At 37.0% G+C, this 144,179-nt stretch overlaps 1 non-coding gene and 1 pseudogene across 1 annotated transcript; one reads left to right on the top strand and one right to left on the bottom strand.

Annotated features, from left to right (window-relative positions):
• The first annotated feature begins 49,974 nt into the window (after positions 1-49,974).
• LOC142523804 (uncharacterized) lies at positions 49,975-112,750 on the top strand (annotated as a pseudogene).
• Positions 64,172-64,280, bottom strand: LOC142525724 (small nucleolar RNA R71). The gene has a single exon (XR_012815174.1). It is a non-coding gene; the product is annotated as a small nucleolar RNA R71 (small nucleolar RNA).
• Positions 112,751-144,179: the final 31,429 nt, after the last annotated feature.

The following is a 144,179-nucleotide window of genomic DNA, read 5'->3' as shown; positions in this document are numbered from 1 at the left end:
GACATCCATTGACATGGTGATGTGAACTATGTGTAACTCCCATGATTTTGGCTCATATTATTGAGGGAACTCATGGCGACCATCCATTAAAGTTCAACATCGATGGGTAAGGCTTGACACGTAAAGATGAATGACTTCATATTATTGGGTCCTAATCAAATGTGAGACAAAAGTTTACGTAAAGGGTTGCATGGAGACGTAACTGGAAACTACCTTTTAGGAATTATGATTGGATGATATTATTCGGGATCATAATTTTTTAATTGGACCTTACGTACCTATTGAGGAAATGAGTTTCCCGTTTTTACTAGAGGGTAGTGAAAAATGTCAAAACAGTGGGAGTAAAAATTTATGAAGTAAAAGTCCATACTTTATATCTTACTAAATATTTTAAAATAGTCATTAATATTTATCTGTTCTTACTTTTCAGTAAAAATTTTACAATGTCTTCGATTCGAAACCCGTTATATACAATACTCGATAAAAACATTTTAACAAGACCTAATTACCTCAATTGGCTAAGAAACCTGAAAATCGTCTTGAATTCGGAAATAATTGAATATATACTTACTGAGTCGCCCCTGTTGAGGCTACGACTAGCTGCACTCCTGAGGAATTGCAGACTTACAAGGATTGTGTGACCATGACTTGAAAACCAAGTGTTATATGTAGGCTTCTATGAATGATGAGTTGCATAGGCCTTCTGAGGATGCAAAGAGTGCTGCTGACATTCATTTGCATCTCAGGGAGCTCTTTGGTGAGCAAACGGGGCCTCTTAGGCATGGTATCGTCAAGGAGCTAATCACTTTACGCATGCGAGATGGCGCCTCGGTTCATGAGCATGGCTTAAAGATGATTGGGCTTGTGGACAAGCTCGTTGGCATTGATCTTACGTTGCCATCGGAGTTGACCACTGACGTGTTGCTCTTGTCAGTGCCTAGATCATTTGATCCTTTTGTGGTGAATTTCAACATGAACAAGCTAGAGCCTACCTTTGAGTAGTTGATGAATATGCTTGTTACATTTGAGTCCACCATCAATAAAGAGAATTCGGTTCTTTATGTGGGTTCTTCATCTGGTACGAAGACTGATCCACATGGGAAGGGAAAGAAACGTTTTTTCCAACGTTCCAAGAAGAATGTGCCCTTGACGTGGCAAGCTCCAAGTCCCGCTGTGGATGCCATACTAGTTAAGACTGAGAATACTATTGATATCTATCATCACTGCAAGAAGCTTGGTCATTGGAGGCGTAACTGCAAAGAATATCTTTCCCAGAAAGGTTCTGGAAATGGTATGTACTATATTGAAGTAAACATTTCAATTAACTCTACTTCTTGGGTATTAGATACCGGCTGTGGCTCACATCTCTGTAATGATTTGCAGGTGATGGGAAAAAGTAGAAGATTTAGGGAAGGTGAGACCTTCTTGAGGATGGGCAATGGAGCAAGAGTTGCTGCCAAGGATATTGGAGATGTTTACTTACTTTTGAACAATGATTTTAAGCTAATTTTAAGAGATGTTTTGTTAGTACCTGATTTGGTGAAAAACATTGTTTCCATTTCTATGCTTGATCAAGATGGATATTCTTGTTTATTTAGCAAAGATGTTTGCAACATTTACAAGAATGAATGTTGGATTGGTACGAGAGAACTTGAAAACGATATCTATAACTTAAATTTTAAAGATATTCCACTAAACAATATCCAAGCAATAACAACTACAAACAAGCAAAAAAAAGATACTCTAAATTTGACACAATTATGGCATGCTCGATTAGAACATATTTCTCTAAGAAGAATGAACAAGCTAGTTGGAGTAGGCATGTTTGATATGTCTGATATTTATTCTCTCACGACTTGTGAATCCTGTCTAAAAAGAAATATGACCAAAATTCCCTTTAAGGGCCATGTGGAGCAAGCAAAGGATTATTGGGATTGATCCATACCGATGTGTGAGGTCCACTTAGCATCGCCACTAAGCATGGACATGCCTACTTCATAACCTTTACCGATGATTTTTCGAGGAATGCGTATGGGTATTTGTTAAAATACAAATTTGAAGCCTTTGAAAGGTTCAAGAATTCAGAACTGAAGTAGAGAAACAATTGGGACGAAGCATCAAGTCACTTCGATCGGATCGAGGTGGTGAGTACTTGAGTGCCGAGTTCCAAGAGTTTCTTATGGCGAATGAGATTCTCTCGCAGTGGACTCCGCCTGCTACACCACAATTGAATGGTGCTTCAGAGCGTCATAATCGGACTTTGATTGAAATTTTTTGGTCTATGATGGTGTTCACGGAGTTGCCGCCATCCTTTTGGGGATATGCACTTGAAACAGCGGCACTATTGTTGAACAATGTCCATTCAAAAGAAGTTAATATGACACCATATGAGATATGGATGGGTAAGCCTCCCAAATAATCTTATATTAGAATATAAGGATGCCCTGCTTATGTGAAGCAGGTAGTGAGATATAAAGTGGATATTCAAAACATTTTATGTTACTTTGTGGGATATCCAAGAAATTCAATTGGATATTATTTCTATAATCCTCAGGAAACAAAAGTGTTTGTTTCAAGGAATGCAATCCTTTTTGGAAAAGAAATTTCTATTGGATAGAAAAGGTGAGATGATAGAACTCGAAGAGGTTCGAGAGACACCCACAATTGTAGAACCTACACCAGAAGAGCCAAGAGAGGACATCTTTTGCATTGGAGATACAGATCTATAGAGATAGATCAAGAAGATTGCTTGGTCTCACCCAATACACAAACATTGATACCATCGTTAAGCAGTTCTCGATTGATGAGTCCAAGAGTGGACATCTACCAATGTGTCATGGTGTGTCCCTATCCAAGTCTATGTCTCCCAAGACATATGCAGAGATAGCGGCGATGACAAGCATTCCGTATCCATCTGCAATTGGTAGTATCATGTATGTGATGATATCTACACATCCTGACGTGGCTTTTGCAATAAGTTTAGTGAATAGATATCAATCGAACCCTAGTCTTCCACATTGGAAAGCTGTGAATGACATCCTCAAGTATTTGAGAAGGACCAATAAGTTGTTCTTGGTTTATGGGGGCGGAAAACTGAAATTGGAAGGCTATACCGACTCTAGCTTCCAAAGAGATATCGATGACTCAAAATCAACCTCTGGGTTCGTATTCATGCTCAATGGTGCTTTTGTCTCTTGGAAGAGTTCCAAGAAAGACAGTGCTGCAGATTCCACTGCTAAGGCCGAATACATTGCTGCATCAGCTACAGCAAAGGAGGCTATTTGGTTATGAAATTTTGTCCAAGAGTTGGGCGTCATTCCCAATAGAGTTGCTCCAGTCCCGATGTTTTGTGACAACATGGGAGCCATTATGCAGGCGAAGGAGCCAAGGTCTCATCAAAAATCCAAACACGCATTGAAAAAGTACCACATCCTCTGAGAGATTGTGCAAAGAGGAGAATTGTCGATTGACAAAGTCGGCTCCGCAGATAATGTTGCTGATCCACTAACTAAGCCTTTACCTGGACCATTATTCGAGAAACATCGTGAATCGATGGGTTTAAAGCATATAGGTAGTTGGATCTAGTGCAAGTGGGAGATTGTTAGAGTAGGTGCCCGTCAAGTCAAGTGTTGGACGAGGGTTCATGTTTAAACTCTATGTATAAACAATCTTTATTTTAATAATATTTGAAATTATTGCTTTGGCACATCTTTATCTGTATACGCATGCTAGATGTATAGATAAAGTCCCTGAATATACAAATAGTAGAAAGTATATGAGATGCTCATATGATGAGTATCATGAAACTCATATTTGGAATACTGTATATGTAAGGTTCAAAATTAAGACGACGTAATCCAATTGCATGCAAATCGAGGAAATATGAAAAATGAGTAATTAATTGATTTTAATTGCTAATTGATTATGTGACATACATGCTTATATGATAAAAAGGATTTTATTATCATTATGCCTAAAACTGTATTTTTAAGGATTATTCAAGTTGCGATCGAGGAACGGAGATCGAGGGCTGAAAAACGCAAAATGTTTTTATTAAATAATTATTTTTAATCGTTTAAAATATTGTTGATGGTTTTTTATATTTTGAAAATAAGGAGTTTTGAGGTGATTTAATACGCCGGGACGTAAATTTTACCAATGTTGGTTCTTCAACAAAAATATAAACTTTTTGACAACCAGACTAATAAATTCACAAACTTATTTTAACAAAACTATTTTTATATTTTTAATTAAAGCACTAATGGGCCTAATTACCTACCTAATGGGCCTAAAGCCTTGCTTAGAGAATTGATTAGTATATATAATATATTAATCACCCCAAAACCCTACCATTGTACACGCCTCTCACTCATTAAAATTCAAAAACTCTCCCCCACCCTAGACACGGTACACACGAAATTTGGAAGGGAGAAAACAATCAAGGCTTGGAAGAAAATCATCCTAGGGTCTCCTACGTCAAAGTTCCTCACATCGTCAATGTAATGCCCGAGAATTTTGTTATTGTAATCTGAAATGATTTACTGATAATTGATGTGATTATAGACGGAAAGGATCAGACCGGAAAGGGCGAAAGAAGCTTTGGAATTATGTGCGAGGATGAGCCCTCACGCATATGCGCGACCCAGCCGGGTGCAGATGCACGAGGTTCTCTACCTCGCGAGGGCGCGCATATTCGCGAGCTGCCGTGAGGTTACTCGCCGAGACAGAATGTCTCGCGCATATGCGCCGAAGAAGGTCGCGCATATGCGCGAGACGTGCTGCACATAGAAGGAGCCACCTATCCTCCACCATGCATTGATATATATAATTTGTCTTCACTCCTTCAAATGTTCAGCAAAGAAACGAAAGAATTTCGGGGAAAGCTCTAAGTTCCTTACGTATTAGAATTTGAAGGTTACGAGAAATCCGTCCGTCTTAATTTCAATCCGACTTCCGTACCAGTGTTTCTATCGACGAGAGCTCCAACTGGACGTAAGTTTTATAACGTTTTGCTATGATTTGAAAATATGATATTGAAGGAATCGGATATGATTCTTATATGGTGTTCTTGACATAGTAGACATCGTATAATCGAAATCGGATTGAAAAACAGATACCGTATGAAATTGTTATGATTTTCAGAATGGATTTGATGAGATTGGATATCAAATTGTATTGTTATCGATTATGAGTTGTGGGAATTGATATCTGTTGATTTGTATTCCTGGGTATATTGAGATTATGCAGTTATGTCGTTGAAACAGAATTAGATTGAGTTCTGATTATATCTAGTATTGATTTGATTGGTGTATTGATATTGTACTCCTCGATATTGTCATTGCCAGATTGAGTATTGACAGGCTTTGAATTCGAGACATCGACTTCGTTAGATCAACAGAAAGAAAGGTATAAATCTATGTTGAACCGGGAAGATACGAATCAAGTTTGATTTTATTTGAGTTTCCCAAAATCACATACTTTACTTTATTGCATTTGTATTTGCAATTCATGAGATTGATATGCTTAGTCTATTGAGTTATAGCAAAGCATGAGTTAGAGTATTAGGCAGATGCGCCTAGTCATTGGCAGAGCCGCCAAGTCTTCGGCAGAACCGCCAAGACACTAGACTTTTGGTGTATCGATGTTGCGTAGGAGTAGATCGACTTCTATTGCGGAGATTCGATACAGAATACCAAAGTCTAAGTTAGATCGGGATCCCTGGATTAGAGATGCGTCGAGTCTGAGATGACGAGTCCAGAGTTTATTTACAGCTTTATATCGATTCATGTTTTTCAGATTTGATACATGCTATTAATATCTGTTTCATGCTTTTATATTTGTTTATATGATTGCATGTATACATTATTTATACTTGGATTATATTCTCACCGGAGTTATGCGGCTGTTGTTGTGTTTGTATGTGTGCATGACAACAGGTGAGACAGGATCAGGGTCAAGAAGAGGATGAGAGATTACAGTTTAGCGTGGAGATCCGGACTTAGGAGCAGATTTAGTTTTCAGCACTGGAAGTAGTTGTTGAACACTAGTGAATCTGAATATTTGTTGTACAAGACTTGTATTTTATGTTGATATATATATCAAATTGATTTCATTATGTTCCGCATTTATGTATTTTAAAAAAAAAAATTAGTCCCAGATTATTTAAATGATCCTCATAATGATTAAGAAGATGAATTAGGTTTGGGTCCCCACAACAGGTGGTATCAGAGCAGTAGGTTACCTTAGACTGAGATAGCAGATAGTGAGCAGGGTAGAACGAGTTTCCTTCCTTGCTTTTTATTGCTAGCATGTTTTACTGCTTTGAACTGCATGTTTACTTGATTATCTGATTTGATTGGAAACATGTGCTATTGAGAATGAATCAGAATCGATTCTTGATCAACAGTAAGATGATCAGTGGGGGGACTGAATAGATTTGTTCTATTTGGTTGCTAACCCTTTTGGTAATCAGATATGCCTCCTCGAAGAGTACCAGAACAGGGTAGTACTTCTGCTAATCCGATGGATGTGTTAGCAACACCGATGGAAACGTTACTGAAGAGGTTTCAGTCGTTTAAACCGCCAACCTTGAAAGGAACAAAGACTTCTGTTGACTGTGAGTGTTGGTTAGATGACATTGAGATGCTGTTTGATTCCTTGGATTACACAGATGAGCGCCGAGTCCGATTGATTGGGCACCAGTTGCATGACGTTGCAAAGAACTGGTGGATCACGACAAAGAGAGCATTGGAGCATCGAGGTACGAATATCACTTGGAATGTCTTTAAAACTGAGTTCTATCAAAGATTTTTTCCAGTATCGTACAGAAAAGACAAGGGTGCAGAGTTTTCAAATTTGAGACAGGGTCAGTTGAACATTGAAGAGTATGTGGCCAAGTTCTCTACCTTGTTGCGTTTTGCTCCACATGTGGCCGAGAATGACGAAGCTGTTGCTGATCAGTTCATTAATGGGCTGAATCCTGAGATTTTTACATTAGTGAATACAGGGCGACGAGTTTTTTTTAAAAGTAATTTAAATTTAAATTTAATTTTTTTTTCAAAAATAATGTAAATTTTTTTTTTTTTGCACTTATAGAGCAATCCGCGCTTGGTAAGCGACCAAGCGCGGACGCTGCTACACATCCCCATTATTTGACTCGTCCAATCCTTATTTATCTCGATTCCTTCTTATTTTCCTCCTCTTCTACTTTCCTCCTCTTATCTTTGCCATCTCATGTACCATAAGCAATTTCCATAGCACGTTTCAAACTTCGCCATGCCTTCATGTACGAGATTTGATATCCATATTTATCTTTCACATTTTCGATGATATACTTAATCTCGTACGAAGGATCACAACGAACAACTCCCAATAGCGTATGTGCCACCATATCACTATTCAAATTCTTATGGTCTATACCAACAGAGGTAGATATACATGTGTGAGGTCCGCCATATTTTGTTATTTTCCAATAACCAGTCTTGCCCTTCAAAGAAGCGCGAAGTCCCCATCGACAAATGGCCGTAGAAGAATTATTTTTACAACCTAACTTCCACAAACTGCTTGTGCTTTCAACGACACGGTACTCACGCCTGACAACTCTGACTGAATAATCCTTGACAGATGCAATAAGATCATTCTTATCTTTAAATAACATATTAACGCATAATTCACCTCTATCCGGATTGTAATAGCTTGATTACACTCCACAAGGAACATCGACAGAATCAGGAGGCTCTTCACCAAAAAAATTGTTGAAAAATGATGGCATTTCAAAATTGTTTGACAGAAATGGTAAGGTTTGCCTGTGTAATGTATCACGTGGTCGTTGTCGAGTTGATGTCCCCTCACCAAGATTTGTAAAAGTATTCACTTCAACATCAACATTCACTTTTTCTTCTTCAAACTCGCTGTATAACATATCGGGTTCGGTATCAGTCCTCCAAATATCATCATTATTGGCCTGATCCGGACAAAGAGCACTCGTATCTAATGTTGGATTAGGCAAACATGGAGCATTATTTTGTTCCGACGAGACATTTATATATTGGTCCCAAGGCCCACTTACATCATCGAAACTCATATTACCGAGTCCATCAGTAACCTGTGGAACATAAGATTCTTGCTCTTGAAAACCACCATATGTAGACGTACTGAGTTGGTTATAAAAACCTGAACGGATGAATGTGGAACGTAGGATTCAGGCTCATCAAATCCAACATTATGCTCAATCGAATTTGCTTCAACGTACAGATGCAAAACATGCATATTGTCACATTGCATTACAAACTGTAAAGCATCGTCATCAACGAGATTGACTTGAATTTCATGCCAAGATGCTCTCTTCATGAATGAATACTTTGTTGACATCTTCAGAGAAAAATTAGCTGGATCGATTGCTAACATTTTATGCACAACTTCAACTAAATCGATCAAATTAATAGATCGTAATACTCGTATCGGTCTAACAAATGGAATGCTATATTCAATCGATCCATTATCGATAACTACATGACCACCAAAATATAAGAGTACGTCGATGTTAGACATTTTGCCAATAAAAATTTAGAGAAAATTTAGGAAAAATTTTATCTCATTGGTTCAATTTTTCATCGCTTATATAGGAGAAGAAATGTGAAGATATTCATATTTGAATTTTTGGTCTTCACGTGATTTTTCAGTATCAGCTTTTTCACGTGATTTTTCAGTATCAGCTTTTCAGAGTGTAAGCTTTCACGTGAAAATAATTATGAAGCAGCGTAGAGAATGTGTACGTAAACGAAACGAACGAACAATAAAAATCGACAAAATTTTTAAAAAAATAACAAAATTAGCGTCCGTGCATACGAAGCGCGGAGGCACCTACGTGTAGCAGCGTCCGCGCTTCGTAAGCGCGGACGTTCCTACGTGGAGTAGCGGTAAGCGCGGACGGTGCTCCACGTAGGCAGCGTCCACGCTTACCAAGCGCGGATTGCCGTATAAGTGCAATTTTATTTTTACATTATTTTTGAAAAAAAAATTTAAATTTAAATTACTTTTAAAAAATACCCAGGACGACCGAATAACTTTGCTGATGCCCTGAACAGAGCAAAAAGAGATGAAGCTGGTCTGATAAGACAGAAAGGAGCTTCGTATGTTCCTCCAGTACAGAAACAGCAACCTCTCACTCAATTCCAACAACAACCTCTCAGATTTGAGAGTGGAAGTAGTAGTAGTGGAAAGAAAGATTTTCTGAAGGCCCGAGGAAAACAGTTCAAGAGGCCTGGTAGTAGTTCCTCTAGCTCCAGTGGTTCCAGACAGAGTTATACAGGAGCTTATTGCAGAACTTGCGGAGGGAGACATCCTACAGAGCAATGCCAAGGAGTATCTGGTAGTTGCAATATCTGCAGACAGCAGGGAAGTTTTGCTAGAGTTTGTCCACAAAGAGGTTCCCAAAGATCCCAGGGAGCTGAATCATCTGGATTAGTGGCTCAGATTGACAGACGATCATCAGCTGTTCACTCCTTCCAGCCACCATCGACTCCTCCGTCACAGCAGAGGCCAGGAGGAAGCCATAATGTTATCCAGCCTCCGAGACAGCAGGCCAGAGTATTTTCTTTGACTGAAGAACAGGCTCAGGAAGCACCAGATGATGTTGTTGCAGGTAACTGTTCTTTATATGGTTATCCTTCTTACATATTGATTGATACGGGTGCATCCCAAACTTTTATATCTGAATGATTTGCATTGAGTCATGCATTGCCTGTTGAGTCTTTATCTGATGTAGTATCTGTCTCTTCTCGGTTGGGGACATGTTTGATTTCAGTGAATTCTGTTAAACATTGTGTACTACAGTATGACGGTCATGAGATTGAGTTAGACTATATTGTACTGGGATTGTCTGATTTTGACCGTATTATCGGTATTGATATGCTGACAAAGTACAGAGCTACCGTTGATTGTTTCCATAAGATTGTGAGATTCAGACCTGAGATGGCTGATGAATGAAAATTCTACGGTAAGGGTTCTAGATCCAGAATTTTATTGATATCTGCGTTATCTGTGAGTCGATTATTACAGAAAGGAGCAGAGGGATTCCTTGTCTATTCAGTTAATTTACTGAAATCGAGCCCATAATTGGTTGATTTGCCAGTGGTATGTGAGTTTGCTGATATTTTCCCAGATGAGATTCCGGGTTTGCCTCCGATTCGAGAGATAGACTTCAGCATTGAATCGGTACCAGGTACAGTTCCGATTTCTAGAGTTCCGTACAGAATGGCACCGATTGAGTTGAAAGAATTTAAGGATCAGTTGGAAGATTTACTGGCCAAGGGATACATCAGACCAAGTGTTTCTCCTTGGGGTGCTCCGGTACTGTTTGTAAGAAAAAAGGACGGTTCTATGAGACTCTGTATTGACTACCGGCAACTGAACAAGGCTACGGTAAAGAACAAATACCCTTTGCCTCGTATTGATGATTTATTTGATCAGTTGCATGGGTCTTCGGTATATTCCAAGATCGATTTGAGATCTGGATATCATCAGCTGAGAGTCATAGATTCTGATATTTCGAAGACGGCTTTCAGAACCAGGTATGGACATTATGAGCTTATAGTCGTGCCGTTCGGTTTAACAAATGTTCCAGCTGTGTTTATGGGTCTGATGAACCGTGTATTTCAGAAGTATCTCGATGATTTCGTGATTATTTTTATTGATGATATTCTAATATACTCGAAGAATATGATTGATCATGCTAAACATTTGAGAACTGTATTGAAAACTCTGGGAGCTGAGAAATTATATGCCAAACTATCGAAATGTGAATTCTAGTTGAGACAGGTTGTATTTCTGGGTCACATTATATCTGGAGATGGGATTTCTGTGGATCCTAGCAAGGTTGAGGCTGTGATTAGTTGGCCTAGACCGACATCTGTGCTAGAGATACGCAGTTTTATGGGTTTAGCAGGCTATTACCGTCGATTCATTAAAGATTTCTCAAGTATTGCTAAACCTATTACGCAGCTGACTCAGAAGAATGCTCCATTTGTATGGTTAGAAGACTGTGAGTCCATTTTTCTTGAATTGAAGAAGAGATTGACCAGTGCTCCGTCTTGACTATTCCATCAGGTACTGGTTATTTTGTCGTTTATTGCGATGCTTCTCATAGAGGGCTGGGTTGTGTTCTGATGCAGCGAGGACATGTTATCGCTTATGCCTCGAGACAGTTGAAGTCGCATGAATCTCGCTACCCAATTCATGATTTTGAATTGGCGTCCATTGTATTTGCTTTGAAGATATGGCGACATTACCTATATGGTGAGAAATTCGAGATCTATTCTGATCATAAAAGCTTGAAATATCTGTTTTCACAATCAAAATTGAATATGAGACAATGAAGATGACTTGATTTGCTTAAAGATTTTGATTGTGAAATTAAATACTATCCGGGGAAGTCTAATGCGGCAGCTGATGCACTGAGTCGAAAGATATGTTCTTTGTCCTTATCGACTATTGGTGTTTCAAATTTGATAGAAGATTGTTGTTTGTCTAGATTAGTATTTGAGACAGATTGTAAACCGTTGAGATTATATGATGTCCAAATCAAACCAGAGCTGATTTTGAGAATTAAAGCGGCTCAGAAAGTTGATCAGAACATTCAGAAGTCGATACCGATGTTCAGAGCAGGTCATCGATCCGAGTATCAGGTTCGTGACAGTGTGTTATATGTGAATAATCGTTTTGTTGTGCCAGATTTTTTAGATTTGAAACGACAGATATTGTCCGAAGCGCATAGCAGTCGATTCAGTATTCATCCTGTTGGCAAAAAAATGTATGATGATTTGAAAAGACAGTTTTGGTGGAAACATATGAAAGCTGACATTGCTGAATTTGTATCCAAATGTCTGAATTGTCAACAGGTGAAAGCCGAAAGAAAGAAACCAGGAGGACTGTTACATAGCTTATCTATTCCTGAATGGAAATGCGATCACATTTCCATGGATTTTGTAATGAAGCTACCGAGATCCTCCCGAGGTTGTGATGCGATTTGGGTCGTGATTGACAGATTGACCAAATCCGCATTTTTTATTCCATACAAGATGACGTACAGACATGACCAGATGGAAGAGATTTATGTCAGAGAAGTGGTCAGATTGCACGGAGTGCCAAAGTCGATTGTTTCAGACTGTGATCCTCGGTTTACTTCGCACTTTTGGCAGAGTTTACGGCAGGCTCTAGGTACAAAGTTATATCTGAGGACTTCATATCATCCACAGACCGACGGACAGTCAGAACGAACTATCCAAACACTGGAGGATATGCTTAGAGCTGTAGTGCTTGATTTTAGCACTAGTTTGCAAGAATCTTTTCCACTTTGTCAGTTTTCATACAACAGCAGCTATCAGATGAGTATTGAGATGACATCGTTTGAAGCATTGTACGGTAAGAAGTGTAGATCCCCTCTGTATTGGGATGATATCTCTGAGGTACCTGAGATTGGACCTGATTTGATCAGAGATATGACAGAAAAAGTGAAGCTGATTCAGAAGAGAATGAAGGCAGCTCAAGATAGACATGCCAAATATGCCAATGTTCGTCGTCGACCGTTGGTATTTGAGGCAGGAGAACGAGTATTCTTGAAGATTTTACCTTTCAGAGGTGTTGTCAGATTTGGCAAGAAAGGGAAGTTGTCTCCACGTTATATTGGGCCGTATGAGATTCTCGAGAAGATAGGTGATCGTGCCTATCGACTCGCATTACCGCCTACTCTATCTAGGATACATGATGTCTTTCATGTATCGTTATTGAGGAAATATCTTCCCGATGCTTCACATGTCATTCATCCAGACAAGGCAGAATTTTACGAGACACTGAGTTACTTCGAGAAACCGATCCAGATTCTTGATCGTAAAGAAAAGCAGCTCAGAACGAAGACTATTCCACTTGTGAAAGTTCAGTGGAGTCATCATGGCATCGAAGAAGCTACCTGGGAGACGGAATCAGATATGAGACATAATTCCCCGAGTTATTTCATTGATGTGAGTCTTCTTATTTAGCTTCGATTCTCCATTCCTTATTGTATCTGATTTGATATCTGATTTAATTGCCTGTGATTTCGGGGACGAAATCGGATCTAAGGGGGGGGGGAGAAATGTAATGCCCGAGAATTTTGTAATTGTAATATGAAATGATTTACTGATAATTGATGTGATTATAGACGGAAATGATCGGACCAGAAAGGGCAAAAGAAGCTTTGGAATTATGTGCGAGAATGAGCCCTCGCCAATATGCGCGACCCAACCGAGCGCAAATGCGTGAGGTAGGCAGAGAACCTCGCGCATACACGCGACAGGACTCGCGCATATGCGCGAGTATGGCAGAGAACCTCGCGCATATGCACCGGGTGAGGGCGCGCATATGCGCGAGCTGCCGTGAGGTTACGCGTCGAGACAGAATGTCTCGCGCATATGCGCCGAAGAGGGTCGCGCATATGCGCGAGACGTGCTGCACATAGAAGTAGCCACCTACCCTTCACCATGCATTGATATATATAATTTGTCTTCACTCCTTCAAATGTACAGCAAAGAAACGAAAGAATTTCAGGGAAAGCTCCAAGTTCCTTATTTATTAGAATTTGAAGGTTACGAGAAATCCGTCCGTCTGAATTTCAATCCGACTTCCCTACCGTGCTTCAATCGACGAGATCTCCAACTGGACGTAAGTTTTAATACGTTTTTCTATGATTTGAAAATATGATATTGAAGGAATCAGATATGATTCATATATGGTGTTCTTGACATAGTTGACATCGTATAATCGAAACCGGATTGAAAAACAGATACAATATGAAATTGTTATGATTTTCAGAATGGATTTGATTGAGATTTGATATTAGATTGTATTGTTATCGATTATGAGTTGTGAGAATTGATATCTGTTGATTTGTATTGCTGGGTATATTGAGATTATGCAGTTATGCCGTTGAAACAGAATTAGATTGAGTTCTGATTATATCTAGTATTGATTTGAGTGGTGTATTTATTTTGTACTCCTCGATATTGTCATTGCCAGATTGAGTATTGACAGGCTTTGAATTTCAGACATCGACTTCGTCAGATCAACAAAAAGAAAGGTATAAATCAATGTTGAACCGGGAAGATACGACTCGAGTTTGATTTGACTCGAGTTTCCCAAATCCACATACTTTACTTTATTGCATTGGTATTTGCAATTCATGAGATTGATATGCTTAGTTTATTGAGTTATAGCAAAGCATGAGTTAGAGTCTTAGGCAGGTGCACCTGGTCATTGGCAGAGCCGCCAAGTCTTCGGAAGAACCGCCAAGACACTAGAATTTTGGTGTATAGATGTTGCGTAGGAGTAGATCGACTTCTATTGCGGAGATTCGATACAGAATACCAAAGTCTGGGTTAGATTGGGATCTCTGGATTAGAGATGAGTCGAGTCTGAGATGACAAGTCCAGAGTTTATTTACAGCTTTATTCGATTCATGTTTTTCAGATTTGATACATGCTATTGATATCTGTTTCATGCTTTTATATATGTTTATATGATTGCATATATACATTATTTATACTGGGATTATATTCTCACCGGCGTTATCCGGCTGTTGTTGTGTTTGTATGTGTGCATGACAACAGGTGGGACGGGATCAGGGTCAAGAAGAGGATGAGAGATTACAGTTTAGCTTGGAGATCCGGACTTAGGAGCAGATTTAGTTTTCAGAACTGGATGTAGTTGTTGAACACTAGTGAATCTGAATATTTGTTGTACAAGATTTGTACTTTATGTTGATATATATATCAGACTGATTGCATTATGTTCCGCACTTATGTATTAAAAAAAAATTAGACCCAAATTAATTAAATGATCCTAATAATGATTAAGAAGACGAATTAAGTTCGGGTCCCCATAGTCAACGTTTAATCGTGCTTTTAAAGCGCAACGGCACGTCATACTTCTTCCTTTTCTCGTCTTTCACATCATAATAAATATTTAAATTGTTTTGCATGAATAAATAAGGAGCACTTGATTATATTTCGTTTTTCAAGCATATGTGATGTTAAAACATGGTTAATGATTCAAATAACTAGTATATTATTTGGGTAAGGGGCTTGCATAACGTAAGTTAAGATCAAGAGTGGTTTACACCGGTTTTGAAGTCATATACTAACGCCTAAAACACCTCAAAGTCGAAGGAAATAAGCAACATGCTGGAATCGTTTTCGCTGTCAAGGGTTTATGGGTTCGGGTTTAATGGTTAAGGGGAGTGCTGGCCTTGGCTTGGGTTCAAGGCTGGCCAGGGGCTTGGTTGAGTCTAGGGTAGAGTCCTAGCCAAGCATGGACTCGGGTTAGAGGGCTGGGAGGGGTCCTTGCTCACAAGGACTCCTACCCGAGAACCTTGTGCAGTTTTTGAGCAGGGGTTGCGCGGCTTGCAGGGAAGCAAGGGCTGGGTCCAGGGCTCTGGGGCTGGGCTAGGACAAGTCTTTAGGATCCTAGGTAGGTGCACTAGAGGTTGGTTTGGGTGCTGGGGCGTCGGCTAGGTTCCTAAGTCCACAAAACTAGAGTCCACACAATTGCATCTCTCGGCCACTGCATGGTATTGGTAAGGGGGTCATGTTTTTGGTTTGGGGCTGGTTCCTAGGGGTTCCTAAGGTTCAGTAGGGTGTCTAAGGGTGTTGGTCAGGGTTTGGTTCAACATGGTTTGAAGGTGGTTCGAGAAAATCGAAAGATGGCTCGGTGCTAACCAATAAGGGTCAAGTTAAGGTTTTAATAGCTAAAATAAATTGAAAAACGACTCACAGGGGTCGAGTCGTGGTTCACGAGGGCTAAAATAATATAAAAAGACTAAGTTTTGAATTTAGTTCTTTTATATTAAATTTTGAGATTTTTCGGGATTAAAACACGGTCAAAAGGATTAATCACGAATTAATTTAAAAGCCTAGTTTTTAAGCTAAATAAAATTATGGGAATATTTATTTAAGCTTAAATAATTATTTGGGACATGTCAGAGTCAATGAAATCATGTAAAAAAGTAAAAACATAAAATGTCAAGTCCAGGGGTAAAACGATCTTTTTACACCTAAAAAATTAGTAAACGTCATGGCAGTGCTCTAAATGTTGTTTGTTTTATATTATGATTATTAGTGAATGTTTATGAGATTTTACATGATGAAATTAGGAGTTTTAAATGTCTATTGGATTTTTATGATTTAAGGAAGACATTTAAAAGACATGTTGCATGCTTGGTTTCAAAAACAAAAAGGTTATGTTATGCATGATTTTTATAAAGTAATGAGAATGTAAACCTTGAAGGAAGTGAAGTAACTGTGACTATTGAGGTATGAGGTTTGAGGTAAGAATGGGAATATCGTGAGGGGAGAAGGCATCAAAAGGAGCCCATTTATGGAAAAAGGCCCCAGAGAGAGCCCCGACGATCATATTATATTCGAAGAGGATAGGCGAGGACCAAGTTGACCGATGAGAGTGTTGCTGGTATCCCCCGCCTCCCAGTACTGTGGTTACAAGTAGATGGATCTAACGACTTTTTGAGGTTTGAGAAAAGTCACAATTAACGATCTGAATTCAATAAAGGAAAAGAAAAATGTTTATGATCATGAAAAAGGTTTTATGTTATGTCATGTTGAGGAAAAAGATAGGAAAAAGTTAAGGTTTATGTTTACATGTCATGAAAATGTTATTTTTACGTAAAAGTATTTTCATTGTTGCATGTGGTTTTATACGTATTATTTGTTATAAAGATTTTGGTGTGTTGAGTATTTAGACTCACTAGGTGTGATGGATGCAGGTGAGTTTGAGGGAGGTTTTGATGATGAACTGACTGGACTGAAGGTGCACACAACCTGAGGACCAACGCTTCTAATTTTTCTGCATCTATGAACTATGATTCATGACTTACGTTAAGGATTTTAAGACTATTTATTTATGCTTTTGAGAGATTTTTGAGCGGTTTAGTATGAGCTATACTTTTTAGGTTTGGTAAAATATTTGACCATTTCATTTTATTACTATTTCACTTGATTTTTAAAATACTAGTTGGTGGATGTTTTATATTAATGGGTAAAATATTTTAGAAAAATATTTTTATGGCCGAAACTTTGATAGGAAAAAAAAAATTTCTTGTATTTTTAAAGCAATAAAAAGGGCAGACATTTCAGTTGGTATCAGAGCAAAGGTCCTGTATAGGGTTGTGCCACCATCAGCACCGGAAAGATCAGTCGTCAAGCCTCAAAGTTGTAAGTTTTTACATGCTTTATATGATTTAGTATGATGTTACCTGCATGACGATATGGATATTATGTTTACGTTACATGTTTACGAGATTTTTAAGTATTTATGTTTTGTATGCTTAAATTGCTAAATGGGTTAGGATATGTCACATAATTAGAGAACTTAGATTTAAATGCATGTTGGTTGTATTAGAAATTGGAAAACGTTCAGATAAAATGCCTCTTAGACGTGCCTTCGTTATTGAGAATCAGGAAGAGAACAACGTGAATCACCAAGGAAATCATCAAGGGAACGCACCACCACCACCACCACCAGGGGATGCTGCTACACGTGCCTTAGAGGGGATGGCTCGTCTCTTCGAGCAGCAGATACATCAGCAGAAGTAACAATAGCAGCAGTTGCAACAGCAGTTACAGCAGATGTAGTAGCAGCAGCTGCAACAGGCACCTAGGCCACTACATGACATTTATGATCAGTTCCGGAGGCTAGGGCCGAAGGAATTTTCTGGCACCACCGATCCCTTTGCTGCTAAGAGTTGGATCCGTTCACTGGAGGTACACTTTCGTTATCTGGATATGGGGGATGCGGATCGTGTGAGGTGTACTACTTATCTATTCAAGGATGATGCCTCTTTATGGTGGGAGGGAGCCGAGCACAATGTTAATCTTGCTACTATTACTTGGGCTCATTTCAAAGAAATATTCTATGAAAAATAATTTACTGCCGATGTTAGAGGGCGACTGATGAGGGAGTTTATAACCCTCCGCCAGGGGGACGCGACTGTTGATGAATTTGTGAAGAGGTTTGATAGGGGTTGTCATTTTTTACCCCTCAATTCCAAGGATCCTGCAGTGAAGCTTAGGCATTTCATGGATGGCCTACGACCTAACCTTCGCAACAATGTTATGATGATGCGTCCATTAGATTATGCTACCGCTACTGCTTGTGCTTTTCAGTCTGAGCAGTCTTTGAGGGACATTGATTTAAAGATTCAGCGCAAGAGGCAGCACTTTCAGAACAACAATCAGCCAAATAAAAAGCCATACACGGGTCTTTCTAGACCTCAAGGGCCTCAAAAGCCCCAAGGTAAAGCCAAGAAACAAGCAACACAGAATCCTGGAGCACCAAAGCATGCTGAGAGGCAACCATGCAAGTAGTGCAACCGTCTACATCTTGGAAAATGTGAATGGGGATCATTTAAGTGTTTCTACTGCAAGGAGGCTGGACACAAAGCTGCTGATTGCCCAAAGAGGAAAGCAGCTACTACGGCACGAGCTTATGTTATGAATGCCGAAGAAGCTGAGGAAGAGGCAGACACTATACTCATTACGGGGAGGATCATCATTCTAGGTGTAGTTAACTATGAATTGCTAGATTCAGGGGCTACACATTCATTCATATCTGAAACATTCATCAAAAGATTGAATATTACTCGTCAAGATAGGGGTTTGGGTTTCAAAGTTGTTATTTCTTCCGGTGATCAAATGCTCACGTCTAAGATTGTCAAGAATCTGGAGCTTCGTTTTTTCAAAGATGTTGTGTGGGCAGATCTTATTGTGCTTCCTATGCCCGAATTTGATATTATACTCGGTATGAATTGGTTATCAGCGAATGGAGCTTCGATTGATTTTTGTCAACAAATAGTGCCTATTCGACCGCCTAGTGGAAAATCTTTTGTCTTTGAGGCGGCGAGAAACAAGCAAATGCCGCACATTATCTCTTGTCTTTGTGCGAAGAAGCTTATTAAGCGGGGATGCCAAGCTTTTCTAGCATGTGTCACCACCGCACATGCATCTATCAGTCAGAAGTTAGAAGATGTTGATATTGTCAGAGAATTTCCTAGCGTCTTTCCCAAGGAAGTTTCTGGTATTCCACCCGATCGTGAAGTGGAATTCTCTATCGATCTAATGACGGGCACTGTTCCTATTTCTAAAGCGCCTTATCGTCTAGCCCCTGAAATGAAAGAACTAAAAGATCAAATTCAAGAATTGCTAGACAAAGGTTTTATTCGCCCTAGTTATTCTCCATGGGGCGCACCGTTATTATTTGTGAAGAGGAAAGATGGTAGTATGCGTCTTTGCATTGATTATCGAGAGCTTAGTAAGGTTACTATCAAGAATAAGTATCCTCTGCCTAGAATTGAAGATTTGTTTGATTAGTTGCAAGGAGCATCGATATTTTCTAAGATTGATTTGCGATCTGGATACCATCAATTGAAAGTAAAAGAGTCAAATGTACACAAGACGGCATTTTGCACGAGATATGGGCACTATGAGTTTATGGTCATGCCATTTGGGTTGACCAATACACCTGCGATCTTCATGGATCTCATGAATCGCGTATTTCAGCTGTATCTGAATCAATTTATTATAGTCTTCATTGATGATATATTGATCTATTCCAGGAGCAGAGAGTAGCATAGCCGTCATTTGAGTACAGCACTGCAAGTACTGCAAGACAGGAAGCTATATGCAAAATTGAGCAAGTGTGAGTTTTGGCTTGATAGAGTGGCATTCTTAGGCCACATCATTTCTAGTGACGGCGTTGAAGTTGATCCAATTAAAGTGGAAGCAGTGAAGAAGTGGCCAGCACCAAAGAGTGTTACCGAGATTCGCAGTTTCTTGGGACTAGCTAGCTCTTATCGCAAGTTTATTCAGGGGTTCTCATCTATAGCGGTACCTATGATCGCCTTGACAAAGAAGAAGGCAAAGTTTGTTTGGGGACCCGAGTGTCAAGACAGTTTTGACAAGTTGAAGCAAGCCTTGATTACAACACCAGTATTGTCTATGCCATCAAGGCAAGGGGAGTATGTTCTTTATACCTACGCTTCTAAACTTGGTTTAGGCGCAGTTCTGATGCAAATGACTGAGTCATAGCCTATGCATCGAGACAGCTAAAAATTCACGAAAAGAACTACCCTACTCATGATCTTGAGCTTGCAGCAGTAGTCTTTGCATTAAAAATTTGGAGACACTACCTATATGGGGAGAAGTGCAAAATATTCACCGACAATAAAAATTTGAAATACTTCTTCACCCAAAAGAAGTTGAATATGAGACAGCGCAGATGGCTTGAATTGGTAAAGGATTATGATTGTGACTTTAGCTACCATCCGGGAAAAGCTAATGTAGTGGCAGACGCGTTGAGTAGAAAAGCAGCAGTTATCACTCAATTATCACTCCACACACCGTTGCAGTCCAAGATACAACGGTTTGAGCTTACAGTGTATGCTAGGGGCGAGGCCCCAAATCTTGCCACATTATCAGTATAGTCGACTTTGAGAGATAGAATTCGTGATGGACGGTCCACTGATGAGCAGTTGAAAAAGTGGAGAGCTAGAGATGAAGCCAAGGGTCGGAAATTATATTCGGAGTTGGATGGTATAGTTCGTTACCGAGATCGGTTATGGGTTCCTAGTGACGATTCTTTGAGAGATATTATTATGAAAGAAGCCCACGACACCCCTTAATCCATCCATCCGGGAAGTACAAAGATGTACAAAGATTTACAGTTGTTATATTGGTGGCCAGGCATGAAGAGGAACATTTTGAGATTTGTGTCTGAGTGTTTGACTTGTTAGCAAGTTAAAGCACAACATCAAAGACCAGCGGGAAAATTGAAGCCACTCCCTATTCCCGAGTAGAAATGTGAAAATGTCACCATGGACTTTGTTGTGGGATTGCCAAAGACTGTTAAGGGATTAATTGTCATTTGGGTGATAGTGGATCGTCTTATGAAATCAGCGCATTTCCTACCTATTAAGACGACATTCACCATGATTCAGTATGCAGAGTTATATATTCGGGAGATAGTTTGTCTGCATGGGATTCCAGTGTCTATTGTTTCTGACAGAGATCCGAGATTTACATCATCTTTTTTGAAGAGTCTGCATGCAGCAATGGGGACCAAATTATTATTCAGTACAGCATTCCGTCCTCAAACCGATGGTCAGTCAGAAAGAGTTATTCAGATTTTGGAAGATCTACTGCGAGCATGTGTTATTGATTTCCAAGGTAGTTGGGAACCAAAATTACCTCTAGTGGAGTTCACCTACAATAATAGTTTCCACTCATTTATCGGGATGGCTCCTTTCGAGGCACTTTATGGAAGGAAATGTAGATCTCCTATTCGTTGGGACGAGGTTGGGGAAAGAAGAGATATTGGTCCGGATGTGATTGAAGAGATTGCCGAACTTGTAGTCAAAATTCGTGAGAGAATGAAGGCTGCGCAAAGCCGACAAAAGAGTTATGCGGACAAAAGACGAAGGGACTTAGAGTTTGGAGTGGGCGACCTTGTATTTGTGAAAATAGCACCTATGAAGGGTGTTATGCATTTTGGCAAGAAAGGCAAGCTTAGTCCAAGATTTATTGGTCCATTTGAGATTTTGGAGAGGGTTGGGACACTAGCTTATAGAGTGGCATTGCAACCAGCGCTTTCAGGAGTTCACAATGTGTTCCATATTTCAATACTGCGGAAGTAGATGTCGAATTTGTCACATGTACTAAATTATGAACCTCTACAATTGACTTCAAATATGACTTATGAAGAAAGATCTGTCCAATTCTTAGCAAGACAAGAAAGGATACTGCGAAACAAAGTCATTCCAATGGTCAAGATCAAGTGGCTGCATCACTTGAAAGAGGGAGCTACTTGAGAAATCGAGAGAGACTTGAAGAGTCGCTATCCAGAACTATTCGGTAAGTTCTAATTTCGAGGAAGAAATTTTATTTAAGAGGGGGGGGGGGATTGTAAGATCCAAAATTAAGACGACGTAATCCAACTGCATGCAAATCTAGAAATATGAAAAATGAGTAATTAATTGATTATGTGACATACATGCTTATAAGATAAATATGATTTTATTATCATTATGCCTAAAACTGTATTTTTAAGGATTATTCAAGTTGCGATCGATGAACGGAGACCGATGGCTGAAAAACGCAAATTTTTTTTATTAAATAATTATTTTTAATTGTTTAAAATATTGTTGATGGTTTTTCATATTTTGAAAATAAGGAGTTTTGAGGTGATTTTAAACCCCGGGACGTAAATTTTATCGGTGTTGGTTCTTCAACAAAAATACGAACTTTTTGCCAACCCGGCTAATAAATTCACAAACTTATTTTAACAAAACTATTTTTATATTTTTAATTAAAGCACTAATGGGCCTATTTACCTACCTAATGGGCCTAAATCCTTGCTTAGAGAATTTATTAGTATATATAATATATTAATCACCCAAAAACCCTACCATTGTACACGCCTCTCACTCATTAAAATTCAGAAACTTTCGCCCACCCTAGACACGGCACACACGAAAGTTGGAAGGGAGAAAACAATCAAGGCTTGGAAAAAAATCATCCTAATGTCTCCTACGTCAAAGTTCCTCACATTGTCAACGTTTAATCGTGCGTTTCAAATGCAAAGGCACGCCTTACTTCTTTCTTTTCTCGTCTTTCACACCATAATAAATATTTAAAATTTTTTTGCATGAATAAACAAGGAGCACTTGATTATATTTCGTTTTTCATGCATATGTGATGTTAAAACATGGTTTATGATTCAAATAACTTGTATATTATTTGGTTAAGGGGCTGCCATGACGTAAGTTAAGATAAGAGTGGTTTACACCTGTTTTAGAGTCATATAATCATGCCTAAAACACCTCAAAGTCGAAGGAAATAAGCAAAATGCTGGAATCGTTTTTGCTATCAAGGGTTTATGGGTTCGGGTTAAGGGGAGGGCTGGCCTTGGCTTGGGTTCAGGGCTGGCCAGGGGCTTGGTTGAGTCTAGGGTAGAGTCCTAGCCAAACTAGGACTCGGGTTAGAGGGTTGGTAGGAGTCCTTGTACACAAGGATTCCTACCCGAGAACCTTGTGCAGTTTTTGCGGAGGGGCTGCACGGCTTGCAGGGAAGCAAGGGCTGGGTCCAGGGCTCAAGGGCTGGGCTAGGACAAGTCTTCAAGATCCTAGGTAGGTGCACTATAGGTTGGTTTAGATTCAGGGGCGTCGGCTTGGTTCCTAAGTCCACAAAACTAGAGTCTACACAAATTGCATCTCTCGGCCACTGCATGGTAGTGGTAAGGGGGTCACGTTTTTGGTGGTTTTGGGCTGGTTCCTAGGGGTTCCTAAGGTCCAGTATGGTGTCTAAGGGTGTTGGTCAGAGTTTGGTTCAACATGGTTCGAGGGTGGCTCGAGAAAATCGAAAGATGGCTCGGTGCTAACCAATAAGGGTCAAGTTAGGGTTTTAATAGCTAATATAAATTGGAAAATGGCTCACGGGGGTCAAGTCGTATTTCACGAGGGCTAAAATAATATAAAAAGACTACGTTTTGAATTTAGGAATTTTATATTAAAGTTTGGGATTTTACGGGATTAAAACACCGTCAAAACGATTAATCACGAATTAATTAAAAAGCATTGTTTTTAAGCTTAATAAAATTATGGAAATTTTAATTTAAACTTAAATAATTATTTGGGACTTGTTAGAGTCAATGAAATCATGAAAAAAATCAAGAATAAAATGTCAAGTCCAGGGGTAAAACGGTCTTTTTACACCTAAAAAAATAGTAAACGTCATTGCAGTGCTTTAAATGTTGTTTGTATGATATTATGATTATTTGTGAATGTTTATGAAATTTTACATGATGAAATTAGGATTTTTAAATGTCTATTGGATTTTTATGATTTAAGGAAGACATTTAAAAGACATGTTGCATGCTTGGTTTCAAAAACAAAAAGGTAATGTTATATATGATTTTTATAAAGTAACGAGAATGTAAACATTGAAGGAAGTGAAGTTATTGTGATTATTGAGGTATGAGGTTTGAGGTAAAAATGGGAATATCGTGAGGGGAGAAGGCTCCAGAGGGAGCCCATTTATGGGAAAAGGCCTCAGAGGGAGCCCCGACGATCGTATTCTATTCGAATAGGATAGGCCAGGGCCTAGTTGATCGGTGAGAGTGTTGCTGGTGTCCCCCGCTGCCCAGTACTGTGGTTACATATAGATGGATCCATCGAATTTTTGAGGTTTGAGAAAAGTTACAATTAACGATTTGAATTCAATAAAGGAAAAGGAAAATGTTTATAATCATGAAAAAGTTTTATGTTATGTCATGATGAGGAAAAAGAAAAGGAAAAAGTTAAGGTTTATGTTTACATGTCATGAAAATGTTATTTTTACGTAAAAGTATTTTCACTGTTGCATGTGGTTTAATACATATTATTTGTTATAAAGATTTTGGTATGTTGATTATTTAGACTCACTAGGTGTGATGGATGCAGGTGAGTTTGAGGGAGGTCTTGATGGATGAACTGACTGAACTGAAGGTGCACACAACCCGAGGACCAGCGCTTCTACTTTTTCCGCATTTATGATCTATGATTCATGACTTACGTTAAGGATTTTAAGACTATTTATTTCTGCTTTTGAGAGATTTTTGAGAGATTTAGTATGAGCTATACTTTTCAAATTTATTGCTTTTTAGGTTTGGTAAAACATTTGACGATTTAATTTTATGACTAATTCACTTTATTTTTAAAATACTAGTTGGTGGATGTTTTATTTTAATGGGTAAAATATTTTATTAGAATATTTTTATGGGCGAAGCTTTCATTGGAAAAAATAAAATAAAAAGGGTAGACGTTTCAGTATATTCTAAACAGTTCCTAGACGATTCAGCCGTCATTAAGAAGGATAACTGCCGCTTGAGTTTGAGACTAGTATCTGCGATGTGAGTACTATGTTTCATTGGTAGGAGAAATTGTGATGTCTGAGCATGCATACAAGTGCTCCTTGTAGAGTGCACTGAACAACCCTCCATAAAGGACTTTCTAAGTGGTTCTCACTTATCGAATGGAAACGTCGTAGTTTGTGGTTGTACACCATTAGTCCTTATGACCCAGGACAACATTGAGACTCTAAATGCTAGCATTGCAATTTGACTTGTTACCGACTCTAATGGAGTCAGCAGGTGGCAAGTTTGGGTGTTTTGTCGAAACATATAGGAGTTGATGCATTGTAGTCGGGGATTCACTGCTTACCTTCGGGTATGCATATCTTATGTGATCTCATGTATATGTAGTTTGAAATCTTTGATCAGAGTGTTGGTGGTAATTAGGAAAAGGGTTTCTTAGAGTAAACCTCATCAATGCAACTACACCATGACACATAGTATCGAATTTGACAGCTCTTGATATACCAATAGTTATCGAATCGATCGGGATATATGAGATGAAGGGACCGTACTGAAGCTAACCATAATGGAATGGTTCTTGCAGGCACTATCATTTGATACCTAGGGAATCATGTAAGTGATGCTTCTAGGCATTTAACATGATTGGTTGGGTAATTTTAGACTTGAGTTCTGATGTTCTTATTATCAAGTAGTTGATAAATAAGAATGAAACAATTGGGGTATGCTCATATGAGGACATGTTTAGTCTCGAATCACATAGAGATGTGAACCCACTGCTAGTTGTATCATTGAACCACTGAGGGTCACACAAGTGGTAACTTTCTAGATCCCGTTGAGAAAGAAATTAGTTCAATGTTTTGAACGACTTATAAAGGAGTTTATAAGCACAAGAAAAATTAGAAGTATGACTTCTATATGGGGAATGTAACTTTTAATTTGTGGAACTGTTCTAAATTAAAAATTGGCCAAATAAATAATGTATTTGAAACATTGGGATTTTTATAAACATTGTTATTGACTAAATTAAATTAATTCAAATATTGAATTAATTAAACACTAGTGGACCTAGTAGAGTCCAAATAATTAAATTAATTCAAGTGTTGAATTATTTAAATAACATTGGTCTTGTAGAGCTCAATTGAAAATAATTATTCAACTAGTGGGCTTGAGTTAATTCAAGCAAATTTTAATAGATCTCAAATGTGTTTGAGATATTTAAATAAAAGTCCATGGGTTTTGTAATTTTTACAAGCCCAAATAAAATGCATGCAAGGGAGGCGAAGAGGTGGGAGGCAACTTTTTCAATAAACAAGGCAAGACATGAACATGAACTTTTTAAAATTTTCAAGTACCAAGAAACTTTTCCCTTCTCTCCTCCAAGCTTGCTTTGGCCGAAACTTGGTCCCTCTTTGTGGGGATCCGGACGCTAATTCATTTCTTAATCATTATTAATGTAAAATATAACAATTAAGAAAAGTGAGACAAATTTTTTTTTTTTTTAAATATAAATGCGGAAACATAATGTAATATATTTAATATACATGTCACTATAAAAGTACAAATCATGTACTACAAGTTTCTATCTCAACTAGGTTCAACATCTATATATCAAGTGCTGAATCCTATTCTGCTTTTGGGCCCGGATCTCCACGCTAACTAAATCTCTCATCCTCTTCTTGATCCTGATCCTGTCCCACCTGTTGTCATGCACACATACAAACAAGACAACAGCCGGATAACTCCGGTGAGAATTACATTCCCAGTATAAATCATGTATATATGCATTTCATATAAACAGATATAACAGCATGAAACAAATATTCATAACATGTATCAAAATTAGAAACATGAATCAATACAAACTCTGAATCACACTCTGTGACTCTTAGACTCTGACTCGACTCATTCCTAATCTAGGGATCCCGATCTGAATAAGAACGTAACAATCTCTCACCTACTCCCTCGGTCGTGGTGACGGTACATTCTTATTACGTACTTTGGTCCTAGCTATACCGAATATCAGAAATAGAAGTCGCTCTTCTTCTAAGTCACATCGATATGACCAAACGTCCGGTGTCTTGGCGGTTCTGTCCAAGACTAGGCAGGTCTGCCCTGGCTTATCTTGCCGAACCTCTGTGACAATGTGCAATGGCCCAGCGACTATTCTATCACTATCAGGCCCCTCAGTCACGAGATCAATCGCCTACGAATAGGCGCATCAGCCTATGACTTAATACATAAATCAATAGACCAAAGATAACAATCACATCAATTGCAAATATCAATGCAATAAGATGAAGTATGTTATTTTGGGAAACTCCAGTCAAATCTAACTCGAGTTGTGCAATTCTACATCAACATCAATTTATACCTTTCGTTTCGTTCTGTCGATCTGACTCTGTCGAAGTCTCGAACTCCCTGCCTGTCAAATCAATCTGGCAATAACAATATCGAATACACTGTATCAATGTATAACTCAATTCAAAACCTGTTATGATCAATACTCAAATCAAACATAATCTGATCCATATCAACGATATCATGATACAATCTCAATCAATAATGAATCTGATCAAAATCAATCTACTGATGTTTCGACGGCATAACAATACTGTCTTGATAACCCCGTCAATCTCAACATCACATATATAATACCACAACTCATAATTGATATCAATACGAATCATAATCTTCAATAATAACAAGTCATAACATCAAATCTGCGCAATCTCAATCATATCACTTCCGAAAATCATAACAATTACATAAACAGTCCGTTCTTTGATCTGACTTCAATTATATACTGATCAGTATACCCATAACACAATATATCGGTCAAATCACAATTCCCCCAATATCATAATTTCAAATGATACCAGAATTCAATAAAACGTACGTCCTGTTGTAGCTGTCATCGCTAGGAACTCGGTACTGAAGTCAGATTACAAATCAGACGGACGGATTCCACAAAATCCTAACTTGAAACCCAAGGTGAAGTTTGAAGGGATTTTCAGAGGATTTCCTTCGATTTTTCCGTGTGAAATGCTGAGTAATAGCCATATATATATCCCAACGCATGACAAGAAAACGTGGCTCGTTGCATGTTCTGCACGTCTCACCGCGGGTGCGCTACACATTGCACCGCGGGTGCGCCGAACATACTGTAACACTTCCAAAATTTCAGAAGAACGACCGTGGGTGCGCTGGCTCTTTTACCGCGGGTGCGCTGCCCTCACTGTCCCAACACCGCGGGTGCGGTAGCATTTATGGCGCAGGTGCACTGACTCTACTGTACCACAAAAACTCGAATTGTAATATCGCTTCTCCATGTCTGTTCTTCCATTCCCTTATTCATAATACATGATAACTCAAAAGTATCAAACTAAGATCTCGGGCATTACACTCTTTCTTCTCCAGTTTTTGCTTCTTTATTTTATTGATGAAAGCATACACTTCTCAAAGAAAAATACTCTACCTTTCTAGTGTAAGTGTAGAGTGGATCTTCCTAGTTGGTGATGAAAATAATTTGAAGGAAATGATTCATTTGAGCAAGGATTGCTCTTGGAAGCTTGTAGATTGTCTACCCTCAAGAGCGAAGTTGTTTACTACTTAGTTGTAGCCAAAAACATCAATCTTTGTGATTGATAGGTACAATTTCTAAACACTCTATGTATGACATTTTTTTGTTTTGTTATTTGCTACACAATGTAGTGAGGTGCTCTGTTTTTTCTTATGGTAAAAATATTTTGAAATTCCGTTGCACATCCAAGCACCGTAACTGATCCCCTTTCAGGAACAGCAGTTGAGCAGGAAGGCTCTTCAGTTGGTCTAACAACTGATACTTCAGTTGGCTCATCAATTGGCACTTCTTCAGTTTGAATCGATTGCAACTGAGGCACTTCACCTTAGAACTACCTGTTCAGTCATGGCAGGCGACTGAACTGGTTCTTCAGTTTGTTGTGAAATAGCCTCAGAAGCTGGTTGTTCAGTTAGGCTAGGTCCTTCAACTACTTCTTTAGTTAGAACATTCAACTTGACATCAGCGGCGACTGATTGTATGACTTCGTTGATATTGGTCAGTGATAACTCAGCTTTAGTATATAGTTGAAGACCTTTAGAAGAAGATTGAAGAGCAGAAGTTGACGGTTGATCATCCTTTGAAGAAGTAGTAGTTTCTTGTTCAGTCGGTTCAGCAACTGCTTCTTGGGATGGCTTTGGTTGATGAGTTGATTGTTCAGCCTACTCTTCTGAGGAATAGTTTTGGGAATTCGATGGAATAGTCAGCTCTTGGCCCATTTCCCAATCTTTGATCTTCATCTGCAGTGATAAAAGATCCGTGTCCAAATGATCATAAGCTGCTTTGTCATTAAAGGCAGTTGGACTGATTGGATCATAGTTCTCGCGTAGCTCGCCTATGACTTTAGCCAGCTTCTTAGAACCCATCAGATCAAAGAAGTAATTCCTTCTCTCCAGTGCCTGAACGATTGTTGCAGCTTTGACTATTCTTAGGACAATGGTTTCCGAAGCAACGAATTTATTCAAAACTGATTTTCTCTACAGTCGTTTGGCAAACACCACTCCTTTTGGTCTGGCAAAAGGTAGAGTAGTTGGGCCAGTGATGGTGATCAGTGGTTCTTTTACTCCAACAATTTTTTTCTTATCACCAGATTAAGTGATGGTCTTTCGGAGTGAGCAGTTGGAGGTAGTAACTGCTGTTCAGTTGAGGAATCAGCTAGAATTACCGAGATTGGTATTGCTCTGATTGGCTGTTGAGCTTCGTTTTTCCTCAATCTGTCAGCAGGTATGGTTTCTAATATAGTTGCGGTTTGGTTTTTTAAGTCCTTGGCTTCTTCAAAATTTTCGAAGAAGGGGTTTTCTCCGATTCAGTGTCACTGACAATCAGTTGCCTCTTTATTTTCTTCCTCTTAGGCAAGTTCTTGGTCTTTTTGACTTACGTGGGAGCTGCCTACGTCCCAATCTCCTTCTTAATTTGAAAAATTGTTCAGGAGTTATGTCCAGCTTGGTCTTCGGAGGCTGAACATTTTTGGCAGAGAAGACTTTGTACATGGATGACTTCTCAGAAAAGTCATCCACCAAACCGTTGTTCTTCAGAATAAAACTGATCGGCACAGCAAAGCCTTTGGACTGTTTAGATGATTGAACCATGTTATTCAAAATATTGAAAAGAATGGTTGACCAAATTTAGCTTGCGTCCATTCACCAAAACAGCCATTATCTAAAATTTCTCGAGTGTGAGGGCAGCAAAAGAACCTGCCTTTGCTGGAACACCTTTTGCTACTATGTCTACCACCAACTGATATTCATATTTGAGTTCTTTCTTGGGATCGGAGACCTTTATTTTCCTCCCATCAGCAGATAAAAGTGTTTGCATCTCCTCCAAATCAGCCATTTTGACTTCAGAGTAGTGAGAGAGGCCATCAGACGACAGTTGGAAGATGGAGCTAAACATATCTTCGTCAATAGTCAGGAACTTGCCGCTGACAGTAGTTGTAATCTTTCCTTCAGTTGAGAGGAAGCCGTTGTTGCAGAAAACCTGAACTTCTTTACAATAAATTTCTTGAGTGGATGACCCAAGAAATTTCCTCAACCTAGCTACTTCCAGTTTCTGAAGAATACCTTGAATGGCTTCGTCCTTGACAGAGAGGATGGAGTCAAAATTAATTGCCATAACATTGAGCGTGTAGGCTGGAACTTGGCTTACCATTCTAGATTGATTATCTGTGAGAAAGAAATAATTTTGAGTGTTTTATAGGCTCTGAAATTTGAAATGCTCGTGAAGAAATTGAAATGAGGCGGAACAATTACTTAAGTGACTGTTCAAATTTTTAGACACGTGTCAGTCCAAGATAAATTGAATAAAAACGTGCGTACATGGGTGAAATCGTGAATAAAAGTCTAATGGACTACGTGGGGCCACGTTTCATATTACTATTCAATGAATGACATAAATTCAAATCGTAATTTTAACTGTCACATCACTTAATATGGAATACTTATCGATTAATCAATTAACTTACATGATAAGATCAGTTAGGTCAATAAATAAGTGATCAGTTGAGAACTTAATCAATTCAGTTGAAGACCAAATAACGAATGTCTTATCAGTTAACTAATCGATGTTCCCCCTAAACAAATGCGTATAAGTAATAGAGAGTAAAAAAATCTCAGTCTAGATAAATTTATTGCATTCTGTTGACTGATGTCACTTCGTCTTCCTTGTTTCTTCAGTTAGAATCTATCGATAAATTAGATCAACTTGGGCTTTGATTCATGGGACTTGGAAGCAAGATATAGAAGACTTACTCTTTGATAAAGTTATCTCCACTTGGACGAAGATACATGACTTAGAGATTATCAAAAGAGATAGATTAGTTGCCACTAATGAACAGAAGGCAACTGAGATCAAGTATAAGAAGCGTCTCGATGTCATTCATACTCCAGACCTTGTAACTGATGAGGGTCTCTATTTCCTTATGCTTGACAAGGAGTACAGGAAACTAGATTAAATCGTTTTTATAGAATATTTTAGGAAAATTTCCGAAGAAATGTCCTTGTGGTTATCTGATAGGATAAATGCATTAGACAGAGAATTAACCCGTGTAATAGTAGAAATGTATTATCAATAAAATAGCTATTCCTGATTCATTGATGTTTACGTTCTTCAGACTAACTGATGATCAGTTTGACTAAAGAATAATGGACTAACTGAATAGTAATTAGCAATCAAATGACATAATTAAATATAAGTTAACTCAACGATTTTCCTCTAATTAAATTGCCTAAAAGTGAGAGGATTCTTATCTTTGGAAGATCAATCTTCGGAATAATACAAATGCGGCTCTTCAGATGGCTTCAAAACTGATCTATAAATAAGAATAAATATTAGTCACAATATCAGTTGGTTATTTCAGCAAATAGTAAAAAGTAACAAAAAAAAATATGGACACCGCATGTAGTTCACGACAACCAGATTTGGCTGAGGAATTTAAGCAGTCCATTGAGGCTACTCGAAAGCTGAAAATAGAAGACTTTGTCTTTGAGAAGACATTGTCAACCTGGTCAAAAATCCAGGAGCTGCAATCCTCCCGAGAGGAAGAACTGGAGGTCACTAGAAAACGAGTGGCAACTGAAGCTAAATGTATGAGTCAACTTGGTGTTACTCAAGCTTCAAATTTTTTTACAGATGAAGGTGTCCTTCATCTCATGCTACTCAAGGAGCAGAATGTTCTGACAGAGATAGCTCATTCAGATGAATTTTTTACGAAGTCTGCTTCTGGCGAATTATATGCATGGATAATGTTCTGGCTAGAAGCAATAGAGATAGATATAAACAATGTAATAGTTACCCGATTCAATCAATAAAAATTCATATCAGTTAATGTTTGCCTACTCTTTATTACTTTTGCATCCTAACTGATATTAACTTAAGAGATAATCAGTGACAGTTAAACAATCTACTAACTGACATTTCAAACTGATATAATAAAGCAACTAATAGTAAGACAAATCAATTAAACCAAGAATGTTTCGAAAGTAAGAAAAATTAGTCTCGGGTAATGGCTTTGTGAAGATGTCAGATGCTTGTTGTTCAGTTGAAACATACTCCAATCTAATTGCCTTCTTTAGAGCATGATCTCTGATGAAATGATGTCTGACATCGATGTGTTTGGTCCTGGAGTGAATAACTTGATTATATGTAATTGCAATTGTGCTTGTATTATCACAGAAGATTGGTGATTCTTCTGCAATGACTCCATAGTCTTTCAGTCATTGCTGAATCCAGAGCATTTGAGCGCAACAGCTTCCATCATCTAGATATTCTGCTTCAGTTGTGAAAGTTTCTATGGATATTTTCTTCTTGCTGAACCATGAAATCAGTCTATCTCCTAGAAACTGACATTATCCACTGGTGCTTTTACGATCTAGCATACACCCTGCATAATCTGCATCTAAATATCTAACTAAATTGAAAGATGAGTCCTTAGCATACCATAAGCCCACATTTTTTGTGGCTTTAAGATATTTTAATATGCGTTTAATATCTGAAAAGTGCGATCGCTTAGGATTTCCCTGAAATCTAGCACACATGCAAACAAAAATTACAATATATCAGGACGACTAGTAGTTAGGTATAACAAAGAACCTATTAAACCTCCGTAGAGTGTTGTCTCAACTGATATTCCCTCTTTATTTTTATCTAATTTAATCGATAAACTCATGGGTGTACTTGCAGCTGAACATGTCTCCATGCCAAATTTCTTAAGCAGTTCCTTCTTATAATTGGTCTGACTGATAAAGTAACAGTTTCCAGTTGCTTAACTTGCAGATTGAGAAAGAACTTCAATTCACTCATCATTCCCATCTCAATTTTTTCCTGCATTAATTCTGAAGGTTTCTCGCATAATTTGGGGTTAGTTGACCCAAAAATAATATCATTAACATATATTTTCACAAGTAAAATATGATCATTCTTTTAAAATTTGAACAGAGTCTTCTCAACTGATCCAACAGTAAAGTCATGATCAGTTAGAAATTTTGAAAGTTTTTCATACCAAGGTCTTGGAGCTTGTTTAAGACCATAAAAAGCTTTGTTCAAATGATCAAGAGAGTGATTAACAAAACCTGGTGGTTGTTCAACATATACTTCTTCCTGCAACTGACCTTTTAGGAATGCACTCTTGACATCCATTTGGTAGACTTTAAAGTTATTGAATGAGGCATAATAAAGGAATATTCTGATTGCTTGAAGTCATGCAACTGGTGCATATGTGTTGCCGTAATCTATCCCTTCTTCTTGCCTATATCCTTGTGCTACAAGCCTCGCTTTGTTGCATACAATTGAACCTTCTTCGTTCAGTTTGTTTCTGTAAACCCACTTTGTACCTATAATGGTTATAGAAATTGTTCTTGGAACTAAGTTCCAGGCATTAAAATGGGTAAACTGATTTAGCTCTTCTTGCATAGCATTTATCCAATTAGGATCTGCAAGAGCCTCATGAGTTTTCTTTGGTTCTAGTTGGGAAACCAAAGCTGAATGGATAAATAAATTAAAGATTTGATTCTGAGTTCTTACTGGATCAGATGGATTATATATTACCAATTCTGGTGGGTGTGGTTTCTTCCATCTGTATTCAACATTGGTTATATCGATTTAAGCAATTGCTTCAGTTGGTAACTCAACGTTTTCTTTAGTTTCAGTTGCTGCTGCTTCAATTGATATTTGAATCTCGTCATTTTGCTTTGCCTACTGATGATCAGGAACAATTTCTTGTTCAACTGATTGATCCAATATCTCTGGTTCAGGTGTTTGAAGGAGATTTCGATTGATATGAACTTCTTCTTTACTATCATCTTCCAAACTGATGTCTGTAAAGCGATCAACTAGCCCAACTGGATCAGTTGGCTTATCAGTTAGTGCATATTAATCAAATACAACATGAATTGACTCCTATACATTTAAAGTGCATTTGTTAAATACTCTATAAGCTTTACCAACTGATGAATAACCCAGAAATATTCCTTCCGCAGACTTTGCATCAAATGCTTTTAAATGATTTTTGCCATTATCGTAAATAAAACATCTGCAGCCGAATATTCCGAAGTAAGATACCACACTTTTATGTCCATGCCAGATCTCATATGACGTTTTTAAATGTTTTTGTTAATCATTGATCTGTTCTGAGTGTAACATGCAGTGTTTACTGCTTCTGCCTAGAACCTTCGAGAAATACCTGAATCAGCAAGAATTTTTCTAGCAGCTTCTTTAAGGGTTTGATTTCTTCTCTCAGCTACACCATTTTGCTGAAGAGTTCATGCTGCTGAGAAGTCATGCTTGATCCCAGTATTTTCTAAAAATTGTGAATGATTTTGATTGATCAATTCAGTCCCTCGATCAGACCTTATTTTATCAATACCAACTGATTTTTCATTTAATAGTCTTTTGAATAGTTTAATCAATTGTGCAGCTATTTAATATCTTGATTTTAAAAAAATAACCCAAGTAAATCTTGAAAAATCATCAACAATTACCAATGTGTATTTTATTCCCCCTAAAATCATTACTGTTATTGGACCAAAAAGATCCATATGCTGCAATTCTAAGCATCTGGAGGAAGATTTACTACCCTTGTTTTTAAATGAAAATCTTATTTACTTACCAAATTGACATGCTGAACAAATTTTATCTTTTGAAAATTCGATCTTAGGCAGACCAATTACAAGATCATGATTACTCAAATAAGCAATAGATTTAAAATTTAAGTGGTTCAACCTTTTATACCACAACCAGTTTTTAGAATATTTTGAAGCTATAAAAAAAATACTGCATTAGGTTGATCAGTCCAACTTACTTTGTAAGTATTCCCAGAACAATTGCCAGTTAAAATGATCTCATCAGTTCAGTTTCTAACTGTACAACTGTAACGTACCGCATTTTTAACTACTTAAAATTTGCGGAAAAATAAAAATTTTCTTGAATAATTAATAATTTTTCAAATTACGATAAAATAAACTACTCGTCTAAAATATTTGAAATAAAAACGATTATAAACAAAGTTTGCAAAAAAGGTACTCGTTTAAACATCGTGAAATAGTTTCATAAAATCAGAGTAACTAAATTAACATGCTTGAAAATTCTTCTAAACATAGGCGGTACTCGGGTTTAGTCTCCGTGCACTCCGAGCCAACTCACTGGTTCCCACCTCTCGCCTCCTCATACTCGTCCTCACTTGTATCGATCAAGTCTAGTGAGTCTAAAGACTCAACATGTATAAAACTGAGAATAACAAGTAATGCATAATAAAACCACATACATTTTAAAGTAGACCATACATACTTAAACTTGAACGTACATACATAAACATAGACGTGCCATCGTTTCATAAACATACTTGCATCATACATACTTGAGCATACATAAACATCATCATTTTGCATAGAGATATGTTTCAAAACAAGTGACCCATACATAAATGTGCTTGATCAGACTAAACAACAGTACTGGGCTGGCAGAGATGTCCACTACCACATACATGAGATCCCCGGTCATGCTATACAGGGTGGATTGGTCCCTGGTCATGCTTACCGCTTTTCAATCCTGATCTTAACCCGGTTATGCTTTACCAGGGTGGAGAGGTCACCGGCCAAGTTCACCGGCTTCCAAACGAGTTCATAATTGGTCACAAGACATGTAGCATACCTCAAAAATAAAACATTTTATTTTGCACGTCGAACATACTTAATACATTATGCATACCTGGCCAACACAAAAAATAAATTTTTTTTTCCCAATAATTCTTGGCGCTCGGGCGGTAAAATCTTACAGCCCGAGCGCGCCCCGTCTGAGCGAAAATTTTGAAAACCAACACAGTTGAGCAGGCACACGAGAATAATCATAACTCACTCATCTCTTGTCCAAAAAATTACGAGTTTACTGTCAAATCGAAGATATAAAAAAGTATTGCATTTTATATGTTGAAAGTGTTTCCAGAAAGTCGACAAAAAATTCACAGTACTCTAAGTGACATCAGACAAGTTTTTTTTTATAAAAAAAATCGTTTAAACGTCACAATTTGAGCAGTCACACGAAAATGACCATAACGCACCCATTTCTTGTCCAAAAATCACGAATTTACTATCAAATCGAAGGTATTAAAAAGTACTACGTTTTATATGTTGAAAGTGTTTCCAGAAATTCCATCGAAAATTCACAGTACACGAAATGACAGCAGACTCGGTTTCAGATCTAAAATTTTTCATCCAAAGTTGTTTCAAATTATTTTGCTCGAACTTTTGCACAACATACATGGATTTTTACACACAATAAACATTATAACATATACTATCACAAGATAGATGCAAAAACGAAAGAATATACATTCCTTTACGTCTAAACGCTCGAAGATAACGAATACCGACGCGGTGGACTGCGGGAGATAGCCGGGAGACGATTGCTGCACGTTTTCTTGCTCGAAAATTAGTGAAAATCTTTAGAAGTTTGAAGGAAAAGGGGTGGGTGCTGCTAGAGCTCAGGAACCCTAGGTTTTCTTATAAAAAGAGAGAACACAAAAAAATGTAGTGTGTGAGTGTGTGTGGTTTGTAAAAGTGTGTGTGAGTGGGGTAATTAGGGAGTTAATAAAATACTTAGTTACATAATTAGTGATAAAATATTACTAATCTAAAATCTTAATGCCACTCAAAGTTTTAAATAAAATAATTTACAAAGTTTAAAATCTTAAAAAATCACCTAATAAATAAATTAGGCTCTTAAAGGCCTAAAAACATAATAAATAATTTAAAATGACACTTTCATGACTTGAAATAAAATACCACGTTTTAAAATCTCCCAAATCTTTGTCGGTCTCATTTCCCCTATTCTGCATCGAATAATCGCTTGAAACATGAAACTCAAGAAAACAATTTAACGTTCATCACATAAACATAATTTAAAATAATGCAAATTCATAAATCGTGCATCGCTAAAATCATTTTAAACTTAAATAAATAAGCTAACAATTTATATAAATGTATGAGTTTTACGTATACTGATTTTCGGCTCTACAATTCCTCAGGCATGCATAATGTATTAGTATGTTCGACGTGAAAAAAAAATGTTTTATTTTTGAGATATGCTAAATGTCTTGTTGCCAATTATGAACATGTTTGGAAGCCGGTGAACGTGGCTGGTGACCTCTCCACCCCGGTAAAGCATGATCGGGTTTAGATCAAGATTGGAAAGCGGTAAAATATGATCAGGGACCAATCCACCCGATAAAGCATGATCGGGGATCTCATGTATGTGGTAGTGAACATCCCTGTCAGCCCAGTACTGTGTTTTAGTCTTATCAGGTGCATTTATGTATGGGTCACTTGCTTTGAAACATATCTCTATGGAAAATGATGATGTTTATGTATGCTCAAGTATGTATGATGCAAGTATGTTTATGAAAAGTTTTATGAAATGATGGCACGTCTATGTTTATGTATGTACGTTCAATTTTAAGTATGTATGCTCTACTTTAAAATGCATGTGGTTTTCTTATGAATTACTTGTTATTCTCAGTTTATACATGTTGATCATTATACTAACTAGATTTGATCGATGCAGGTGAGGAAGTAGGAGGAGGCGATAGGTTGGGACCGGTGAGTCGGCTCGGACTGTGCGGAGGCTAAACCTGAGGACCGCCTATTTTTTCAAGAATTTTCAAGCATGTTAATTTAGTTACTCTGATTTTATGAAACTTATTTCACTATGTTTAAACGAATACCTTTTTGGCAAACTTTGTTTGTAATCATTTTTATTTCAAATATTTTAGACGACTAGTTTATTTTTATTGCAATTTGAAAGATTATTAATTATTTAAGAAAATTTTTATTTTTCTGCAAATTTTAATTAGTTCAAAACATGGTACGTTACAGTTGGTATCAGAGCGGTGTTCTTGTAAAGGGTTATGCCTACTGCTGGTTGCGAGAAGCTCACGAAGTCACGCCTCAAGTTTGTAAGTTTTAAAGTTTTAAAATTCTTTCATGTAGTAAGCATCAAAGTCATGATTTCAGCATGTACATGTTTAAGTTCAAATTATGTGCTTCTTATGATATTAATATTATGTTCATGCATGTTAGGTTTATGTGTTGTGTAAATGTTGGAACAGTATGCCTCCTAAATGTATGGTTGATCGTGGAGCAAGAGATGAGAATAGAGAGGCTCAGGATGGGGAGAGGGCCACTCCTTCCTTCCACCACCAGATATGCAGGCTCAGATGCTTGCAGGAATGACTCAATTTTTCACACAGTTTGCGGAGAAAAATTTTGCAGTAGATATAGGAGCGAGGCCCAGACCAGAGGCGGTAAATGAGATGTTCAGGAGAATGGACCCAAAGGAGTTCTCGGGGACTACTGACCCGATGATAGCTGAGGGATGAATTAAGTCCATCGAGATAATTTTTTCTTTCATGGAGCTGCAGGATGCAAATGGGGTCAAGTGTGCCACTTTCCTGCTAATAGGAGATGCCAGACTACGGAGGGAGAGCGCATATGTGTCAGTGAACTTGAAAACTGACTTGGACTGGTTTCAAAGAAGTGTTCTACTCCAAGTACTTCATTGAGGTAGTACGCTCCAGACTGACCAGGGAGTTTATTACTTTGAGACAGGGAGACAACAACGTGGCAGAGTTTGTAAGGAAGTTTGAGAGGGGGTGTCACTTCATGCCCCTAATTGCGAATGATGTCCGGGAGAAGCTGAGGTATTTTATTGAGGGTTACGGCTGATCTTGTACCGTGATGTGAGGGTTGCTGGTCCTATTACTTATGATGTTGCCGTGTCAAGAGCCCTGACAGCAGAGCAGGATCAGAGGGACATGGATAACGACAAGCAGGACAAGAGGCCCTATCAAGCACCTCAGCAGAAGGCTCCTTAGAGGCCTGGTGAGTACCCGGTGTGCCCGAAGTGCCACTGCCAGCATGCGGGACAGTGTTTATGGGGATCGGGAAAATGCTTCAAGTGTGAAGCCAGTGATCATATGCTGAAGGACTGCCAGCAATGGAGACAGCCGACCCAGGGGAGAGTGTTCGCCATACAGGCAGATGAGGCGAACCCTGACACGACCCTACTGACTGTAAATATCTTTATAAAGATAGTAGCCACGAAGGCCTTGTTAGATTCCAGGGCCACTCACTCTTTTATCTAAGAGATATTCGCTAACCATTTGGATGTCAAGTCCATTGGACTCGATGTTAACTACTCAGTGATAGTCCCATCAGGGGAAGAGTTATCAGCTACTAGCGTGGTCGGAGATATTGATCTTGAACTGTATGGCCACCTAGTGTATTCCGATCTGATTGTGTTGCCGATGCCAGAGTTTGACATTATCTTGGGAATGGATTTGCTAACGAAGAACAAAGTTCTTATTAACTTTCAGAAAAGATCAGTGTTGGTAAGACCGTTGGGCAGTGAGCAATTTCTCTGTGAGCCGGATATATGGAGGATTTTCCCTCACATAATCTCTTGCATGCAGGCACGAAGACTTATTTATAAGGGATGCCAGGCTTTCTTGGCCAGTATTATTTCCGCACCTGAAGTACCCACTCCGTCGATATCTGATGTACCAGTAGTAAGAGATTTTCTTGATGTTTTTCTTGATGATGTCACAGGCCTTTCACTAGAGAGAGAGGTGGAGTTCGCCATTGACCTTGTGCCACGCACTCTGCCAATCTCTAAGATACCATACCGTTTGGCTCCAGCAGAGATGATAGAGCTCAAGTAGCAAATTCAAGATCTCCTAGATAAAGAATTCATCCGCCCTAGTTTCTCATCATGGAGTGCACCAGTGCTCTTTGTAAAGAAGAAAGATGGGAACATGAGGTTGTGTATCGATTACCGAGAACTGAACAAGGTAACAATCAAGAATAAATACCAAATACCAAGGATCGATGACTTGAACGATCAATTTCAAGGAGCTACAGTGTTCTCTAAGATAGATCTACAATCTGGGTATCATCAATTGAAGGTAAAAGATGCCGATGTTCATAAGACAGCCTGCAGAACCAGATATGGGCACTACGAGTTCTTAGTGATGCCGTTTGGACTCGATTTTTATGGACCTCATGAATCGAGTATTTCAGCCCTACCTAGATCAGTTCGTCAAAGTGTTCATTGACAACATTATTATCTACTCGAAGATTCATGAGAATCACAGTCAGCATTTGGGTACATTTTTGCAGGTTTTGCAGAGTCGCGAGTTGTTTGCAAATTTCAGTAAGTACGAATTCTGGTTGGAGAAAGTAGCATTTTTGGGTCATATAATATCTAATAGTGGCATTGAGATTGATCCAGCTAAAGTGGCCGCAATTAAGTAATGGGTTGAGCCGAAGAACGCGTCAGAGATCCGCATTTTTCTAGGCTTGGCAAGCTATTACAAGAAATTTATCGAAGGAATTTCCTCGATTGCAGTTCCACTTACTTCACTAACTAAGAAGAATGCTAAGTTTGTATGGAGTGAAGGATGCCAGAAGAGCTTCGATACTTTGAAGCAAGCTCTTATTACAGCGTCAGTTTTAGCCATGCCATCGGGGCAAGGCAATTTTGTGTTGAACACCGATGCCTCTAAGCTCGGTTTAGGCGCAGTATTGATGTAGCATGGTCGGGTTATAGCTTATGCCTCAAGACAGTTGAAATTGCATGAAAATAATTACCCGACTCATGATCTCGAGTATCTTGAGTTAGCTGCCGTTGTCTTTGCGTTGAAGATTTGGAGACATTACTTGTACGGCGAGAAATGTCAGATATTCAATGATCAAAAGAGTCTCAAATACTTTTTCACGCAGAAAGAGCTGAATATGAGACAAAGACGGTGGTTGGAATTGGTAAAAGACTATGATTGTAAAATTAGCTACCATCCATGGAAAGCTAATGCTGTGGCAGTTGCTTTGAGAAGAAAAGTTGCAGTCGCAGCACAGCTGTCAAAGCGGAGATATCTTTAGTCAGAAATTCTGAGCTTTGGTCTGGAAGTTTATCTTAAGAGCAGAGCTCCTAAGCTTTCTAATCTGATAGTCAAGTCTTCTTTGCTAGACCGAATCTTTAGAGGTCAGCCTTCGGATGAGCGGTTACAGAAATGGAGACTGAATGATGAGGCCAAGGGCAGTGTAATCTACACAGTATTCGATGGTATTGTGAAGTACAGAGGAAGGATGTTGGTGCCTAGTATAGATTATATCAGAGAGGATATTGTGACAGAGGCACATACATCTCCGTATTCCATCCATCCAGGAGGTACCAAGATGTACAAGGATTGTAAATTATGTATTTGTTGCCAGGTATGAAGCGAGACATCCACCGATTTGTATTTGAATGTCTCACTTGTCAGCAAAGGAAAGCAGAGTATCAGAGGAATGCAAGTATGCTTAAGCCGCTCCCTATCCCCGAGTGGAAATGAGAGAATATCACTCTGGACTTCGTTGTTGGTTTGCCGAGGTCAGTTAGAGGATCCAATGCCATTTGGGTTATAGTGGATCGACTTACTAATTCAGCACACTTCTTGCCAGTGAAGACGACTTTCTCTATGAATCATTATGCAGAGCTCTATATCAGGGAGATAGTTCGATTGCACGGGATCCCAATTTCTATTGTGTCCGATGGGGACCCGAGATTCACACCGTCCTTTTGGAAGAATATGTATTCATCTATGGGGACGAAACTGCTATTCAGTATGACATTTCAATCTCAGATAGATGGCCAGTCTGAGCGAGTGATTCAGTTATTGGAAGATCTGTTGCGAGCTTGTGTCATAGATTTTCATGGGAATTGAGAATCAAAGATACCTCTAGTGGAGTTTACCTAAAAAAACTGTTTCCAATCATCTACAGGTATGGCTCCCTACGAGGCACTGTATGGAAGGAAGTACAGATCACCGATTCATTAGGATGAAGTCGCGGAGAGATCAGAACTTGGCCCAGAGATTTTTCAGCAGACCGCAGATGTGGTGGTCAAGATCCGAGACAGGATGAAGACCGCCCAAAGTCGCCAAAAGAGTTATGCTGACAAGAGAAGGAGAGATCTCGAGTTTGACATAGGAGATCATGTATTCATTAAAATAGCACCTATGAAGGGTGTTATAAGGTTTGGGAAGTGAGGCAAGCTGAGTACGAGATTCGTTGGACCATTTGAAATTCTTGACAAAGTTGGGACACTAGCTTATCATGTATCTCTTCTGCTAAATCTGGTCGGAGTACACAACGTATTCCACGTCTCGATGCTGAGAAAGTATATAGCAAACCCTTCGCATGTCTTAAGTTTTGAGCTGTTGCAGTTGGCTCACGATCTGTCGTATGAGGACAGAGCTGTCCAAATCCTAGAAAAACAGGGGGGGAGACTTCGGAACAAAGTGACCAGGTTGGTCAAAGTTCGGTGGCTGAATCAATCAGTGGAGGAGGCCACTTGGGAGACCGAAGCAGATATGAGAAGTCGCTACCCGAAGCTGTTTGATAAGATTTAATTTTGAGGACGAAATTTATTTAAGTGGGGGAGGAATTGTAGAGCCCAAAATCAGAACACGTATGTTCGACACAACACACCAAGCACACAAATGCCGAAACTGTCTTGGGCAGGCATGCATAATGTATTAGTATGTTCGATGTGCAAAAGAAAATGTTTTATTTTTGAGGTATGCTAAATGTCTTGTGACCAATTATGAAACATATCTCTACGCAAAATGATGATAGTTTATGTATGTTTAAGTATGTATGATGCAAGTATGTTTATGAAAAATTTTTTGAAACGATGACACGTCTATGTTTATTTATGTATGTTCAAGTTTAAGTACGTATGATCTACTTTAAAATGCATGTGGTTTTATTATATATTACTTGTCATTCTCAGTTTATACATATTGAGTCTTTAGACTCACTAGACTTGATCGATGCAGGTGAGGACGAGTATGAGGAGGCGAGAGGTGGGGACCAGTGAGTGGCTTGGACTGCGCGGAGGCTAAACCTAAGGATCGCCTATGTTTTCAAGAATTTTCAAGAATGTTAATTTATTTACTCTTATTTTATGAAACTATTTCGCGATATTTAAACGAGTACCTTTTTGGTAAACTTTGTTTGTAATCATTTTTATTTCAAATATTTTAGACGAGTAGTTTATTTTCATCACAATTTGAAAGATTATTAATTATTTAAGAAAATTTTTATTTTTCCGTAAATTTTAAATAGTTTAAAATATGGTACAACAAGTTATTCTGTTGAACTGAATTGAGAAATTGTTGTCCCATAACTGACTAATGCTAATGAAGTTATACTTCAAGTTCTCAACTAGTAAAACATCTTTAATGATAAAGTTATCATGGATAAGCTTACCCTTACCCACATTCCTACCTTTGGACTTGCCTCCAACACTAATATTTGGACCAGTGTATTTGATCAGATGGGATAGCAAATTCGCATTCCCTGTCATATGTCGCGAGCAATCAATATCCAGATACCAAATTGATTCTTTGGCTGATGTACCTATCAACTGCAATCACACACAATGAATAATTTTTGTACCCATATCTATTTGGGTCTTAAACTGATTAGTTCTTTAGGAACCCAAACTTGGATCAGTCTAACTGACTTTCAATTTGCTATGTTCTAAATGGTTTTTCCCGGCATGTGTGTGCTTGGTGTGTTGTGTGCAGATTAAACAATATGTGCTTTAGCCTTGTTCAATTGGTTGTTCAGCCTATATCTTTTCTGAACTGGTTTACAGTTATAGTAATTGGAATAACCATTAAGAGAGTTCATGTGTTTATAACTGAATCTTATAGGTGTCCAGCTTCGCGAATCAGTGGAACTCTTAGGGCTATAACCAATTCCATACCTTTCAACCTTGTTCTTTTTTTCAACAGGCTGCTCAACTGGTCTACTTGAATCAAGTTGTTCTTGTACCACAACTTATTTGACAAAGTGAATATATTTCTCTTTGCACATTTTCAGTTATGTCTTTTTATCACTGGTACAAATTTCATCTTGCTTGATAAAGAAAAAACCAGTTTTATCAGTAACTGATTTTTGCATATCCTGCATTTCAACTAGTGCAAATGATGATTTATTCCATGCCTGAATAAGCTTAGTTTGCTTTGAAATCTCAAGGATTAATTGCTAAATTATAAATTGATTCTTGCTTCTTTCGTCATTCAGCTCAGCAAACTCCTGTTTAAGACTCAAAATTTCAACTGATTCATCAGTTTAAGTTTTATTGTCTTTGAGATCAATTTGCTTTACTTTGGCTTTCTCAAATGATTGAGCAAGCTTGTGATATTCATTGACCATGTCATGTAATGTAGAAATAAGTTCGTCTCGTGTAAAGGCAGTTGAACTGAAATCGAATACCTAGTTCACAGGTTGATTCCAGTTCTGTGTCATTATCCATCAGACATTTCACTTCTTCTTCACTGCTAGAGCTGCTCAAGCTCTTAGATTCTGATTCATCGCTGTCAGTTTCTACCCATTTAGATTTACTTTACTTTGCTAGAAGAACTTCGTGTTTCCTTCTGAATGATTTCTTATCATCCATGGCTCTTCTCCTGTGCTCAAAGGATTTCTTTCCTTATTCAGATGAGCATCGACTATTCTTCTTTAGCTTAGGACAATAAACAATAAAGGGTCCAGTTTTGCCACAGTTGTAGCAAGCATTTGGTTTTTCCTTGGTGTTATTCTTCAGATATTGTCTTTGGAAAGAACCTTGATTTCTTCTAATGAATCTTCCAATTATTTTGAAAAATAATGACATTGCATCATTAGTTAACTGATCAGCAGTTTTCTCAACTGAACCAGTTGGTTCAAGTTTTATAGCACTAAGAGCAGTTGTAGTTGCTAGTGTAGATGGTTTTCCTTCTCTTGTTTGCAATTCAAACTCATAGGCTTTCAGATCAGCAAATAAATCATGTAATTCAATTTTATTCATGTCCTTAGATTCTCTCATGGCCATGGTCTTAACATCGTACTCCTTGGGAAGAACTCGAACCACATTCAGCACGATTTCTTTGTTTGAATATATTTTTCGAAGTGCATTCAGTTTTTTTATGATGCTGCTGACTCTCTCATCATATTCGTTCATATATTCTCCGGTCTTCATTTTGATATTATCGAACTTCTAAATAGCAACCGAGAGTTAATTTTCTTTGGATTGTTCATTGCCTTCGCAGAGCTGAATTAACTTCTCCTAGATTTCTTTTGTAGTCTTGCACATCTTTATCTTGCTGAAAGTAATTTTATCCAGCGTTTTGTACAGAATATCTTTAGCCACATTGTCCAAATTGACTTTTCTATTGTCTTCCGCAGTCCATTCTTCTATGGGCTTTTCAATGTGATGTGGTGCAGCAGCAACTATGACAACAACATTGTATGCTTTCAGTATTATCATAGGTCTGTCAGTAATAACGTACCACATATCATCATCTTGTGCAGCTAGATGAGCCTGCATTCTAATCTTCCAGTCGTCAAATTCTTCTCTAGTGAACATTGGAATTTTGTTGAAGTAGGACATGGTAATGAGTTTTGTAGGTAGGAATATTCAGTAACAAGATTAAACTGCTCTGACATCACTTGTTAGGATCGATTGGGAGTGAAGAAGTGTTTAGAAGGGGGGTTTGAATAAACACTCAACAGTTTTCACAACTTCTTCCATTAATGAATCAGTTTAGTGATAAACTGAATTCAAGAATCTTGTTTGTCGATTTCAATCAGTTAACTAATGAAAGTGCGGAAATAAACTGAATGACAGATAGAATAAAAACTTAAATTAGGGACACAAGGTTTGTGGATGTTCGGATATTTCAAACACTCCTAAATCACCACTTATATTTCGAAGATATGATATTTACTAAAAGACTTTGATCTGTATACAGATTTGTACAAACCCACATCAGTTTTGGACTTAACAATGCCAAACTGAAACTCTAAGTTTAAATACAGTTTATCAGTATTGAACTGATAAGTAACTACTAAGCACAACCGATCTCTACAAGATCGAATAATACATTATAAAATGTTTGTTCTTTTAAGCTCGAAGTATAGCCTTGAATGATATGAATATGTATATTAAGAGTGAGCTTTTGAGAGATTTAGAACTGAAAGAGTAAGCACAAAGTTTTGATAACTGATTGCTTGATTTCAGGATTCTAGATTACAGATTTCAGATTACCTTGCACAGCTGTTCTTCTCGGCTATTTATAGGCTTTGATTGCAACGGTAACAATAAATCCATTTGAATCTTTATATCCGTTGTATAGCAACGTCAACATTCTTCTGAAAATCGTACACTGTAGCTTTTCTGATTAGTGAAGTTCCCACTATGCATTGTAGTCTGTTCTTGTAGAATTGTCGGTTGATAGCTACGTTCCTTAACTGATGTCGTGAAAAACTGATTTATCAGTTGACAAAGACGATAGGATTAAGGATTGCTCTCAACTGATTATAGTTTAACTGACCAGTTCCAACTGATCATCTAGTTGACTATGTAGTTCAGTTAGCTCAGTTCAGTTGCCTTAAATACAAACTAATCTTCATTCGGGCAACTGTCAGTTTACGATTTGTTTTAGTTCAGTTACTCTCAGTTTTATTGATCAATTCATCCTTTACACGCTCAATTTTTTGAACTCCGAAATTATTCAAATATTTTTAACTTCAAAAAGCTTTTAAACATGTAGCTTAAACGTATAAACCAAGTAAATATGCAGGTACCATCGTAAAAATCATGTAAAGCAATTAAACTTACACACTTGAGGCTTGACGACTGAGCTTTCCAGAACTAGCGGTGGCACAACCCTTTACAGGAACATTGCTTTGATAGCAACTGAAACGTCCACTACTCGTTTTTCTTTAAAATATATTAGAATTTTTTTGCCCACTTAGGCATTTGGCCGAAAGTAAACATAAATATATTTTAAAGTACTTTTGCAACATTTAAAATAAACAAACCAACTATTATTTAAAATCCAAAAGAACGCATTTAAAATATAAAATCGTAAACGTCAACCAACTATAAGATAACATTATTTCAAAAATAAACTTAACTCTAACATCCTCTCAAAAACCTCTAAAAAAGCATCATAACTCATAAAATCTTTAAAGTAGCTTAAATTTTAAACATAATTTTATTTGCGAAAAATTAGCGACGGTACTCGGATTATGTGCATCTTCAGTCCAGCTAGTTCAACCATAAGGTCCTCCATCAATATCAACATCATGCTCACCTGCGTCGATCACACCTAGTGAGTCTATTGACTCAGAAAATCTTAATCATGATATCAAGTAATACATATACATTGACAAGCAACAATGAAAATACTTTTAATAAAATAGCTTTTCATTAACATAAACTTTAAACATTTTTCTTTTATCATATCATATTTTCTTTCATCATATACGTATATTGTTTCCCTTTTATTTGAATTCAGATCTTCAATTTTGACTTTTGTATTAGCTGTTGTTCGATGGATTCGTCTACACATTACCCCGATACTAGGTAGCGGGGACATCAGCGACATTTTGACCCGTCAACTGATCCTTGGACTTACATATCATCGTATCATCGTATTAGTCACAATCAATTCATATCCTTCAATTTTTCATATTTCCATCACTTCTAAAAATTCATGCACATATAAATAATTTTTCTTTTAAACCAAAAATGCAACATGTCTTTTAGCATTAACGTTTCACATAAAATTCCATAAACGTTTAAAATAAACATTTTAACATTTATTACAGCATTCAGAGCACTGACAAGACATCTAACATTTTTCAGGTGTAAAATAACCGTTTGGCCCTGAAACCCAAACTTTCCCAATTTATCCTTAGACCTTCAAACGACGACCCAAATCATTCCAAACTTAACATAACACCGTAAAATACACCCATAAATATCTTTTACACGTAAACTTAAGTTCCCGACTAATTTTCCAATTCGTATTTAAACTTAAACGCGCATCCAGGTTTTGACTCGTATTGACTCGAAACTTAACCAAAATTTAACCAAAGCTTAATAACAGCTAACTATACCATATACCACCCAAATCAAGCCAATTAACACCATTGAACCAAACCTAGGGCACCTACTTAATTTTTCCCACAACATTCGACACCCTAGTCCCATAGACCATGTTCCCTTCGATCCCAGACCCCTAGCTAGCCCCCCATAGGACCTACACCGAGCCCATAACATGCTTTTGGACAAAACCTAACAACCCTAGGAGCCAACACCCTCAACCCATCACTCCCCAAAGATTGCACGGCCATGCCTTGCATCCAACCCCTTGCGCTTCAACCAGCCCTCATACAGCCACCCTAGGACCATCCTACCACCCCTTTAGGTCTCCTGGACATGCCATAACAGTAGCTAAGTGTCGTGCTTCTAAAGGACTCCTAGCCGAAACCCTAGTTCCCCTTCAACCCAAATTTTGGTTCATCTTGGTTACCCTCATTGTCTAGCCTTCAAACATGCACCTAAGGGTCCTTAAACATGTTGAAAAACATCCATTCCCATAGCCCTACAATGACATCCACTTTGTTCATCACCTGGAAGAGTTTTAAAAATAGAAAACTCGACTTTTATGCATATATATCCATTAAAACGAAAATAAAAATAGTGCATCATATTTTTCATGCAATTATAATTAAATATACATAATATGGTGTGAAAGATGTTTGAGGGAAGATTAAGGCGTGACTTTTTGTTGTTACGCACGAAGTACGGCTTGCGATGCGAGAAACATTGACGGAGAGGGACCCTTGCTGAATTCCTTGAACTTCCATGTGATTTTCTCTCCAAAAATCGTGTCATGTGTGCATGTCTTGGCTGATGAAGAGTCCTAGTGTGTGTTTGTGTGATGTGTGAGTGAGTTGTCTGTGTTTAGGTTAGATTTTGGTAGCTTTATTTTGATATATAAACATAGTGCAAGCTTAGGCCCATTAACCTAGTATAATAGGCCCATTAAATCCATTAGTTAATATTTAAAATATTTTGTTTAGGAAAGTTTGTGAAAATATTATCCGAATTCTCAAAAAGTCCCTATTTTCGTCGAAAATCGATTGCCGGTTTAAAATACGACTCGGCGTATGAAAACACCTGATATTTGAAAATTCTATTTAAAATACACCACACATTAAACAATTAAAAATAACTATCTAATAAAATATTTTTCCTCATATGGTTCTAAAATATTTTTCCTCATATGGTTCATGTTCTTCGTTCTTCGATCACACTCGAATAACCATTAAAAAAGAGTTTTATGCATTCTAATATAAAACTATATTTTAAACATGCAAACCTGCACACCGTGTTTAATTTATGCAATAAAATCATTTAACTAGTCATTTTACATTTTCATATATTTGCATGCAGTTGGATTACGTTATCGTATTTTGGACTTTACAAAAATTATATTGATCAAATTATTTGACGACTGGATGAATATTTTTCAAAGTTTTGACGTTTTTACGCTTGCTTGAGACTTGTTATGATTTCTAAAGGACATGTTGCCATTAGGGGACATTAAAGGAATGGAAAAGGAGTCGTTTAAGGGTAGGATGAGGGTTGGTCATATGCAAAAAAGTCATGCTTTGCTGAGGCTAGAACCTAAGGTTTTCAAGAATTTCTTGGGGATTATGGGACGTATAGGGGGCGCGGCTTACCTGGGGCTCGATCATGCGTGTTCAAGACCCTGTGATGGCTGCGTCCTACGGCTAGGAAGAGTCCTAGAATTGGTGGACTCGCTGATGGACGAAGGAAGGGAGTTGCTGCCACAAGGATGGAAGTTTAGGGCTCGGTTCTTTTGGGAGGCTAGGCGAGGAAGCTGTGCATGGTTAGGGCTGGTCAGTGGCTAGTCCATTAGGGTCAGTAGGATCCTAGGAATGGGGCTAGTTTCTAGTCCAAGGCTGGCTCGGGTAATTTAGAAACTGTGGCTTAGGAATGAAAGAATGGTTCGAAAATGGCTTGGTAAAAATAATGGCTCAAACCGTGGTTCATGGGGAATGGTTCGTGGTATATGGGGGTATTTTACGGATAAAAAGCTTAGGTTTTAAATTTGGTAAGAAAAATATTAAGTTTGGAATTAATTCGGGTTTAAAACACTTTACCATTTAGTTATTAAGTCAATAAATCGAAATGCTCGGGTTTACGTTTAAGAAAAATATTAGAAGTCATATTTAAGCTTCTATGATGCAATGGGATAGGCTCGAGTCAAGAAAAACAAGAAAAAGTCAAAAGTGGAAAGTTCGAGGTCCAGGAGTAAAATGCCCATTTTACGTCCCGGATAGTTCAAAAGGTCTGGCAGTGTACCGAAGAATCGTAATACATGCTAAATGATATTTTAAAATATTTATGATGAAAATTTGATATTTTTATGATATATGAAAAGTATGTACGATTTTTCCCGTTAAATGCTATTTTTAAAGGACATATTTGACATGATCGATTAGAGGGTAAATTATTGAGCTACAATAGCTCGGTTTTTAAAATATTGAACACCGATTAATTAAACCGAGTTTTGTTTTTTAAACAAAGCAGAAAACACTTGAAATGAATCATTCATAGAAACAGATTAAACATTTTGTAAAGCATTTAAAATAATGCAAGTTGAATGATTAAAAAAATATTTTTTTGTTGAAGCATTTTATCTAACACTTTGATGGGATCTGTAAGGTCTAGGAAATTCGAACTACGTAACCCGACTGCATGCGATATAGGGTTTTTATTTAAAAGATCTGTTAAATGATTTTTTTCATTTTAATGCATGAATATTGCATGTATATGTGTTATTTCATGGGTATTTTAAAGTTTCATACATTAAGTTTTAAGTTGCACCTTGCGCCGGGATGTTATGCTGATGAGACTGGCAAGCTATGATAAGGCCATCGCTTGTGCTTTTCAGGCAGAGCAGGCCTTGAGGGACATTGAGGTGGAGATTCAGCGAAAGAGACATCAAGCCCAGTCTAGTTCGTAGCCGCAAAAAAACCAGTTTATCTTGCCGCCGAGGCAGCAGGACCTGCAGAAGCCCTAGGGACAATTTAAGAGTCCCGGACAACAGAGACCACCACAAGCACCACGGGCTTCTAAGCCAGAGGACAGACAGCCGTGCAAGCAGTGCATTCGGTTCCACTTCAGCAAATGTATGTGGGGTACCTTCAAGTGTTTCATATGCGAGCAGGAGGGTCACAAGGCAGCAGACTGGTCTAAGAACAAGGGACCCACTACTGGCAGGGCTTATGTGATGCATGTGGAGGAGGGTGAGGCGGAGCCAGACTCTACACTGATCACCGGTAACCTTCATTCTTAAGAATTTTAAATTACCGCCTTGATTGCGTGGGTTATATGTTTGTTGTGAGAATTATTTTGGGATTGAAAACCTAGAATAAATTAGGTTGCATGTTATAAATAGTTGGACTTAAGGATTGAATTGAAGTGATTACGGGATTTAAGGGCCCTATTGTAATAACAGAAACTTTAAGGACTGTTTTCGAATTTTTCAAATTTTTGGGGATCAAATTCTTTAATTTCAAAAATTTAAGGAATTATTTGGGCTTAATTTGAAATCTTTTGGGGACAAAATGAAATTTTTGAGAATTTTAGGGCCACATTGTAAAGAATTCGAAACTTTATGGGCCAAATTGGAAATTACAAAATTTATGAGATAAAAATTCGAGATTTTTGGATTGGGTACAAGGAATAAATCAGTAATATTTGAGGATTTTGTGATAATTGCTGATAGAAAATTTCTTAAGTTTCAACGCGGTCGGATTTGATGGTATGGTTTGTAGTAGGAATGATATATATTTCAGGTTTAGCCATGTATGCACTGCTAGACTCAGTAGCTACACAATCGTTTATATCCGAATCTTTTATCAAGCGACTAGGAATCATACCAGAGGCGATTGATTTGGGATTCAGAGTATCATTTCCATCTGGAGATCAGATGTTCACATCATAGATAGTGAAGAGATTGGAGCTTCGGTTACAGAATAATGCAGTGCAGGCAGATTTGATTGTGCTATCGTTGCCGGAGTTCGACATCATTTCAGATATGGAATGGCTTTCTTTGAACAGAGCTGTCATAGATTTTTGACGGAGGTCAGTATTTGTCTGACCGCCCAGCGGTAAGCCATTTGTATTTGAGGCAGCCAGACACAAACAGATGCCACACATCTTTTCTTGCATCTGTGCGATGAAGCTCATGAGGAGCGGCTGCTAGGAATTTTATTCCGGTATTGTGACAATGACCAAACCAGTCAGTCAGAGGCTAGAGGATGTCGAAGTGGTTAGGGACTTCCCCAGCGTCTTCCCAAACGATGTTTCAGGCATTCCACCAGACAGAGACGAGGACTTTTCTATCGAGCTTATGCCTGGTACAGTGCCGATATCTAAGGCACCCTATCGTCTAGCACCTGCAGAGATGAAGGATCAGATACATGAATTGCTAGATAAGGGTTTCATTCGCCCTAGCTTTTCTCCATGGGGCGCACCGGTACTGTTAGTCAAGAAGAAAGACGGTAGTATACGGCTCTGCCTTGATTACAGAGAACTGAACAGGGTCACGGTCAAGAAAAGGTATACACTGCCCAGGATCGATGATCTATTTGATCAGCTTTAGGTAGCACCAGTAATCTCGAAGATAGATCTCCGATCAGGATACCACCAGCTGAAGGTGAGAGAGTATGATCTACATAAGGCAACATTCAGGACGCGCTATGGGCACTATGAGTTTATGGTGATGCTCTTTAGTTTGACGAACGCACCAACGATCTTCTTGGATCTCATTAAGCACGTGTATTAGCCATATTTGGATCAATTTGTCATAGTTTTCATAGATGACATCCTGATCTATTCGAAGAGCAGAGAAGCACAGTCAGCATCTGAGGACCGTACTGTAGACTTTCCATGATAGACAACTGTATGCCAAGTTCAATAAGTTCGAGTTCTGGCTAGACAGAGTTGCATTCTTGGGCCACATTGTGTCCCGAGAAGGAGTGGAGGTCGATCCCAACAATGTTGAGGCAGTTCGTGATTGTCCAGTGCCTAAGAGTGTGACAGAGATCCGCAGTTTCTTTGGACTAGCAGGGTATTATCGGAAGTTCATACATGGTTTTTCTTCCATCGTGGTGCCATTGACCACTGATAAAGATAAAAAATTGTATATTAATTAAATGTTTTATAATATAAATATATTGTTTTTTTTATTATATGTTTTCTAATAAATTGTATAAAATATAAGATTGTTGTGTAATTATAAGTTTTTACTATTTTTTACAGGTTCGATAAAACAAGAATAACCTTGGCGTTGCAAATGGGATTAAGATGATTCTTGGACCAGTAGAAAGTTGATGTTAATATCTAAAATATTGGTGACAAGAATGAGACAAAAATCTTCTCACAAGTGAGATCAAATTAAGCAACAAATAAAGTTACCAAAGAAGTGGCAGTTTTACCATACTCTAGCATTTTGACCATATCTCTCAAATTACTTGGTCAAATGCTTAAAAAAAATACCACAATTCAAACAACTTAGATATCCACATGTTTTTTTTTATGTGAAGAAGAAAATTCGGATGGGAAGATTTTCAAAAGTGATGTGTATTAAAATATTAATTTCTTGGAACACCAATGAAGACATATGTGTAAAAAATAATATTTTATTTGTGGTTGTCTCCCCAAATTTGGCTATAAATCGGGGTGCATTGTAATGTATTGAGATATCCCTCATTTTATAAACAAAACTTTGAGTTCATAATATTTCTCTCTTTGTTTTTTTCTTTATTTCTTCATTTAAATATAATTAGCATGTTAAATTCATATTCAAAGTTTTATACTTTGAATAATGAGTAGCTAACTTCCCAAAGTTGATATGAAAAGGTGAAACTTTTGGCATGATAATAAGGTTATTAAAAGTTAAGAATCTATGTTTTATATTATTTAATCATTATTTATTGTTTATGTTATTTTTATTTCTTTAAGTATTTTTATACCATATTTATTAGTGGGAGTTTTGATTTATTGTTGCTATATGTTAACCTAAATTCTTGGAACCATTTAAATGTTTATTTGGTTTTACCAACCATTTAAAGTGGATGCTTTGATTTATTATATATGATTATATCATAATATTAAATCCTTGGAACCATTTAATTGTTTGTTTGATTTTACCAACCATTTAAAGTGGATGCCTTGATTTATTATATATTAATATCATAATATTAATTTCTTAGTACCATTTAAATGTTTGTTTGTGTAATGCCCAAGATTTTATACCGTGTTAAATTACGATTATTGATTTTTAATCGAGATAATTATGAAAGGGCTAACCGAGACACAAAAAGAGATCGCGTATGAAAATTGATGTGCGAGGACAGTAGCATTGGCGCACATGCGCGACCGGATGCGCGCACATGCGCCAAACAGGCAGAAGACCTCGCGCATATGCGCGGAAGATGTCGCGCATATGCGCGAGCCTATGCAAGTGAGGTCCAGAAGACATCGCGCATATGCGCCAGTAATGTCGCGCATATGCGCGAGCTGCCAAGGGCCGAGACCAGTAGGTCTCACGCATATGCGCCAGTGGATGTCACGCATATGCGCGAGACATGCAGATTGAAGATTTGCCACGTTGCCTTGACATGCGAATTGATATATATATATACAGAATTCAGTCTTCGAAGGAAACAAAAAGAAAAAGAAAACCGAAGCCAACCTTTTTGGTTTTGATTTTAGAATAGATCCTGCGAGAAATCCGTCCGTCCAAATTTGAATCCGAGTACGGCACCGTGTTCCTAGCAACGACAGCTACAACAGGACGTAAGTTTTGTTACGTTTTGTTAAGATTTGAAATTATGCTATGTCCAGAATCTGATACGATTCATATAGTTTTCATGACATAGTAGACATCATAGAATCGAAGTCAGATTAAGAAACAGATCGATTATGAAATTGTTAAGAATTTCAGAGTTAAATTGACTGAGATGTGATGTCAGATTTGTACGGGGGCTGATTATAAATTATTGGAATTAGTAGATACTAGTGTGGTATCACCGGTATCGCAGAATTATATTGTTGTACCATCAGAATTTAATAAGACAGAGATGTCTTGATTTGAATAGAATATTGATACAATATATTGATATTGTCATTGCCAGATTGAACATTGACAGACTTTGAGTCGAGATTTCGATTGTATCAGAGCGACAGAAAGAAAGGTATAAATAAATGTGGATTCGGGATTGCACAACTCGAGTTAGGTTTGAATTGAGTTTCCCAAAATCTCATACTTTATTTTATTGCATTGATATTTGCAGATTATCAGATTGATATGTTTAGTCTATTGAATTATAGCAGAGCCAGAGTTTGAGTCTAGGGCAGATCAGCCTAGCTAGGGCAGAACCGCCGAGTCTTTGTCAGAACCGCGTAGACTCTAGACTTACGGTGTATCGATGAGCTTAGATGTAGATCGACGTCTATTGTAGACATTCGATACAGCATACCAAAGTCTAAATTAGATCGGGATCCCTAAGTTAGAAAGAAGTTGAGATAAGATAATAAGTCATTGACTTAAATACAGATTCGTATGGGTTCATGTAGTCAGATTGGATAGATGTTTTAATGATTGTTTATGCTTTTATATATGTTTTATATGATTGCATTGATACATTGTTTATACTAGGATATTTATATCTCACCGGAGTTATCCGGCTGTTGTCTTGTCTGTATGTGTGCATGGCAACATGTAGGACAGGTTCAGGGTCACAGAGGTTAAGAAAGATCGAGTTAGAGTGGAGACTAAGGACTTAACTAGAGTTAGGGTTTAAACACTTGTTATATAGTTGTTAAACCTTAGTTGAGACTGATTGTATATAGTGCAAGATTTGTACTTTTAATACTGACGTGTATGTTAAGATGTATGCCATTACGTTCCGCATTTTAAAAAAAAAAAATTTAGACCCTGTTTATTATAATTAAGTAAATTAGTCCCAATGACGATTAATAAGATGATTAGCGTCCGGGTCCCCACAACAGGTGGTATCAGAGCGATAGATCCTTTAGATTGAGATAGAAGAGGCTAGTGAGCGGGGTAGATTGAAGATTTCTTTCCTGCTTTTGAATGCTAGCATGTCTTACTGCTTTAATACATGTTACTTGTTTATCTGATTTGATATAGTAATATGTTTTATTGAGGATGGATCAGCACCGATTCTAGATCAGCAGTAAGATGAACAGAGGAGGACTGAAGTTGGTTGTTATATTTGAGTTACTAATTCTGTTGATAACCAAATATGCCTCCCAGACGAATTCTTGAACAGGGAAGTACATCAAATCCTCCGATGGATGTAACACCGACTCCAATGGAAACGTTACTGAAACGATTTCAGTCATTTCACCCGCCAAATTTGAAAGGAACAGAGAACGCTGTGGAGTGCGAGAGTTGGATTGATGATATTGAAATGCTTTTTGACTCATTTGAGTATACAGATGAGAGGCGAGTTCGATTAATTGGACACCAGTTACACGATGTTGCTAAGGACTGGTGGATTACTAGAAAGAGAGCCATGGAGTATAGAGGTACGACTATTACCTGGAATGTCTTTAGAACTGAATTTTACCAACGATTCTTTCCAGTGTCGTATCGAAAGGACAAAGGGGCAGAGTTTGCTAATCTAAGGCAGGGACAGATGAACATAGAAGCATACGTGTCCAAATTCTCCACCTTATTGAAATTTGCTCCACATGTGGCTGACAGCGAGGAAGCTACTGCTGACCAGTTCATCAATGGCTTGAACCCCGATTTTTTCACATTGGTGAACACAGGGCGACCGAATAACTTTACTGACGCCCTGAACAGAGCTAAGGGAGCAGAAGCCGGTCTGATGAGACAGAAAGGGGCTTCATTTGCGCCTCCAGCACCAAAACCACAGCAACCACCTCCCAGATTTTAGGGTGGCAGCAGCAGTGGAGGGAAGAAAGAATTTTTGAAAGCCAGAGGAAAGCAATTTAAGAAATCTGGCAGCAGTTCTTCTAGCTCCGGTGGTTCCCGACAGAGCTAGAGTTATACTGGAGTTTATTGTAAGACTTGCGAAGGAAGACATGCAACTGAGCAATGCCAGGGAGTAATTGGTAGTTGCAACATCTGTAAACAGCCGGGACACTTTGCTAAAGTGTGTCCACAGAGAGGGTCCCAAAGATCTCAGGGAGCCGAGTCATCGGGATCAGCAGCACAGACTGAGAGACGATCAGCTGCCGTTCATACATTCCAGCCAGCGCCAGCTCAGTCACAGCAGAGGCCAGGAGGTAGCCAGACTGTTAGCCAGCCTCCTAGACAGCAGGCCAGAGTATTCGCTTTGACCGAGGAGCAGGCCCAGGAAGCACCAGATGACGTTGTGGCAGGTAACTGTTCTTTATGTGGTTACCATGCTTATGTATTGATTGATACCGGTGCTTCACATACTTTTATTTCTGAACGATTTGCATTAAGTCATGCATTGCCTGTAGAATCTTTAGCTACTGTAGTGTCTGTCTCTTCTCCTTTAGGGACAGGTTTGATATCCGTAAATTCTGTAAAACATTGTATACTACAGTATGACGGGCATGAGATTGAGTTAGAGTGTATTGTACTGGGGTTGTCTGATTTTGACTGTATTATCAGTATTGATATGCTGACTAAGTACAGAGCTACAGTTGATTGTTTCCACAAGATAGTGAGATTCAGACCAGACATGGCTGAAGAGTGGAAATTTTACGGTAAGGGTTCTAGATCGAGAATTCCTTTAATATCCGTATTATCTATGACACGATTATTACAGAAAGGAGCAGAGGGATTTCTTGTATATTCAGTAGATTTACTGAAGTCGAGTCCAGCATTGGCAGATCTGCCAGTGGTACGTGAGTTTGCTGATGTTTTCCCAGATGAGATCCCGGGATTACCTCCAGTTAGAGAGATAGACTTCAGCATTGAATTGATGCCAAGTACAGTGCCAATTTCTAGAGCCCCGTACAGAATGGCACCAATTGAATTGAAAGAACAGCTGGAAGATTTACTGGCCAAGGGATATATCAGACCGAGTGTATCTCCTTGGGGTGCTCCAGTATTATTTGTAAGAAAGAAGAACGGTTCGATGAGACTCTGCATCGACTATCGGCAACTGAACAAGGCAACGATAAAGAATAAATATCCTTTGCCTTGTATTGATGATTTGTTTGATCAGTTGCAGGGTTCTTCAGTATATTCCAAAATCGATTTGAGATCGGGATATCATCAGCTGAGAGTCAGAGATTCTGATATCTCGAAAACAGCATTCAGAACCACGTATGGACATTACGAGTTTATTGTCATGCCATTTGGTTTGACGAATGCTCCAGCGGTATTTATGGGATTGATGAACCGTATATTCCAGAAATATCTCGATGACTTTGTGATTATTTTCATCGATGATATTTTGATTTATTCAAAGAATAGGGATGAGCATGCTGAGCATTTAAGAACTGTGTTGCGAATTTTAAGGACTGAGAAATTATATGCTAAACTGTCGAAATGCGAGTTTTGGTTGAGACAGGTAGTATTTCTGGGGCATATTATATCCGGAGATGGGATATCAGTGGATCCCAGCAAAGTTGAGGCCGTGATTTCTTGGCCAAGACCGACGTCAGTGCCCGAAATTCGTAGTTTTATGGGTTTAGCGGGATATTACCGTCGTTTCATTAAAGATTTCTCAAGTATTGCTAAACCAATTACTCAGCTGACTCAGAAGAATGCTCCATTTGTTTGGTCTAAAGAATGCGAGACCAGTTTTCTGGAGTTGAAAAAGAGATTGACCAGTGCTCCGGTGTTGACTATCCCATCCGGTACTGGTGATTTTGTGGTTTATTGCGACGCCTCTCACAGAGGGTTGGGATGTGTTCTGATGCAACGAGGGCATGTTATTGCTTATGCCTCAAGACAACTTAAACCACATGAGACCCGTTATCAAATTCATGATCTTGAATTGGCAGCCATTGTCTTTGCATTAAAGATATGGCGACACTATCTTTATGGTGAGAAGTTTGAGATATATTCTGATCATAAGAGTTTGAAATATCTGTTTTCACAGTCTGAATTGAATATGAGGCAACGAAGATGGCTTGATTTGCTTAAAGATTTTGATTGTGAAATCAAATACTATCCAGGAAAGTCTAATGCAGCAGCTGATGCACTAAGTCGAAAGGTATGTGCTTTATCCTTGTCGACGATCGGTATTTCAAATTTGATAGAAGACTGCTGTTTGTCTGGATTAGCATTTGAAACAAATTATAGACCGTTGAGACTTTATACGGTGCAAGTAGAACTAGAGCTGATTATGAGAATTAAAGCGGCTCAGAAAGTTGATCAGAATGTACAGAAATCAGTATCGATGATCAGAACAGGACATCGATCGGAATATCAGGTACGTGATAATGTCTTGTATGTAAATAATCGGTTGGTTGTGCCGAATGTTTCAGAGTTGAGACGACAGATATTGTCAGAAGCGCACAACAGTCGATTCAGTATTCATCCTGGTGGCAGAAAGATGTATAATGATTTGAAAAGACAGTTCTGGTGGAAACAAATGAAGACTGACATTGCCGAATTTGTTTCCAAATGTCTAAATTGCCAGCAGGTGAAAGCAGAAAGAAAGAAACTAGGAGGTTTATTACAGAGTTTGTCCATTCCTGAATGGAAATGAGATCACATTTCCATGGATTTTGTGACGCAGCTACCGCGTTCCTCCCGAGGTTGTGATGCGATTTGGGTCGTGATTGACAGATTGACCAAATCCGCATGTTTTATTCCGTACAAGATGACGTACAGATTTGACCAGATGACAGAGATCTATGTCAGAGAAGTGGTCAGATTGCACGGAGTGCCGAAGTCAATTGTATCAGGCCGTGATCCTCGATTTACTTCGCACTTCTGGTAGAGTTTGCAGCAGGCTCTCGGTACGAAGTTACATCTGAGTACCGCATATCATCCACAGACCGACGGACAGTCAGAGTGGACTATCCAGACACTGGAGGATATGCTGAGAGCAGTAGTGCTTGATTTTAGCACTAATTGGCAAGATGCATTGCCACTTTGTGAGTTTTCGTACAACAACAGCTATCAGATGAGTATTGAGATGGCACCATTTGAAGCGTTGTATGGAAAGAAGTGTCAATCCCCTCTCTATTGAGATGATATCTCTGAAGTGCCTGAGATTGGACCTGATATGATTAGAGATATGACAAAAAAAGTGAATCTAATTCAAAAGAAAATGAAAGCAGCACAAGACAGACAGGCCAAATATGCCAATGTGCGACGTAGACCGTTGGTATTTGAGACTGGAGACCGAGTATTTTAATAATTTCACCTTTCAGAGGAGTTGTCAGATTTGGCAAGAAAGGGAAACTGTCTCCACGATATATTGGGCCTTATGAGATTCTTGAAAAGATAGGAGATCATGCATATCGACTCGCGTTACCGCCTTCATTATCCGGGATACATGATGTCTTTCATGTATCGTTATTAAGGAAATACCTTCCTGATACTCACATGCTATTCAGACAGACGAGGCCGAACTGGATGAGACGTTGAGCTATATTGAAAAACCGATTCAGATTATTGATAGTAAGGAAAAACAGCTCAGAACGAAGACCATTCCACTTGTGAAAGTTCAATGGACTCGTCATGGCATTGAAGAAGCAACCTGGGAAACTAAATCAGATATGAGACAAGAATTCCCTGAGTTGTTTCGATAATGTAAACTTTTTAGACCGTTTCTGTATATACTCCCTATTGATATAATTGAATGCCTGTGATTTCGAGGACGAAATCGTATCTTAGGGGGGGAGAAATGTAATGCCCAAGATTTTATACCGTGTTAAATTACGATTATTGATTTTTAATCGAGATAATTATGAAAGGGCTAACCGAGACACAAAATGAGATCGCGTGTGAAAATTGATGTGCGAGGACAGTAGCATTGAAGCACATGCGCGACCGGATGCGCGCACATGCGCCAAACAGGCAGAAGACCTCGCGCATATGCGCGGAAGATGTCGCGCATATAAGCGAGCCTATGCAAGTGAGGTCCGGAAGACATCGCGCATATGCGCCAGTAATGTCGCGCATATGCGCGAGCTGCCAAGGGCCGAGACCAGTAGGTCTCGCGCATATGCGCCAGTGGATGTCGCGCATATGTGCGAGACATGCAGATTGAAGATTTTCCACGTTGCCTTGACATGCGAATTGATATATATATATACAGAATTCAGTCTTCGAAGGAAACGAAAAGAAAAAGAAACCGAAGCCAACATTTTTGGTTTTGATTTTAGAATAGATCTTGCGAGAAATCCGTCCGTCCAAATTTGAATCCGAGTATGGCACCGTGTTCCTAGCAACGACAGCTACAACAGGACGTAAGTTTTGTTACGTTTTGTTAAGATTTGAAATTATGCTATGTCCAGAATCAAATACGATTCATATATAGTGTTCATGACATAGTAGACATCATAGAATCGAAGTCAGATTAAGAAACAGATCGATTATGGAATTGTTAGGAATTTCAGAGTTAAATTGACTGAGATGTGATGTCAGATTTGTACGGGGGTTGATTATAAATTATTGGAATTAGTAGATACTAGTGTGGTATCACCGGTATCGCAGAATTATATTGTTGTACCATCAGAATTTAATAAGATAGAGATGTCTTGATTTGAATAGAATATTGATACAGTATATTTATATTGTCATTGCCAGATTGAACATTGACAGACTTTGAGTCGAGATTTCGATTGTATCAGAGCGACAGAAAGAAAGGTATAAATAAATGTGGATTCGGGATTGCACAACTCGAGTTAGTTTTGACTTGAGTTTCCCAAAATCACATACTTTATTTTATTGCATTGATATTTGTAGATTATCAGATTGATATGTTTAGTCTATTGAATTATAGCAGAGCCAGAGTTTGAGTCTAGGGCAGATCAGCCTAGCTAGGACAGAACCGCCGAGTCTTTGTCAGAACCACGTAGACTCTAGACTTACGGTGTATCGATGAGCTTAGATGTAGATCGACGTCTATTGTAGACATTCGATACAGCATACCAAAGTCTAAATTAGATCGGGATCCCTAAGTTAGAAAGAAGTTGAGATAAGATAATAAGTCATTGACTTAAATACAGATTCGTATGGGTTCATGTAGTCAGATTGGATACATGTTTTAATGATTGTTTATGCTTTTATATATGTTTTATATGATTGCATTGATACATTGTTTATACTGGGATATTTATATCTCACCGGAGTTATCCGGCTGTTGTCTTGTCTGTATGTGTGCATGGCAACAGGTGGGACAGGTTCAGGGTCACAGAGGTGAAGAAAGATCGAGTTAGAGTGGAGACTACGGACTTGGACTAGAGTTAGGGTTTAAACACTTGTTATATAGTTGTTAAACCTTAGTTCAGACTGATTGTATATAGTGCAAGATTTGTACTTTTAATACTGACGTGTATGTTAAGATGTATGCCATTACGTTCCGCATTTAAAAAATAAAAAATTTAGACCCTGTTTATTATAATTAAGTAAATTAGTCCCAATGACGATTAATAAGATGATTAGCGTCCGGGTCCCCACAGTTTGGTTTTACCAACCATTTAAAGTGGGAATCTTGATTTAGTGTTTACAAATATATATATAGCACAATAAATACTTGACAACATTTACAAGTTTTGATATATATTATATAATTATAAGATAATAATATATAACATAATATAAATATGATTATTTAATATATATTGGAACCATTTTATTAAGTGGATTTCAATAATGTTCATTAATGTTAACTTTATTAAAATACCAAGAGTGGATCCTTTAATCTCAACTACTTAAATTAAAATTTGAACAATTAAAATTTACCAATTAAAGATTCAAACCATTAAAAGGAAAAAAACATAAAAAAAAACAAAAAGACATTGTAATGGACTTGTAATTAACTTAGCTTCCATGTGGATACGATATTCGGACTCACCGAATTAAACTGCTTGAGGACAACCTGCTCTTGGGAGTGCAACAATCAAAGTCGCAACAAGTTTTTGGCGCCGTTTCCGGGGAAGTATAATTTAATTTCAAGTCTATTTAATTTTGTTTATAATTTATTTTTCTTTATTTGAATTTTTATTGCTTTTGTGTGTTTTTATTCTTTTGCATTTGCATTTGCATGAGCATTTGATCACGTACACTTAGTGGTCGACTCATTCGAAATAACCCTTTATTTTTACAAAACATGGCGGAAGAACCCATCTAAGAAAATGAAGATGAATTTCAATCTCAACATGATCATGATAGACGAAGAACACTTAGAGATCACATGAATCCTACACGTACTAGTGCACCTTCATGTCTAGTTTTTCCCCCTGATGCATTTCATTTCAATTTTAAGCCTGGTATTATCCAACTTTTACCCAATTTTCATGGCTTAGATTCTGAAAATCCATACATGCATTTACGAGAGTTTGAAGAAGTGTGCAACACATATAATGATCTAAATTGTAGCATGAACACCATTCGACTTAAGCTTTTTCCTTTTTCTTTAAAAGATAAAGCTAAAACTTGGCTACAAAATCTTAGATCGGGATCCATTCGAACTTGGGATGAATTGCAACAAGAAGTTTTGAAAAACTTTTTTCCATCTCATAGAACAAATTCTTTCAAAAGGCAAATCATCATTTTCACTCAAAAACAAGGAGAAATTTTTTATCAATGTTGGGATAGATACAAAGAATTGCTTAATCTTTGTCCACATCATGGTTTTGAAATTTAGAGAGTTTTTTCTCAATTTTATGAAGGCTTAACACCTAAAGATAGGCAAATGGTTGAATTTATGTGTAATGGAACATTTGAAGATAAAGATCCAAACGAGGCAATTGAGTATCTCGATTCATTAGCTGAAAATGCTCAAAATTGGGACACTATAGGTACAATCGAACCATCAAACAAGATTCAATCTCCCACATCTGGTGGAGGTATGTACACCCTCAAAGATGAACATGATCTCCAAGCTAGATTTACCTCTTTCGCAAGAAAATTTGAGGCACTTGAATTGAAAAAGAATGGTCAATTAAAATCTGTTCAAGAAATTGCGTGTCACATCTGTGATACAAGTGATCATTCTACAAAAGATTATCCAAATTTTCCCTCTTTTAAAGAATATCTTCATAAACAAGCCAATATTTTAAACAATTTCAAAAGGACAAATTTTAAACCATTTTCTCAAAATTACAATTCAGGTTGGCGAAATCATCCAAATTTTAGTTGGAAGAATGATAATGCTGCACAATTTTCATAACCACATTTCCAAAATCAACAATATTTTTAAAATTATGCACACTATGTTCCTCCACCTAAAAGGAACTTGGAAGATATATTGAATTATTTCATTGCAAAGCAAGAGTCTATCAATACTTAAACTGCTCAAACCATGACAGGTTTGAAAGATACTCTTGCTAAATTTTCATCTGCACTAAATGTTCATGAAAAAGGTAAATTTCCTTAACAACCACATCCTAATCCCAAGGATCATCATTCACAAACTGGAACTTCTGGAACTCAACCGATGGATCAGGTAAAATCTGTTATTACCCTTCGAAGTGGTAAGGTTGTGAAAAAATCCATTCTTGAACCTTGTGAAGATGATGATAAATCAACTCCAAAGGGTAAGGAAGTGGAACCCATAACTTGCGAAGAGGAGATTCAACATATAGTGTCACCACCATTCCCTCATGCATTGAAAAATACAAAAAAATCAAATTTGAATTCTGATATATATGATATTTTTAAACAAGTAAAAGTTAATATTCCTTTAATAGATGCAATAAAACAGGTACCATCATATGCCAAATTTTTGAAAGACTTGTGCACTGCGAAAAGAAAATTAAATGTGAAAAAGAAAGCATTTTTAGCCGAACAAGTTAGTGCAATCATTCAAAATAATAATACTTTGAAATACAAACACCCTGGTTGTCCTACTATTTCATGTATTATTGGAGAACGAAAGATTAAGAAATCCTTGCTTGATATTGGAGCTAGTGTGAATTTACTTCCATATTCAGTTTATCAAGAACTCAATCTAGGCAAGTTAAAATCTACATCGGTAACACTTTTACTTGCCGATAAATCTATTAAAGTGCCAAGAGGTATGCTAGAAGACGTGTTGGTCCAAGTTGATAACTTTGTATATCCTGTCGATTTCATAGTTTTAGATACACAACCTATCGAAGCTTGTAATGCAATTCCTGTAGTTCTGGTTCGTCCATTTTTAGCAACTTCTAATGCACTTATAAATAGCAGGAATGGAATAATGAAGTTGTCATTTGGTAACATGACCTTGGAGCTTAATGTTTTTAATCTTTGTAAGCAACCACATGACAAAGGAGATGAAAGTGAAGATGAAAATCTTATTGAAACTCTTGTGGAAGAAAACATTCAAGAAGGGAGTACTCGTGATCAATTAGATATTTGTTCAATTGAAACTGTTAAAGAAAATATTGTAATTGATCTTGATGATTTTATCAGGTATCACTCTTTACCAGGATCAAAGAAAGAATTTGAGGCAAAATATGAGAACAAAGACGAACTACCCATATTGGAGTTAAAACCCTTGCCAGAAGAATTGAAGTATGCATTTCTTGGAGTAGTTGAAACATATCCGGTGGTAATTTCTTCCAAACTAGCAAATGATCAAGAAGGTAAATTAGTTGATATGCTTAAAAGACATAAAAATGCAATTGGTTGGACACTAAAAGATCTCAAGGGCATTAATCCACTAATTTGCACTCACAAAATTCACTTAGAAGAAAATGCAAAAACATCTCAACAACCACAAAGGAGATTAAATCCACACATGAAAGATGTTGTGAAAACTGAAGTTTTCAAACTACTTGATGTTGGGATTATCTACCCTATTTCTGATAGTAAGTGGGTAAGCCCAACACAAGTAGTTCCAAAAAAATCTTGCATCACAGTGATAAAAAATGAAAAAGGTGAATTTTTAACAAGTCGAGTCCCATTTAGTTGGCGGATGTATATTGATTATAGAAAATTAAATGACGCCACTAGAAAAGATCATTTTCCATTACCATTTTTGGATCAAATTTTAGACAGAGTAGCAGGTCATCCATACTACTGTTTTCTTGATGGATATTCAGGTTATTATCAAATTTCCATTGCACTCGAAGATCAAAATAAAACTATATTCACATGTCCTTTTGGAACATTAGCATTTAGAAGGATGTCATTTGGGTTATGGAATGCCCCAGGAACATTTCAAAGATGTATGCTAAGCATTTTTAGCGACATGGTTGAAAATTGTTTGGAGATTTTCATGGATGATTTAACTGTTTTTGGGAATACATTTGATAAATGTCTTGAAAATTTGGAAAATGTTTTAAAAAGATGCGAGGAAAAAGGTCTTATTTTAAATTGGGAAAAATGTCATTACATGATTACTTCTGGGATTGTTTTGGGACATGTCGTGTCATCTCATGGAATTGTAGTTGATAAAGCCAAGTTGATGTCATTGCCAATTTACCCCCTCTAAAAACCATTAAAGAAATTCGCTCATTTTTGGGATATGCTGGATTTTATAGGAGGTTTATAAAGGACTTTAGTTCAATCTCTAAACCCATTTGAAACCTCTTAACAAAAGACACTGCATTTGAGTGGACTCAAGAATGTCAAAATGCTTTTGATAAAATCGTTCGACATTTAACATCAGCTCCTATCATGCAACCTCCTGTTTGGTCTTTACCATTTGAAATCATGTATGATGCGAGTGATTATGCAGTCGGTGCAGTACTGGGTCAAAGAAGAAACGATAAGCCTTACGTGATATATTATGCAAGTAGAACTTTAAACAATGCTCAAATGAATTACTCCACAACTGAAAAAGAACTACTTGCTGTAATATTTGCATTAGATAAATTTCGTTCCTATTTGATTGGATCAACGACTATTGTGTTTACTGATCATTCTGCTATTAGATATTTGTTGACCAAACAGGATGCAAAGCCACGACTGATACGATGGATTTTGTTGCTCCAAGAATTTGACATTGTGATAAAAGATAAAATAGGAACCGAGAATGTCGTAGCCGATCATTTATCGAGACTAGTAACATGATCATCTTGTGAAATGATACCAATTAAGGATAATTTTCCTGATGAACATCTATTTTCAGTTACTACTACACCTTGGTTTGCTAACATAGTAAATTTTCTTGTGACAGGAAAAATGCCACCGCAATGGAGTTCCCAAGATAAAAAAAAATTTTTGAATGAGGTAAAAAACTTTTGTTGGAATGATCCATATCTGTTCAAGTATTGTCCAAATCAAATTTTTCGACGTTGCATAACCGACAATGAGGTAAGTAGTGTCATTAAATTTTGTCATTCAGAAGCATGCGGAGGACATTTTTCTTCAAAGAAAACGGCTGGAAATATATTGCATTGTTGATTTTATTGGCCCACTTTGTTTAAAGACACCCACAAAATCTGCAAGATCTGTGAAAATTGTCAAAAATTGGGTGTGATTTCAAAAAGAAACATGATGTCTTTGAATCCTATCATTGAAATTGAAATATTTGACTGTTGGGGAATTGATTTTATGGGACCTTTTCCACCATCGTTTGGATACTTGTATATTTTAGTTGAAGTTGATTATGTTTCCAAATGGATAGAGGCAATTTCATGTCGAACAAATGATCATAAAATCGTCATCAAATTTTTGAAAGAAAATATTTTTAGTAGATTTGGAATTCCTCGAGCCATGATAAGTGATGGGGGAACTCACTTTGTTAATAAATCATTTGCTTCATTAATGAAAAAATATGGTATTACTCACAAATTAACTATTTCTTATCATCCTCAAATAAATGGACAAGTTGAAATAGCTAATAGGGAGATAAAGAAAATTTTGGAAAAAACTGTTAACTCAAATAGAAAAAATTGGTCTCTGCGACTTAATGATGCACTTTGGGCATATCGAACAGCTTTTAAAACATCATTGAATATATCTCCCTATAGGTTGATTTACGGAAAACATTGCCATTTGCCTGTGGAATTGGAACATAAAGCTTATTGGGCGATCAAAACTTTTAATTCAAGCATGGATGATTGCAACAAATTGCGCAAATTGCAACTTGATAAACTCAGAAATGATGCGTATGAGAATTCAAGGATTTGTAAAGCAAAAATAAAATCATTTCATGATAAAACAATTCTTAGAAAATCTTTCGAGATTGGTAAAAAAGTTTTTCTTTATAATTCTCGACTTCACATATTCCTAGGAAAATTACGATCAAGATGGACATGCCCATATGTTGTAAAGCATGTGTATCCTTATGTAGCTGTGGATATTAAAAATCCTAAAAATGGTGATGTTTTTAAAGTAAATGGACAAAGGCTTAAACCATTTTTAGAAAATGAAATCTTTCAAGAAGAGTTTATTTCTCTTTCTGATCCCTAAATTTTTATGTTGCATTTAATTTTGTTTGTTTTTATTTCAGGTTTCCTTAATTTTTTTATTTTTCCGGTTAAATGGCGGATAACGGTACTCCATGACTCTCATAGTCGGTTAAATCAGTTTCCCACAATTGCTGATACAAAAATAAAAAAAATCATTTCTTTTCTTTTCAAAATAGATGAAAATCTCTCAAAAATTTGTAAATATTTTCCCTCTGTTTCTGAAAATGTTCTAAGAAAAATTTATGCAGCTAGGTGTGAAAGATTGAGATTGCTAATGAAAAAGGAATTCCAGAAGATATTCGTCTTGAAACAGAAGCTAAGGTCCGATTAGGAGGAGAAGTTTAACAATCATTGCTCATTCGATATTTGCCTGGATTAGGAAAAAGTACTTATGCTAAAAAACGAAGGTCCAAAAGGTTAGGGGTTTGTCATATGGACTTGTGACAAACGATGTAGATATTTGGGATTTGTTTCCAATAACAGAGAAGATAAAATTGGTTTCATTAAGAATGGGCTGAGTAAGGAGTCTTTAGATAACAACTTATTAACTCTTGAGACGCATTCTAGTGGACATGTGCATATTGAACTTCTCCGTTTATGGAAACAATTTCAAGATGAGCGTCATAGTCTTGGGAATCCGACTAAAAAAGACCATGTTTGCCAATTTATAAGAAAATTGGATGGGAAGCATATCCTCGACTCATAGAAAGCATTGAAGCCGTTTCTGGACGTAAAACCAGAGGAAAATTGTGAGCCACAATCACACTACTGTTTATATGCATGTGTGTCATTATTATTTTTACTTTTTATTCTGCTTACAGCTATGACCCATATTTTTGTCATGATAACATATTACACCCATAAAATCTCCCATCTTTCTCTCTATTTTCGCAGACCAAAAAGAAAGTAAAAACATGGTTGGATCCTCTGCACAATCATTGAAAAATATTTGTGTATTTTGTGGGTCGAGTCCTGGAAAAAATGAAGTATTTGTAGAAGCAGCGAATACTCTTGGAAAGATATTGGCTGAGAGAAAAATTCACTTGGTATATGGGGGAGGTAATACTAGGTTAATGAGATCTGTTTCAACATCTGTTCATCTTGGAGGTAGTCAGGTTTTGGGTATCATTCCTACAGCTTTAGTTGAATGAAATATTACAGGTGTTACGATTGGGGAGGAATTAAAAGTTTCTTTTATGTATGAAAGAATCACCAAAATGATTGAAAATTCTGATGCTTTTATCGCACTACCAGGTGGTTTTGGTACATTAGAAGAAATTTTTCACACGGTTTCTTGGGCACAACTTAATATCCATAATAAACTTGTGGACTTGTTGAATATCAATAATTATTATGATAGTTTGTTGACATTTCTTGATAAAACTGTGGAACAGAATTTCATTTCAGAAAATTCATGACGGATGCTCATCTGTGCTTCGATTGCCGACCAATTAATTGATGAATTGGAAGCTTTTGTTCATAAGCCTGATCTGATGATAACAAATATCAATTGGTCGCAATCAAGCAGTAAGAAAAGAAAGTTGGATCATTGATTCAAAAATCGTGGATTGATTTGCGTTTGTTTCAGTTTGTTATCTTCAATAAAATTTCAGGTGATATCTCTTTCATTATGTACTCTTTATTAATAGTTATTTTTATATTAGGGACAATGTCATATTCTGATTGGGGGGAGAACAAACATAAAAACTTAAAAAAAAAAATTCTTAAAAAATTATTTTAAAATAAAAACATATTTATTGTTTGTATCTTAGTAATTTTTGCAAAAATATCATACATTACATTTTTGAAAGGTTTAGATTAGAAATTTTAATAATCTATCTAAGGATGTTTAAATTTTTATTTGAAAAAAAAGGTCAATTTAATATTTTGATCACTATAAAAATATGATTTATGAAATCTTTTTGAATGATTAACCATTGTGATAAAATCAGTTATTAAAGTATATGGCCCAAGATATACATGATAAGAGTTCCTAAAATTTTTAAACTCACACATATTTTGTGAGTGAGTGGAGAGGATTGAGAAAACAGCTTGCGAGCCTTTATTGATCATCAGAGAGGCTATCTATTGTTTAGATCTTTAGTTTTTATTTTGAAAAAAAAAATTGATATTTCCTGAAAAAAAAAGAAAAAAGAAAAAAAAAAGAAAGATGTTGAAGATTTATGTAATTTTTAAGTTATATGCTGCGACCCATTTATCTCTCATAAAAATAAAAATATAAAAAAGAAAAAAAAAAAAGAAAGAGAGAAATACATTGTAAAAATTAAATAAATATGTGGTCAAGAAGCATAAACTTAGTCTGATTCCATGATATAAAAAAAAGATCAGGAAAAAAATATATAATAAGAACAACTGGATTTTGAATCAATGGATTTCCTATCTTTTGATTAGTTTGGCTCATTTGTCTGTCTGCATTCTGTAAACCATTTTCCTGATCATTTATCAGTATTCCAACTCCATGAGAGAAATCATTCCCATAAATTGAAACACTTATTAACCTGTGAGGATATGGAGTTGAGATTCTTAATAGGAATTTCTGAAGGCCGTGTACATTTAACTACCTGAAAATAAGCTTTAAATTGATCAGTTCAGATTATTTCATAAATTATAATTATAATGATTTTGATATAACTTTGACAGTTTTCAAATTTAATTTAAACACTTGGATAGTTCTGATCACATTTCTATTTAAATTAATCAATATGTTTTGTGTTGCTATTAACGCTTAAATTGTTAGGGACTAGCAATAAGCTGGTTGGGGAGTGTGATAAAGATAAAAAATTGTATATTAATTAAATGTTTTATAATATAAATATATAGTTTTTGTTTTATGAAATGTTTAAATATTATATGTTTTATAATAAATTGTATAAAATATAAGTTGTTGTGTAATTATAAGTTTTTACTATTTTTTACAGGTTCGATAAAACAAGAATAACCTTGGCGTTGCAAATGGGATTAAGATGATTCTTGGACCTATAAAAAGTTAATGTTAATATCTACAATATTGGTTGCAAGCATGAGATAAAAATTTTCTCACAAGTAGGATCAAATTAAGCAAAAAAAAAAGTTACCAAAGAAGTGGCAGTTTTACCATGCTCTAGAATTTTGATCATATCTCTCAAATTACTGGGTCAAATGGTTAAAAAAAATACCACAATTCAAACAACTCAGATATCTACATGTTTTGTTTTATGTGGAGAAGAAAATTCGGATGAGAAGATTTTCAAAAGTGATGTGTATTAAAATATTAATTTCTTGGAACACCAATGAAGACTTATGTGTAAAAATAATATTTTATTTGTGGTTGTCTCCCCAAATTTGGCTATCAATAGGGGTAGATTGTAATGTATTGAGATATCCCTCATTTTATGAACAAAACTTTGAGTTCATAATATTTCCCTCTTTCTTTCTCCTTTATTTCTTCATTTAAATATAATTAGCATGTTAAATTCATATTCAAAGTTTTATACTTATAATAATGAGTAGCTAACTTCCCAAAGTTGAGATGAAAAGGTGAAACTCTTGGCATGATAATAAGGTTATTAAAAGGTAAGAATCTATGTTTTATATTATTTAATCATTATTTATTGTTTATGTTATTTTTATTTCTTTAAGTATTATTATACCCTACTTATTAGTGGGAGTTTTGATTTATTGTTGCTATATGATACACTAAATTCTTGGAACCATTTAAATGTTTGTTTGGTTTTACCAACCATTTAAAGTGGATGCCTTGATTTATTATATATGATTATATCATAATATTAATTTCTTGGAACCATTTAAATGTTTGTTTGGTTTTACCAACCATTTAAAGTGGATGCCTCGATTTATTATATATTAATATCATAATATTAATTTCTTGGTACCATTTAAATGTTTGTTTGGTTTTACCAACAATTTAAAATGGGAACCTTGATTTAGTGTTTAAAAATATATATATATAGCACAATAAATACTTGACAACATTTACAAGTTCTGGTATATATTATATACTTATAAGATAATAATATATAACATAATATAAATATGATTATTTAATATATATTGGAACCATTTTATTAAGTGGATTTCAATAATATTCATTAATGTTAACTTTATTAAAATATCAAGAGTTGATCCTTTAATCTCAACTACTTAAATTAAAATTTGAAAAATTAAAAATTACCAATTAAAGATTTAAACCATTAAAAGAAAAAAAAAACAAAAAGACATTGTAATGGACTAGTAATTACCTTAGCTTCCCTGTGGATACGATATTCGGACTCACAGAATTATATTAGTTGTGGACAACTTGCTCTTGGGAGTGCAATAATCAAAGTCGCAATAACCACCTTGACGAAGAAGAACGTGAAGTTTATTTGGGGACCTTAGTGCCAGGAGAGTTTTGACAGGCTGAAGCAGACGTTGACCACAACACCGGTTCTAGATATGCCATCAGGGCAAGGAGAGTTTGTGGTTTATACAGATGCTTCGAAGCTCGGTTTGGGCGCGATTCTGATGCAGCATGACAGAGTTATTGCTTACGCGTCCAGACAGCTGAAGGTTCATGAGAAGAATTATTTGACTCATGACCTCGAGCTAGCTGCAGTGGTTTTCGCCCTAAAAATTTGGAGGCATTATTTGTATGGGGAGAAGTACAGGATTTTCACTGATCACAAGAGCCTGAAGTATTTCTTAACACATAAATAGCTGAACATGAGACAGTGGAGGTGGATAGAGCTAGTGAAGGATTATGATTGCGACATTAGCTACCATTCAGGAAGGCTAAGGTAGTAGCTGATGCCCTGAGCAGGAAGACTTCAATAATCAATCAGTTGTCAGTACAGAGACAGTTGCAGGAAAAGATTAAGCGGTTTGATCTCGCAGTTTATGCCAGGGGCAGTGCCCCTAGCCTTTCTACCTTGACATTGTAGTCGACACTAAGAGACAGAATTCAGGCAGGGCAGACTTCTGATGAGCAGTTGCAGAAGTGGAGACAGAGGGACGAGTCTAAGCGTATGAGATTGTACACAGTTGAGGACGACATAGTCAGATATCGTGATCGACTGTGAGTTCCTAGCAGTGATTCCCTGAGAGCAGATATCTTGATTGAGGGCCACACCACTACGTACTCCATCTATCTAGGGAGTACTAAGATGTATAAGATCTACAGACTCTTTATTGGTGGCCGAGCATGAAGCGAGATATTCTACATTTCATCTCAGAGTGTTTGACATGTCATCATTTTAAGGCAGAGCATTAGAGACCTGTAGGGAAGCTGAGACCACTCCCTATTCCCGAATGGAAATGACAGAATACTACCATGGACTTCGTGACGGGACTACCGAGGACAAGTGGAGGATATAATGCTATTTGGGTGATAGTCGATCGGCTCACTAAATCAGCACACTTTTTATCGATCAGGAAGACTTTCACCATGGCTCAATACGTAGAGCTGTATAATAGAGAGATAGTCAGACTGCATAGGATTCCAGTGTCCATCATCTTAGAAAAGGATCCGAGATTCACGTCTGCCTTATGGAATAGTCTACATCAGGCATTGGACACTAAGCTGCTATTCTATACTTCCTTCCATCCTCAAATTGATGGACAGTCGGAGAGGGTGATTCAAATTTTGGAAGACCTACTCAGAGCTTGCATGAATGACTTCCTGGGCAGCTGGGAGCAAAATTTACCTCTTGTAGAGTTGACTTACAAAAACAGTTATCAGGCATCCATTAGCATGGACCCATATGAGATATTGTACGGGAGGAAGTGTAGGTCACCAATGTATTGGGATGAGGCAAGAGAGAGAACAGAGTTGGGGCCGGATATCGTCAGTCAGACTGCAGAGTTAGTGATCAAGATCCGAGACAGGATGAAGACCGCTTAGAGGCAATAGAAGAGCTATGCAGATAAGAGGCATAGAGACCTCCAATTTGCAGTAGGGGATCATGTATTCGTGAAAGTCACACCGATGAAGGGTATGATGAGATTTGGAAGGAAGGACAAGCTCAGTCCTAGATACATAGGAACGTTCGAGATCCTAGAGTGAGTTGGAACACTTGCATACATAGTTTCTTCACCGCCGAATCGGGCGGGAGTTCATAATGTGTTCCATGTCTCTAAGTTACAGAAGTATATGTCGAATCCTTCGCATGTGCTGAACTTTGAAGCCACTTCAGCTGACACCGAACTTGTCTTTTGAGGAAAGACCCACTCAGATATTGGACAAACAGGAGAGGAGGCCTCTCCGGAACAAGGCGATCAAAATGATCAAGTTGAAGTGGCTGAATCATTTCGAGAAGGAGACTACCTGGGAGATGGAGACAGACATGAGGAGTCACTACCCGAAGTTATTCGGTACGTTTTAAATTTCGAGGACGAAATTCAATTTAAGGGGGGAGGGGGGGAATTGTAAGGTCGAGGAATTCGAACTATGTAACCCGACTACATGCGATCTAAGATTTTAATTTAAAATATGTGTTTAATGTTTCTTTTTTGCATTTTAATTCATGAACATTGCATGGATAGGTGTTATTTAATGGGTATTTTAAAGTTTCATGCATTAGGGTTTTAAGTTGCATTTCACTCTCAAACGAGTAACAGAGACCGTGGATAATCAGGAAAAAATATTTTTATTGAATAATTATATTTAATTATTTAATATAAGGTTTATTTAAGGGAGAATTTCGAAAATGGACATTGGTTGGATATTTTTACTCGTCGAGCCGTATTTTAAACCCGTACGCAAATTTTATCGATACACAAAACTTTTTGTGAGTTCGGGCAATATTTTCAAAAACATACAAAAAAAAATATTTTTCGGGAGTGTGTTTGAGCTTGATGGATTTATTTTAGTGCTTAGTGGGCCCAAAACCCTTTTTTAAATTCATTTGATATTTTTGGGCCCATTTAAGCATGAATTATCTACTTAAATCCTACACCATCAAATCCTAACACTACTTGAAACGTCTGCTTCACTTTTAAATTCAACTGGACATTTTTAAAAAAAAATGCTATGGCCGAAACCATGCCCACATAAAACTATAAAATTCAAAACATACATTTTGTAAAATCATCCCACTGGTGAATAAAATAATTACAGTTAAAATTATGAAAAGGGCAACCAACCTAAAAAATTACCGTTTAAAAATGTAAAACGTCCAGCATATCAAAATCTTCCCCAAAACCCTCAAAAAATAAATTCATCAATCAACTAAAAACTTTTTAAACGTTTTTCCATAAAATCATATTATTACGGAAGAATACAAGGTCCTCGGGTTAAAGTGCGCCACCAGTTCCGCCCGTTCAGTCATTATCACCTCCAGTCTCCTCATCGATATGCTCACCTGCATCATTCACACCTAGTGAGTCTAAAGACTCAACACACCTGTAACGTTAATAGCAAACACATATACATAGCACACAACAGTGAAAATATATTGTAATCAACATACCTTTAATGAAATTTAAAAGCTTAAATGCAGACATGTCATACGAAATCATTACGTGTCAAACAACTCATCATTATCATCATACATCCTTACACATCATTCATTATTGTACATTCTTTCCTTTGGTGAATTCAGTTCATTAGTGATGACTATTGTACATCATTCATCATTTACGATGGATCCATCATACATAGAACTACGCTATCCGACGGCTGTTGGATATCAGTGATATTATTACCCATCCACTGTGCCTAAGTCTCATCATCATCATTTACATATATGTCTTAAGCATTTACACATACTTCGATAGCCACAACTAATTCTCATCCTTCTAAATATCATCATTTTCATCACTTATCAATATCATGCACATGCGTAAATTTTTCTTGAAATCAAGCATGCAACGTATATATCGTAATTTCGTACAAATCATGATCATGATGCATAAACATTTAAAAACATGATAAATTTGTGCTCGGGACGCTGCCAGGACTAAAATCTCACCCCGGGTGCAAAATGACCAGTTTGCCCCTGGAACCCAAAATGACCGTTTTACCCCTGGACCTCTAAATTCGACCCGAAGCTTACCAAACTCCTTAAAACATCCCAAAACATATTTAAAAGTATTACTTAGACGTAAACTCGAGCTCGTTTCAAAATTTAATCGATTCGTTTTAAAACTTGGACCGGGGTCCCAGTTCTAGCCTGAATCAACTGGAAACTTAACAAAAATCTTCCCCAACTTAAACCTTGACTTAAACTTACATGACCAGCCTATAAACCACCCATTGCAGACCAATTATGACGCACGAAAAAATCCCAAAGGTTTCTGGATATATCCAGCGTATGCACATAAATTTTCACAGCTTGAGGTATGTTACGATAAAAATCATATCTCTCTCATTTCTTATCGGAAAATTACAAACTTGCTATCGAATCGAAGATAACATAGAGTGCTACAAATCATATTTTGAACATATTTTCAGAAAACCAACTTGTAAGATGCATAATTTGAAATACCAAAGGGTGACGGGTTTTGTGACACAGAAATTTCACAGCTTGTGAGGGTTTACGATAAAAGTCATATATCCCTCGTTTCTTATCAGACAATTACGAATTTGCTATTGAATGTAAGATAACACAGAGTGCTACAAATCATATATTGAACACATTTCCAGAAAACCAACCTATAAGTCGCAGAAATTCGAAATAACAGAGGGTAACGGGTTTTGTGACATATGAATTTCACATGTTGTGCGGTTTTACGATAATAATCATATCTCCCTCGTTTCTCATCAGAAATTACAAATTTGCTACTGAATCGAAGATAACATAGAGTGATACAAATCATATGTTGAACACATTTTCAGAAAACCAACCAAACTCACGCCTACTGCCCATGAAATCAGCCATACGTGAGTTAAACGAAAACAAGCGAAGCCCGATTTAGCCACAACCATCACATAAACACCCTAGGATCGACCGGCCCTCACCAAGACTTGACTAAACCTCGACTCCAGCCTTAATTTCTCCCTTTAATCGAAATGAACAGCCCTTAGCAACATAAAAATTGGCATCCCCCTCGCACAAAAGCTAGAACACATGAGAATGAAGCAAAAGGGTACATTTTCGTATCAAATCCTTGCATAAAACAAAACATCAAGATATATAAATAATTTCTCATGCATCTACAAATATTTCATCATATAAATGGTGTGAAAGATGAGAAAAAGAGATACAAGGCGTTCATTTTCGTTAAAATGCATGAAAAACCAAACAAATGAGATGTAGACAGAGCAACGGAGAGGCGGTGAAGGATTCTTCTTGAAAATTAGGAGGATTTTGGTGGTTACTGAAGGAGAACTTTTGAAAAGTGCTGCAACAAGAGAGAGGGGCGGCTGTGAGCTTGGGGAGGCGTTTAGGGTTTGATTAGTGTAGTGATTAGATTAATATAATTGTATAATAGTGGGTCAATAATAATATTTAAATGATTTCAAAGGGTTTTAGGCCCATTAAGCATAAAAACAAACACGTCTAGCCCAATTACAAGCCCAAAATTATTTTGTTTAGATACGTTTTTTAAAATATCGTCCGAGCTCTCAAAAAGTCCTTTGTTTCGATAAAATTTGCGTAACGATTAAAAATATGCTCCGGCGGGTAAAAATACCCAACAAAACCCATTTCTTGAAAAATACACTTCAAACACCCTATATTAATTAATTAAAATTAATCATTAAATAAAAATACTTTTCCTAAATATCCCCGATCTCCGTTCCTCGATCAAGCGCGAAATGCAACTTAAATTCTTAATGCATGAACTTTAAATAAACCATGACTTAAAAACAATTATTAATAAATAAACATGCATTTAATGCTTTAAAACAATTTAATAAAATACCAAAGAAATTTAATAAGTTGCATGCATTTGGTTCACGTGAACTTTCAAATATTCGGGACGTTACACTACTCATTATGCACGGTCGCCCCTCCTCTCAATCAGCAGCCTCTTTTTGAAAAAAAATCAGCAGCCATTCTCGAGTTCTCCATAGTTTTCAAGAAAGCTTCTTCCCCGCCTATCCGGTTCAAGTCCTACGCGCATACCTTCGAGTTTTCGAGCACATAAAAATTAAGACAGGCCATGTATCTTCTTTTTCTCATCATTCATACTGTATATATGCTGATATGTGTTCCGCATATGAAGATTGCTCAGTCCTTGCATTTTAAAACGTTTTTGACTTTGGTTTGTCATGAAATACGTTTGTTTATGCATATATCTCACGTTTTCTTTGCTTTGGTGCAAGGGGGCTGCTAGATGTAGTGTTGTAGGGGCTGTATCACGTGCAGATCATGGATACCTAGGGCTGAGAACCGATCGAAACATGGCTAGTTTAAGGTTGAGTGTTTGGGCCGTGTAGAATATGCAATGGTTAGATGGGTTTAGTTTGGGTTGCAGTGACGCAAGGGTGGTTCCAGGCTGTGGACCAGGCTCTGATGGGTCTGAGACATGGCCTGGGATAGCTTGAGCTTGGCCGCATGTGGGCTAGGGGACAGATCGTGGAGGAAGAGCGCTTTGGCTCGGGCTGCGCTTGTTTGAGGAATCCGCTCATTTGCGAGCTTGGGGGCTAAGGGCGTGGTTAGGTTTGTCTAGGAAGGGGCTCTCGGTTTGGTCATCGTCCTTGGGTATGCTGGTTCGGAGCTAGTCCGGCTTCGTGTGGGCTAGGGTCGAAGGTTCATGGTTTGAGGCGCTAGGGTTTTGTAGTTGGCTAGAGCAGAAAATTCCAGAAACAATTTGGGGCTGTTTGAAGGTCTTAATTTTTCTGGTTTAAGTTGTTTAGGGTCTGGTAGAGCACGGTTGGGTCATGGTTTAAGTTGGGAAATATTTGGTTAAGTTTCGGGTTGATTTGGGTTAAAACCGGGACCCCAATCCAATTTTTAAAACGAATCGTATAAGTTTTAAATGGTCTCGAGTCTACATCTAAGAAATGCTTATTATTATGTTTTTTGGTATTTTAAGGTGTTTGGTTGGATTCGCGTAGAAATTCTGATGTCCAGGGGTAAAATGGAAAATTAGGGCTTCAGGGGAAAAATGCTCATTTTCCACCTAGGTCGAGTTTTTAGTCTTGGCAGCACCCTAAACACGATTTTGACATGTTTTAAATGTTTATGTTATCATGTGTACGACGTTTTATGAAATAGTGAAAAAAATACGTTGCATGCTTGGTTTAAACGAAAATTTACGTATAAACATGATTTTTATAAGTGATGAAAATGATGACACGTTTTGAAGGAAGAGAGTTGGTTTTGACTAATATGTATATGTATACAATGAGCTGTAAAGCCAAGGCTCAGTGGATGGGTAATACTGTCGCTGATGTCTCCGTCGCTGGGTACCACGGTTATACATAGATGGATCTATCGAATAGAGCTGATACGATAGTTACAACTAATGAATGAAATTCAATAAAAAGAGATGAACATGTATATGATGATATTTTGAGACATGCTTTGACACATTTGATTTATTATATTTATGTTTACGCTTTAAAGATCATGAAATGTATTTTTATTACGATAATTTTCACTGTTGCCTGCTACGTATATGTACTTGCTATAACATTACAGGTGTGTTTAGTCTTTAGACTCACTAGGTGTGAATGATGCAGGTGAGCCTATTGAACAGGAGATTGAAGGTGCCGAAAACAGAGTAGGCAGAGTTTGGATGTACGCACGCGGTCCCGAGGACCATATTTTCCGCACATCATGTTTATGAGATAGGATTGCATTGGATATTTTTATACGCTTTTGTTTTATATGTTGATGGTTGGTAAGATTTATGCATGCTTCGCTTTTGAATTTTTTTGCTCGACAGTCTAGGGTTTGACGTTCGTCATATTTTTTACTGTAGTGTTTTTACTGATGGTTGAATATTTTCAGCATATATCGCATGCATGCTTAAAGATGTATATTTTCGAAAATGGGTTTTCGAAAAAAAAAATTTCTAGTAGGATTTTACGTAGTAGATGTTCCAGGATCGGTTATGAGCACCTACAAGGGTGCTTCAAACATAATATTCTCAATGAGCTGCAATAGCTCGTGTTCTAATAATGTAAACACTTACTAATTAAATCAAATTTGGTTTTAAACCAAACTGAAAATACTAGAAGTAATCATTCGTTAAGAAAGCTGATCAGTTTAAAGCTTTTAGCTTGTGTCAACTGGTTAACTGAAATAAAAGGGATGCGTTCTTGCTTATATCAGTTCAGTTATGGTGAGAAATGAACTAATATCAGCTTGAACTTATCAAATCAATTTAAAACAATAGTTAACATTTAAATACACAAGATATATTTATGGATGTTCGGAGAATTCAACTGCTCCTACATTACCCCTTCTACAACTTCGGGTAGGATCCACTAGAAGACTTTAATTTATACAACACCTTGTACAAACCCACTCCGCTTAGGACTTATGCTACTGCCTAACTTAACTCCTAGTCTAGACTAAAGGCAGCACATTTCCATCCAACACTTGTTTAACGTCTATGTGTCAAAGACTGCATACACAAGCTTAATGTCATTGTTCAAGACTCACTCATCTTTTCAATACACTCCATTCTCTGTGTATATGTGAGTGATGGTGTTTGCGTGCGTGAGAACTGATATATAAATAAAACACGAAAGTGTTCTCACGTATTGAGGGAATTGTGATTCTAATCTAAGCTGATAACACGTTGATGTGTTCCCTCAAATCTGGGCCGGTTGCTTCTGGTAAGCTGATATGCACACTTGTTTTTCCACACCCTTTTTTTCACAAACTTGTTGATGGTCTTGATCTTGTATTTATAGAGGCAATGTGACTGTACATCAAGACTCATCAAATATGTTAGTTGGAGTTTTAATTTGTTCATTGAAATTTGTTTCTTGTACTTTCTGACAGCCATTTTGGAACGTATTGCTGCAACATTCATTATTGTCCTTTTATCGGACAATTGCTTTTATACCATTGTGCACAGTTGGATTCTACTAAGATAAGCTTGTCGTGTTCTGCAAATTGCTAGGCTCCTAACTGATGCTCTGAACTAGTCTTGAACTGTTTGGTGAAATCAGTTGGCTCGTCAGCTGAACTGATTTCATTGATTCAGTTGAACTGGTCAGTTGACCTCTTCATCAGTTGACCTCTTCATCAGCTGACCGGGCTTCTAAAGATCTTCTGCTAAACCACCTCTCAACTGAACTAGTCTTTGATATTTCAGTTGGACTGGTTCAGTTTGGGCAATCGGTTGGCACTTTTAGTTTGTGTCTCGATAGCTTCACTTTTGTCTCTGTAACTGATCAATTCGAAGCCTGATCAGTTTCAGCTATCTGCGCACTTAGGTAAATTTATTAGAAACAAAATAACAAGTTTTGTTAACATCAAAATCAAGATTTCGAACATGAAATGTTCCAACACACTTGGTATGCAATATTTTTGTATTTGAAGAACACATAAAATGCTTCAACAATGCATCCTTAAAACAATGAAAATGATAAGTAAATGCAATAAACAAATAGATACAAATTTTTTTACGGATGTTTGGAGATTTTAAATGCTCCTACGTCACCCCTTTTTCCACCTTGGGAAGGATTCACTATAAGAATTTGATTTATACAACTCTTTGTACAAACCCACTCAGCTTAGGACTTACACTACTGCCTAACTGAACTCCTAACACTCAAGATTTTAGGCAGCACGTCACAATCAGTGTAACGCCCTAGATTTGATGAATATGCCTCACTATATCAAGATGGGTCATTCCAGCTTGATATTATGTTCTCACTCACACGTACTCTGGGAAACTTCTCAGGGGGTCACCCATTCCAAAATTGCCTCAAGTCAAGCACACTTAACTTTGAAGTTCTTACGCGATGAGCTACCGAAAAGAAAATGCACCTTCTTGATATGAGTAGTACATATCAAATGTTTTAGGCCCTCTTTCAATGCACAGTCCCATACCTGAACAGTTTTGGAATCTCTCTCCTTCCGGTGTAAGATCGGTTCATCCATGTTTCCTCCGCCTAGAAGACTGCCAGGAGCCACTCATTGTCCGTGCAACCTCAGGGCACCGGCGATCACCACACACACTCTTCGGCCCCGAGCCTCACATGCCCACCAGCTTCTGCTTGATTCATCCCGGAACCACACCGTAATCGGAGAGGTCGTCTCTGATACAACTGTATTGACCTAGATTCGACAACTGTTCTCACTATACAAAGACGGGTCTTTCCAGCGTGCTTATATCCTCACTCACCACACCCTGAGAAACTTCCTATAGGGGTCACCCATCACAAAATTTCCCGAAGTGAAGGACGCATAAGTTTGGATTTCTTATGTGATGAGCTACCGAAAAGAAGATGCACCTTTTTAAACACATAAAAACATGAATTCGGAACTACAAATCAAGAGTTTAATACACATGTAAGCATAATTATGGAAATATCATGTAGTGTGCCTTGTTTTCTTTCAAAACATGTTCAATAGATATTGTGGTGTGATAGATGTTTGAAGGAAAGAAATATGGCGTGCCTTTGCGTATTTTACGCACGAATTAACATTGGCGATTGCGAAGAACAGCGATGAACGACCTTGGCTTGAATTTCCCTTGATGGCTTCAAAAGTGTCTATCCAAAATATTGTGTGTACCGCGTATTTTCTTGGGGAGAGAATTTACAATCGGATGGTGTGTGTGTGGTGCGTGGGGTTGTAGGGTTATGGGGTGGGTTTTGAGTATTAAATACTTAATTAAGCCACTAATAATGCTTAGGCCCACTAAGCATGTTAATTAGGTCCATTAGTGCTTAATTAAAATATTAAAAATTATTTTGTTTATAAATTTTGTTAATTTATTAGCTGGGTTGCCAAAACGTTCTTATTTTTGTTGAAAAACCAACACCGATAAAATTTACGTCTCGGCGTATAAAATCAGCCTCAAAACCTGTTATTTTGAAAAATAAGAAAAAGTATCACTCATAATTTAAATAATTAAAAACAATAATTTAATAAAAATATTTTCTATTTTTCAGTCCTCGATCTCCGTTTTTCGATCGCAACTCCAATAATCCTTAAAATTACTTTTTAATGCAGGTAAGTAGAAAAGTACTAAAACATCATATAAGCATGTCACATAATAAATTTAGCAATTAAAATCAATTAATTTTCCTAGATTTGCAGCAGTTGGATTACGTCGTCTTAATTTTGAATCTTACAATTCCTTCTCTTAAATAAAATTTCATCCTAGAAATTAAAATTTACCGAATAGCTCCGAGTAGTGACTCCTCAAGTTCCTCCCGGTTTTCCAAGTGGCTTCTTCTTCTGAGTGATTCAGCCACATGACCTTGACCATTGGAATGACTTTGTTTCGGAGTTTTCTTTCTTGCCTTGCCAAGGTTTGGACAGGTCTTTCTTCATAAGTCATATTTGGAGTTAGTTGTAGAGGCTTATAATTTAGCACATGTGATGGGCTGGACATGTACTTTCGCAGCATCGAAATATGGAACACATTAGTGGACTCAAGAAAGGATCGGTGGCAATGTCACTCTATAGGCCAGTGTCTCAATCCTCTCCAAAATTTCAAAATGCATAACACCTTTCATAGGTGCTATTTTCAAAAATACATTATCTCCCATTGCAAACTCCAAGTCTCTTCGTCTTTTATCGGCATAACTCTTTTGTCGGCTTTGTGCATTCTTCATCATCTCACGAATTTTGACTACAAGCTCGGCAGTCTCTTCAATCACATACGGAGCAATCTCTCTTCTTTCACCAACCTCGTCCCAATGATTAGGAGATCTACATTTTCCTTCCATAAAGTGCCTCAAAAGGAACCATCCCAATTGGTGATTGATATCTATTATTGTAGGTGAACTCCACTAGAGGTAATTTTTGTTCCCAACTGCCTTGGAAATTGATCACACAAGCTCGCAGAAGATCGTCTAAAATTTGAATAACTCTCTCGGACTGACCATAGGTTTGAGGGTAGAATGTTGACTGAATAATAATTTGGTCCCCATCGTTGCATGCAGAATCTTCCAGAAAGATGACGTAAATCTCGGATCTCTGTCAGAAACAATAGATACAAGAATCCTATGTAGACGAACTATCTCTCGAATATACAACTCGTTATACTGAATATGGTTAAGGTCGTCTTAATAGGTAGGAAATGCGTAGATTTCATAAGACGATCCAATATCACCCATGTAGCATTAAATCCCTTGACAGTTCTTGGTAATCCCACAACAAAGTCCATAGTAATATTTTCTCATTTCCACTTAGGAATAGGAAGTGGCTTAAGTTTCTCCGCTGGTCTTTGATATTCTGCTTTGACTTGTTGACATGTCAAACATTCGGTCACAAAACGCAGAATATTTCTCTTCATACCCGACCACCAATATAATAACTAAAAATATTTGTACATTCGTGATTCCCGGATGAATGGAATATGGTGTGTCATGAGCTTCCTTCATAATGAGATCTCTCAAAGAACTCGTCAATAGGAACCCATAAACGATCTCTATAACGAACTATACCATCCACCTCAGAATATAACTTCCGGTCCTTGGCTTCATCTCTTGCTATCAATTTCAGAAATTGCTCATCAGTAGACTTTCCATCGCGGATTCTATCTCTCAAAGTCGACTGTACTGATAAGATGGCAGGATTAGGGGCCTCGCCCCTAGCATATACTGTAAGCTCAAACAGCTGTATCTCGGACTGCAATAGTCATTAAATTTATAATCGAGTAATAACTGTTATTTTTCGACTCCATGCGTCTGCCACTACATTAGCTTTTCCTAGATGATAGCTAATCTCATAGTCGTAGACCTTTACTAATTCAAGCCATCTTTGCTTTCTCATATTCAATTCTAATAACCACTTTAACATTTCATGCAATAAAAGCAATATAAAAATGTTAAATGACTAGGTTACCCGTAATAAGAGTCGTGTCTGGCTTCTCTTCAGCTTCCTCTGCATGCATAACATAAGCTCCTCCCACAGTAGGTGCATTCTTCTTCGGACAATCAGCAGCTTTGTGCCCCTCTTCCTTGCATATGAAGCATCTAAAATATCCTCACATGCATTTACCGTAGTGTAAGCGATTTCACTTCTTTCAAGGTTGCCTATCAGCAGGTTTTGCTGCTCCAGGTTGTTGTGGCTTTTGCTGTCCTTGCTTCTTGACTTGACCTTGGGGCTTTTGCAGCCCTTGAAGTCTATGAGGACCCATATATGGCTTCTTATTTGGCTGATTATTAATTTGGTGTTGATGCCTCTTACGCTGCATCTCAAACTCAATGTCCTTCAAAGATTGCTCAGACTGGAATGCATAAGTAGTAGCAATAGTATAATCCAAAGGACGCATCATCATAACATTATTTCATATGGTGGGTCGTAGACCATCCATGAAGTGTCTAAGCTTCTCCGCAGCATCCCTCGCGATAAGGGGTACAAAGTGAAGAACTTGTTATTTTGTTTCTAATGAATTTACCTAAGTGTGCAGAAGCTGAAACTGATCAGGATTCGAACTGATCAGTTATCGAGCCAAAACCGAAGCTATTGAGACACAAAAATGAAAGCGCCAATTGATTGCCCAAACTGAATCATGTTAAACTGATATATCAAAGACAACTTCAACTGATTTTCCAGCAGAAGACCTTTAGAAGACCGACTAGCTAATGAAGAACTCAACTGATGAAGAGCCAGCTGACCAATTCAACTGAAGCAGTGATATCGGTTCAGCTGACGAGCCAACTGATTTCACCAAACCAGTTAAACTGACCAGTTCAGAACATCAGTTAGGAATCAATCAGTTTGCAGAACACAACAAGCTTATTCAAATGGAATCCAGCCATGCGCATTGAGGAAAAGCTTTTGTCCAGTCAAAGAGCAATAATGGATGTTGCAGTCGTGCTTAAAACCAAAACATTCCAGAATGACTGTCGGAAAGTACAGACATATTTCGAGGAATAGATTCAAATTACAACGAACACATTCGATGAGTATTCGTGTACAGTCACATTGACTCTCTAAATACCAGACCAAGATCATCAATATACAATTGTGAGTGAAAAATATACAAGTGTGAAAATAAAAAAAGAAGAGAACGCTCAACGTATATCAGGTTAGAAGAAGCAATCAGTCCAGATTTGAGGGAAAAATTCAAAGTGTTATCAGCTTAAATTAGAAGCACGATTCCATCAATGTGTGAGAACACTTTCATGTTGTATTCATAGATCAGTTCTCGCACACTCACACACAATCACTCACATATATAGAGAGTAGAGCTTATTGAATAGCTGAGTGAGTCTTGCACCAAGACAAGAAACTTGTGTATGTAGTCTTTGACACAGACGTTAAACAAGTGTTGGGTGGAAGGTGTTACCTTCACTCTAGGCTAGGAGTTCAATTAGGCAGTAGTGTAAGTCCTAAGCTGAGTAGGTTTGTATAGGCATAGTATAATCAAAGTCTTCTAGTGGATCCTACCCGAGGTGGTAGAAGGGGTGACATAAGAGCAGTTGAAGTCTCCGAACATCCATAAACATAACTCATGTACTTAACCGTTTAACTATTGTTTTCAAATTGATTTTATCAGTTCGAGCTGTTATCAGTTCAGTTCTCACCGTAACTGAACTAATGCATGCAAGAACGGATCCCCTTTATATCTGTTAATCAGTTTACACGAGTTAAAAGTTTCAAACTAGTTATCTTTCTTAACGAAGGATTATATCGAGTATTTTTCGCTTGTTTTAAAACAAAACTCGATCTAATTCATCGTTGTTTACATTCTTAGAACACGAGCTAATGCAGCTTATTGAGAATATTTTGTATGAAGCACCCTCGCATATGTCAACACCGATCCATCAGGACTTTTATTTTCTGCATTAGTTTGATTTAAAGTTTTAAAAAAATATTTTGAGAATTATTTTATTCAAAGATTTTATGATTTATTTTGAAGTCTAGTCGTTGGATTATTTTAAAATTGACGTACAATTTTGTGGTTGACGTTTTTTGGATTTTTATTCATTTAAGATTTTTAAATTATTAGTTTTTATGTTGGATGGATTTGAAGTTAGAAGAAAATGTTTTTAAAAAAATTCTAGTATTTATTCAACTTTTAAAGTTAAAAATAAGGGATGTTTCTATACGGCGTCCTAAATACTTTAACATCCCACGCATGGTATAAACACAATTCATGCTATCAAAAGTATTCAATACTTGAAAGTAGCATATGTCCTCAATCTTTCATAAAAACATAGACAATAATAAAAATACATGCATAAGAGAAAAACTTAAACCATGATCTTTATACAATTTTATGGCTCCGTGTAAATTGACTTCGGCATTCTTGACATCCCATTTAACCTTAAACTTTATTTCCATAAAAGGCTTAATTCACTAAATAAAATTATCCTAAGTTTAAAATAAGAACTTGAGATCCAAAATAATAATCAAACCCGAGCAAAAGACCATAAGTCATTTCGGGAAAATAAAAGAATGGCAGCAGGAAGCATTAACGATGGTAGGTGCATATTTGACAAAAGAAGCAGACAGGAAGATACATTTCTATACACATTTTCACATTGGCGAAGAGTTTATCCCATCATTCAGATATCATCTGATTCTCAAGTAATTCATTATATTATTGAGTTTTCTTCTTCTTCCTATTATTTATATAATATTTGTTAGGTTTTTATTCTCCTTTATTAAGCGACTGAGTGTTATTTTTTGAAATACAGTGAGTGGTTATACACCGTAAAATATTATAGTTGAATTATTTTCATATTACCAGTGATTTTTACCCAATAATTTTTTGGGGTTTTCCACGTAAATCTCAGTGTCAGGCCAACAAGTGGTATCAGAGCCTTGGTTTAAAATTTCTTAAAATTATGATTATGCTCTACGGTTGCAGCCTAGACAGATTATCAGACCAGAAAAGATTTTTTTGATATTTTTTATTAAGACGGGATTATTTTTTCCATTCTACTAAATTGTTGTAAACATAATGGCAAGCAGGTACGATACAACAAATTTCAATGGAAGCAATTTTATGTTGTGGAAAATAAAGAAACAAACAGTTTTAATAAAAGAGAATTGTTTGGCGGCTATTGGAGATAGACCGTGGAAATGATGCACGATGGAAACTGGAATTAGATGAGTGATAATGATATTTCCAATTTACACTTGGCTATAACAGACGAAGTACTTTAAAGTATCACTGCACAATAAGATTTTCCTAATGAGAAGACTTTATACTCTTCGGATGACGGAATCCTCGTCGATGAGCAACCATATCAACATATTAACGACTACATTTCCCCAACTCACTTCTATATGGCATCAAATATAGGAAAATAAACGTGCAAAGTTTCTACTTCAAAGTGTACCTGATTCATATTATCAACTTATCGTACACTTAACCAAAAATATTCTTATGGGTTCTCTAAAATTCGACGATGTCTTAACTACGGTTCCCAGATAAGAATGCCGACGCAAGAATAAGGAATATGGGTTTGAAACATCGAAGCAGGTAGAGGCTTTAACGAAGTTAAGTTAAACGACCCTACTTCTAAATTCATTTAATTTAAACTAGTTTTTTTTCCTTAACCATGCACAATTAATTCATCATAAATAAACTAGCATAAATAATCAAATAAATGAATTTCATAATATCCATAATCATTCATGCGGAATTAGTAAATAAAACAATAAAAGTCTAAAATTAAACTCAATAAATTTTAGCATCCTATCAGTTTGTAAATAAAACGAATAATCCATAAAGTCATCAAAATCTTTTACATATGCGGAATTTCTAGGTCCTTGGGTATGCACTGTGCCTCCCGGATGACTCATAGTCCGCACCTCACAACTCAACATCATCACCCTTGCAACCATTTAAATCTAGTGAGTCTAATGACTCAGCATGATCAAACCTCATATAACAAGTACGTAAATAAACACTCACATGCATAAAAATTACTTTTGCTAAAGATAATCTTTTTCATGCAAATATGAAACTTAAAAAATATGCACTTTTTAAATCCATGCTTTTATATGAACTTTTCCATTTAAAATTAAAATTTTATTTTTGTGAAGTCCGATCCTCGATAGTGAGAACATTCATTCGATTGATCAATCTACAAACCATAGTACTATAGGCCGCTGGGTTCAACGTCCACTTCTTCGACGATCTCACCGACTATCATAAAAATAATTTCACCGTCACTTTTTCAACGGATTCATTATCATTGAGATTCATGTCCCTGTTTCGATGGTTCACTCCCTTTTTTCATTGCAAGTTCACCGTTTTCATTTTCAACGGACCACTTACTACTTTTACATCACGATCAATTCACTTTCCTCAAAAATATTTTACTTTACTTTAATATTTCACAACACATTCATAACTTTTCATATTCTTTAATTTCCAAAATGGTTCATATCATTCACATACGTCGAGATTGCAAATACGTGCAGATACGTTAAAACTTCTAAAAATAACATATATCATGCATATACTTTAAAACTTTTAAAAATAAAATTTTGAATGATATGGAAATGATTTAGGAAGTTGCAAACCGCCCTCGACTTTCCTCGAACATCCCGCACACGATTCAACGCTATACATACCCGAACAACCCCAGACTTTGACTCAACGAGAATGACTCTATTTAAAAACTTTGAAAACACCAAAAATATCCAGTAGCTGGCTGGAAATTCAATCTTAGGATCTACGTTTAAAAAATGACTCAATCCGCTTATCGGATGACTTGTTTACCACCGTTTTCATGTTTTTTGGTTAAACAAATGACCAAACTGCCCTTCCGACTCTAACCGACCCAAGACAAGACCTTTACTAACATCCCAAGACTCAATGTAAACTTTTGAACGTCCCCAAACCCAAGACAAAACCGAAACGTGGATTAAGTTTTTAATCAAGGCTCAATTCGTCCATTTTTTGACATTTCTTGCAATTTACGACTCCGAACGGACCACGGCTCGAAACGACCCTGAACCAGGCCCTGTACCCCTTCCTTAGACCCTAAAAAAGACCCTAATCAGGCCCTTTTCGACAAATACTTGATGCAACATGCTCTAAAATCCACGCACCAGCAGCGTCCCAAACGTCTTCCTTAAGCGCAGCAAGGGTTCTCACGTTCCAACGGCTGTGGGAGCCTTTGGCTCGACTCTTGGTTTCCACTATCCCATTGCCTCCTGAGCCACACGCCACATAGCAAGACAACATGTACCACTTTTTGGAGTTACGTTCTCTGTGCTACTCCAGCCCAGACCAAGCCCCTCCTAGACCTTCTTAGGACCATAAACCTTCACTCAAGACCTTGGTTAGGACCCCGTGCAGCTACTTTGGTCTATGGAACAACAAACCCGAACCCTTCCCCCTCTCGGCCTTTGTGCAGGTATGATGCCTTTGAGGCATTCCCTATGGTTATATTCCCTTCAAAAATTACTCTTAGAAATTTAGTTTGACTCTTAAATTCCTTGGTTTGCATCCCCCCTTCAACAATTCCCTAAACATTAAGAATCCTTTATTAAAACATGAGATGCACAAGTATGAGATTAAAAAACATCACCCTTATAAATTGTTCACCAAAAATCAGAATACATGCAATATTATGGATTAAATGGTGCTTGAAAAAGTGTTTGAAAACATGCCTTGTTCCTTTATTCTTATGAGATACGAGAGACGGCGTGACGAGAGACGAACATGGCGCAAAGCTTTTTCCTCCCTTGCTATGAAACTCATGTACACATAGAGTCCTATTGTGTATGTGTGTGTTGTGTGTATTGAAGGTGAAAGTGGCATGTGTGTGGGGTGGTGTAGGCTAGGTTTTATTTAATTAATTCATTAAGTTGTTAAGTGGGATTAAGTTTACATAATAGATGAAACGTCTGCCATTTTTATTGCTTAAAAGTGCTAGAATATTTTTTTTTAAACCTAACATGAAGGCCGAACACATGAAATATTTTTTATAAAATATTTTGCCCATTTTAAAATAAAACATCAACCAACTAGTATTTAAAAATCATGAAATCGTCAATTGTTTTACCAAACCTTACAAGCAATAAACGTGAATGATATCATCCTCTCAAAAACCACTCAAAAGCATAAATAAATGGTCTTAAAAATCTTTTAACGTAAAATCGTAATCATGAATCATAAGTGCGGAAAAAGTAGAAGCGCTGGTCCTCGAGTTGTGTACACCTTCAATCCAGTCAGGTCAACCATCAATACCTCTCTCAAACTCACCTGCATCTATCACACCTACTGAGTCTAAAGACTCAACACACCATAATCTTGATAACAAGTAATACATATACAAATCACATCCACAGTGAAAAATACTTGTACTTATAATATCGTTTTCACGAAGATGCATAGACTTCAAAAATAACATTTTCGTAAACATTTTCATGACGAATAAACTTTTCATAAAAACATTTTCATGATGACGCATCAACTTTAAACACAAACATTTTCATAAGCTTTTCATAAACATTTTCGTAAATCTTTTCATAACATTTTCATATCACCCTCAATATATTCATGTGAACATGCATACATTAAACCTCAACATTTTTCCTTTTGATTGAATTCATATCGTTAACTGTCACTTTCCTCAATATTCGATGGATCCATCTACATGAAACCACAGTAATGGACGGCGAGGACATCAGCGACGTAAGATCGTCAATTGAGCCTTGGCCTATCCTCAATCATATCCTCATAGTCACAATTACTTCACTTCCTTCAACGTTTTACATTTTCATCATTTTATAAAAATCAATCATTTAATATCCTTTTCTTTTTAAAAACAAGCATGCCACATTTCTTTTAACGTTATCGTTTCCTCATAAAAATCTATAAACATTTTAAAAGAAATCTTTTAACATATAGGATACATAAATCTTTTAAATAAACATTTCCACATCATAAACATTTAAATTATGCATTTAAAACATAAACATTTAAAATACACATTTTAACATATTAAATCATAACATTTTAAAATAACATTCTGACATAATAACTCGTAAATATTTAAACTCCATTTCATAAAAATGCTTAAACATTTGAAATAATCATATTAGCATGTAAAACAATATTCAAGACACTGCCATGACGTTTACTAATTTCTATGTGTAAAATGACTGTTTTACTCCTAGACGTAAAATTTCACGTTTTTTATTTTTTCTTGATATCATTGACTCTAACATGTCCCAAATAGTTATTTAAGCTTAATTAAAATTCTCATAATTTTATTTAGCTAAAAAACTATGCTTTTCAATTAATCGTTTTGACGGTGTTTTAATCCCGAAAAACCCCAAACTTTAGAATAAAATTCCCAAACTTAAAACTTAGACTTTTTATATTATTTTAGCCCTTATGAACCACGACTCGACCCCCATGAGCCGTGTTTTGATTAATTTTTGTAAGGAATCAAACCTTAGCCCTTCGCCCAAGCCAACCCGAACCACCTTGGATTTTCCTCTGGCCATGCTCGGACCACACCTAGCCAGCCCTTTCCCGGACTTACTATGAACCCTCCTGGACTTACTTGACCCCATGAACTAGCCCCCTAGCTTGAACCCAAAGCCCAGCACCAGAAACATGCAAGGCCAAGACTCCTAAGGTGCATGGATTCTAGTTTTGTGAATATAGGACTATAGCTGTTGACTCGACTAATGAACCAGCATGCCGTACGCTCACCTAGGACCCCTAACCCTCGACCTAACCCCTGCCAGGCCCCTTAAACCAGCTCTTAACTCTCGGCGTGCTGCTGCACGATCTTGCGCAGCGCGCCCCCTCTCGGGTGGGAGTACTAGCGTGACTAGGACTCCTTCCCAAGCCCTTAACTCCAGTCCTAGCATGGCTAGGACTCTCCCTCTGACCCTTCCCAGACCTTGACTAGCCCCTGGACTCAGGCCGTGACCAAGCAAGCCATTTACTTCCCACAACCGATCCCTACAATCTCTTGTGACAGATTTTCGAAACAACGTGATTTCATCGTGATAGCAGCGTGTGTGGGGCGTATTTAGGACTCAAACTTGTGTAAAAACCTTGCATGAACGTGTCCTAGTCATGGCAGCCTCATTAGACAATTTAAAGAAGCTTTTTGGAACATCAATTCATGAATTCAACACCAGCCTATGTAATATTTCGAAAATAACAACAAGGATATCATGTTTTACATACAATCGATAATTAAAACGATAGTACGATGTGATAGACGAGAAAATAAGATGTATGGTGTGCCTTTGCATTTTAAACGCACGATTAAACGTTGATGACGAAGAAGGGGGCAAGACCTTTGGCTTGAATTCTTCCTTAAGCTTTTTTTTTCTCAATTTTCTTCCTTCCAAATAGTATGTGTGGGTATCGTGTATAAGGGGTTTTCTTTGGAAAGAATTTTCAGAAAGTGGGCGTGGGTATGATGATGGTTTAAGGTAGGTTTAACACTTTAAGTATGATAAAAACCACCCACCAAGGCTTAGGCCTATTAAGCACACAATTTAGGGCCATTAGTGCTTAAATAGAGTTTAATTAAAATCTTAAAATAGTTTTGTTAAAATAAGATTGTGAATTTAATAGCCGGTTTGCCAAAAATTTCGCGTATTTGTTAAAAATCCAACACCGATAAAAATTACGTCCCGACGTATAAAATTATCTCAAAACCCCATATTTTCAAAAAATATGTAAAAGCATCACCCTTAATTTAAATAATTAAAAACAATTAACAAATAAAAATATTTCTTATTTTTCAGCCCTCGGTCTCCGTTTCTCGATCGCAACTCGAATAACCTTTTACAAATATATTTTAATACAACCATGTAGAAAATATATTTTAAACATGTCAATATGCGCAACATAATTAATTCATGCAATTAAAACATTTAATTAATATACAAGGAAATTTAATATTGTATGCATGTGGTTTGCGTGGACTTAAAATTTTAGGGGCATTACAATAAGCCCCATATTTAATTAATTAATCACCAACAAACTAGGCCCATTAATGTATTAATTAAATACATAATTAATCATACTAAAAAGTCCAACAATATTTAAAAATATTAGGTGCTACTCGTTTCTAGTATCGTACGTCTGAAATTTCTCATTTTCTTAACAAAAGTTCGCTATCGATTAAGTTCGTCCTTACTATAAATAGATTTGCCAGTTTTCATAGTTTGGATTATTATGTCCTAAGTTTCTATTTATACCTTTTTAAAAATAGAAACATTATCAAAATCTCCCCCGGTTCTCTCGCCTTCTGCCGTGAATCATGTATTCGACTGTAAGGCTCGAGATTTATTAGTCTTCATTGATGTGATATTTGGAAGATATGAGTATGCATGACATGTAATGAGAGGCACTAAATGAGATTAGGAAGTGTTGCATGAAATATAGACCGCACCTGCAGTAAGGAAAGGACCGCACTCGCGGTTAAGCTCATGAATTGTGGAAGAATTACAGTAGCATGAGCGCACCCGCGGTTGATGGACAGAGAGTTGGAGATTATTTACAGAAGTGACAACGCACCCGCGGTGCTAGACAGACCGCACCCGCGGTGTTGTACCAGTAGGATCAGCGCACCCAGCGTTAAAAGACAGAGCGCACCCGTGGTCCAAGCTTCGGGGAAAGTTGATGCATATCAATACATGGAGCGCACCCGCGGTGCAAAAGTGAGCGCACCCGCGGTGCGACGTGCAGTATGAAGGTTTAGCCATTTGTTTGACATGCAATTGAGATATATATATATGTATTGATTCTCACGATTTCAGCAGAAGAAATCGTGGGTTTTCCTTCAACAAATTTCTTAAAGCTTTTCATATTTTCAAATAGTGATTTTGAGATATCCGTGTATCAGAAGTCGAATCCGAACGCAGTATCGTACTCCTCTCGCTACGAGCTATACAAGGACGTAAGTTTTATTAAGTTTTGAGTTGATTTGGAAACATGATATTGTTCGATTTGAATATGAACCATATATGGTGTTTCTGATGTAGTAGGCATCGCATAATTGAAGTCAGATCGCAGAACAGACTGTGTATGCAATTGTTACTGATTTTAGTGTACCGATATTGAGATTATGAATTGTATTGATACTGATTATGAATTCTGGTAGTATCTCTGTGATGTTGAGATAGACGGGGTTATCGTGACTGTATTGTTATGCCGTCGAAACATCAGTAGATTGATATTGATCAGATTCAGTAATGATTTCAATTGTATCGTGATATCATTGATATGAATTAGATTGTACCTTGTTCAGATATGGATCAGATTATATACTGAATTGAGTATTGATCAGAACAGGTTTTGAATCGAATTATATACTGATATTGTATTTATGCAATTGTCATTGCCAGACTGGTTATGGACAGATTGGAATACAAGTCTTCGTCTTCGTCAGACCGGGAAGACAAAGGTATAATTCATGTGAATTCGGGAGATACGACTCGAATCAGACTTGATTGGAGTTTCCCTAAATCACATGCTAGATTTATTATTTATATTTGATTATGATTATGTCTTGTTTATAGATTTATATTCAAGCATTGAAATAGGAGAGTCATTGGCAGACTTGCTAAACTAGACGTTCGGTGGTATAGACGCTTCGGATCAGATTCAATCCGATTGTAGACATTCGATACAGACAGGACCGAAGTCTAGGAATAAGACGTACAGTTACCCCGATTGGGAGGGTAGGTGACATACAGTGACGTCTTTTTCACACCGGGATCCCTAGAGTTAGAGTCGAGTCGAGTCAAGATATGAATTGAATTGAGTTGCATGCTTATTTTATTTTGATTTCAGAGATTATGGAATCCATTGTTACTGCATGCTTATTTTGATTTGGTTTCCTAGACTAGGAAACCTATTGTTACGAATTTTATGCATGATAATATGCTTTATGATTTATATTGTGTATATGCATGTATACATGTTTTATACTGGGATTTATTCTCACCGGAGTATCCGACTGTTGTCTTGTTTTGTATGTGTGCATGACAACAGGTGGGACAGGATCGGGGTCAAGACGATGATGAGAGAAGATGAGTTAGAGTGGTGATTCCGGACTTATTGTAGACTTGGTTTAATACTTGAAATTTAGTAGTTGAACCTTAGACTAGTTTGAATAATTGTTGTACATTATTGTACTTTTATACTGAGATGTATATTAGTCAAATTCCATTACGTCCCGCACTTACATTTTAAAAAAGAAAAATTTTTATACCCTTTTTATCTTAATTGATAATTAAATCCCATAGATGATTAAGAAAATGATTAGCGTTCGGGTCCCCACAACAGGTGGTATCAGAGCGATAGATCCTTTAGACTGAGATAGAAGAGAATGAGCGGGGTAGAGTGAGTTTTCTTTCCTTGCATGTGATTGCTAGCATGAGATTTATTTTAATGTTGACTTACATTGTGTGTGCTAGCATGACATTATGCTTTACTGCTTTAAATACATGTTATCTAATTATCTGATTTGAATTGGTAATATGTATTATTGAGTATGAATCAGATTTGATTCTTGATCAGCAGTAAGATGATCAGAGAATGATTGGAACAGATTTGTAGTATTTGAGTACTAATGTTTTGATAAGCAGATATACCTCCACGGAGAATTCCAGAAAGGGGTAGTACTTCGACTGAACAGATAGATGTATCAGAAACTCAGATGGAAATACAGTTGGAAGAATTTCAGTTATTTCAGCCGCCGATTCTGAGTGGTGTCGAAACGTCTGAAGATTGTGAGAACTGGTTTGATGACATAGAAATACTGTTTGATTTACTTGATTATTCAGATGAGCATAGAATTAAACTGATATTCCACCAGTTACGAGAAGCCGCCAGGAGTTGGTGGATTACAAGTAAAAGAATGCTAGAACAGAAAGGTACAGTGAATTCGTGGGAAATATTCAGAACTGAATTTTATTGAAGATTTTTCTAAATTTCGTACCGAGAGGACAAGAAAGCAGAGTTTGAGAATTTGAGACAAGGTCAACTGAATATTGAAGAATATGTTGCTAAATTCTCTACTCTACTGCGTTTTGCTCCTAATATAATTGGGAATGATGAAGCTGTAGCGGATCGGTTCATCAGAGGATTGAACTCGGAGATAGTTGCATTGATGAATATGCAGCGACCTTACCATTTTGATGATGCCTTGAGTAGAACGAAGAGAGTGGAGGCGAGTCTGATTAAACAACTAAAAAGGGTGTGTGCGATGCAACCCCAGGTACAGCAATCCCCTCTCCGATTTGATCGCGGCAGTACGAGTGGAAAGCAAGATTTGCTGAAAGCTCGAAAGAAGCCATTCAAGAAGTTAGGGAGCGGACTGAGTGGTTCGTCTAGCTCCAGTGGTTCCAGCCCGAGTTGTACTGGAGTATATTGCAGAACTTGCGGAGGGAGACATTCCATAGAGCAATGCCAGGGAGTGACTGGTAGTTGCCGTATTTGTAGACAGCCGGGACACCTTGCTAGAGTTTGTCCTCAGAGAAGTTCCCGAAGATTTTAGGGAGCAGAACATCGAGGAACAGACACATGACACACCTGATGATATAGTGGCAGGTACTGTTTTTTTTTATGATTATATTGCATAGGTATTGATATATACTAATGCATTCCCTACGATCATCTTTGACTGAGTTGCATTGAGATATGCTGTATCTGTTGAGTCTGATTGTACTGTAGTATTGATTCCCTTATTTTTTGGAAAGAGAGATGGATATCAGATATTTCTGTGAAATATTGTATACTACAGTAAGATGAGAATGAGGTCGAGTTAGATTATGATGTACTTGTATTTCTGATTTGACCGCATTATTGATATTAATATGTTAAACAAGTACAGAACTATTGTAGATTTCTTCCAGGAAAATATAAGATTCAGACCAGATAGGGCTGATGAGTAGAAATTCCACGGTAAGGATTATAGATCTAGAATTCCTTTGATATCTGTATTGGTTATGACTCGATTGATACAGAAAGGAGCAGATGATATCCTTATGTATTCAGTAGACATACTGAAATCGAGCCTAGCATTGGCAGATTTGCCAGTGATGTACGAGTTGGCTGATGTCTGCCAGATAAGATTCCAGAATTGTTTTGTATTAGGAAGATAGATTTCAGAATTGAATTGATACAAGGTACTGGTTGTGTTTTAGAATTCAGTACAGAATGATATTGAATGTACAGAATGACACTGAAAGAATTGAAAGATCAGTAGAAGAGTACCGACCAAGAGTTACATCTGATTTAGTGTTTCTCTCTGGCATGTTTCAGTATGTTCAGAGATATTCTGATGATTTCATGCTCGTTGTATCTATGATGTTTTGATATACTTACAGCATCTGATTGATTGAATCGAATATCTGAAGATTGTACTGAATACTCTGAGAACTGTGATTATTGTATACAAAAATTATTCAGATTTGAATCCTGCTTGAAACAGATTGTATTCAGAATATGCGATATCTGAAGTTAGTATACCGATTGATTTTGACACAGTTGAGATCATGATCAGTAGATAAGAATAATACCGATATCAGAAAGAGCAGAAATGTCAGAAATTTATGTTTGGTCTGAATTGACAGATTTTCGTATACGATTGTTATTTTGTGTCTGCCTGAGTATTGTTATATTTCTACAGCCGTATTTGATACAGATCAATGTGAACCGGTGAGATTATATACAGTTCAATCCGAATCAGAGTTGAATTCGAGAATTTCAGTAGATCAGAAATATAATCAGAATGTTCAGAGCTTAATTTCAATAATCAGAACAGAGCATCGATCAGAGTGACAGATATGTGATTTTACGGTATGAGAATGATTATCTTGTGATGTAAAATTTTTCAGAATTGTACAACAGAATTTGATATCGACAAGCAGAACCGAATACCAGGTAGGTATTTTTCTTTAATTTATATTATTAACTGATTGTTTATACCAAATAGTTCGAATTGGAAATGACAGATAGGTTCAGAAGCGCACAGAAATGGATTCAGTAGTCGTTCAGGTAACAGAAAGTATATGATAATTCGAACAGATAGTTTTGATATAGACAGATTAAATCAGTTATGGCAGAATTTATGCTGAAATGTTGGCAGAATTTGTGCTGAAATGTCTGAATCGCCAATAAATGAAGATAGAAAGATAGAAATCAGAAGAGTTATTACAGAATTGGTATATTTTTGACTAGACATGGGGGGTATAATTCGATGAATTTCGTAATGAGATCACTATAATATCTTCCAGATTGTGATATGATATGATTGTGATTGACAGATTGTTCAATCTATATCTATTAGTTTGTACAAGATGACGTACAAACATGACCAAATGACAAAGATCGATGTCAAAGAAATGGTCAGATTGATCAGAATGTAGAACTAGACTATATCAGATTGTGATTTTGATTGAGTTTGTAATTGGGGCAGAACATACCATGAACTCATTCATATATTATCCACTGACTGACAGATAGCCAGAGTGTACTATCCGGATATTGAGAGATATCCAGAGAGCTGCAGTGCTGGATACTAGCACCAGTTGATATGACATATTATCGCTGTGTGAATTATTGTGCGATCATAGTTATCAGATAACTAGATGGATAATGAAATAGTTATAGACGATATATTGTACAGTGAGTACTGCAGATTTCTTTGATACAAGAATAATATCTCGGAGATACCGGAGATAAGATTTGATACGGTCAGAGATATGACAAAGGAAATGTAGCTAATTCAGAAGAGAATGAAGATAGCTCAGACCAGACAGACTTAATACGCCAACGTCGGATGGTGACGATTGGTATTTGGGGCCGAAGATGTAATATATCCTTGACTAGGATAAACAGATTTGATAACAGCTGATGATATTGATTTGGTATGAGCCGTTGATTGGTATATACGGATGTTGTATAGCCAGTATTGTGAGATTGATTCGGTCAGAGTTATTTCGAAGGGTATTATGACATTATGCTCTTGAATTATTATTCCCATTTAGAATCACAGATCCGTACAAGAAAGATATTTTAGAATAAAGACTATTCTATTATGGAAAATACAGTAAGTTGACGGGGCCTCAAAGAGACTATCTGAAAGACAGAATTTGTCATGAGATTAAGATTTCAGAATGGATTCATTGAGATGAGTTTTGATTTAAACTCTGTATACATTCCTTCTGATATATCTGAATTGATTACTTGCGAGTTCGAGGACGAACTCAGATCTAAGAGGGGGAGAAATGTAAGGCTCGAGATTTATTAGTCTTCATTGATGTGATATTCGGAAGATATGAGTATGCATGACATGTAATGAGAGGCACTAAATGAGATTAGGAAGTGTTGCATGAAATATAGACCGCACCTGCAGTAAGGAAAGGACCGCACTCGCGGTTAAGCTCATAAATTGTGGAAGAATTACAGTAGCATGAGCGCACCCGCGCTACGAACAAGATCGCACCCGCGGTTGATGGACAGAGAGTTGGAGATTATTTACAGAAGTGACACCGCATCCAGCGGTGAAGAAGTACCGCACCCGCGGTGCATGGCCAGTAGGGTATGAAAGTTGCCACTGGAGATTGAGCGCACCCGCGGTGCTAGACAGACCGCACCCGCCGTGTTGTACCAGTAGGGTCAGCGCACCCGCGTCAAAAGACAGAGCGCACCTGCGGTCCAAGCTTCGGGGAAAGTTGATGCATATAAATACATGGAGCGCACCCGCGGTGCAAAAGTGAGCGCACCCGCGGTGCGACGTGCAGTATGAAGGTTTAGCCATTTGTTTGACATGCAATTGAGATATATATATATTTATTGATTCTCACGATTTCAGCAGAAGAAATCGTGGGTTTTCCTTCAACAAATTTCTTAAAGCTTTTCATATTTTCAAATAGTGATTTTTAGATATCCGTGTATCAGAAGTCGAATCCGAACGTAGTATCGTACTCCTCTCGCTACGAGCTATACAAGGACGTAAGTTTTATTAAGTTTTGAGATGATTTGGAAACATGATATTGTTCGATTTGAATATGAACCAGATATGGTGTTTCTGATGTAGTAGGCATCGCATAATTTAAGTCAGATCGCAGAACAGACTGTGTATGCAATTGTTACTGAATTTTAGTGTACCGATATTGAGATTATAATTGTATTGATACTGATTATGAATTCTTGCAGTATCTCTGTGATGTTGAGATAGACGGGGTTATCGTGACTGTATTGTTATGCCGTCGAAACATCAGCAGATTGATATTGATCAGATTCAGTAATGATTTCGATTGTATCGTTATATTATTGATATGAATTAGATTGTACCTTGTTCAGATATGGATCAGATTATATACTGAATTGAGTAATGATCAGAACAGGTTTTGAAACGAATTATATACTGATATTGTATTTATGCAATTGTCATTGCCAGACTGGTTTTGGACAGATTGGAATACAAGACTTCGTATTCGTCAGACCGGGAAGACAAAGGTATAATTCATGTAAATTCGGGAGATACGACTCGAATCAGACTTGATTGGAGTTTCCCTAAATCACACACTAGATTTATTATTTATATTTGATTATGATTATGTCTTGTTTATACATTTATATTCAAGAATTGAAATAGGAGAGTCATTGGCAGACTTGCTAAACTAGACGTTCGGTGGTATCGACGCTTCGGATCAGATTCAATCCGATTGTAGACATTCGATACAGACAGGACCGAAGTCTAGGAATAAGACGTACAGTTACCCCGATTGGGAGGGTAGGTGACAGACAGTGACGTCTTTTTCACACCGGGATCCCTAGAGTTAGAGTCGAGTCGAGTCAAGATATGAATTGAATTGAGTTGCATGCTTATTTTATTTTGATTTCAGAGATTATGGAATCCATTGTTACTGCATGCTTATTTTGATTTGGTTTCCTAGACTAGGAAACCTATTGTTATGAATTTTGTGCATGATAATATGCTTTATGATTTATATTGTGTATATGCATGTATACATGTTTTATAATGGGATTTATTCTCACCGGAGTATCCGGCTGTTGTCTTGTTTTGTATATGTGCATGACAACAGGTGGGACAGGATCGGGGTCAAGAAGATGATGAGAGAAGATGAGTTAGAGTGGTGATTTCGGACCTATTGTAGACTTGGTTTAATACTTGAAATTTAGTAGTTGAACCTTAGACTAGTTTGAATAATTGTTGTACATTATTGTACTTTTATACTGAGATGTATATTAGTTAAATTCCATTACGTCCCGCACTTACATTTTAAAAAAGAAAAATTTTATACCATGTTTATCTTAATTGATAATTAAATCCCAAAGATGATTAAGAAAATGATTAGCGTCCGGGTCCCCACATCGACTCCGTAAAGTTTTCATTAATAACGTTCAGTTAAATAATCATTAAATCATGCAAATACTTAAATATGCTTCTAGACAACTCCTTTAAATAATTTCAAATAAATTTTCATGCATGCATGTGGTTAGTGGGTTCAAATTTTTGGACGTTACAATTCATCGCCCCTTAAATAGATTTTCGTTTTCGAAATTTTTCTAGTCTTGATTATTGAAAAGTTTAGGCTCCCTCATTCACTTCATACTTAATCCGCTTGGCTTAAATTTTTCACTCTATCACGCTTTCGCTGCATACTCTGATATGCCTTCTTCCATTTTATACATTTATAGAAAATTTCTTGATCTCAAGGAAATCAAAGTTTTAACTTACTCTACACCCTCTATCAATTATAAATCATAAACTACCTTAAGTTATTTTATTTTCCCAGTTATTAATTTAATTTATTGATTTTATCATAGGAAATCATGATCGTATAATTTAATTTCCCAAAATATATTCATATTGACAATCCCAGCTTTGATCCATAGTCAACATGTAGTATCCATGATTATAAAACACCTTATTGACTGGTACTTACTAAATTTCGTTCCAGTATATGCCAAACATATTGTCCTTAACACCATCATCAATATATATTTGTTTTCTTAAATCCCAAGAATTCCAAGTACTTAAACGATTCAAGTTTATTGAGTCACCCTTTCACATTATGACTTAATTCCAAATCCCGCCATAAAATCAAACACCTAAATGTAACCTCGGAACTCAAGATTATGTCAAATGTCTTTATACTCACAAAAATCTTAACACCCTAGGAAAGAAAACTTTTATCCACCTTCCATTATAATTTACTCTATAGTATCGTATAAATGCAAAACTTATTATGCTACTCTTTCCTAGATGTTTATCTATGTTTGGTGAATTATTTCACGTAAGGTAGTTATCTAATTGTTATCCCAAAAGGTAGAGTAATTTCCTTATGTCCTTCCTCAACTTATTGTAGTCAAGATAATACAAGGTCCGAACCTACATATCCCAATTTAAGTGTTCAACATTTTTAAGAACTTAATATTCACAAGGTTAGTCATTGACCCAAAAATAATTCTTATATCGGAGCTTGAAAATTGATCCATGGAGTTTTTGTTCTATCTATTCCCATAAATCTCATACTCCGCAGAACCTAGCATCCATAAAATCATGAATTATTTACCTAAAAAAACTTACTACATAATCCCAATACATATTTCCAATTGGTCCCAAAATAAATGTCTCCTAGTAACAATTATACTCTCCATCACCAATTAGAACTTAGATTCCCAATTTCATAATCCCAAAAGAAATAACTATTTTATGACAGTACAAGTTGTTTCTTAATAACTTTAAACATTTCCACAAATGTATCCATCCTTATAAGGTTTAGCGACAAAGTTCAAGATAGAGGTTTCCGGACCTTAAAAATCACAGCAATTGTAGTATCAACCCAAAATGAAATTCTTTCTTTTAACTTACTTATCACATTTCACAATTACTTCGTATAGTTACCAAATAATATTTTTCTTAAATCCAATAAGATGAAGCTTACGAGAATTATACGAACTCCGATATTATTAGTTTGTATTCTTCGACTCATTCGTAACATTACTTCCACAGTTTTATGCCTAATACCAAGATATAAACGAATTTTATTTACTTATTTTCTCCTTTAGTCATTTTACCCCTTAAATATCTTACGAAAATTCTGAAACCTAATTACAAAATCACCAAACAATAGCCATTTTTTATTATATTATTTTTTTAATACTTATATCTTTTGTGTTTCACGACATACACTTAAAATACCTATAATACAATTGTAATTCTCTAAAATCCACTATGATACCCAAAAATTATTAATTTGACGAATCTTTCTTTCTCACCAAAAACGCTAACACAAATATTTCTCGTTCCTCCTACGACATCCTCATACTTACATATATATCTAATTTCCTCAATCGTAATTGCTTATGTAACCCTAAATTGGTAATTTAATTGCTGACCACATTCAAATAGCTCTTTTTTATTTTTCGTAAAGTTGCAACCTAAATCCCAAAGTTCTCGGGTTATTCATTAAGCCTAAATTATCGCATTCCAACCCCTCAGCTTATCGAATTAAATGCAAAACGACTCCCTTAACTTTCAAAAATTTCCAAAATGACCAAATAAATTTCCTAAAATTGCAATCAAGACCCAAAATTGTCGAATTCTCAAAATTAGCCCTAAATTTTAGCATTTTAGCCCTCCGACTATTTGGATTCATACAACTAAGTCCCTATATTTTAGCAAAATCACCCTCAATATTTCCGAAAACTTTCAATTAAGTCTCTCAAATTATTACAATTAAGTCCCTAAGTTCATGATTCCTAAAAAATTCAACCCAACATCACTTCGAAATTCTCTTCTACACTAATGAAGAGTTCGAAACAAGCAGTCCTAAATCACCAATTTCAATTTGCCTCGACTTATTGTTAGATAGTGCAAAATTCGAGATACATAAAAACTAAATTCTCCTCACGTCTTTGAACCATAATTGTACACATCGTCCAAACCACGAAACCAACATGCATTTTAAAATAAAAGACATCTATATGTATCTTTGATAGTCACAAAAGCAAGTACATCCAAACAATTAAATAAATAATAAGATAATAAAAATTTAAAGCAATAAAACTCAAAGATATTGAGGCCTGACTTCTCGAGCTCCTCGGAAACAACAGCTGTCATAACCCTTTTCGAGAACCACCACTCTGATACCAATTGAAACGAAACTACTTCTAAATTCATTTAATTTACACTAGTTTTTTTCCTAAACCATGCACAATTAATTAGTCATAAATAAACTAGCATAAATAATCAAATAAATGAATTCCATAATCATTCATACAGAGTAAGTAAATACAGCAATAAAAGTCTAAAATTCAACTCAATAAATTCTAGCATCCTATTAGTCTGTAAATGAAAACAATAATCCATAACTCATCAAAATCTTTAACATATGCGGAATTTCTAGGTCCTCGGGAATGCATTGCGCCTCCCGGATGACTCGATAATCCCCACCTCACGACTCAACATCATCATCCCTGCAATCATTTAAACCTAGTGAGTCTAATTACTCATCATGCTCAAACCTCATATAGCATGTACGTAAATATACACTCACATGCATAAAAATTACTTTTATTAAAATAGTCTTTTTCATGCAAACATGAAACATTTAAAAATATTCTAAAAATAGTCTTTTCCATGCAAACATGAAACCTTCAAAAATATGAATATTTTTAAAACCATGCTTATATATGAAATTTTCCATTTAAAATTATCATTTTATTTTTTTGAAGTCATATCCTCGATAGTGACAAAATTAATTCGATTGATCAATATATAAACCATAATACTAGGCCGTCGAGTTCAACGTCCACTTCTTCGACGATCCCATCGACTATCATAAAATAGCTTCACCGTTCACTTTTCAACAAATCCATTATCATTGAGATTCTCGCACCCATTTTCGACGGTTCACTTCCTTTTGTCATTGCAAGTTCACCGTTCACGTTTTCACCGGATCCCTTACTACTTTTGCGTCACGACCAATTCACTTTCCTCAAAAATAATTTCCTTCACTTTAATATTTCAGAACACATTCATAACTTTCTATAATCTTTAAAATTTCAAAAATTGGCTCATATCATTCGTACACGTCGAGATTGCTAAAAATAGCATATACGTGCAAATACGTTAAAACTTCTAAAAATAACATATATCATGCATATACTTTAAAAATTCTAAAAAGAACATTTTACATGATATGTAACTGTTTTAGGAAGTTTCAAAATGTACTTGACTTTCATTGAACCTACCGCACACGATTCAACGCAATACATACCCGAACGACTCCAGACTTTGACTCAACGAGAAAGACTCGATTTCAAAACTTTGAAAACACCAAAAATATCCAGTAGCTTGCTGGAAATACAATCTCAAGAACTAAGTTTCAAATATGACTCAATTCGCTTACTGACTCGATTACCACCGTTTTCGCGTTTTTGGATAAACAAATTACCAAAATACCCTTACACCTCGAACCAACCCGAGATAAGACCTTTACTAACATCCAAAGACTCAATGTAAGTTGTTGGAAGTACCCAACCCCAAGCCAAAACCAAAACATTGATTAAGTTTTTAACCTAGGCTTGATTCGCCCCTTTTTGAAACATTCGGACAATTTACGACTCCGAACGGACCACGGCTCGAAACGACCCCGAATTAGTCCCTAGACCCCTTTTGTAGGCACTAAACGAGACCCTGATTAGGCCTGTTTGGACATAGACCAGACGCACCACGCTCTAAACTCCACGCACCAGCATCGCCCCAAACGTCTTCCTTAAGCGCAGGAAAGGCTCTCACATTCCAACGGCTGTGGGAGCCTTTGGATTGACTCTTGGTTCATCCTAGACCCTCACCAAGACCCTAAGTCAGACCCTAGCCCATGGACCAGCCCCTTCAACCATCCCATAGCCCTATGAGACACACGCCCCATCACAAGACAAAATGTACCACGTTTTGGAGTTACGGTCGCTGCGCTACACCAGCCCATCCAAGCCCAAAACAAGCCCTTTCTAGACCTTCTTAGGACCCTAAAACTTCACTTTTTTCACCCAAAATCAGCAGACATGCAATATTATGGATTGAACGGTGCTGGAAAAAGGGTTTGAAAACATGTCTTGTTCCTTTATTCTTACGAGATACGAGAGACGGCGCGACGAGAGACGAACGGGATTCAAAGCTTTTCCTCCCTTGCTATAGAACTCACGGCCACCTAGAGTCATAGTGTGTGTCTGTTGTGTGTGCTGAAGGTGAAAGTGGCGTGTGTTTGTGGGGTGGTGTAGGCTAGGTTTTATTTAATTAACTCATTAAGTTGTTAAGTGGCTTAAGTTTACATAATGGGCCCTGTAGTTAATTAACTAATCACCAAAAAACTAGGCCCATTAATGTATTAATTAAATACATAATCAATCATCCTAAAAAGTCCAATAAAATTTAAAAATATTTGGTGCTACTCTTTTCTTGTATCGTATGTCTGAAACTCCTCATTTTCTTAGAAAAAGTTATCGATTAAGTTTGTCTCTTATTATAAATAGATTTGCCGCTTTCCTAATTTTGATTACTAAGTCCCAAGTTTCTATTTATAAATTTCTAAAATTAGAAACTTTATCAAAATTATCCCTGGTTCTCTCGCCTTCTGTCGTGCATCGCGTATTCGACTGAGTAAAGTTTACGTTCATAACATTCAGTTAAATAATCATTAAATCATCCAGATACTTAAACATGTTTCTAGACAACTCATTTAAATAATTTCAAATAAATTTTCGTGCATTCATGTAGTTAGTGTGTTCAGGTTTTCGGGCGTTACAATAAGAAGAAGATTTATGGAAAGTGATTATAGTGGGAGCCAAAGACGAGGTATATCAAATGCAAAAAGTAAGTAGAAAATATTTACTAATTTAAATTTGGCGGTAAAGGGCATTTCAAGAAAGAGTGTATGAGTATCAAGAAGAGTTCTCAAGGAAATATGGCAAGTACTTTAGGCGGTGGTGAAATATTATTCAGTGAAGCGACAACAGTTGCAGAAGGCAGACACAAATTTTGTGACACATGGATAATGGATTCTGGAGTGACGTGGCACATGAAGAGAGAATGATTTGATCAGTATGAAGCAGTCTTAGGATGATCTTTATTCATGGAAAATGATCATGTCTTGGAAATCGTAGGGGTCGGTACTATAAAAATAAAAATGTTTGATGACACCATTCGCACCATATAGAAGGTACGGAATGTGAAAAGACTGACGAAAAATCTTTTGTCCTTAGGGCAATTTTATGATATCGGATACAAAATCCGTATCGAGAACTTGATAATGAAAATTGTGAAAAGTGATCTTATGATTATGAAGACGGAAAATGTTGTTGCAAATATGTATGTAATTTTGGAGAAACAACCAAAAATGCGGAACTAGCTCTTGCATCAATTGGTTTAGGAGAAGAATTAATAGTGTTTATTGCATAGAAAGCTCAATCATATGTCAGAGCGATGATTGAAAATTCTCTCAGAAAGGAAGCTGCTGCCAGGACTTACAAAAATTTCATTACTTTTTTTGAACATTGTGTTACCAACAAATAATACAGATTAAAGTTTGGCACTTCTAATTCCTAAAGAAAAAACATATTGGAGCTGATTCATTCAGATGTTTGGTAAGCACTGGTTGTATTCCTAGTTGGAGCGAGATACTTTGTCTCATTCATTGATGATTTTACTAAGAGATGGTGTATCCAATCAAGAAGAAATAAGATGTTTGTCATATTTTCAAAGATTTCAAACGGTGGGTTGAACTTGATTCTGAAAAGAAAATCAATTGTTTTAGGACTGACAATGGAGGAGAATATATTGGTGACAAATTTGATGTATATTGTCAACATGAGTGTATCAAAAGACAGTTTACAACAGATTACACATCTCAACAAAATGGAGTGGCGGAGCGGATGAATAGGACCTTGTTAGACAGAACAAGAGTCATGTTGAGGATTCTTGGTCTATATAAGTCATTTCGGGCAGAAGCAGTTAAAACTGCTTGTTATACTATCAATCGTTCTCCTTTAGTGGCGATTCGTCTGGGGACTCCAATAGAGATATTTACTGGGAAGCCGACTGATTATTTTCATTTTCATATATTTGGAAGTTCTGTGTACGTTCTGTACAATGATCAAGAAATCTCGAAGTTTGATTCGAAATCTAGAAAATGTATCTTCTTGAGTTATGTTTATGGAGTAAAGGGGTTTTGCTTGTGGGATCCTACTGTCCACAAGCTTGTCATCAGCAGAGATTGTTAGGATCAGTTTGATGGGTCAAAGTGTTTAGAAGGGGGGTTTGAATAAACACTTTAAGATTTTTGGCTCGTTTTGAAATGATGAATCAGTTTAGTGATAAACTGAATTCAAGAATCATGTTGTCAATATCAGTCAGTTAACAAGTTTAAATGCGGAAATAAACTAATTTACAGATTGAATACTCAGAGAATAATTGAAATGTTAAACACTAAGATTTTTATAGATGTTCGGAGACTTCAAATGCTCCTACGTCACCCCTACTATCACCAGGACATGTTTTCACTAAAATATTTTAATTGATTACTGAAACTGTAATAACCCACTTCAGTTTGGATTTCGACACTATCAAACTGAAACCCTTAGTTCCTTACAAATTATCAGTACACAACTGATTTTATTTTGAAGCACAACTGATCCAAGAAGATCGAATATGCCAATGTAATGCGCTAGTAATTTTGCTCAAATGATAACCTAAATGCTATGAATATATCTAGAAAGTTTGAGCTTTTCTGTATAAATATCGCAATTGATCGTGTATAACTTAATCTTTCAAATTTTCTCAAATCCAGAAAATCAACAGCTTCTCACTGAACTTCTTAACTATCTATAGGATTTAATTCAAACGGTAACATTGAATGCATTAATTAATACTTATCCATTTTATTTTTCTGAATGTGTCAACAATATTATGAAAATAGAACGATGTTGCAGTATGCTAATGCAATGCTCCTTCTTTTAGTTGCAGTCTGTTGCATATAATTTGTCGGTTGATAGTTGAGCTAACTGATGATGTTTCAAATTGACTATTCGACTGACCTGCTCAATTCTAACTGATAGTTCAATTCCAGTTCACTTCTAACTGATAGTTCATTTGACTTTACAGATTCAGTTAACTTTGTTCAATTCGATTGCATCGGATTATTTAACTTATTAATCTTCGGTTCAGATGACTTTGGTTCAGAGAACTTCAGTAGAGTGGTTTCTGTTTAGCTGATCAATTCTGCAAACTTTGATACTTTATTTGACAAACTCTGAAACCTTTAATTTTAACAATTTTACCCCTTTTAGGTGTTTGACAAAACTTAGATTTCAAGAACTGATAAAAACTTTTAGTAGATAAAATATTCTTCAAAAGAAATTTACAGATTCGTACATAATAAGAATAATAATCGATTGAGCTGCTAAACTATCTAACTGATTGGACAGTGCATTATTTCTTAGCTTTCTTCTCAGCTGATCCTTGATAAGTTGGATGTTCAGTTATTTTCTTTGAAGTACCACCTTGACCTTGCTTCTGTTGTTCCTCTTACCCCTTTTTTTCAAAACATGCCATGTGAGAAAGATGGCGGAGTTCTACGCTGACTTGGGATACTGCATCAAGCATTTGGGCTTTCATTGAGTCCATCCTCTTGGATAGGATTGTATGAACAAAGTTCGATTCTGTTGATGAGCATATCCTGTGGTAGGAAAAAAGCTGGTACTGTGACTCTTGTCTTTCCACAGCATGTCAACGGAAAAAAATAGATCAGTTATTGTAACACTCGTGACTAAATTGCATAATCAGTGCGGAAGCTTTGAAATATAATTTGGAGAAAAGGTGTAATTTTAAAAAAAAATTGAGCAGCATCTCCCTGCAAATAGGACATGCCACCTGTCTCAAGCCATACATAAAACACATGCAAAAGATTTTCATATACATTAGATACAAGTTAATAAAGTATCTACAAATATTTCTAATTCAAATACAAAATAAGATATTCAATGCTTACCAAAATAACCAAAAGCTTAACATATCAAAAATAGTATCCAATCGAAGTCTCCAAAGTTTGGTATATTCCATTCTATTGCTTCAACAACTCAGGGATGATCAGTCTTTCTTACCTGTGCCTGCATCACATGAACATAACTGGAATGAGTATAAAACTCAGCAAATTAAATCAATACTAACAATATAAAAATATATCATTTTATTGAAAACATAAAATGGATAGCCTCAATTTCATTTTGTTGAAAACATTATCCACCTCATTTCATAAACGTCGAATCATCATTAATATCATCCGTTAAAAATCATAACACAACAATACATAGGGATGATACTCATTACATTGATTAACTGAAGATTTATTCTACGGCACCAAGGTATCAGTTAATGTCTCGGCACTCAAGTGGCATGAGTTTAAAGATTTATTCTACGACAAATATTTTGCTCGAGATGTTCGAAGTCAGAAAGTGAAGGAATTTCTAGAACTGGGTCAAGGAAATAAGTCAATACAAGAGTATATTCTCAAATTCAAAGAGGGTTGTTAGTTTGCCCCATATTTGGCCAGTAATGACATTGAAAAGGGCGAGCATTTTCTGAGAGGTGTCCGAGCTGAAATTAAAAGAGACGTTCGAATGTCTAAAGCTGCTTCATATAAAGAGATTGTTGAAAAAGCAAGGATGGCCGAGCAGGACGAGAAGTAAATTTAAATAAAAAGACAATTGAAGCGCCAAAATTTTTCTACTAAGGGCCAAGGTTCTGGATGGAAAGGTAAGGGCAAGTTCAGAGGCAAAGAAAAAGATGAGCATCGACCCAAAGTTCCTATGCCACCACCTGCATATGATCGACCTATATGTCTAAAATTTGGCAAAATCCATACAGCTGAGTGTTTGGTTGGAAGTAATCAATGCTTTCGTTGTGGAGGTGTTTGACATGTCATCAGAAATTGTCCGGTAAAAGGTGAGAAAGGGAAAGATAGGGTTCAAGGCAGAATCTTCTCAATGACCAAAGAAGGCGCAAATCCTGATTCTTCTGTTATATCAAGTACTAGCTTAATTTCAGGCAAGGCCGCTATTACTTTGATTGACACTGGTGCTACACATTCCTTTATGTATGAAATCTTCTTGCGCTCCTTGAATGTTGTTCCATCTTATGAACCCCTCCACTATGGTATTTTGTTGCCATCGGGAGACGAAATATAGCCTTCTATTATTTTTAAAGGTTATACAGTGCAAGTACATGAGAAAATCTATTTTTCTGATCTTATTATTATTCTTATGGTGGCGTTTGATGTTATTTTGGGAAGACCGGTTATCTTCATATCGTGCAGTTATTGACAGTGTGGCTAAAACGGTGCGATTTCCTGCAAAAGATGATGATAGCGGAATTTTCAAGAGTTCAGGTACTTTGCTTGGCACTCCTTGTATTTCTTGTCTCAAAGATCAGGAAATGTTATCAAAGGGGTGATATGGGTTTTTAGCTGCTGTGATAGATGCGAATACTGAGATGACGATGAAGTTGAATGAGATTGAGGTAGTTCGGGATTTTCCTGACGTATTTCCAGATGATGTGCCTGGATTGCCACCTGAACGTGAAGTTGAGTTTGTGATTGATGTTGTTCCAGGTACTACTCCGATTTAAAAACCTCCTTACCAAATGGCCCCGACTGAAATGAAAGAGCTGAAGAATCAGTTTTAGGATCTATTAGACAAAGGCTTTATTCGTCCGAGTTCTTCTGGTTTTATTTGTCAAAAAGAAAGGTGAATCTTTGCAGTTGTGCATTGATTACAGAGAGATCAACAAAGTCACGATCAAGAATAAATATCCATTGTCGAGGATTGACTATCTTTTTGACCAGCTATAGGGAGCGACAGTGTTTTCAAAGATCGACCTGCATTCTGGTTATTATCAACTGAAGGTTAGGGAAGCCGACGTCCCTAAAACTCTATTCAGAACAATGTATGGCCATTATGAGTTCTTAGTCATGTCATTCGGGTGGACGAACGCTCCGTCGATCTTCATGGATCTAATGAACCGGGTTTTCAAGCCATATCTGGATACCTTCGTACATATAAGATCATGTGAGGCATACATATAATATCATGTGAGGCATTTAAGATCATGTGAGGCATTTAAGAAATGATTCAACTCACAACACTTGGAGCAATTTGTTTCCTAAGACTTGACAATGATCCTACAACAATAAACCCACTAACTAACCATCAACACCCAAATAATAACCTTAAATTACAATTTAATCCAATACATCAATCACAATTACCATCCTCCAACTTCACCATCTACAACAACTCAAGAACAAGAAGAAAACCCACTTACCTTTTCTCCTTTCACTAAAAAGATGAAGTTCCAACTCCGGATTGAAGATTAATTGCTTGATTGAATAAGAGAATAAGAAGAAGATGAAGAACCCTAGCTTAGAATCGATGGAGAAGAGAAAGGAAGAGAAGGGAAATGAGGAAAAAATGAGTTTCAACCGATTTTATGCTTTAAATACCCAAAACACGTTTCTCCACTCTGTTGGGTGCTCGGGCGGTCATCTTTTACCGCCCTAGCGTGGACCTCTTGGCCAAAAACACAAAATTTCAGATCCAGTGGCGCTCGGGCAGTCATTTCTTACCCCTCGGGCGCCGCTCTGCGCACAGTTATATCAAAGATTGCTTCCGAAACGCCTCTTCCCTTCATAATTTGAAAAAGTAGTACACATGAAAGTTGTAGCTCTATATCTTGGCTTGCATCTCCAATTAGCCTCCTGTCATTTGAAGGTTTGAGTAAAGATTTATGCTCAATCTCCCAACATGTGTCACTGGAGGAACGACGATACACACGACACACTTCGAGGCGCTTTTGGCTTGTCTTTCACAATGATTTGAACAAAATTCAAAACATGAAAGTTAGCTAGCTTTATGTTTTATCTTTCTAATGGAAGTGACCTCACATCATTTGGATCAAGATACAAAACATTATGCTAAACACCACAACTTTTGCCACAGTTTCATAACATTTCAGCACTTCCTTTACCTATTTGGCTCAAGATCAACTTTCTATTATACCCATTCATTCTCTGTTTCATTCTATATCATTATACCATTCATATCATATCTTGAAGCCATAAACCATAACCATTACATCACATATCCCAAACGATCATCATAACAAACCATAAAAGGAATAATAAACATACTTAATCATAATCATTACCTCACATCATTTTCATACGAATGTCTTGGCGTTACAGTTATGTCTTTGGTGATCTTCTTCAAATCCTTCAGGGTATGTTCCTTGATGGAATCAAATCTCAATGTATGCATAAGTTAAGTAGATTTGACTTCCGAAACTGATGATATCAGATTGTGCAAACCGGACTTAATATTTTCGATCATTATGTCAGTAGCAATTGGTACCTCAGGAGATAAGGCTTCATTTATTACTGGTGCTTTGCCTTTGTCCTTCTCACTGAAAGTCACCTTTGTGAAGGATTGTTATCCAGTCTCAGTTTGTTGTTTCAATTCAGCAATGAAATCTTCTACTGCATCCTGTTGTAAGTCAGGAATTGAAGTATAGTGTTGAGGTGCAGTTGAACTGGGTGACGCATCAATTGGCTTTTTCAAGACTGTATTTGAGTGGTGGTGTGTGTGTGTGTGAGAGAGAGAACTGATCTCTGAAAGCTACCCGAAAGTGTTCTCACACACTGAGGGAAATATGCTTCTAATCTAAAGCTGATAACATGTTTTAGTGTTCCCTCGACTGGCTGAATGCTTCTCTCTTAATCTGATATGACTTTGAAGCGTGCCCTTTTCTTTTCTCTCTTGTATTGTATATCTCTTCATTGATCTTCACCCTCTATTTATAGGCGCGAAGTTTGATCGTACAGTGAGACTCAATTATTGTATCCGTTGCATTTTGAATCTGTTCCTCGAAATTAGTCTTGTTCTTTCTGGAACACTTTTGTCTTTAAGCTCTGATGCGACGTCCATTATTGTCCTTTGACTGGACAAATGTTTTTGTACCTTTGCGCACAGCTGGATTCCACTTAGTTCAGCTTGTCTTGATCTGCAACTGATTGCTCCAAACTGATTTTCTGAACTGGTCAGTTGAACTGATCTTCAGTTAGGCTGAAGAAATCAGTTGACTCGTCAGTTGAACTGATTTGATTCTTGTTCAGTTGAACTGATCTTCAGTTGGGCTCTTCATCTGTTGAACACTCCTTCAGCTGGCCGGGCTTCTGAGGTTCTCCTGCCGAACCACCTATCAACTGAACACATTTACAACACATCAGTTAAACTGGTCTAGTTTGGTTGATCAATTGATACTTTCAGTTGGCGTCTTCAACAGCTTATGTTTTGGCTCGTAACTGATTATTTCAGTTTCAGTTATCTGCGTACTAAGATAGATTATTAAAAACAAACAAACAAGTTTTGTTCACATCAAAATTAAGATTGCGAACATGAAATGTTCAAACAGCTACTATTGACTGAACTTGCCCGCTGACTGAGGACTGCTGGTCTCAACTAGTATTTACAACTGCTGATCCATCTCCCAAAGTTTTATCTTCATATGACGATAATAAGATTTGTTTCCAGTTGTTGAAATACTGCCCTGTCAGTGTAGGCAGTTGGAACAGTTGGGTTATAGTTCTGCTTCAGTTTCGCAGTAACTTCAGCTAGCCTTTTCATCTTCATCAAATCAAAGAAATAAACTTTCGCTTCCAAGGCCTGTGCAATTACGATAGCCTTGACTGTCTTAAGCACCGTAGTCTCCAAAGCAATATATTTCTTCAGAACTAACTTCTTCTTTAGGCTTTGGCAAAGAATATAGTTCTGAATCTAACCCATTATTCAATATTTTCTAACTCAGATTCAGAAAAATGATTAATGTCACTCCAGATGAAATCCATGTGAGTTTGAACTTAGTTGGTTGGCTTGGGCTCTTCAATCAACTTGCCCTTGCCTTTGGGATCAGTTAGAGCATGAGAAATAGTCAGCCTTGAAGTATTTGCATCAAATTTCTCGCGAATCACCACACCCTTTGGTCGTGTGATTAGGAAGACAGTAGGTCGAATCATTGTTGTGGGAGGTGCGCGGAGACCTACAAGCTTTAATGTTTCACCAGATTCGGTGATGATTTTTTTAGGGTGATCAACTTGTTTCTTCAGTTGAGGTACTTCAGCTAATTGTGCAACTGCAACTGATTGAATTTGTTCGGCAGCTTTAAGGTGCCTAAGCTCCAGTAGACATAAATCTGTTAGCTGGAATGGCTTCGGGAATAGCTGACTTGGTCTTCTGAGAACTTGGCTTCTTCATGATTTCGGGGATGGTATCATGGACAACTAGTTTCCTCTTGGTTGTCAATTGGCAAGCCATAGCCTTGGCATTTGCAATCTTCACAGACTTCGGAGCTGCCATCATCCCGATTTCTATCTTGATATTCACAAATTTAGCTGGGGAGATGTCCAACTTCGTTCTAGCTGGTTGTACATTCTTGGCGTTGAACACTTTGAATTTGTAAATTTTTTTGCAGAATCACTGATGAGACCAGACCTCTTCAACAAGTAACTAAGCTGTAGAGCAAATCCATTCGACTGCTTTGAAGATTGAACCATATTTTTCAGAATGTTAAAAATGATTGTTTACCAGTTCAAGCTTGTGCCCTTCACGATTGCAGTCATGATTTGAAATTTTTCCAAAGTAAGGGCAGCAAATGAAAACTGCCTTGGTTAGAACTCCCCTGACAACAATATCAGCCTCCAACTGGATTTCTAGCTTCAGTTCCTTCTTTGGGTCAGACACCATGATCTTCTTCCCATCAAAAGATAGCAAAGTTTGCATTTCTTCAATGTCAGCTATCACGATTTCAGACAAGTGAGATAGACATTCAGTTGGAAGTTAGAAAAGATTTCTTAAGAATCCTTCATCTATAGTCAGTGTCTGGTTGTTGACATTCATGGAGATCTTGTGTAATGCCCGAGATTTTATACCGTGTTAAATTACGATTATTGATTTTTAATCGAGATAATTATGAAAGGGCTAACCGAGACACGAAATGAGATCGCGTGTGAAAATTAATGTGCGAGGACAGTAGCATCGGCGCATATGCGCGACCGGATGCGCGCACATGCGCCAAACAGGCAGAAGACCTCGCGCATATGCGTGGAAGATGTCGCGCATATGCGCGAAGCCTATGCGAGGAACTTCAGAGAGTCTCACGCATATGCGCAGAGATGAGTCGCGCATATGCGCGAGGCGATGTGCAGGATACGCGCGGAGACCGAGTGTCTCGCGCATATGCGCCGATTGGGGTCGCGCATATGCGCGAGACGTGTGCTACAAACATTGAGCCACTCGTCCTTGTGCATGTTACGTGTATATATATATATATACATGCAACGCTTTCCTCAGAAGAAAGGAGAAACAAAGTTTAGGGGGAATTGCTCGTTGAATTTCAGAATTTGATTTGCGATCAATCCGTTCGTTAGATTTTAAATCCGACTTCGGTACTGTGTTTCTAACAACGCAGGCTACTACAGGACGTAAGTTTTACTATGTTTTGACATGTTTTGAAATTATGATGTTGTTGGAATTGAATACATGTCATATGTGTTGTTCTTGACATGTTAGACAGTGTAGAATCAAAGTCAGATTAAGAAACGGACTGAATATGGAATTTTTAAGAATTTCAGAATGAGATTGACTAGAATTGATATTAGTTTTGTACGGTGGTTGATTGTAAATGATTGGAATTGGTATAGACTGATATAGTATTATCAGTATCACAAGATTATACTGTTGTACCGTCAGAATTTGATAAAACAGAGATGTTATGATTTGATTAGAATATTGATACAGAATATTGATATTGTCATTGCCAGATTGAACATTGACAGGCTTTGAGTCGAGACTTCGATTGTATCAGAGCGATAGAATAAAAGGTATAAATAAATGTTGATTCGGGATTGCACAACTCGAGTTAGGTCTGACTTGAGTCTCCCAAAATCACATACTTTATTTTATTGCATTGATATTTGCAGATTATCAGACTGATATGTTTAGTCTATTGAATTATAGCAGAGCCAGAGTTTGAGTCTGGGGCAGATCAGCCTAGCTAGGGCAGAACCGCCGAGTCTTTGTCAGAACCGCGTAGACTCTAGACTTACGGTGTATCGATGAGCTTAGATGTAGATCGACGTCTATTGTAGACATTCGATACAGCATACCAAAGTCTAAATTAGATCGGGATCCCTAGGGTAGAAATAAATTGAGATAAGATAATAAGTCATTGACTTAAATACAAATTCGTATTGGTTCATGTAGTCAGATTGAATACATGTTTTAATAATTATTTATGCTTTTATATATGTTTTATATGATTGCATTGATACATTGTTTATACTGGGATATTTATATCTCACCGGAGTTATCCGGCTGTTGTCTTGTCTGTATGTGTGCATGGCAACAGGTGGGACAGGTTCAGGGTCACAGAGGTGAAGAAAGATCGAGTTAGAGTGGAGACTACGGACTTGGACTAGAGTTAGGGTTTAAACACTTGTTATATAGTTGTTAAACCTTAGTTGAGACTGATTGTATATAGTGCAAGATTTGTACTTTTAATACTGACGTATATGTTAAGATGTATGCCATTACGTTCCGCATTTTAAAAAAAAAAAATTTAGACCCTGTTTATTATAATTAATTAAATTAGTCCCAATGACGATTAATAAGATGATTAGCGTCCGGGTCCCCACATCTTGCCTTCATCGAAAACTGTGCAGTTAGCATAAAATTTTTGAATCTCTTCGGATAAATAACTTGGGTTTCCATTCCCAATAATTTCCTTAGACCAGCAGCTTTTATCGTTAGAAATACGCTTCGAACAGATTAAACAAAAATAGATAGAACGGAGTCGAAATAAATTTTCATAGCGTTGAGAATGAAAGATGGGATTTGGCTTGCCATTTGCTTAGATTTTCTACGAAAAATATTTCTATGAGTTTTGAGTGCTTGAGAGTTTAGAACTTGTATTAAATGAACTGAAGATAGGCGGCACAAATATATATGTTTGTGACTTTTAAGACTTGGACACGTGGCATCCAAGATTAATTCTAATAAATGGCATTTACTTCACATGTAAATATAGAAAGTAAATACATTGAACTACTTGTAACCAAATTTACAATAATATTCCATTAATGGTATAATTAATGAAGTAACCTTAAAAGTCACAAAAATTGTTATGAAATCTTAACTGAATCGATAATCAGTTAATGTATATGATAAGATCAGTTTGATCGAGAACTGACTCATCAGTTGGATACTGAGTTAGATCAGTTTGATCGAGAACTGACTCATCAGTTGGATACTGAGTTAGATCAGTTCAGGACTAACTGATAACTGTCTTATCAGTTAACTAACTATAATTTTATGTTCCTTCTAAATTCAGCATTAAGATAAATCAATAAGTCTTAAAATATTTCTAAACTAAGAAAACTTAGTCTCTGGTAGTGGATTTGTGAATATATCCACTTCTTGTTGTTCAATTGAGATGCATTCCAGTCTGATGTCCTTCTTGACAGCATGATCTCTGATGAAGTGATGTCTGACATCTATATGCTTTGTCCTGGAGTGAAGAACTGGATTATATGTAATCGCAATTGTGCTATTGTTTTCACAAAATATTGGAGAATCCTCTGCGATGACACCATAATCTTTCAGTTGTTGTTGAATCTTGAGCAATTGAGCGCAACAACTTCCAGCAACTAGATATTCCTCTTAAGTTGTGGAAGTTGGGATGGATGTTTGCCTCTTACTGAACCAAGAAATAAGTCTGTCTCCCAGAAACTGACATGATCCACTAGTATTTTTTTGATCAAGTTTACATCCTGCATAATCTTCTTATGAATAGCTAACTAGATTGAAAGATGAGTCTTTAGCATACCATAAGCCCACATTTTATGTACATGTAAGTTATTTAAATATATGTTTGGCAGCTGAAAAATGCGATTGTTTAGGATTTTTTTTTTGAAATCTAGCACACATGCAGACAACAAACACAATATCAGGACGGATAGCAATAAAGTAAAGTAAATAACCTATTAAACCTCTGTAAAGTGTCATCTCGACTGATATTCCTCCTTCCACTTTATCTAATTTAATTGATGAACTCATGGGAGTATTTGCTGCTAAACATCTTTCGATGTAAAACTTCTTAAGCAGTTCATTTGTATATTTAGTTTGACTGATAAATGTACCAGTTTCCATTTGCTTTACTTGCAGACCAAGAAAGAATGTCAGTTCAATCATCATACCCATCTCGAATTTATCCTGCATCAATTTAGCAAATTTCTCGCATAATCTGTGGTTAGTTGACTGAAAAATAATGTCATCAACATAAATTTGTACGAGTAAAGTATGATCTTTCTTTGAAAATTTGAATAGTGTTTTATCAACAGTTCCAACATTAAAATCATGATCAAATAAGAATTTTGATAATGTCTCATACCAAGCTCGGAGAGCTTGTTTAAAGCCATATAATGCTTTGTTGAGATGATAAACATGATCAACAAGTAAATGATTTACAAAACCTGGTGGTTGTTCAACATAAACTTCTTCCTGTAACTGACCATTGAGAAATGCGCTTTTGAAATCCATCTGGTATACTTTTAAGTTCTTGAAAGAGGCATAGGCTAGGAATATTCTTATTGCTTCCAGTCGAGTAACTAGTGCATAAGTTTCATCATAATCAATTCCTTTCTCTTATCTGTGCACTTGTGCAACCAACATAGCTTTGTTGCGCACAACTGAACCAACTTCGTTCAGTTTGTTTCTGTAAACCCGTTTTGTATCTAAAAATTATTTTTAAAGTGGTCTTGGAACTAAAGTCCAGACATTGTTATGGGTCATTAAACTGATTTTGTAATGCCCGAAAACCCGAACACACTAACCACATGCATGCACGAAAATTTATTTGAATTTATTTAAATGAATGGGCTAAGAGCATGTTTAAATATTGGCATGATTTAATGATTAGTTGATCGAATGTTATAATGTGAACTTTCTACAGTCGAATACGCGATGTACGGCAAAAGACGAGAGAACCGGGGACGATTTTGATAAGGTTTTAATTTTTAGAAACTTGGGACTTGGTAATCCAAATTAAGAAAACGGCAAATTTATTTTTAGTAAGGGACAAACTTAATCGGTAACAAAATTTCGCGAGAAAATAAAAAGTTTCGGGTTTACGAAACTAGAAATAAGTGGCACCAAATATTTTTAAATATTGTCGGGACTTTTTAATGGATTAAATATGTATTTAATTAACACCTTAATGGGCCTAGTTTGTTTGTGGTTAATTAATTAATTATAGGACCCATTATAAATAATTAAGCCCAATTAACAACTTAATAGTTTATTTAAATAAACCTACCCAACCCCTGCCCATAGCTCACGTCTCTCTCACCACCAGCACACACAAACACACACTAGAGTCCTAAGGGTTGCCGAAACCTAGAGGAAGCAAGGGAAGGAGGAAAGTTTTGCGTCCGTTCGTCTCTCGTCGCGCCGTCTCTCGTATCTTGTAAGAATAAAGGATCAAGGCATGTTTTCAAACCCTTTTTCAAGCACCATTCAATCCATAAGAGTGCATGATTCTGATTTTTGTGTGAAAAACTTGTAAGGATTATGGTTTTAAGTTTTCTACATGTGTGCCTCATGTTTTCAAAAAGATTTTTGATGTTTATTGAATTGTTGAAGGAGGGATGCAAACCAAGGTAATAAAGGGCTGGTAAAGATGTTTAAGTGGAGGTTTGAAGGGATAAAAGTCACAACAGAAAGCCGCAAGGGGGCTGTCAAGCCTTGCACGCAAAACGCGTGCAGGCCGTGGAGGGGAAGGGTGCGGATTTGGTGTTCATACGACCATGGGGGTTGCATGACACCCTAGCCATTGTCTGGAGGTGTGGTCCACAGTCCTAGGAAGGTCTAGGATAGGTTTTGTTAAGGCTTGGATGTGCTGGTTTAGTGCTGGAACCGAAACTACAAAATTTGCACTCGTTGGGGTTGTTTTGGTGTGTCACGGTTCTATGGGCTAAAGGGATGTGTAAAGGGCTGGTCCAGGGGCTAGAGACGTGCATTAGGGTCCTGGTGAGGGGCTGGTGAGAGCCAAGAGTCGAAAAATGGGGCTAGGACAGCTGCTGGACATGAGAGAACAGCTGCTGCGCAAGAGACACTACAAGAATAAATTCTTATGGTGACATTTATAAATGTCATCATATTCAATATTTAATGACATTTAAGTTAGTGACACCTTCAACAAATGCCCTCTATTCCAATGTCGTCTTAAACTTCTTGACATTTTTTAATGTCATTATAAGATGTTAATGACAACTTCATACGTGTTACTAATTATTCATATAATGACAATTTTAAATGTCAGGAAAACTCATGTTTTAAATACATTTATACATGTCTTGTTATTATAGTAATAATGACAAATATATATGTCAGTTAAAATAATTTATAATGACAACTAAAAATGTCGTGTATGTTATTTATAGTGACAATAATAAATGTGGGAATATTTGGGTTGGATAAATATAGGAGGAGGGAAAAATAGATAAATTAAATGTGAGAATAAAAAAACATATTAGATTAGTTATCCTGACATTCTTAATTAATGTCATTTTTTATATGGAGGGAAACAATTATTTTCCCTCCTCAAATATTTATCCAACCCAAATATTACTACATTTATTTATAGTGACAATTTTTAGTTTTTTAATGATTTTTTACGATGTGGGAAAAATAATTGTTTCCCTCCATATAAAAAATGACATCAATTAAAAATGTAAGGATAACTAATCTAATATGTTTTTTTATTTTACACATTATTAATTTTTTACAAGTGTCATTATTAAGTATTTGTAACAACATTTAATTAAAAGTGTATACAAAAATGTATCACAATAGCCATTTATTGTTGTAGTGAGATGCGCGCGGAGGGCTGCTGTTGCGAGGGGTCTATGGCGTGAGGCGTCGTGTATGTGTTGGAAAGGGCATGTTCATGGTCTTATTTAGTGTCTATGGAAGGGGTACAGGGCCTGGTTCGAGGTCGTTTCGAGTCGTGATCCGTTCGGGGTCGTAAATTGCCCGAACGTGTCAAAATAGGAGCGAAGTGAGCCTAGATTAAATTATAAATCCTTGTTTCGGTTTTGTCTTGGGTCTGGGGACTTCCAACAACTTTTATTGAGTCTTAGGATGTTAATAAAGGTCTGATCTTGGGTTGGTTCGAATCGGGAGGGTAGTTTGGTCATTTGTTTTTACCGAAAACGCGAAAACGGTGGTAAACGACCCATCCGGCAAGTGAATTGAGTCGTTTTTCAAACGTAGGTCCTAAGAATGAATTTCCAGCAACCTACTGGATATTTTTGGGTGTTTTTAAAGTTTTAAAATTGAGTCGTCTCCTTCAGTCAATGTCTAGGGTCGTCCAGGTACGTATAGCGTTGAAACATGTGCGGTCGGTTCGAGGAAAACGAGAGCGGTTTGCAACATCCTAAAACAATTCCAAATCATATTAAATGTTCTTTTTAGAAGTTTTAAAGTCTATTCATGATATATGCTATTTTTAGAAGTTTTAACGTTTTTGCATGTATTTGCTATTGTTAGAAATTTCGACGTATACAAATGATATGAGGCATTCTTGGGAATTTTAAAGAATATGAAAATTCATGAATGTTTTATGGAATTAAAAGGTAAAGGGAAATATTTTTGAGGAACGTGAATAGATTGTGACGAAAAGTAGTAAGGGATCCGTTGAAAACGTGAACGGTGAACTTGCAATGACGAAAGGGAGTGAACCGTCGAAAACGTGGGCGGAAATCTCAATGATAACAGATCCATTGAAAACGTGAACGGTGAAGTTATGTTTATGATAGTCGGTGGGATCGTCGAAAACTTGGACGTTGAACCCGACGGCCTAGTACTATGGTTTATAGATTGATCAATCGAATAAAAGTTGTCACTTTCGAGGATCAGACTTCACATAAAATTGATAATTTTAAAGGGAAAAGGTTCATATTTAAGCATGATTTCAAAAAGTTGCATATTTTGAAGGTTTCATGATTGCATGGAAAAATCTATTTTCAGTAAAAGTAATTTTTATGTATGTGATTGTATATTTAAGTACTTGATATATGAGGTTTGAGCATGCTGAGTCATTAGACTCATTAGGTTTGAATGGTTGCAGGTAATACTGATGTTAAGTCTTGTGGTGCGGACTATCGAGTTATCCGGAGGGCGCAGTGCATACCCGAGGACCTAGAAATTCCGCATATGTTAAAGACTTTTGATGATTTTATGGATTATCGCTTTTATTTATAGACTGTTAAGATGCTAGAATTAATGAGCTAAATTTTTGACTTTTAATGCTTATTTTACTTATTCCGCATGAATGATTATGGATGATATGGAGTTTTGTTTATTTGATTATTTATGCTAGTTTATTTATGATGAAATAATTATGCATGAGTTTACAAAAAAATTTAATGTAAAATAAAATGAATTAGAAGTTAGGGTTGTTTCAGTTGGTATCAGAGTGGTGGTTCTTGATTAGGGTTATGCCTACTGCAGCTTCCGAGGAGCTTGAGAAGTCACGCCTCAATTTTTGTGAGTTTTACTGCTTTAAATTTTCATTACTTTATTTTTTATTTAATCGTCTAGATGCACTTGCTTATATGACTGTCAAAGATAAATGTTAGAAGCCTTTTATTTTAAAATGCGTGTTAGTTTCGTGGTTTGGACAGTGTACAATTATGCTTTAGAGACGAGAGGAGATTTTAATTTTTATGTATCTCGAATTTTGCATAACCTAAGATCAAGCATGAATTGAATGAGGGAGCCTAAACTTTTCAATAATCAAGAATAGACAAATTTCGAGGACGAAATTCTATTTAAGGGGGAAAAAATTGTAATGGCCAAAAACCCGAACTCACTAACCACATGCATGCATGAAAATTTATTTGAATTTATTTAAATAAATGGGCTAAGAGCATTTTTAAATATTGGCATGATTTAATGATTAGTTGATCGAATTTTATGAATGTGAACTTTCTACAGTCGAATACGCGATGTACGGCAAAAGACGAGAGAAAAGGGGACAATTTTGATAAGATTTCTATTTTTTAGAAACTTGGGACTTGGTAATCCAAATTAAGAAAGCGGCAAGTTTATTTTTATTAAGGGACAAAATTAATCGGTAGCAAAATTTTGGGATAAAATAAGAAGTTTCGGGTTTACGAAACTAAAAACGAGTGGCACCAAACATTTTAAAATATTGTTGGGACTTTTCAGTGGATTAAATATGTATTTAATTAATACCTTAATGGGCCTAGTTTGTTGGTGGTTAATTAATTAATTATATGACACATTATGAATAATTAAGCCCAATTAACAACTTAATGGTTTATTTAAATAAAACCTACCCAACCCCTCCCCATAGCTCACGTCTCTCTCACAACCAGCACACACAAACACACACTAGAGTCCTAGGGGTGGCCGTAACCTAGAGGAAGCAAGGGAAGGAAGAAAGTTTCACGTCCCGTTCGTCTCTCGTCGTACCGTCTCTCGTATCTTGTTAGAATAAAGGATCAAGGCATGTTTTCAAACCCTTTTTCAAGCACAATTCAATCCATAATATTGCATGATTCTTGTTTTTGTGTGAAAAACTTGTAAGGATTATGGTTTTAAGTTTTCTACATGTGTGCATCATGTTTACAAAAAGATTTTTGATGTTTATTGAATTGTTGAAGGAGGGATGCAAACCAAGGTAATCAAGGGCTGGTCTAGATGTTTAAGAGGAGGTCTGAAGGGATTAAAGTAACAACAGAAAGCCGCAAGGGGGTTGTCCAGCCCTGCACGCAAAACGCGTGCAGGCCGTGGAGGGGAAGGGTGCGGATTTGGTGTTCCTACGGCCATGGGTGATGCATGAGACCCTAGCCGTGGTCTGGAGGTGGGGTCTAGAGTCCTAGGAAGGTCTAGGATAGGTCTTGTTAAGGCTTGGATGTGCTGGCTTAGTGCTGGAACCGAAACTCCAAAATTTGCTCTCGTTGGGGTTGTTTTGGTGTGTCACGGTTCTATGGGCTAAAGGGATGTGTAAAGGGCTGGTCCAGGGGCTAGAGAAGTGCATTAGGGTCCTGGTGTGGGGCTGGTGAGAGCCAAGAGTCGAAAAATGGGGCTAGGACAGCTACTGGACGTGAGAGAACAGCTGCGGCGCAAGAGATGCGCGCGGAGGGCTGCTGTTGCGAGGGGTCTAGGGCGTGAAGCGTCGGGTCTCTGTTGGAAAGGGCCTGATCATGGTCTTATTTAGTGTCTAAGGAAGGGGTATAGGGCCTGGTTCGAGGTCGTTTCGAGTCGTGATCCGTTCGGGGTCGTAAATTGCCCGAACGTGTCAAAATAGGAGCGAGGTGAGCCTAGATTAAATTATAAATCCTTGTTTCGGTTTTATCTTGGGTCTGGGGACTTTCAGCAACTTATATTGAGTCTTAGGATGTTAATAAAGGTCTGATCTTGGGTTGGTTCGAATCGGGAAGATAGTTTGGTGATTTTTTTTTACCGAAAATGCGAAAATAGTGGTAAACGACTCATCCGACAAGAGAATTGAGTTGTTTTTGAAAAGTAGGTCCTAAGAATGAATTTCCAGAAAGCTACTGGATATTTTTGGGTGTTTTTAAAGTTTTAAAATTGAGTCGTTTCCTTGAGTTAATGTTTAGGGTCGTCGGGGTACGTATAGCATTGAAACATGTTTGGTTTGTTTGAGGAAAACGAGAGCGGTTTGCAACTTCCTAAAACAATTCCAAATCATGTTAAATGTTAATTTTAGAAGTTTTAAAGTATATGCATGATATATGCTATTTTTAGAAGTTTTAACATATTTTCATGTATTTGCTATTGTTAGCAATTTCGACGTATACAAATGATATGAGGCATTTTTGGGAATTTTAAAGAATATGGAAAGTCGTGAATGTTTTATGAAATTAAAAGTTAAATGGAAATATTTTTGAGGAATGTGAATAGATCGTTACGAAAAGTAGTAAGGGATCCATTGAAAACGTGAACGGTGAACTTGCAATGACGGAAGGGAGTGAACCGGTCGAAAACGTGGGCGGGAATCTCAATGATAACAGATCCATTGAAAATGTGAACGATGAAGTTATGTTTATGATAGTCGGTGGTATCGTCGAAAACGTGGACGTTGAACCCAACGGCCTAGTACTATGGTTTATAGATTGATCAACCAAATAAAAATTGTCACTTTCGAGAATCGGATTTCACATAAAAAGGATAATTTTAAAGGGAAAAGGTTCATATTTAAGCATGATTTCAAAAGTTGCATATTTTGAAGGTTTCATGATTGCATGGAATAATCTATTTTCAGTAAAAGTAATTTTTATGTATGTGATTGTATATTTATGTACTTGCTATATGAGGTTTGAGCATGCTGAGTCATTAGACTCACTAGATTTTAATGGTTGCATGTAATGATGATGTTGAGTCTTGAGGTGCGGACTATCGAGTTATCCGTAGGGCGCAGTGCATACCCGAGAACCTAGAAATTCCGCATATGTTAAAGACTTTTGATGATTTTATGGATTACCGTTTTTATTAATAGACTGTTAGGATGCTGGAATTAATGAACTAAATTTTAGACTTTTAATGCTTATTTTACTTATTCCGCATGAATGATTATGGATGATATGGAGTTTTGTTTATTTGATTATTTATGTGAGTTTATTTATGATGAAATAATTATGCATGACTTTACAAAAAAAAAATAGTGTAAATTAAAACGAATTAGAAGTTAGGGTCGTTTCAGATTTAGTTTCTCTTGCATAGCATTTATCAAATTTTGATAAGCTAGAACTTCATCAGTTTTCTTAGGTTGAAATTGAGAAACAAATGCAGAGTATACAAATAAATTAAACGTTTGATTTCTAGGTCTTACCGGATCATATGGTTTACCTATTACCAAATCATGTGTATGTGTTTTACTCCATCTGTAGTTGGAACTTGTTGGACCAGTTTGCGTCACTGTTTCAGTTTGTAACTTAACCTTTCCTTGAGCATCAGTTTCAACAGGTTCAGTTAGTATTTGAATATCAGCGCGTTGTTTCACAACTTGATTGATCGGAACATTTTCCTGTTCAACTGTTTGATCCACCACATCAGGTTCAGGTGTTTGAAGGACGGTTCGATTGATGTGAACTTCTTCTTCACTATCATCCTCCAAGATTATTTCTGTTAAGCGATCAGTCAGCTCAACTGGATAAGTTGGCTTATCAGTTAGAGCAGATTCATCAAATACTACATGCATTGATTCTTCCAAATTTAAAGTACATTTATTGAACACTCTGTAAGCCTTCTTGACTGATGAATATCTCAGAAAAAATCATTCATCTGATTTAGCATCAAATTCTGTTAAATGTTTTTTTTATTATTATGAATAAAGAATTTGCAACCAAATATTTTGAAATAAGATACCACACTTTTCTTTCAATGTCGGATTTCATATGTTGTTTTTAAATTATTTTTATTAATCATTGATCTGTTCTGAGTACAATATGCAATAAATCTTTGAGAAATACAAGAATCAACAAGCATTGTTCTAGTTGCTTCTTTAAGAGTTCGATTTATACTTTGAGCTACACCATTTTGCTGAGGTGTTCTTGCAACTGAGAACTCATGTTTGATTCCATAATTTTCTAAAAATAGAGAATGATTTTGATTGATAAATTCAGTCCCTCGATCAGACCTTATTCTACAACACCCTAACACCATTTTGACATGTTTTAAATGTTTATGTTATCATGTGAACGACGTTTTATGAAATAATGAAAAAATACGTTGCATGCTTGGTTTAAAGGAAAATTTACGTATAAGCATGATTTTTATAAGTGACGAAAATGATGACACGTTTTGAAGGAAGAGAGTTGGTTGTGACTAATATGTATATGTATACGATGAGATGTAAAGCCAAGGCTCAGTGGATGGGTAATACTGTTGCTGATGTCTCAGTCACTGGGTACCACGGTTATGCGTAGATGGATATATCGAGTAGAGCTGATACGATAGTTACAACTAATTAACGAAATTCAATTAAAAGAGATGAACATGTATATGATTATATTTTGAGACATGCTTTGACACGTATGCTTTATTATATTTATTTTTACGCCTTAAAGATCATGCAATGTATTTTTATTACGGTACTTTTCACTGTTGCCTACTACGTATATGTATTTGCTATAACGTTACATGTGTATTTAGTATTTAGACTCACTAGGTCTGAATGATGCAGGTGAGCCTATTGAACAAGAGATTGAAGGTGCCGAAAACTGAGTAGGCATAGTTTGGATGTAAGCACGCGATCCCGAGGACCGTGTTTTCCGCACATCATGTTTATGAGATAGGATTGCATTGGATATTTTTATACGCTTTCGTTTTATATTTTGATGGTTGTTAAGATTTATGCATGCTTCGCTTTTGAATTATTTTGCTCGACAGCATAGGGTTTGACGTTCGTCATATTTTTAACTGTAGTATTTTTACTCATGGTTAAATACTGTTAATTTTAAATTATGAAATTTTCAGCTTTTATCGCATGCATGCTTAAAGATGTATATTTTCGAAAATGGGTTTTAAAAAAAATTATTAGGATTTTAAGTAATAGACGTTTTAAGATCGGTTATGAGCACCTACGAGGGTGCTTCAAACACAATATTCTCAATGAGCTGCAATAGCTCGTGTTCTAATAATGTAAACACCGAAGAATTAAATCGAGTTTGATTTTAAACCAATCTGAAAATACTCGAAGTAATCATTCGTTAAGAAAGCTGATCAGTTTAAAGCTTTTAACTTGTGTCAACTGATTAACTGAAATAAAGGGGATGCGTTCTTGCTTGTATTAGTTCAGTTATGGTGAGAATTGAACTGATCAAATCAGTTTAAAACAATAGACAAACAGTAAAATACACAAGATATGTTTATGGATGTTCGGAGAATTCAACTGCTCCTACATTACCCCTTCTACAACCTCGGGTGGGATCCACTAGAAGACTTTGATTTAAACAAAACCTTGTACAATCCCACTCATCTTAGGACTTATGCTACTGCCTAACTGAACTTCTAGTCTAGACTGAAGGCAGCACCTTTCCATCCAACACTTGTTTAACGTCTATGTGTCGAAGACTACATACAGAAGCTTAATGTCATTGTTCAAGACTCACTCATCTTTTCAATACACTCTATTCTCCATGTATATGTGAGTGATGGTGTGTGCGTGCATGAGAACTGATCTATAAATACAACACGAAAGTGTTTTCACGCACTGAGTGAATTGTGCTTCTAATATAAGCTGATAACATGTTGATGTGTTCCCTCAAATCTAGGTTGGTTGCTTCTGGTAAGCTGATATGCACACTTGTTTTTCCACACCCTTTTTTTCACAAACTTGTTGATGGTCTTGATCTTGTATTTATAGAGGCAATGTGACCGTACATCAAGTTTCATCAAATATGTTAGTTGGAGTTTGAATTTGTTCCTTGAAATTTGGTCTTGTACTTTCTGACAGCCATTCTGGAACGTATTGACTTTAAACTCTACTGCAACATTCATTATTGTCCTTTTATCGGAAAATTGCTTTTATACCATTGTGCACAGCTGGATTCTACTTAGATAAGCTTGTCGTGTTCTGCAAACTGATCGGGTCCTAACTGATGCTCTGAACTAGTCTTGAACTGGTTTGGTGAAATCAGTTGACTCGTCAGATGAACTGATTTCATTGATTAAGTTGAACTGGTCAGTTGAGCTCTTCATAAGTTGAACTCTTCATCAGCTGGCCGGGCTTCTGAAGGTCTTCTACCGAACCACCTATCAACTGAACTGGTCTTTGATATTTCAGTTGAATTGTTTAAGTTTGGGCAATCGGTTGGCACTTTTAGTTTGTGTCTCGATAGCTTCAGTTTTGTCTCGGTAACTGATCAACCAAAACTTGCAATGTGGAATCCTTAATAAAAATATGATTTTGTATGCTCGAAAATTAATCGCAAGTGCACGATGTCAAGTAATAGTATAATGTACAAGAGTACGAGTATCGTTCCACTGGAGACTATATTTTGCAATTATTATTTTCAGTTATCAAATCTTTAGCAACGAAATTTTAATGGTTCTTTATGATTAATAAAATTAAATAAAACTCAAAGATAACACTCAAGAATTAAATAATGAGTTATAGAATCTAAACCAATTAATTAAATTTCAATGAGAAATGAATTTGTTGGGAATTTCAGTTCACCTACCCCTCGTTAATTAATTAATTCGTTCGATAGTGATTTATGCTTCCGACAGAATTTTCTATTCGATTAAACACGCCCTCTGGAGATATGCCAAACTAACTCTACCCAATGAAGTAATTAAATGTCTTTAATTATTTATCAAGAGTGAATCGCATGTCGATCTATGAAATCCCCTAGTTTTCGCCCTAGCAGACTATGACTATCGGCGCATATCCAATTTCACAGGTCTATGTAAATTGTAGATCCACGGACTATGCAACTCGTTCGTATCACAAGCTATTCTCTCCAACTCACTCGCAATATAAAACGTTGTTAAAGTTAACTACGCTCTAACAAAACAATGAAAAACAGTAGCACACTCAAGAATAAAGCAAAAATCAAAATATAAATTCACTAAATCAATGTTCGGGGTACGATCCCCTTAAATCCCAAAAAATATTTAAGTTAGCTACTAGAATTCATAGTGAAAATGAACAAAACAATGTTTATACGATAAATACTAACCAAGAAATACAAGACACGACGAGATCTGCGAAGAACTGTGCCCGGAAATCTTCGAATCTTCAACTCCAAGCAATTTCTCCAAGATTTTCTCCTTCTCTACACTCCTTGGCTGCTGAATGTTAATAATTTTTGTGCCTAGGGTTCATTTCTTTTAGCCTTCCACCTTCCAAGTTGAATAAAATCCGAATAGGAAACTTTCCCTTTTTTGACTCGCGCTGGGGCGGTCAAGTTTCCCCGCCCCAGCACGCGATCTTCTGTACTGATGGTTTCTTCCGCAGCCTCTCGTGTCAGGGCGGTAAAGTTTGACCGCCCTCGCACGAGGTGTTCTTCTTGGCACTCGTTTGTTTGCTGCACTCGCGCTGGGGCGGTCAAGTTTGACCGCCCTAGCGCGACATCTTTTGTCCCCAGCCTTGTCTTTCAGTTGATTTTTCTCCATTTTTCTGCACATTAACATAACTTCAGTGAGCGGTGATCAAATGCAATAAAATAAAAAGAAAATAGATAGAATGCAGACTCCATATAAGTATAAAGGATGCAGACTACGACTCACATAATGCATTAAAACACGTAAATATTACCTCTATCAATCCCCCATACTAACCTTTTGCTCGCCCTCGAGCAAAATAGGTTGCAGGATAGAACAACATCGAGAAGTAGTATGTCGGTGCATTCATGGTTCTGGTTTGCCTCAGCGAATATCAACACATCTTTTATCCACCAGTCTATTAACACAAGACAATAGTTCCAAATTTCACTATGGAGCTTCAACAATACAATCTTTCATGGAATTTTTTTTTGTTTTTTAAACAAAACGTGTGTGTGTGCAATGTTGGCTCAAGCCTCATGCATTTCCACCATAAAATTTTCAACGTCGTCACAGACTTCAATCAACACGTCAGTGTAACATCCCTTTCTCACATCCCTCTTCACTAGTTACCGATTCGCAGCACATATAGTTAGGACTCGATATGCAAGAATCAGTGAAGGGTAGGGGTGTGCCGACTAACCTGTAACGGATAATGAGGGAGTTACAATGGTGTAATATGTTCTCACATCCAGGCTTTGCGTCTGATTTCCTTCAACTCCATACATCTCGATTCTTTTAGCCTAGGAATAGAATTTCATTCCTTTATTTGGCTCCCCCACACCTTACATCTCCATTGTTTGTCATTTTTTTTTGTGCAACATATTTTTGTTGAATTCTTCTGTCCTCCCTCAGATAGGAACAAGAAATATGGGCGTATGGCTCAGGTTCAATTTATTGGTCTAGCAAAGATGTGCCTAACTCATTCTCGTCTTGCTGGGCAATGTTCATGGCAAGGGATGCGTTCAAGTTCAAGTCACCTAGTGCATTTCAAATTCTCCACAGACAATGTCCAAGTTCACTATGTCATGCATTTTTCTTTAGCCAACATTCGTGCCGAAGATTTCATTATCCAATTCAGATTTTCATGTGTCAGCTCCTCATGTGTTCTAAACTAGTGCCGTGATGAAAATGGACTTGCGTGTGTGTGACTGATGCAACATCATCATTGGCTACCGCTCACCAATCTAACAGCACTACAAACAACTTCTCAAGTGAACCCCAATAACCCGAGACAAATGCAATACCAAAAACGAAACTGAACAGATGACCTAAACAAATAAAATAACCACATTAAACACCCACCCCCAAATTTAAACATGCAATGTCCCTAGTGCACATAAATACTAAAACAAGTAGACAAACGAACAGAGTAAAAAATGGTGAATGCAAAACAAAATGCAAACAGAATGAAATATGTAAAAAAATTCAAAGAGAAGGGAACGAGAAGACTCCCCTGATCAATGATCATCCTCCTTGTCCTCGAGTGGCACAACTCCAAGCTCCTGATCGTCGGCATGAGGATAAGCATACTGGAATGGGAATGGAGGCGGGAGTGCCGGTGGTGGTGGGTAAGTTGTGGTGTCAAGGCCCATGTGCGATGCCATCCCGCGTACCAAAGACTCCATCGATGCCATGTGTGCGCTGCTGATAGTGTTATACTGATCTTGATGGACCGCAAAGGCACACAACTAGTCAATTTTATCAATAATGGACCGTCGGCGGGGCTGTGGGGGTAGTGGTGGGTGGTTGGTGGCTGCCTCCTCCTCGGGTACCTCTGGGAAGTCGATAGCACGCTTGCCTCTCTTCGTCTTCACCCACGAGTCGTCAATGGGCTTCATTGGTTGTAGCCATTCGTCTTCCACATTGACAACTACCCCGGCTCGCACACACAACTCGGTAATAATATTAGGAAAGAATATAGCGATGCTCGAGCTGTGTATGGATTGCTGTATCTGAGAAAAGATCACTCGACCCACATTAATGGGAATGCCCACCATCAGTGCGTACACCAGGATGGCACGGTCTTTCTGAACGTCACTGGTATGTGACACTGGCATCAATCATTTTTATAGGAATGCATACCACTTCGCGGGCTTGAACAAAAAATATTTTTCCAGAAAAAAACTCGGAGTCTTCCACCTAGCCCCTGGGTAACATATGGTTTGCATAATGAATTCAAAATTCGGATTCGCGATTAACGCCTCTAAATCAGACTCATCAACTACAAGGGTAGCCAATAATGCATTTGTTGTGCTTGAATCGAAAGAGACTAACCTACCCCGTACCATAGCCGCTCCATCAGTCCTCTCGACAGTGTTGGCGTAAAATTCACGCACAAGAGGAACCATCGCGGCCTTGGGTGGAGATAAAAAAGATTCCCATTCCCGGTTCACAATAACATGCACAAAACCTAAAGATCTAGAGGATAAATCAAACCCCCGCTCCGGAATGGGGCTCCTATTAACTTTGGCATGTTCATATCTATTTCGGGCTTCCTCATTGACAAATTTAGCTCTAGTACCAGACGATGAGGAAGAAGAGGCATGTGTTACCTTTGATTTCTTCGGAGCCATGTATGAATGTGGGTGTGGAGAGATGTCAAGGTCAATCCGCGTAGCTTTTCAGAATTTGAAGGAAGAATGGAGTCACTGGTGGCTTGAGTGCTGTGGGAGTGTATGAACTCGAGTGCCTGCAAATCAACAGGGGAAGATTGAAGGTGAGGGGCGTTTTTATCAGAGATTTTGGGTGTGGGGAGAAATGGTGGGCGTGCAAAATGAAAAGGAGAAGGGAGAGGGACGGTTTTATAACGCGGTGCTGCGTTCTGGTGAAAATCAAAGGGTTTGTGCTGGGGCGGTAAAGTTTTACCGCCCTAGCGTGATGCCCACTGTCCCCAACATGCCAGGGAGTCACGCTGGGGCGGTAGGGTAATACTGCCGTAGCGCAAGCTCCTTGGGTTTTTTGAAATTATTTTTTTTAGGTAAAATAAAGAAAGAAAATAACGAAATCGAATTAAGTGCAAGATAAGGGGAAGAGAAATAGTTCTCAATTTATAGTCGAGAGCTTGACTGTCGATCAGTTTTAGTTTGGATTGTCTTGGAACCGGGTGATTCCAAGTTGTGGCTTAATTATGCCACCCATGTAGTGCTTCAGTCGTTGGGCATTGACCGTAAATGTCCCATCCTTTCCATCTTGCTGTTCCACAGCTCCCGATGGGTAAAATTTAGAGATCTCGATTGGACCAGACAATCTCGACTTCAATTTTCCGAGAAACAGTGGCAACTAGGAGTTGTAGAGTAGGATATTTTCGCCTTCTTTGAATTCCCTTTCGATGATTCACCTGTCATGAGCCCTCTTTGTCTTTTCCTTGTATGATAGTGCGAGATCATATACCAGATTCCGGAATTCCTCCAACTGATCCAATTGAAGCAGGCGTCGTTCACCTGCATCAATAAAGTTAGAGTTAAGTGCTTTTGTTGCCCAATATGCCCGATGCTCTAACTCTACAGGTAGATGACATACTTTACGAAACAAAAACCTATATGGTGTAGTTGTTGGATCTCGGTTCTCTCGTGCCTAAAACGTAGCGGATGTTTAAAAATTTTATATTATTTTGACAATAAAAATATATTTGTTTTTGGGCACTCGTATGGTTTATATAAATAAAAATTCATATGGCTTTAGATTTTTATACCTTTGGTGAATTAAATTACTTGGCTCTAACTAATCCGGTATAAACAGATCTAGCTCTTGATGAATCCCTACAAACGATCTTCGAAATCCTTTTTTTTTCTCATAATCAGGTCCACGACTAGATGATTTGTTCCTCTTCTAATTTGCACTAGAAAAATTAGAAGAGATTTTACGCTAGAGATAAAAGTTTGAGAGACGGCTCAAACTTTTTACCAAAGAGAAATGGCCGAAATTTGGAGAGGAGGAGAAGAGTGATTTTTCGAAAATCACTATGAAGGAAGCTAGGGTTATGGCTTGTTTATTACCTTTTATAATTAAGCCATGACCTAATTCACATAATTAAGATTAATGGGCTTGATTAATTAATTAGGCTAGTAAAACTAGTTTAATTAATTAATAAAAGTCCATTAAGAACTTTAATTATTTAGTATGTTGGACTTGTACTTCTACAAGCCCATTAAACATACTTTCCACTAATTTTAATTTAATATTTAATAAACTCAACTTTTGAGCTTAATAAATTAAATCGATTATAAATTCAACATTTGAATTTATTATTTAAATTATAAATTCAATTCCTTGAATTTTATCACCTCCAAAATTTAATATTTAATAAATCCAACTATTGAGTTTAATAAATTAAATTATCAGAATTTATAAATTCAACTACTTGAATTTATTCTCACAAATTTGATAAATTCATAAATTCAACTTCTTGAATTTACTATCTTATAAATTCAATTCCTTGAATTTATTTTCTCAAAATTTAATTATCGTAAATTCAACTCCTTGAATTTACTATATCATAATATAAATTCGACTCTTTGAATTTATTCTCTCAACGGGAACAAACGATCCAGTGCTTGTGTGACTCTCAATGGTTCAAGGATACAGCTAGCCGTGGGTTCACAACTCCTTATGATTCAGGACATAATCCTTTATTCGGGCTTACCCTTATTTGCCCCATTCTATGTATCCACAATTGATCATAAGGATGTCAGAAATCATATTTCTGATTAAACCCATCGAATCATGGTAAGAGCGTCTAGTAGCTTCGCCCCATGATTCCCTAGGTATCACTGATAGTGCCTGCAAGAACCAGTCGATTATGATTAGCGTATAGTACGGTCCCTTCATCTCATATATCCCAATCGAATCTGCAACCATTGGTTCATCGAGGGTTGCATAATAATTCGATAACCATGTGATAAATACAAATATTGGCATCACATGTACTGTTCGAGAACTCCTTCTCTGACGTTCATCTCCTACTCTGGCCAGAGATTCCACGGACTATTATTTCATCAGATCACATAGGATATCCACACCCATAGGTAAGCGGTGAATCCCCGACTACAATACGCTGGCTCCTATATGTGTCGAAACTGTACCCAGCCTCGCCACCTGATGACTCTCCTGGAGCTGGTAAACGAGTCAAAGCCCAGCCCTAGCATATAGAGCCGCAGTGTTGTCCCGGGTCGTACAGACTAATGGTGTACAATCATAACCACGGACTTATCCTCTTGATGAATGATAACCACTTGGAAAGTCCGAGGGAGGGTTGTTCGGTATAATCATCATATAACTACCCATCTGCATGTTTGGAAATCTATTTGCCCTTACAAAGAAACGCAGTACACAACATAACAGATGCTAGTCTCGAGCTCAAGCGGCCTTTATTCTTATTTTAGGCGGCTGAATCGACTAGGAACAAATTTAGAATATGTAGTGTTTACAAATGAGTTTCAACATCGAATTACGATTCATTTGTATTAAAGCATAATCAAGGACTTTATCTATGCTGATTTCATGGTTATACAGATAAAGTAAAACGAAACCATTAAAAAGTAAATTATATTAAAATAAAGATTGTTTATTACACTTGTCAATAAATTCTCCAGACAACAGTTGGTTTACAGGGCATCTACTCTAACAATCTACCACTTGCAATAGAGCCAACTACCCATAAACTTTAATCCCATTGCTTCGCGATGCTTTTCAAACAATGGTCCTGACAAGGGCTTTGTAAGTGGATCAGCAACATTATCTGCAGAGGGGACTCTTTCGACTGATATGTCTCCTCTTCCCACTATCTCCCATATGATGTGGAACTTCCTCAATACATGTTTGAATAGCTGATGAGACCTTGGTTCCTTTGCTTGCGCAACGGCACCAGTGTTGTCACAGTACAACGGGGCTGGATCAACTCCATTGGGAATAACGCTCAACTCTTGGACAAAATTCCTCATCCAAACTGTCTCTTTTGCTGCAGTAGATGCAACAATGTATTCAGCTTCAATGGTTGAATCCGCAATGGTATCTTGCTTGGAACTTTTCCAAGAGACATTCGCACCATTTAGCATGAATACAAAACCAAAGGTCAATTTCGAATCATCTACATCACATTGGAAGATAGAATCAGTGTAGCCTTCCAATTTCAATTCTCCACCCCCATAGACCATGAACAAGTTCTTAGTCCTTCTCAAGTACTTAAGAATATCTTTCACGGCCTTCCAATACATTGGACCAGGGTTTGCCTGATATATTGTAATGCCCGAGATTTTGATCCTGTTAATCTGAAATTATTGAGTTTGAATTGATATAATTATAGCCGGGCCATTCCGAGATCAGATTGGGCAAAGTATATGAAATGTAACAACTTTTGGATCGAAGGTTTGGCGCCCAGGCGAAAGTTTTTGTTCGCCGGAGCGCCAATTAATAAGACCAGAAACCCGAGCATCTCGCGCTCGAGCGGAATTTTTTGTCCGCCCGAGAGCCCTTATTTAAAGGATGAAGGCCGAGCACGCCGCGCCCAGGCAGAAATTCTTGTCCGCACGAGCGCCGGCCGAAATACATGAAAAGTTGCCACGTTGCTTAATCATGCAATTGATATACATATATGACAAACGTGATTCTCCTCAGAAGAAATAAAAGGAAGAAACGGAAATACAGAGGAAAGCTTAAATTCTTGATACTAGAATTCGATTTGCGAGGAATCTATCCGTCTGATTTTCAATCCGACTTCAGTACTGAGTTTCTATCGACGCAGGCTTCGACTGGACGTAAGTTTTCTTAAGTTTTGATATGTATTTAAATTATGATATTGTCAGAATCGGATATGATTCATATATGATGTTCTTGACATATTAGACATCGTATAATCGAAACCGGATTGAAGAACGGATACCGTATAGAATTGTTATGATTTTCTGAGTTGGTATGATCGAGATTGATATTAGATTTGTGTTGTTATTGTCTGTGAGTTGGGGTAATTGATATCTGTTGATATTGTATTGACGGGGATATTCAGATTGTTCGGTTATGCCGTTGATTTTTATTTAGATTCAGATGGATCAGATTCGGTATTGATTTGAGCAGTATATTGATATTGTACCTCTTGATATTGTCATTGCCAGATTGAGTGTTGACAGACTTTGAATTCCACACTTGAACGTTGTCAGAACTGCTATTACAGAAAGGTATAAGTCAATGTGGTACCGGGAGAACGTCTCAAGTAGGATATACTTGAGTTTCCCTAAATCACATACTTATTGTTATTATTTACATTGATTTGATTTGATATGCTTGTTCTATTGATTTATAGAAAGCACGTATTAGACGAGTATTAGACGAGTAATCTTGTGACATAAGTGCCGGATAGTGATGGAATCGTCACTGGCACATTGCACATTGTCATAGGATAATGATTTGGCGAAAGTGCCAAAGTCTGTGACGGATAGGTCAAGACGCCGGATGTTTGGTTATATCGAATTGGATAGAATTGGAGTTTCTTCTATTACTGATGTTCGATATAGGAATACCAACATCTGGAAACCGGGATCCCTAGACTAGGATTGAGTCTAGTCATAGACGTGGAACTACGAGTATGAGTGACGATTTTATATTGGTTATGTTTCAGATTTTGATACATATTACTGATATCTGTTATATGCTTTTACAATGTTTATATGATTGCATGTATCATTGATTTATACTGGGATATATTTCTCACCGGAGTTATCCGGCTGTTGTCGTGTTTGTATGTGTGCATGGCAACAGGTGGGATAGGATCGGGGTCGAGGAGATGAAGAGAGATCGTGATTAGAGTGGAGACTACGGACTTGATTAGAGATAGGTTTTGAACACTTGATATTTAGTTGTTAAACCTTAGTTTGAATGATTGTATATAGTACAAGACTAGTACTTTAATACTGAAATGTATATTAGATTGAATTCTATTACGTTCCGCATTTAATACTGTATGTTAAAAAAAATTAGACCATGTTTATTATAATTGATTAAATTTTCCCAATGTTGATTAAGAATATGATTAGCGTCCGGGTCGCCACAACAAGTGGTATTAGAGCGATAGATCCTTTACACTGAGATAGGAGCTAGTGAGCGGGGTAGATTGAGTTTTCTTTCATGCTTTTGAGTGCTAGCATGTTGTACTACTTTATAATGCATGTTTATCTGTTTATCTGACTTGATTTGGAAAATGTGTTATTGAGAATGAATCAGAACCGATTCTTGATCAGCTGTAAGATGATCGGAGGAGGACTGAAACAGAATTGTTGTATTTGGTTGCTAACCCTTTTGATAATCAGATATGCCTCCTCGAATGGTACCGAAAACAGGGTAGCACTTCGAATCCTCCAATGAATGTGACAGCAATACCAATGGAGACATTGTTGAAGAGATTTCAGTCGTTCCATCCATCGACTCTGAAGGGTAGTGAGACTTCAGTTGATTGCGAGAGTTGGTTAGACAACATTGAGATGCTGTTTGAGTCCTTAGATTACACTGATGAGTGGAGAGTGAAACTGATTGGGCACCAGTTACATGATGTTGCAAAGAACTGGTGGATTACAACAAAGCGGGCATTGGAGCATCGACGTACGGTTATTACCTGGAATGTGTTTAGAACTGAATTTTATCAGAGATTCTTTCCAGTGTCGTATAGGAAGGACAAAGGAGCATAATTTGCAAACTTGAGACAGAATCAGCTGAACATCGAGGAATATGTGGCCAAGTTCTCTACACTGCTACGCTTTGCTCCACATGTGGCCGAGAATGACGAAGCTGTTGCTGATCAGTTCATCAATGGTGGAGAGAAAGAATTTCTGAAAGCTAGAGGGAAGCAGTTCAAAAGATCTGGAAGAAGTTCATCCAGTTCTAGTGGTTCGAGACAGACCGGTAAGGGCCAGAATTATACAGGACCTTATTACAGCACTTGTGGAGGGAAGCATTCCACAGAGCAGTGCCGAGGAGTGTTCGGCAGTTACCGAATCTGTAGACAGCAGTAACATTTTGCTAGAGTCTGCCCACAGAGGGATACTCAGAGATCACAGGGTGCCGAATCATCTGGCTCAGCGGCACAGATTGATAGACGATCAGCGGTTGTTCATTCATTTCATCCAGCACCATCTCAGTCACAGCAGAGGCCAGGAGATAGTCAGACAGTTAGCTAGCCTCCAAGACAGCAGGCCAGATTATTTGCTTTGACAGAGGAGCAGGCTCAGGAGGTACCTGACGATGTTGTTGCAGGTAACTGTTTTATTTCGGGTTATCCCGCATATGTATTGATAGATACTGGTGCATCGCATACATTCATATCTGAGCGATTTGCATTGATGCATTTATTGCCTATTGATAAGTGTAATTTATTTCACTTTTATTACCTGTTTTTAACTTAGAATTATGTGATTCTTGAGCAGTTTATTTGATTTGTTGTTGTTTTTGTTGTTATAGTTTCGAAGTATAGAATAAGAGTGTGAAGTATTAAAAGTGTTGAATTGAAAAGTGCAAAAAGATAAAAAAAAAATACAGCAGCTGCAGCGCACCCGCGCTTATTCATGTACCGCACCCGCGGTAATCTAGTGCACTCGCACTGAAATAGGCAGCGCACCTGCGCTCATACACCAGAAAGAGGACCGCACCCGCGGTCTGTTCTTCACCGCACCCGCGGTTTTCGAAAAGCAGAATCCGGAAATTCTGTAACTTTGTGTACTGCGCGTGGAAGTTTGAGACTTTTGTGTGCTACGACTTCTATCTTGTCTGGACTATATTAAGAGATCATTTTGCTACTATCTAGGGTATTGGGGATCCAAGGAAAGAATGAAGGAGGCTACTACTAGATTGAAGATCAAATTCATCAAGTTTGGAAGAAATCTTTTGTACAACTCCGGGAACGGAATCAGCTCTTTAAACTCTTGTTCTTAGTTCTTCTTTCCTTTGTTTTTCATTTGTTATGTCTTATTTTAAAACCATGTTTTGTTTTTTTGATTGTGTTATTATGAACTAAGTTTTAATTCTAGAGGAATGATGGAACAAAACTAGAAACCATGTGTTAGAAGTTATAAATTAAGTTATTTAAGTTCTTCATATTGTTCATTTGTATTGTTCTAATCTTAATGCTTTCAATTTATTGGCCATATTTTGAATGATTTATATGTTTACAATTTATCACTCGGAAGAGGAAATTATAAACAAGAAAAAGATCAAATACATCAATGGTATTTATAGAGTTCGGAAGGCCTATAATGCTATCGAATCCTATAGAGAATCTAGTGCTTGTTGTGTTATTTAATTGTAAATTGTTGATGGGAATGTCACAATTCATTTTTAGATAACAAATATCTACTTATTACTTGGAAGAGGGAGTAGATAATAGGATTTTTGCTAATGAATAAAAAGGACTTTTATAACAAAGCTAATAAGAATTACACATGGTGGATAGTTGCGTGAAATCAAACCTCTAGATCTTTTATCTCATTGTTATTTGCTAAAATTATTTACTAAAATTTGGTGTTATATATCTATATTTATTTATTTTTAAATCTATTTTCAATTTAGTCATTCATAAAATCAAATCCTTAAATTGATTTTTCTAAATAAAGTCAAGACTATTTTAATCACAAGCATTTATATACATTTATATACACACTCCTCGTGGGATCGACACTTGTACTCAATAATATATTTTACTATAACTTGACGTCGTGCGCTTGCGAGCAATCAAGAAAACACGCAACAAGTTTTTGGCGCCGTTGCCGGGGAGTGTTTATTTTAAATTTATATTAGTATTGTTACCAATTAGTCTTGATTTTAATTTAGAGTTGTTTTTATTGTATTACATTAAACATTGAATTGTTTCTTATCCTTGTTTGACAGTGCATGCGAAGATCGCAAAATCTTGACTTGCTTATCTTTGATCCTG

Source organism: Primulina tabacum, chromosome 14, assembly GCF_025594145.1.
Source record: "Primulina tabacum isolate GXHZ01 chromosome 14, ASM2559414v2, whole genome shotgun sequence".
NCBI lineage: Eukaryota > Viridiplantae > Streptophyta > Magnoliopsida > Lamiales > Gesneriaceae > Primulina > Primulina tabacum.
The sequence above is the reverse complement of the archived record's forward strand: the minus strand, read 5'-3'. Positions and strand labels throughout refer to the sequence as shown.